Source organism: Mixophyes fleayi, chromosome 4, assembly GCF_038048845.1.
Source record: "Mixophyes fleayi isolate aMixFle1 chromosome 4, aMixFle1.hap1, whole genome shotgun sequence".
Classification (NCBI taxonomy): Eukaryota; Metazoa; Chordata; class Amphibia; order Anura; family Limnodynastidae; genus Mixophyes; species Mixophyes fleayi.
The window spans coordinates 200977306-201121484 of NC_134405.1; the positions used below are offsets into that span (position 1 = coordinate 200977306).

The window sequence follows — 144179 nt, forward strand, 5'->3', positions numbered from 1 at the left end:
ATTACCAGGTAGCGTAGAGTGGTCTGTGACTAGCAAGTTGTACCACTGATATGGAGAGAAGACTTGTCCGGGTGCAGGTATGTTACAAGGTAGCGTGAAGGGGTCTGCGGCTAGCAAGTTGTACCACTGATATGGAGAGAAGACTTGTCCAGGTGCAGGTATATTACCAGGTAGCGTGGAGTGGTCTGCGACTAGCAAGTTGTACCACTGATATGGAGAGATGACTTGTCCAGGTGCAGGTATGTTACCAGGTAGCGTAGAGTGGTCTGCGGCTGGCAAGTTGTACCACTGATATGGAGAGAAGACTTGTCCGGGTGCAGGTATGTTACAAGGTAGCGTGAAGGGGTCTGCGGCTAGCAAGTTGTACCACTGATATGGAGAGAAGACTTGTCCAGGTGCAGGTATATTACCAGGTAGCGTGGAGTGGTCTGCGACTAGCAAGTTGTACCACTGATATGGAGAGATGACTTGTCCAGGTGCAGGTATGTTACCAGGTAGCGTAGAGTGGTCTGCGACTAGCAAGTTGTACCACGATATGGAGAGAAGACTTGTCCAGGTGCAGGTATGTTACAAGGTAGCGTGAAGGGGTCTGCGGCTAGCAAGTTGTACCACTGATATGGAAAGAAGACTTGTCCAGGTGCAGGTATGTTACCAGGTAGCGTAGAGTGGTCTGTGACTAGCAAGTTGTACCACTGATATGGAGAGACGACTTGTCCAGGTGCAGGTATGTTACCAGGTAGCGTAGAGTGGTCTGCGGCTGGCAAGTTGTACCACTGATATGGAGAGAAGACTTGTCCAGATGCAGGTATATTACAAGGTAGCGTGGAGTGGTCTGCGGCTGGCAAGTTGTACCACAATATGGAGAGAAGGCTTGTCCAGGCGCAGGTATGTTCCACAGCAAACAGAGAGCACGAGTAGAAATCGGAAACACCTCGGAGTCACAAGGGAATGAGAACCAAGAACAGGCAACGGTAAAAGAGTAACAGGTGCCTTAAGTAGTGAGAGGTGATTGATTGACCAATGAGACTATGAGCAAGGTTATAACAGTCCGTGGTTTCTGCACATGCGCAATCCTTGGTCAAGATGGCGTACAGCTGCGGCGCAGAACAGGCGCTGGCAAGAGAGAGTGGGACCCATGTCCCAAACCAGAGGCACTAACCATCCGGTGAGTGACAGTACCCCACCCTTTTAAAGGTGGGCACAGAACACTTGGAACCGGGTTTGCCCGGATATTTGGTATAAAACCTTTTTAGAAGTGCTGGAGCATTAAGGTTATCCGCACGGATCCAAGAGCGCTCTTCCGTACCAAAGCCTTTCCAATGCACCAAAAAATGAAGAACTCCTCTAGAAATCAAGTATATGAGTAATCTCAAACTCCTCTTGTTGAACTTGAACTGGGCGAGGTGCTGAAGAAGGAACAGAAAATCGGTTGATGATAAGAGGCTTGAGTAATGAAACGTGGAAAGAGTTGGAGATACGAAGGTTCTTAGGCAATAACAGCTTAAAACAAACAGGATTTTTCACCTGAATGATTTTATATGGACCAATAAAACGTGGAGCAAACTTCATAGAAGGAAGCTTCAGGCGAATATTCTTGGTAGAGAGCCATACACGATCTCCAATTTTGAGTGCTGGAATAGCTCGCCTGTTTTTATCAGCAAAGAATTTATTTCTCGAAGATGCCTTCTTCAGAGAGGATTTAACCTGAGCCCAAATGGATTTAAACTTTTGACATAATAAGTTAACAGCAGGAACTTGGGTGGGAGGGAGGGAAGGAAATTGTGGGAGAGACGGATGGTGACCGTATACCACAAAGAATGGTGTTTTAGAAGATGATTCATGATACATGTTATTATGGTCAAATTCAGCCCATGGAAGCAAGTCTACCCAATTGTCCTGATTGGCTGAAGAAAAAATTCTAATGAAAGACTCTAGGTCTTGGTTGACTCTCTCGGTCTGTCCATTCGATTGAGGATGGTATGACGATGATAATGACAATCGAATACCCAAGGTCTTGCAAAGGGCTCGCCAAAATCTGGAGACAAACTGTACTCCTCTATCCGAAACAATTTCAGACAGACATCCATGAATTCGAAATATTTCTTTGATAAAATGATCAGCCAATGTAGAGGAAGAAGGTAACCCTATCAAAGGGACGAAATGAGCCATCTTAGAGAATCTATCAACTACCACCCAAATGGTATTACATTTTTTGCTGAGAGGAAGATCAGTAACAAAATCCATACTTATATGGGTCCATGGTTTGGAAGGAATAGGTAGTGGTTGAAGTAATCCCGCCGGTGTTCTACGGGAAGACTTAAATTGGGAACAAACATCACAAGGGGCCACAAACTCCTTGACATCTTTCCTAATAGATGGCCACCAGTAACTCCGAGAGAGAATCTCTAATGTTTTTCGTACTCCAGAATGCCCAGCAAAACAAGAGGAATGATACCAGGACAGAATCTTCTTTCGAAGAAGTGGTGGCACAAAGGTTTTTCCAAACGGTAGAACATTGGTGGAAGAAGCAGCTAAACTCACACATTTAGGATCAAGTATAGGACGATCAAAACAATCTTAAATATCGGAGGAAGGAGCAACCGCCCGAGACAAAGCATCCACTTTTTTATTCTTGGAAGCAGGTTTGAAGGTTATAATTAAATCAAAGCGAGAGAAAAAAAGTGACCATCTTTCTTGTCAGGGGTTCATACATTGAGCTGACTGCAGATAGAGAAGATTTTTGTGGTCAGTAAATATAGTCAAGGGGTGACGACCACCCTCCAGCAGGTATCTCCATTCCTCCAAAGCCACTTTATTGGCCAATAGCTCCTTATCCCCGATAGTATAATTCTTCTCAGCAGGTAGTAGACTTCGAGAATAAAAAGCACAAGGATGGAATTTCTTTTGTACCGATCTCTGAGATAGAATGGCCCCTAGTCCAACATTAGAGGCATCCACCTCCAGGAAGAATGGAAGAGTCACATCAGGTAAGAGCCACTATAGAAGAGACAATGGAAGAAAATCCTTGAATGAAACGTCGATAATAGTTAGCAAATCCTAAATCCTAAAAAGCATTGAATAGCTCTGAGTGTAGTTGGCTGGGGCCAATGTAAAACTGCATTCACTTTCTCCGAATCCATTTCTAGGCCTACTCCAGACACAATATATCCACAATATATCCTAAGAAAGGAATCTGGGATAATTCAAAAGAACATTTCTCCAACTTACAAAATAGTAAATTTCTCCGGAGTCTAGAAAGAACCTCTGCCACGTGCTGTCGATGAGATGAAATATCTTGAGAAAATATCAATATGTCGTCTAGGTAGACAACGACACAAACATGTAACAAGTCCCGGAAAATCTAATTCACAAATCCTTGGAAGACAGCTGGGGCATTACACAACCCAAATGGCATGACAAGATATTCATAATTCCTTGTTTCTTCCGTGGCGCGACCTGTGAGGAGATAAGATGGGGAGAGGGGGGGGAGAGAGAGAACAGGCGAGACAGTATACACGATAGCGGCCGGTCCGGTGGCTCTTCTGGAGTGGGAAATGTTTATAGCTCCTTTTGCAGTATTGGTCTATAGCTCCTTTGCCTTGTTTATAGCTCTAGTGCCGTGTATACTGTGGTGATTCTAGGGGTTCTCAGAGTAGAAACTCTTGGGGATAAGGCGGGCAGGGGGATTAAATTGCCCTGTTCGAAGCTTTTGGTTTTAAGCTTTGCAGGAAATCTGCTAATTGGTATATATGCTTGCTTGTTCTGTATAAATAATAATAATAATAATAATAATATGTATGGCTATAGGGTGACGGTGCAAGCTTTAAAACACTTTAAAGTATAAATTTGGTTAGGTTCCCTTTAAGGGATACGGTGTAGGGATGTGATGAATGATTGTGTGAGTATTGTGGGTTAAATGGACTGACTCTTAAGGAGAGTTATTATTGTAAACCTATGGGGAGTACAGGGATGGATTTGTGGAGTAAAGTGTGGTGTATGGGCTTAATAAGTGTAGGTGGGTGGATCTTATCAAGATGTTACAGCGTTTTTGCTTTTTGCTCTAAAAAGGGCAGTTAGTGTGTTTATCTTGGTACTTTACCGTGGGTGGGCAGGTTGGCTGCTGATATAGGTGTTACACCGTAGCGCTGGACGAGCGGTCGGGGTGGCTGCGGCCCAGCGGCTTCCTTCCTGTGTCCTTGGAACGCAAGAAGCGTTCCAAAAGCCTCACTTCCGGTTTTTAGGTTTGGAACGCACGGGCGCCTGTGCGTTCTACTGCAGAGCTAGGTTCTCCGCTCGTGCTGTTCTTGACTTTGGTGTGATTAGCCTTTCGTCGGGGAGCTTGATGCTTTGTGGAGCTTTTCCGAGTACAGGATCTTCTGGTCTTTTGTGTAGACAGGTCTGGTGAAGTGTTTAAACCCAACGCGTTTCGTCCGGGCGGACTTCGTCAGGGATGTGGCTTGTCTATGTAAGTGGGTCTTCTTATACTTCTGTTTCAATGTTTCATCCAATTGGGATGTGTGAGGGGAGGGGGGAAGGGGAGGCGGGGGGTGGGACTATGGGGTTAAAGGGTGGAATATTTGTGTAAGCTTTCAATCTGTAAATATTTTTATTTGGTTATGTGGTATAATATATGTGTGTGCAGTAGGTGGGACGTTTGCTGCCACGATCAAGACCCTTCAGGCTTAAAGTTCATGGGCATCAAACAAATCCCCAAACCGTGGAGAGGAGGAGACTACATTAAACTCATCTCACAGGAAGAAGCAAAATGGATTCACAAACTAGGAACCATAACGCCGAGAGGACTTATCATTGACTTCGACCTGGGAAGCTTCCTGTAAGTATACACCTATCCCCCCCCCCTCCCACCCCATAACAGATAATAACTAATTAACTTATCATTTTAAATCTCTAACCTATACCCACGGCTTATATTTAGTATAATATACACACCTACACCCCATAACCTAAAATACCCAAACTATAAACTCCATACTATTAGACCTAAATACAGTGCACTCCAAATAATTCATCAGACTTCCATTCCCCCTACCCCATTCTCTCCTCCCCAAATAGTTTTTAGGATTCCCACCTCATAGATGATTAAGTAGTCGACCAATATCATAAATTTCTAATAAATTTCTTAAAAACATAAAAACATAGCCACATATCTGGTTATTTTCAACCTGGTTATTTGGCAATTTATTAGCACATTTATAACGCATCCACCTATTCTCCCCTATCCTTCATCACCGCTCTAAATTGCCCTACAACCTTTCTAAATCCCCCAGCCACACCCACACAAGTTACTCCAATATAACCTCATTTAGCACATTCAACCCCTACCCTAAATCTCTTATTTTTTAAATCTCACCCAATATCCCTCCACCCCCCCAATAATGTTGCCCAAAATAAATAAATAAAATAAATTCATCCCCAGACAAACCGCCACCCCCCTTCACCATTAAATCGCCGTTCCATTACCCAGGTTCTAATCCATACTCGCACAATTCATAAAGTAGATAATCCTCATCCCGATAAAGTATCCTCAATTCACGTAAGCCCCCCCCACCATGTTTCCAATAAAGAGCCCCGTTCTTTATGCCCCATCCGCCCAAACTTAAAATTCCACAGCAAACGTCCCACCTACTGCACATGCATATATTATACCACATAACCAAATAAAAATATTCACAGATTGAAAGCTTACACAAATATTCCACCCTTTAACCCCATAGTCCCACCCCCCGCCTCCCCTTCCCCACTCCCCTCACGCATACCAATTGGATGAAACATTGAAACAGAAGTATAAGAAGACCCACTTTCATAGACAAGCCACATCCCTGACGAAGTCTGCCCGGACGAAACGCGTTGGCTTTAAACACTTCACCAGACCTGTCTACACAAAAGACCAGAAGATCCTGTACTCGGAAAAGCTCCACAAAGCATCAAGCTCCCCGACGAAAGGCTAATCACACCAAAGTCAAGAACAGCACGAGCGGAGAACCTAGCTCTGCAGTGGAACGCACAGGCGCCTGTGCGTTCTAAACCTAAAAACCGGAAGTGAGGCTTTTGGAACGCTTCTTGCATTCCAAGGACACAGGAAGGAAGCCGCTGGGCCGCAGCCACCCCGACCGCTCGTCCAGCGCTACGTTTAACACCTATATCAGCAGCCAACCCGCCCACCCACGGTAAAGTACCAAGATAAACACACTAACTGCCCTTTTTAGAGCAAAAAGCAAAAACGCTGTAACATCTTGATAAGATCCACCCACCTACACTTATTAAGCCCATACACCCCACTTTACTCCACAAATCCATCCCTGTACTCCCCACAGGTTTACAATAATAACTCTCCTTAAGAGTCAGCCCATTTAACCCACAATACTCACACAATCATTCATCACATCCCTACACCGTATCCCTTAAAGGGAACCTAACCAAATTTATACTTTAAAGTGTTTTAAAGCTTGCACCGTCACCCTATAGCCATACATATTATTATTATTATTTATACAGAACAAGCAAGCATATATACCAATTAGCAGATTTACTGCAAAGCTTAAAACCAAAAGCTTCGAACAGGGCAATTTAATCCCCCTGCCCGCCTCATCCCCAAGAGTTTCTACTCTGAGAACCCCTAGAATCACCACAGTATACACGGCACTAGAGCTATAAACAAGGCAAAGGAGCTATAGACCAATACTGCAAAAGGAGCTATAAACATTTCCCACTCCAGAAGAGCCACCGGACCGGCCGCTATCGTGTATACTGTCTCGCCTGTTCTCTCTCTCTCCCCCCCCCCCCTCCCCATCTTATCTCCTCACAGGTCGCGCCACGGAAGAAACAAGGAAACAACCAACAAAAACCGGAACTGGAACATCCGGAACATCCGTCAAGGCAGCACCTACCTTCATAACAACAAAACAAAGCGCAGACGTCCCAGGTAAGCCCTCCCAAAGGGGTCTCTACCACCCACTTCACAAGATATTCATAAAGTCCATCCCTGGTGTTAAAAGCTGTCTTCCATTCATCTCCGGCCTTAATCCGAATTAAGTTGAAAGCACCACAAAGATCCAGCTTGGTGAATATCCGAGCTCCCTTGATGCGGTCAAAAAGTTCAGTAATTAACAGAATAGGGTAACGATTTTTGATGGTTATGGCATTGAGACCTCGATAATCTATACAAGGCCTTAATGAACTGTCCTTCTTCTTAACGAAAAAAGAAACCCGCTCCAGCGGGAGAAATGGACGGCCGAATAAACCCACGATGGAGATTTTCCTTGACATAGTCTGACATCGCTTGAGTCTCTGGTAACGAGAGAGGGTAAACACGACCCCTTGGAGGATTCTTACCAGGTTTTAAGTCTATTGGACAATCCCAAGCCCGATGAGGCGGAAGACGTTCTGACTGGGCTTTATCAAATACATCAGCAAATGAAACATACTGTGGAGGTAGACCAGGCAAACAAGGTGCTATAGAGGATTTATTTATTTCCACGGGAACAACTTGAGTCAGACATCTATGATGACAAGCTGGACCCCAGGAAATAACTTGCGAAATGTTCCAATCAATTTGTGGAGAATGGAGTTGAAGCCACGGAAGGCCAAGTACAATAGGACTAGTGGTAACAGGGAGGATCAAAAAAGAAATTTGCTCTTGGTGTAAGACCCCAATTTGAAGGGTTAAAGGAATAGTAAGTTGAGTAATAATTCCATTGATAATTCTTGAACCATCTATGGCCGTGACGGCAATAGCTGTTTTTAAAGGAATCACTGGTAAGGACCACTGACACACTAGGGAACTTGAAATAAAACTTCCAGTGGCTCCAGAGTCCAGAAGTGCTTGAGATGTAAAAGACCTAGTAGAAGTAGAAACAGTGACAGCAAACGAACAAATTTTAGAATCCATATGACAAGGAGAGGATTCCACGGACCCCAACCATACCTCTCCAGAACAGTTTAGGGCCTCGCGTCTCCCGACCTTTTTAGGACAAGAGTTCAGCATATGATTAGGATCAGCACAATAGATACAGAGTTTATTCTTTAACCGTCGTTCCCTCTCCTCTGGAGTCAATCTAGAACGTCCCACCTCCATGGGTTCTATTGGTGGTGAGGAATGATGAAATCGGGATGCCAAGCGGACAGGTATTTTAGATGAAGACTCCCTTTCAGAATTTCTTTCTCGGAATCTTATGTCCACTCGGTTACACACAGATATCAAAGCATCCAAAGGAGAAGGTAACTCTTGTGAGGCCAATACGTCTTTAATTTTGTCAGCAAGACCCTGCCAGAAGGCAGCTATCAACGCCTCATTGTTCCATTGGAGTTCAGAGGCAAGTGTGCGGAATTGGATTACATACTGTGCTACTGAACGAGATCCTTGGCGTAATCGAAGAAGGCTAGAGACAGCAGAAATAACACGACCAGGTTCATCAAAAATTCTTCGGAAAGTAGAAATAAACATGGCATTATCCTCCAATAGAGGGTCATCTCTTTCCCACAGAGGGGAGGCCCATGCCAGAGCCTGTCCAGAAAACAAAGAAATTATATAGGCCACTTTAGAGCGATGAGTAGGGAAATTTTGAGGTTGGAGCTCGAAATGAATGGAGCACTGATTGAGAAAGCCCCTACAAGCTTTCGGGTCTCCATCAAATTTTGAAGGAGTAGGAAGGTGTAGAGCAGAAGCAGTAGATGCCTGGGATGGCACTGGGAGCGAAGAAGACACTGGAGGATTAACAGTAGAGGATACATTTTGCACAGGGTCTCCCCGAGAGACTAGAGACTGGAAACATTGAAGTAATTGTTGCTGACAAACATCTTGTTGTTCAATCCGAGTAACCAGGTGCTGCAACATATCCTTAGCTGTTGGTACCGATCCTGGGTCTGTCATGGCCTGTTCTTACTGTCACAGGCACTAGGAGTTTTACCCAGAATTCACCAGGTGTAGCTTTACTCACCAGAGGCGCAGAGTCTAACACAGTGGCTGGTCTTCTCCAGGAACTACCGCAAGGAAGTATGGATTTAGCGGCTGCCACTGTGCAGGTCGCGGCCCTCTGGGGAGTGTGGTGAATATACGGAACTATACAAACTAAATGGAAGAAGGAATGTCAATGATATATATGCATAGTTTCCGAGCAGTGGTGGAAACAATGGTAGCACAGCAGAATGATGAGTAGTGATAAAAGGAGAAGAGAGTTCCAAAGTGCTTAGCACGCAGGTAGCATACAGCAGGCAAATACTTAGCTTGAAAAAGTCTGCTTGACAGATGAAACGCGTCGCTGATCCTCATCTGTTTATCCTATGGAGTATCTACTATTGGTTATTGGCTCCATTAAGCCTCATTGATCGTGAAGACTGTGTTACATTGTCTCCAGAGGCATTATACTTACCGTGTCCTCAAGAGGACTCTTCTCTGCACTATTTGTGTTTTAGTCCGGATGAAATTTGGTGGTGCGCACCACACGAGACCTACTCTGGAAACTTCAAGCCGCCTGAGCCGCTTGTGCGACGGCACGGTGATTCAGATACACATTTCCCGTTACGGGTAAGCTTTGCTGGTTTATCTACCTACCAGCTAGACTAATTATATCGGCTGAATTGATATTTTATACAGCAGACCAATTCTTTTGTATTTATGCTCCATCATTAATGTATCATCATACAGTTGATTTTACGGAGTTATACATTTGATATCATTCACACCGCTCTGATTGCGGGAATTTGCCAATCAATCAAGACACCGGAATCAGGTGGAATAGAGCTTGTTTTGCCAACATTTTAATACAGAGTTACCACTCTTCTGGTTATAGAGACAATCGTTGAAAGCCAATTTTTATGCTACTCTATAGAGATATTTGTCTCACTGTGTATATATATATATATATATATATATATATATATATATATATATATAGGTCCCTATGAGCCTGTGGATAATTTTATGTGATTATTGATTTTACTTATGCATTGTATTCAGTAAACAGAGGTATTACTATATTATGAGCTGTTTGTACATTTATTTTCATATATTTTTATATTTTTTATGTGTATTCATTTGATTTGAACATCTCATGCGCAATCTGCTTTTTGGTTTGTTTAGCAGGCAAATACTTGACAACTGGAGAAAGTCTATGCAAACAGTCAATCAACAATGTAATAGGAGAGTCAGCGACTCGCAGCTATACTCCCGAGAAACTATAGACTTTAGTCCCAAAAATAGGTAACATGCAAAGTAGTAGAGTAAGCTGCTCCTGACAGGTGTTACCACTGGCATGAAGTAAAGACTTGTCCAGGGATAGATAGAGTACAAGGTAGCCTGAAGCGGTCTGCGGCTGGCAGGTATTACCACTGATGTGAAGAGAAGACTTGTCCAGGTGCAGGTAAGATACAATGTAGCATGGAGCGGTCTGCAGCTGGCAGGTATTACCACTGGTGTGGAGAAAAGACTTGTCCAGGTGCAGGTAAGATACAATGTAGTATGGAGCGATCCGCGGCTGGCAGGCACCACCACCAACGTGGAGAGAAGACTTGTCCAGGCGCAGGTAGGATACAATGTAGTATGGAGCGGTCTGCGGCTGACAGGTATTACCACCGATGTGGAGAGAAGACTTGTCCATTTGCAGATACAATACAAGGTAGCATGGAGCGGTCTGCGGCTGGCAGGTATTACCACTGATGTGGAGAGAAGACTTGACCAGGCGCAGGTAGCGTCCACAGCAAACAGATAGCACAAGCAAGAACAGGAAACCCCTCGGTGTCTCAATGGAATGAGGACCAAGAACAGGCAAAGGTAATAGGGCAACAGGTGCCTTAAATAGTGAGAGGTGAATAATTATCCAATGAGACTAGGAACAAGGTTTTAACAGTCCGTGGGTCTTGCACATGCGCAATCCTTTGGTCAAGATGGCAGACGGCCGCGGCGCGAGACAGGCGCCGGCAAGAGAGAGAGAGACCCATGTCCAAAACTAGAGGCACTAATAGTCCGGTGAGTGGCAAAGGAATTACTTTGATATTTGCAACTTCGACCACTAGAGGTTGTTGAATTTGTTAACTTGCCCTCAGATTTGCCCTTATCCAAGACGGCCAGAATGGCATTAAGGAGAAACCATCTTGGATCCTGTTTCCTGTTTGGGCCTATAATAGGCACTTCCTGGATCAGGCATGTGCTTGAGTATTCTGACTGCTCAGCTCCTGCAACTTGCTGCACTTCCTTGCAATCGTGACTACCTGCTTGAGTACTGACCTGGCAAATGTCTTACCAATGCCGTAACTAGACATTTTAGTGCCCTGGGCGAGACAGGGCACCGGCGCCCCCCATCTAAGTGGGAGTGACATTTGCCAAGTGGGTGTGGCTAACCTAATATGGGGGTGTGGCTAGCAATTTACTGAAAGAATTCTGTTACACATATTTGCAAGTGCCTGATATATATTATATATATATATATATATATATATATATATATATAGTGGTGGGATTCAAGTAAATTAACAACCGGTTCTCTGCCCTAATGACCATTTAGCAAGTGTGTAAAAATATATACTGGAAGGTATTTGTCAGGGATAAGCCCCTCTAGCTATTCCCTGATTAGATATCTTATCATATATTCCAACTGTCATACAATATATCACCTCTATTCTGTCAGGAAACCGCTCCTGAACCCCTTTATCGGTCACAAACCGCACTTTGCGCACTTGTGGCTTGGAAGCTTACTGTAAGGTAACACAGGATTCCAGCCACAAATCTCACACTCACCTCCTTCTCTAAGGCTACAGATTTCGCTGGTCCCATCCCAACACAAATGCAGGCTTCACACCTCTCAGCAACTGCCACCAGCTACGAATAAGGCCCGTAGCAAACCTATAACTTAATCACCCAATTGCGCACACTCTGTGCTCTGGTAGCTAAATAGTTAACTCTTCTCACTCTGGTATCAAAGCGTTAATCCAGCCAAAAAATCTGTCTCTTCTAAACAGGCAATGGATTTGTTTAGAGAAATAAGGACAGAACTATTAAATTTTAGTTTTAATATACAAAAAGTACAATGCTTACAGATAATAAAAACAATTAGATAAAGATTTGACATACAAATAAAAAATGGCAAACATAAAAAAAAAAGCGATAACAGTGCAGAGCATAACTCACCTATAATCTGGATGCCTGGGGCAGGCAGAGAAGATGGACAGTCATTCAATTAGATTGATCCCCAAGAAGCTGACAGTTTGTTCCTTCAGAACACAGGTTTTTAAGCAGCATGAAATGGGATGGTCTTCACAGGGGCAGTGTTCAATGCTAATAGGGGGCAGGGATGTCCCCTGGGTGTCACTATACTTTGCTCACAAATATTCCCAAAGTCTTGACCTGGTAATTCTTCACAGATATTTCCCAGAGAAATAACTCCCCCGTCAATAAACCGGTCATAATCTCCCGCACATTTAAATACCAAACATGATGGAATTATGACAATGTGACATACGTTTTCCAACGATATGTGATTTTAGCCTTTCACGGATACCACCCGTTCCTGTCATTCACAACCCTGGTGTGATTTCTGCTCCTCAGTATGGAATGACACCCAGATTTCCCAAAATATGAACTATGACAACATTTTCCTTTGAAGGTCATATTTCTATATACCTGTATAGGCTTTCACATGCTGCCTGCAAGGATCTCCAGCTGGGATCGGCCCCACACAGTCTATTTAAGTGTCCAAAACTCCCTCCCAAGCCAGGCTGTCTCACAGTAGGAGCCATTTGAAGATGTCACAGGTGACCCACTTACAGGGCCTGATTAAGGGTTCTGGCCGCCCTAGGCTAATACGGCCGCAGTGCCCCCCCCCCCCCTCCTCGAATATATAGGTGTATAGGAACACTCCTGAATATGAATGTTCAGGTGTATTCTCCAGCATTCAAATTTAGACAGATTGTGCCATTGTCTCTTACCTGTTCTTGCTCTTCTCTCTTGCAACTTTGTTATCCTCTCGCTGGCTTCTGGAAAGTTGGCGTCCTGTTTTGAAAATGCAAAAATGTATTATAATGCAATCCCTGAATGATTAGGCCCTTTAGTTAAAACAAAACACTTCATTATGGCCAGCTAAAAGTACCCCATTGGACAGGCATATATAAGCAATATCTGAATATTTGTTGTCAATCAAATACAAACCTCTACCAGCCCCATCTCACTAATATTTAGTATTCTAGTGATTGCTGAGACCACCCATGTGACCACCACACAATCATGAGATTCTGCCCCCCAAAGCTGCTGTATTTTTTAAATACCCCCTGCAGCCATTTTCCTTAACCACAACCCCCCCCCCCCCCCCCCCCGCACAGCCATTTTCCTTAACCCCTGCTGCAGCCATTTTCTTTACCTCCCACCCTGCATCCATCCCCCTTGCAGCTATTTTCCTTACCTCCACTCTGCTAGCTAGCTATCCCCCCCGTCACATCAAAACTCCCCCAGTCACATATATCAGCCCCCCTCCTCTGCCCTCCTTCATACATATCAACCTATCTCCCTCCCTATAGATTTTCATGGCAGCCCCCCCCTCCCACCCTATAGATTTGTATGACAGTCCCCCTCTCCCTCCCTATACATATGCATGACAGTCCCCCCTCTCCCTCCCTATAGATATGCAGGGTAGTCCCCCCCTCCCTATAGATATGCAGGGTAGTTCCCCCCCCCTCTCTATAGATATGCAGTGTAGTTCCCCCCCCCTCCCTATAGATATGCAGGGTAGTTCCCCCCCTCCCTATAGATATGCAGGGCAGTTCTCCCCCTCCCTATAGATATGCAGGGCAGTTCCCCCCCCCTCCTTATAAATATGCAGGGCAGTTCCCCCCCTCCCTATAGATATGCAGGGCAGTTCCCCCCCTCCCTATAGATATGCAGGGCAGTTCCACCCCCCTCCCTATAGATATGCAGGGCAGTTCCACCCCTCTCCCTATAGATATGCAGGGCAGTCCCCCCCCTCCCTATAGATATGCAGGGCAGTTCCCCCCCTCCCTATAGATATGCAGGGCAGTTCCCCCCCCCTCCCTATAGATATGCAGGGCAGTTCCCCCCCTCCCTATAGATATGCAGGGCAGTTCCCCCCCCCTATAGATATGCAGGGCAGTTCCCCCCCCTCCCTATAGATATGCAGGGCAGTTCCCCCCCTCCCTATAGATATGCAGGGCAGTTCCCCCCCCTCCCTATAGATATGCAGGGCAGTTCCCCCCCCCCCTCCCTATAGATATGCAGGGCAGTTCCCCCCCTTCTCCCTATAGATATGCAGGGCAGTTCCCCCCCTCCCTATAGATATGCAGGGCAGTTCCCCCCCCTATAGATATGCAGGGCAGTTCCCCCCCCCTCCCTATAGATATGTAGGGTAGTTCCCCCCCTCTCTATAGATATGCAGGGCAGTTCCACCCCCCTCCCTATAGATATGCAGGGCAGTTCCAGCCCCCTCCCTATAGATATGCAGGGCAGTTCCCCCCCCCTCCCTATAGATATGCAGGGCAGTTCCCCCCCCTCCCTATAGATATGCAGGGCAGTTCCCCCCCTCCCTATAGATATGCAGGGCAGTTCCCCCTCCCTATAGAAATGCAGGGCAGTTCCCCCCCCCCTCCCTATAGATATGCAGGGTAGTTCCCCCCCCTCTCTATAGATATGCAGTGTAGTTCCCCCCCTCCCTATAGATATGCAGGGTAGTTCCCCCCCTCCCTATAGATATGCAGGGTAGTTCCCCCCCCCCCCTTCCTATAGATATGCAGGGCAGTTACCCCTCCCTATAGATATGCAGGGCGGTTCCCCCCCCCCCCTCCCTATAGATATGCAGGGCAGTTCCCCCCCCCTCCCTATAGATATGCAGGGCAGTTCCCCCCCCCTCCCTATAGATATGCAGGGCAGTTCCCCCCCCTCCCTATAGATATGCAGGGCAGTTCCCCCCCCTCCCTATAGATATGCAGGGCAGTTCCCCCCTTCAATTACCTGTAGTTGTGCCAGCGTCGCTCCTCTCCTCAGATCAGCAGATAGGAAGTGAAGACGTCCTGCTTCCTGTCTGCTGCACAGCAACAGGCAGCCTGGCGATTGGCTGTGTGTTGCTAACCACTGACCACCATTGCTTTTGATTGTCGAGCCCTCCACCCCCCTGCGGTGACCCCCCCTCCCCCATCCTGAAAAAAAAAATAAATGAAGAAAAAAAAAAAATTAAAAAATTGTTGTTTTTTTTTAAAAAAAAAAAAAATACCCACAGGGCAGCGCCCCCCGGGACCCAGCGCCCCAGGCTGCAGCCTGGTCAGCCTAGTGGTTGATCAGGCCCTGCCCACTTATCTTCTCACACTGGAATGTGCAAAGCCATCAAACACACTTACATCAGACTCTCTGTCTTTAAATTTTACACTTTAACTGAACTTATCAATGGATCCTTTGATATCACCTATTTACACTGCAGTTATGAACTATACCTTATAAATAACTGCTAGCTCTCTATGTTCATGACAGTATTCTATATCAATATTTAATGCACTTAATACTCAAATAAGAACAGTAAAAGAGATACACAAGACTAGATTGTTATAAGAAAGTTTTGAAATGGTAAAGTTTTTTTTTAACATTTTAAGGTTTTATTATTTTAACTTTTTTAATTATATAATATTTTTGCATCTTTCAGGTTCAATCAGAGGCAAAATACTGCTACAAAAATAGGAGTGAAGTGCATGCTCTGAACAGGGGCATAAAGCATGAGGCAACAGGGGCACAAGGCAATATAAGTAGAAAAACAGGCGATAGATTAAAGCAAGAATTCAGGCAATATGGCAGAAGGTGGACAAGTCAGTAAGGGGTAAGGGACATGATAAAATGGGAACGCACTGGATAAGGATCTAATAAAAGGGATGCAGGAAAGGGGAGCGCATATACGTGGAGGCTTGGTTTTGAGGCTGTAGTAGGAATGAGTCTTAGGAAGAAAATTCTCTTGCAATGGAAAATTAAACTTGCAAATATACTGAACAGGATTATCACATTCCTTAAAAGCATACTCAATAGGGAGAGAGAAGAGAAGGAAAGAGTAAATGTGTGAAACAGTGGGGCATTGTACCATAAAGGAAAGAAGGATAGAAATAAACAATTGGTAAAGTGTTTTCAACAGTCATAGTCCATTGTGTTAATTTACTGGGGAGGGGGAGAGAGAGAGAGAGGGGGAGAGAGTGAGAGGGGGAGAGATTCTGCAGCCTTTTACTTTCGTAGTGAAACGCATGTGCGTTCCACTAACAGGAAGTTCGGCTGTAGATACAGAGCCAGATAGCGCGCGGCTTCTGCGCCCCCTTGGGCTTGCGCTCTGGGCGACAGCACCGCCCGCACCTGCCTAGTTACGGCTCTGCGTCTGACTACCCCGCTTATGTATTGACCCGGCAAACGTCTGACTACTCTGCTTGTGTACCGACTTGGCAAACATCTGACTGCTCGCTGGATATATCTACTCCGCTACCGTGCTTCAGATAATACCACCAGTATCATTACAAATATGCATGTTAGTTGTAAAACTGATATATGTATATCCTTAGAGATTAGGAACATATTGAACTTTGACTCATTGTGTGGGGGCGAAAGTGACATAACAAGCCATTTATGAGCTATACATATACATATCATATTTTTCAATGAATACGTTTCTTACCTGACTGCTTTTGAAATTCAAGAGTGACTATTTAAACTGCCATCTTTGCATTATGCATTATACCCCCTGAGGAAGTCGAAGAAGATGAAAAGCATCGTTTGTACCTGGGATTTACATTCTTCTTTGTGGACACTGCACTTTTTTCTTGGTAGTGTATTTGGAAGATCTTTTCCTGGCCAGGAATCTCCTTGTAGATCTAGCTTAAGGATATTGCAGATAAGCCCAGTTGTTTTTTTTAATTGATGTACGAATAATGTACTAATTTTATTTTTTGTAGAGTTAAATATTTTTCTAAATTTTATATCTGCCTGTTTGGTCACGGAGCCTTCATCAATAATTTATATATGCTATATCTAATATGGTTTTTCTGGTATTTTTTCCTTTTTTCCTATTATTATCTTCTGGGAACATACTACACTATATTATACATTTTGTTTTCTTGGAGTTGGATAGCATTGTGGTGTTATGAAGACTTGAGCTTCCCATATGACCATACCAAATATTGAAGAGAAAGTCTCCATACTGATTCCTTTTATCCTATCCAGATAAGCCATATCTTGATTTATTTTTGGTACGTGGCTTGAGATGAATCCCTATTTGAGCACATTCTGAATTGTACATATTACACTATGTTTGTCAATTTTATTTTTGGTGTTTGTTTCCTCTCTATACTTATCTGGTTGTTAATCTCTGAGCTTGAGTAGTCAAATAATTCTTCTTAGTACAGCTGCTCCTTATCTACGCATCAAATAAATTCCTGGTTGTATGTCATATGGTCATATTTGTTTTCAAAGATTCACTAAATATAGTGTAAGTTTAGCTGACCACTGCAAAATTGTGTTTCTTTGAAAACTGCGGAGGTGTTAACTTAAGCTGACCATTTTTAACCCTGATCCATGTATAAAATACTGCCTCCCATGGGCCTCCCCTTTTATGTTCATCACCATATAGCATACAGGGCGTTGTGTGTTTCTGGCTCAACCTGTTAAACTGAAGGCAGGAGCTGAACTGCGCCATGTATGTCACAGCAGTTGCTACAGATGGGTTGGGTACATTTTTCCGACTCTATTAACAACGACAGTAGATATGCCTACAAAAAAATCAACATTACCAGAAATCTGATATGTATAGAAAACAGACTTACCATAACAAACCCACACGCTGTATCCGTGTCACACGCCGGTCCCATAGTTAGGTGCCGGTGCTGTGACTTTCCCTTTAAGAACCATGATTCTGCTTGCTTCTGCCTCAGAGACATTACTTTCACAGGTGTTCCTGGCTACTGTGATCTGGACCTCCTCCCGAACCACATTGGTCCTGGAGCACTATATTAACCTCCCATGGTTATGGGCTCATTGCCTGTTCTTCGTGATACTCTGGTTGCATTTGGATCTGGCTGTATACCTCTCCTTCCGTGTGTCCGTTTCCTGCTCGCTGGACTGAACTCCTTACTGCTGTTCACCTGCAAGCTGCAATCTCCTCACTGCTGTTCACCTGCAAGCTGCAATCTCCTCACTGCTGTTCACCTGCAAGCTGCAATCTCCTCACTGCTGTTCACCTGCAAGCTGCAATCTCCTCACTGCTGTTCACCTGCAAGCTGCAATCTCCTCACTGCTGTTCACCTGCAAGCTGCAATCTCCTCACTGCTGTTCACCTGCAAGCTGCAAACGCCTCACTGCTGTTCACCTGCAAGCTGCAAACGCCTCACTGCTGTTCACCTGCAAGCTGCAAACGCCTCACTGCTGTTCACCTGCAAGCTGCAATCTCCTCACTGCTGTTCACCTGCAAGCTGCAATCTCCTCACTGCTGTTCACCTGCAAGCTGGAACTCCTCTCCGCTATTCATCTACACGCTGAACGAGTATCGTGAGTTGTTGCTAAACTTGTGCCTTATCTATTGGTTCACCTTTATGTCTGGCTGGCTAAGATCGCTGAAACTCGCTGTAAGAGCTACTATCAAGTTACTTGTCACCTGTAGTTCCACATCTGACACGGGTTATCCTTACTCTGCTATCACCTGGTTACTGGACTGTTATTGTGAACTACTTGTTGTGCGGGTGGCTAGTACTTGGGCTCAAGTTACGTGTCTCTGTTCAGTTGCTTCATACTACAGTGAACTTACCATTGCAGTTACAACGAATCCTGCTACTTGTAGTTCCACGCATGGTTCAGATACTACTCCCGTCTCTGCTACTTCTAGGCAACATTCTACTGCATCTGTCAGTGTTCATCCAAGTCCTTGGGTGATGTTTAACGCTTACTGCTTTACTTAATAAGAATCAGTGATACCAGTACCACCTGCTATGTTGAGTCATCTCTACTCTCGGATCAGCTAAGTTCTATATACTACTCTGTTTGGACTGTAAGCTGTACCAGTGATTCACATTCATCTTCTGTGTGGTTCTCTATTGGATCCTAGTGTTCTTGTTTATCATCACTGCGTTGAACTGTATAACATCTCATCTCATGCTGTTGCCAAGGGTTACCGACTATGAAGTAGCATATGTGATTAATGTCTGCATTACAACGAATTGCCGTGTATTCATCTTTGCTAATATATATCTGATTCCTTCCATTCCTGTTGTACCAACATTTAATATAATACGTTGCAGCACTACTACTTTCTCCTGTGTTATTGATGCTTGTAAGCCGTGAACTTATCCTAAGAATATATTTGTGTTCTGCCTCCACCATCCTCTATAGTAGAGGCAAGGGATCTGCAAAACACCCTCAGAGCCGTGACAATCCTGCAATGTTCATATTAATTAGGAGGAAAATGCCGCCTGTCATTAAGAGCCTGACACTGAAATTTCTGGCTTTAAAGCAGCAACGTGTGGACCTGCTGCCTGTAGTATCTAGAACCCCTAACCCTAACCCCTAACGTTCACGTTTGGACCACACATTGCCGCTTTAAAGACAGAAATGTCAGTGGTGGGCTCTTAAGTGAATATCACAGACGTCATCACTTTCTAGTGAAGTGGGCAGGATGTGAGCCGCAATGACGTGATTTGCGGTGAATAGTGTCATTTTGGCCCTGCAACAAAATATTAATTTCGAAGCATGTGGTGGGGCCAAATTTACATGATTGTCCTGTTCCCCCCCCCCCCCCCCCCCCCCCCCCCCGCCCCCCACCACCACCACCACCATGCTCCCTATCTGGAATCTCCTGGAGGACAAGAAATGAAAGTTTGCAAGCATGCCTTGTCTTAAATCTTGCCAATAGACTCTGCATAGTTCGGAGGGTCAATAGTTCATCTGGTGCTCTTAGTGGTGCCTTAGGGTTTGAGTCAGGGGTAAAAGTGTGATTTGGCAAGTGTGTTCCCCATTTATAGCTTGCCATTCAACATCATCTTGTAGCTTCTGGGAACACTTTAGTTTTGCTTTTTTTTTTCTCTTAGTAATTAAAAGGATAGCACCAATTGATGACAACAACCCTTGAACAAAATTGACTCCTCTCCTCCTTCAAGCATTTTGGGCCTGATTCATTAAGGCACTCAAAACAAATGTATTGTGAATTTCTTGCATGTAGTTCATGCATAAACACGTCTGTATTCAACAAGGAAAGGATCTCTTGTTGAATACGAGTCTAAAGCTGGGTATACACTGAAGAATTGTTCAGACCGACGTGCTATGTCAAACGATTATACCTATAACTAAATATTCTGTCTCAGAACGAACAAATGAAAATTATTCCTTCTACAGCACTCTCTACATTTATTCACTCTGATATTCAGTGGTAACATTGGCTGAAAAGAGCCCGACTATGTAAACTCTATGGAGATCGTCAGCATGAGTGCATACACACTGTATGATCGTTAGGTGATTGATCGGAAAAAATTGAACGGTACGACCAACCAAATGAGGCGATAATCGTCTATTTGGGCAGACTTTTCGACCAATGTGTCACTATACACACTGACCCAACTTTCGAACGAGCAGTTGTATGTCGGCTGGTTGAGCCGATTATTGGACAAAAACCCTGTAGTGTGTACCCAGCTTTAGTCCGCTCTGCTCTGACAAACTCAATGCACTGCAGTATATGTCCAATACAAATATGGAACATGACGTCCCTGTAGAACATGTAGAAAGAAAAACAAGGGTTGGATTAATGTCACCTGTTAATAATATAGCCATTAATGTCAAAACATTAAAAAATAGCTTCTTTATTTTTTTTTTTTCATTTTACCCACCCCCCATAAAATACATGTCTTAGGATGTTATTAATGTCTACTGTACATAAAATGCATTTCTATAGTTGCTGATTGCAAACATATTGTTCACATAAGAATGCCCACTGTCTCCTTCCTCTGCATGGAGGCACTGGCAAGAGCGATGCATCTCAACTTTGATATTAGAGGCCTGAAGCTTGTCAAGTAAGAATACAAGTTGGCGTTATTCACTGATGACGTATTAACGATAATAACATACCCTGTTACAATGATACTGACTTTGATGGAATTTAAGAAGTATGGGCAATTTTCCAATTTTAAGATTAATTATTCAAAATTGGTGGCTTTGAACAAACATATTCCTTACAGCATTGTCAGTGGGCTCCAAAATGCCTTTCCTTACATATAGCATCCTGTACAGATTCGATCAGATTTATATAGATCACATTGGCTAGGGATATCTATTCTATCTATATATCTAAATCTAATATCTATTCCTCTTAAAATTTTCACCTCTTCTCTTTAAGTTACGCAGGGACCTGAAAGGCTGAGTTTGGCTTTGGATATTTAATATAATGAAAATGAATATACTGCCACAGATTTCATACATTCCCCAGGCAATCCTGATAAAGGTGCTACTGAGTTTCTTCTCAGAGCTCCAAAGAAAGCTCCTGGACTTTTGGTGGGCAAGAGACCATGGTGTAAACTTCTGTTTCTGTACAGATGCAAATCCAAATGGGGGTTAAAGTTACCACTGTTGTTAGGATATTATCTCACAGTAATACTTAGCAGAATAATGAAGTGGATGTAATCAGATGTTTCAAAGTAATGGACAGAAGTGAAAAATCACTCTACTCATATGCTAAAAATATTTTACCATGGCTTCTGAACAACCCTAGAATTAGTTGAAAATGTTGGAGATTGCTTAGATCCAGCAGGGACACTCCTCCTCAGGTGTCTTCGCTTAGCACTATTGTTCATAATCCAGACTTTCCCCTTGCTCTACAGCCAAAATCTATGGGGGCATGGACTCAGGTATGAGTGTGGATAGTGGGCCAGCTGGTGGGTAAGGAGAACATGTGTTCTTCCTGGAGAAACAAGAGAAATCTAACCTTCAAGTCATGTGCCAATGAATATTTACATCTCAAACACATTTTGTCAGGTTTGGACCATATAAAATAAATTTGAAGAGTTCTCACCATTTCAGGTACTGTGCACCTCCATTTCAGCTCCAAAACATGCTACAAACTACTCTTAGGCAACATATTTCACTCCACCCCTTGATTTGTGAAGGTTTAAAATAAGGACTAGCCATGGGGCACTGATAATTATAATTGGGTAAAAAGTTTCCAGATGTCACACGCTTGCTCGCTACGTGTCTCTGTGGTTGAGAATTCATTTAATATTTTGACCAGGTTGTAGGACTCCAAGGGGTATATTTACTAAACTGCGGGTTTAAAAAAGTAGAGATGTTGCCTATAGCAACCAATCAGATTCTAGCTGTCATTTTGTAGAATACACTAAATAAATGAAAGCTAGAATCTGATTGGTTGCCATAGGCAACATCTCCACTTTTTCAAACCCGCAGTTTAGTAAATCTACCCCCAAGTGTGATACATAAATTCTCCACTAATGTCCTGGCAATATACTGGATGGGCATAAAGTTATCAAACCATTTAGAGAAATAACTTGTGACACTGATCCCTGTGCACTAGAAGTTCTCCTCGCTCCCTTCTACTTGGGGACGTTTATATGATAACAGACGAAATAACGGAGCCGACCAATAGACAGTCCAAGATCTCCTGCAAGACAAAATTCAACTGCTGATATTTAAATAATATGCTATTGTTTATTCATTGTAATTCTCCAATAAGAATATATAAAAATGTATTCAAAATCTTTGTTATTTCTGGGGTTATAAAGGCTTTTTCCATTGGCTTTTGTTTTGTCTTTCTCTTGATCAATACATGTAGAAGGATATTCTCCAATGAAATATTATGGTAATATAAAGATAAAAAAAAAGAAGTATATTGTTTTATTGTTTAAATGGTAGAAAACCCCAGCTACAATGTCTAAAATGTTGGAATGAGGTTGAGAGAGATGGCAGCAGTGTATATTCCTTTTTATTTTACAGTAAGTGGGAACATTATAACTTGTAATTTCAATAGTAGTTGCTTGTATAATATCAATACTCGATTTTGGCCCCGCTCCTGTGATGAAAGAATGAAAGCAGGGGACGGGGCAAAATGACGCGATTTACTGAGCCCTGTTCTGCTCCACATTTTCAATTCACCTCCCTTCCTGGAAAAGTATAAAGTAGGCAAAATTGATGATATCCTCATACAGGTGTGTTTTACCTTCACTGACAATTATACATTGCATTTCGGATGACTTTCAAAATTAGTTGTGGGACACAATTCTCATCACTAAAAGTGAACAATTTGTATATTAGATAGATCATGGTACATTATGTGTTAAAGATTCCAATTAGTAAAGCTGTTAATTCAGGCCTCGGTATGGGGAGAAGACATTTCCGGGAGGAAGTAACAACCAAGCCTCACTTTGGGGCATATTTAACAAATCAGGGTAGTGCACTATTGTGCACTTACCATGGAATTAAAGTCCCGATGTGACCTCCGCAAATTTATTAAAGGTGCATCGCAGCAGATATCATGGATATCTGCTGCTTTGCACTCCTGATCGTTTTTGCGAGCAGTCACCATTCAACAGAATGGTGACTGCTCCTGGCCGCAATCTAACAAGTCCCGAAAAATGTTTTTTTTTGGGAACTTGTCTTGATAATGTACGCCAACTGAAGCTGGCGTACATCATCCGAATTGAAGAAATCCACTGCTGTCAGATCTGCTCCGACGAGCAGAGCTGGACAGCGCATGTGTGGAGGGATCGCATGATCCCTCCCTGTCACTCAGCGCGCTCTCTCTGCAACGATAGTTGCAGAGACAGAGTGGGGACTTTGTGCACATGTGCACTGCACATGCGCAATTGAAGGAAGAAGAGGAGATCCCGAGACAGCGCGTCCGAAGAGGGAGGTAAGTGTGATTTTTTTCTATCACAGAAACAGCAGTTTTTTGGAACTGCTGTTTCTGTGTTCCCTTTTTAATAAATGTGAGAAATAGTTCAATCCTTATCCTTGCGATAAGGATTGATAACTATTTCTCACTTTTGCCGAATAATGATAAATGTGCCCCTTTGAGACTGAGAGTGAGGTATCCCACTGGGAGACATGGCTATAAAGAGCGATCTGGAAGCAACATGTTAACATCTTGATAAAGACTCTGATGAGTTGAAATGCGTTGATCTTAACCTGTTTTACTTCTGAGGAACGGACCGAGGAGAGAGCCTGACAGAACAGCGAGGGGAGAGTCTGACGGACCAGCGGTGAGCGATCTGTGACTACATTACCCTTTGAGTCAGAAGGCTTTTAATATCTTACTCCCGGTACGGGTCCTATGTTTTTAATCTGTTTTATGTGTTATTAAATGATAATGCACCAGAATCCTCTCTTCTTCTATTTTTTTGATTTTGGAGAAAACACACATGGATGTGTGTATATAAAGCCATTTCTGATGCCATCTTATCATTTGGGGCATGCATTATTTGATCGATTGTGAGAAACAACATAAGGAGTGATTAAGTACAAGTGGAAGCATTCCTGATGCCATCCTAATGTTTGGGGCTTGTTGAAAACCAGTGATCTTGTAAGCACATATCCTGAGGGGTGTGGAATGGGAATGGAAACATGCGTGTTTTGGTGTATAATATCTCTGAAACCACACAGGAATATATAGGACTTGATTTCAACTCACTCATATCCGTACAGTATTATGCTATGTTAGGTCTGTTTTTGTATATTTGAAGGTATACATATAATAACAAGAATTAAGCCACAAACCATTGAGGCGGAATTCAAGTGAATTTGTGATAAGGCAGAGCCTCATGTATGTACTTTATTTTGTTTTGTATTTTGCATTTTAGAAGGTATTTGTGGAACCTGTGGTACATAGTGGGCAGAATACCTAGTGTAGCGTTAAAGACACACAGCTCTATTTTTAACAATTCTCATCACTGCTCTCCAAATATAATTAATATTGTCACGTGAGGTGCAATCGCAACAGGCATTGGTACTACAATCCCCACTGTGACATGCTTACTGAACTTGGTTAGAATTATTTTTTGTAATATTAAACAATCCTTTTAAATAAAATATTCATTTATAAAGCACAGAGAATAAGAATAGCTAGTAAAAAGGGAAATTGTACTATGCACATGATCAATATTGAAAAAGTGACATTTCCAGGAAAAATCTCCACTGACCAATCTCTAAGATGTAGAGACACAAAATAATAATTATAGGGACTGATGAGAACTATACAACAATGCAGTTGCATACCTCCGAAAAAAATTATTTTTTTCAGAATTGTCACGGGAGCATGACCACTTCACAATGGCATTCTCCCTCTTCGTGCATATCAAGCACCTCTGAAGCCCCCTGTCCCTCACCCAAGTGCTGAGCAGAGTAGAGGTGAGCGGGACGTACCAGCAGTTGGGACAAATGTACTACTTGTCAGGATCAGGGCTATCCCACCTAAATCAACTCAATTATGGAATATGTATTTGATGTGCAACCTCATGTTATATTTTACAGACATGACATCAGTTCTTTCTAAATATTAAATACGTGATGACGTCAATAGTGAACATAAGGATATGTTTTAATCAGGACAGTTGGGAGATATGCACTCTGGCCAGTGTGCCCATATATGCTCTAATTAGATCACACATCACCAGCTCAGCACAAGCTGATATCAAATCTTCCGCTGCTTGCCTGTGTTGAGCTGCTGATGTGTGGATTAGAATATATGGACAGCGCTGAACAAATAACGTATTAAAAAAAACTACATACAAAGGGTCAGTTCCTGTAGTGTTCATATATTTAATAACAATGAGAAGTTCTTATTCAAGCCTGTACCGTTTTAAACGGCCTGTCCAACCTGCGGCCCTCCAGATGTTGTGAAACTACAAGTCCCAGCATGCCCTTCCAGCTATCAACTGGTTGTCTACTGGCAAAGCATGCTGGGGCTTGTAGTTTCACAACATCTGGAGAGCCGCAGGTTGTACAGTTTGGACTGCAGTTGCTGTGTAATATCACACTCTGCCGCTGGGTGGCAGGATATGTTTTCATGATAGACGTTACGTGACTTCCCAGCATGACGTTAATCGAATCACTTCGTCTCTCTGCAGACACGTGACGACAAGAACTCACATGACCAGAAATATCAGCCTATGGGCGCTGTGGATTTGGCTGGATAGGATTCATGTTGGTGGGTGCGCAAGCGCGCGGGGGAGAGTGCCCTTGACAGTGTAAGTGGGAGGGCGGAGAAGCAGCAACATGGCGCACCCCGAGCCCCCGGTGATTGATGGCTTTTCTCCAACACCCCGCTTGGAGACGGAGCAACTGAAGAGCAAGTTCAGGAGAAAACTTCAGGAGAACCCATTTGTACCTATCGGTGAGTGGAGGGAAGCCTAGCAGAGACATGACAGGCTGGTGGGGTAACCTCATCCTGCTTAGTCTTCACCTGTAGAACAGAATATATATATAGTATATGTATTCTTTAGTTGTTTTGATTGTGTATCTTGCTTGTGCAACATAATTGTTTACAGTGCAATGATTTTAAAGTTCCCTTGTGTGTTTTGTTTCTGCTACAAACAAGGCTGGGTATGATGGAGTTTATGTGCCAAGATCTGACAGCTTACCAATAGGGTCTTCTATACGAGGCTGAAGTTAGCTCTTTATTCAAGATCCAGCTTTTTATTCTAAAATCTTTTTTTTTTAAAGGATTAGATCAAGTTGGGTCACTGATTTAACATTTGCCTAACACTAAAGACTGTCCCTTGCAGAAATTGCTATTGTATTTAGCCTGGCCCAAAAAGGTTTTGGACATGAAGTCAGGTGGCAAAGTGGGCATGGATACCATTTTGATTATTTTGAATAATCTGCTGTAGATATGCAAGAGTTAAATCCTGTTGGGCCACAAATTTGATAATGGGAATCATTGGCAAAGGCTTACAACCCACTTGTCTTTTGCCTGGCCCAACAAGCTTTTGGGCATGAAATCAGGTGGTAAAGTAGACTCGGGCACCATATTTTATCATTTTGAATAAGTATCTTGGGCCAGGCAAAATACAAGTAGTTTGTATATAACTGACCATCCTCTGTTGATTCCCACTATCAAATTTGTGGCCGATCAGGTTTTAACTCTTGCAAAACTACAGCTACTTATTCAAAGTGTTAAAATATGGTGCCTGTGCCCACTTTGCCACCTGCTTTCATGCCCTAACCCATGTTGGGCCTGGCTAAATACAACTCCATTTTTTTTTAGAAGGGACACTCTTTAGTGTTAATCTAATGTTAAATAATTAATCCAACTTGATTTAATCCTTCAAAAATAAAGTTTTCCGAATAAGAAGCTAGCTTCAGTCTCGTGTTTCCAGTGCTGTACTTAAAGAAGGATTATACAGTCTGTGTGGGCATATTTGTTTTAAAGGATTTATCGAGTCTTTCTATTGGAATGAAGTCCTTTTAAATCTGTATTAATTTGAGTTAATCCAATCACAAATCTTGCAAGTTGCTTAAATATTTTACTTGTCTACAGGTTTATAATTTGTTTCCAGGCAGGGTTCCACAAGTTAGTTTGTTGTAAATTGCTGATGTTTATAGAAACAAATGTATATAAGCACAAAAGTGTTGTGGGGTTTTTGCTGCCACTTGCAGGGATATTAATCACTATAATTTTATTTAATTTGAATGTCTGCAGCTGAAGGTTGTATCCCTCTATAATCCCTACAGGATGCCTTGCCACTGCTGGTGTTTTAACGTATGGGCTTATTGCCTTCAAGCAGGGAAAAACCCGGCAGTCCCAGCTGTTGATGCGTGCACGTATACTTTCCCAAGGTTTCACAGTCGCCGCCCTCATGGTTGGTGTCGTTATGGCTACTGTGAAGACTCGTGCTGGGCCACATTAAAGCAGAGTTGTCGACTGATTAATCAAACACACTTGCTCGGCCAAAGGACTGTATTCAACAGCCATGTCTGTTTCCAGGAGTATTTGATGAGACATATGTTAACAGAAATAAATGTCCTTGCTGTGTATAGCTGAATCTTTATTGTAGTGCCTCCACCTACAGACAGCTGTAACGTTGAGTATCGGTCTATTCTTGGTGACTCTGCATATATTGCCTGTATATTCTCTTTTGTAACTTACTGCATCTCTAGTAATACAATTATCACTGGGGTATAAACATTTACAAAAAAAACCAAAACAGGCACAAAGTATAAGTGTCTGAGTTGAAGTCAGATTAGTTTATTAACCAAATCGAGAGTGAATTTTAATCATATGTCATGACATTTCATGCACTGTTTTCCCTGAATACAGTTTCCCCATTGGGAAAAATGAACTTTAATGTGTATATAAAACATTTTTCTCATGTTCTGTTTAATATTGGTTTGTTTCTTCACTGTTAGGGGCAGATTCAGTTGACCATGTTACTGTCAAAAGTAGCGTGACCTGCGCGCTATTACCGATTGTAGGGTAATTGTGTGCATGGTTACCATTAGTACGGTAATTTCAACGCTGATTTTTGCTCGCAGCTCTGGGTTCAAATTACTGTATGAGCGGTAATAGTGCGCAGGCCACGTTACTTTCCAGAGTAATGCCGCCAATTGAATTCCCCTCTTACTTTTAACACAGGCACTTCTGTTTCCTTGGCACCTTGCCCTTTAGGTAATTCCAGTAAGAACAAACTGAAAGCATCTCGGAAAAGGAGACATTGACCCCTGTAGAGAACACACCTACTGTACAGGAATGGCTGCACATTGTTCATAGGGTAAAGTCATACCTAATTTGGAGGTTGAGTTATTCTACCTTCCCAAAGTGGTGACTGTAGCTGAAGAAGAAAGTACCACTGGTACATGAAAGTACCCCTATCTACAAGTTCTTACAGCTACTGTTTTAAAATCCAGCTTGGAATTGCACCTTGCTATATAACCGACAGAGAACTTCTGCATTATTGTGCATAGCTATAATACAGAAGGTTAGCTTATTTAATCAGAAAAGGCTTAGGACATTGACATGCAACACACACCCCAAGAGAAAAGAAACAAGTCCAGCTAGCTATATGAGATGTGCTCTCCTCTTGGGAAGCCCTGGATGTGACTGACAAGTGCTCCAACAATTGAGGCATGTACACAGTTACGGGGAAATTATTCAACAAATGTGAAGATAAACGGGGCATTTTATGGCAACACCAATTGGTGTATAACTAAAATAAACAACTTTTATTACAGAATATTATGGTAAAATTGACATAACCACCACTCCATTGCACTTGTAGGGGCATAGTCATATTTTCCATAGAGTCCCTTAAGCCTTTGAGGCGGAAGGGTCACCTAGTAACCATTCTATACTTGCTAATCTGCAGCTCATCATTTGTAGAAGTTTCCTGTTATCGATCCCATGGCTGTGGCGATTAAGGACTCTATGGAACTACAGATAAGCTCATTATTATTGTAAGCATACACCTTATATTCGTTTGTGAATATATACAACCTACTCTTAATATACTACACTATGTGGAATATATTTTGTTCCCTATATATCGGCTGACGGAACGATCTGGGTGTGAACATCTTAACCAGAAGATTTTACAGATAAGCAATCTCTTTAGTGTGCTCTAAATAGGTGATGGGTTTTCACTAACCCACACTGATCCTCTGGTATTCTGTCTCCCTCTTATATACATATAAGACTGGAGTAGAAGTATATGCTGTTGAAAACTACCCAGGAAACTTGTAACATTTTACTTACTGTCTATATCGGAACACCCACTTAGTATTGACTATTACATCGTCGAGCGTCTGCTTCTCTTGCTGTATCTATCATATAAATATATATAATTTAGTTTTTTAATTAGTTTAAGGCCCAAGACTTGATTGACTAGAACTTAAATTAAGCCTGGTGAGGAGTGTTCCAAAGTTCAATAAATACTCTTACTTACATTTTCCAAATTAAATTTATTATTTAAAACGGTTTGAGTGTTGCTCATCTTTTGTTGTAAAAGCCTTATTAGCGTATTGTTACAGCTGTACTTTCTTCTGTATGCCAGCATAAAATTAGCCATAAATATTCACAAAGGAGTGTGAACGTTCCATGTACGAGTAGAAGCATGCTTGCCATACGCCTTAAAAATGTTGCGACATCAGATTTTCAGCTTTTGGTACATCGGTTGGAAGTGATCACATGAGATTAATGTCACAGGAAATTTTGTCTACGACAGCAAGTAATTTAATTAATACCTAAGATATCTATCCCACTATGGACAACATGGCGTAGCTACATTTTCTCAACAATGGTTTGTGTGTGTTCTTAACTACATTGTAAATAGAATTTTACTTCAGGCTTCTATATTTTTAGTTTTCAAACCTGCATCCTAGGTACACTTTAAAAGGCATACAGTACATTAAAATAGATAAAAGAGTTTGTCATTTACTTGTACTACTATTGATTATAGACTTGTCCACTTGATTTAAAGAGAAAACCATATAATTACCTTTTCTATACTTCTTATTCTTTACTTATGGATGCCATAGTTTTTAGCCATATCTTAACATTAGGGGGGATTCAATTGATGCACACTATTACCATTACTACGGTAAGTGGGTCCCCAAATTGTACAGACTTCACTGTTCAGCATTTTCAGATAGCAATTATTGTAGAAGAGACACTTGGTGATCATATCTGTGTATATGATACAATAACTTTTTCCCATTTTCAGAACATTCTGGATAAGACCTGTACAATATAAAAGATTACAGCACTCCATCTACCAAAGTATATAGCTTAAGATAATACTTTGAATGTATCTTTAGAATTGACAAATGGGGGGCAATTGGTATTCATCAAACCTAAAATCATTGTCTTACTTTTGGTCCCTTAAAAAGTGTGAGGCACATATAGAAACTGTAGTAATTCCTACACCGTTCACCTGATTTGGATGTAAATACCCTCAAATTAAAGCTGAAAGTCTGCAGTTAAAGCACATCTTGTTAGTTCCATTTCAAATCCATTGTGGTGGTGTATAGAGCCCAAAATATGAGAATTGTATCGATGTCCCAATATTTATGGACTTGACTGTACGAGGCAACATTCATGAAGGTGACCAGTAACCATGCTCCTAATGATCACATGTCCAGGTCAAGTGAATCTTCAGGTAGGAGCTATAAAGAATGGTACAGACTATTTTTCATCACGTAATAACTTATTCTCCAAGACCATCTCAGATCTTCCTCCTTCCTTTCCTCTCTGGGAATAGGACCTTTGAAATCTGTGAACCATGGCAACATATTTTCCTGTTTAGGTCGTTGGTCGAAGGGCGGTATGAAAAATGTTATGGGAATCTAAGTAAAGCGCTACGGAATATGTTGGTGCTCTATAAATAAATGATGATGAAATGTAATTTGATAATTTTACAATAAAGGCAGTAGGAGAAGTGGCGGTATACACCCCCACTTTGACCACTGGTTCATGTATAAATGTACAGTAGTATTAACAGTAGTTCAGGTATCTACAAATATTTAATATGCTGTATGTGTTTCTAGAACAAAAAAACGCAAACATTATGCATCATGTATGTATTGAAGCAGAAAATGCCAATTCATGGTGATAAGTATATTTTAAGCAATAGTCTGTTGCAGACTAGACAGTGGCAAAAACAAACTTGTCAAACTGGATTGTAATCTTCTGCTCTAGGTAATATGAGTAATGCAGGAATGGTTTGACTTTACACATCAGTTTATCATCCTTCTTCATCCTATATGTTGCTGATCACAGCAAGATGTAACTTTCATACCTGCCTTTTTGGTAGTGAGGTGTTGTAGGCGTTGCTGCCAGTAGGTGTATTTTGGCCTGCCACAGGAGTATGGGATACACAATGTCTCTGGAAAGGTCTTCATCTAAATCTTTAAGTTTTCAATCCTTTCATTATCACATCAGAGTGTCTAAAGACTTTGGACGAAGCGGGTAACCAATCAGAAGCTACCAATACTGAACCATTATCCAACCACCACAAACACTGGGTCGATGGTGCTCACCTTTTCTTCCCATTATATTATATTTCCCTATGCAAATCCCCTCCACCCTCTATATATACACTTACAATGCTACACCAATCTTCTGTGTGTATAATTTATATATGTCACATCAGTGCTGTGAGTATGGGTGTTCACTCTGAGACACATCCTTGAGGTCTGAGTGTAATTGAGGATATGAGGAGGGGATGATCACAACCATGCAAAGGAGTGTGAAACGGAGTGACCATCCCACTATGTAAGACTGTTGGCTGTGCCAAGAAGTGTACCATGTAACATAACTAAGTGAATTATGCTGTTTTGTGAATGGGTAAGCATTTATTTCAACACTGGTCACTACACTCACGGAATCTGCAGTCTGTACTTTGTTGTTATTAAAGCTTCATGAAGCTCTTTGCTGAGTTGCCCACAAGTGCCTGAGGCACGAGACCTAGAATCTGGTTGGCAGACAAGTTTAAAGGTAGGTGTTAAGAGAAAGACACCATCCACCAGCCAAGCAGGGTTGATACATCTGCATGGGCTTCTTAATGTGCTATTACAGTCCAACCTCTATTTTCCACTTTGCAAGGGACTAGGAGAAATGGTGTGAAATCTGGAAACATAGAAAATGACCATATTATATTATTTTGTTCCAGCATGTAAACTGTTTATGCATTGTGGGTGTTTCAGAGGGAATAAACTTATCTGAGCATCTGTCATATACACTGTATGGATGGTATTTTGTAGCTTTTCCATTAATAAGTCTATTGTATACTTGCATTAATCAACAACACATAATCATACAGCAATAACGGCAGTACAAAATACTGGAGGTGGAACGATTCTATTATGTGAAATACAGGCAAGAGTAGTTTAAAGTTAGGGAAATGGATCAAGTGAAATGTATTCGGGAATGATGGGGCTGTGAAAAGGAGTGTCAATTCTGGGAGACTAAAGGCCCAGAGTGTGAAGTGAGTGTTCCTATACTGAGCAATTGTATCGTGGATAATATGGCCAAAGTCTTGTATGCGGTGAAGGTGTTTCCAGTCTCATTTAATCAAACAACTATCCAAAATAGTAGACTAATTCATTTCCTTTTCAGTATACAGTTAATCTTACTAGCATCTGTATGCATGGGTAGTATAACTAGTCTAACTTAACCTAGTTGCGGAATAATGCATGTTCCTGGTGTGTCATGATATTGATGAGTGTCATTAATATATAATCCAAGCATGAATCTTCATTATATGATGGATATATTGTGCACATAAGTCTTAATAACGAGAGATCAATTCGCAAATCAGGCCTGTTGAGTACAGAATATGGTGACATACAAGCCCCCTGTAAGAATAGTGATATCAAAGTTATGTTTAGTGAAAGGAATGAGTAGCAACACAACAATGACTACATCCTGATAAAAATACAATACAGTCAGCTCCCCACTCATTATTCCTGTTGCTTTGACAGAGGAATCATCTGCCTGTGCCTGTATAGTGGATCTTGACTGTACAGTTACATTTGTGAGGGTCTGCAGTGCTGTAGGGTAGGGAAAACAGGGCATACATACAGTCAGGTCCGTAAATATTGGGACATCGACACAATTCTCATATTTTGGGCTCTATACACCAGCACAATGGATTTGAATTAAATCTTAAAAAGTGGGAGGCACATATAGAAACCGTTGTAATTCCTACACCGTTCACCTGATTTGGATGTAAATTCCCTCAAATTAAAGCTGAAAGTTTGCAGTTAAAGCACATCTTGTTAGTTTCATTTCAAATCCATTGTGGTGGTGTATATAGCCCAAAATATGAGAATTGTGTCGATGTCCCAATATTTATGGACCTGACTGTATGAGGGACATACAAAGGTAGATAACATAAATACAGACGTAGAGAGGGCCCTGCTCATTAGAGAGCTTACATTCTAAGTGGAAGAGGGCACAGCTGAAACAAGAAGCAAGTGAGATTGGGACAGATGTGAAGGTGCATTCGCGTGAGTAATATCGGCAGGAGTGGGATAAGCTCTAATAAACAAAGGGGTTTTTAGAGAGCCTCTAAAAATGTGAAGGTTTTGGGAAAGCGGGTAGAAGCACGGAAGAAGTCTTGTAGGCAGGAGTGAGAAGTGGTTTACAGAGATGAGGCGCTGGTCAGAGGTAGATCTAACAGGGCAGCAAGAAGAGTATTTTAATATGAGATGTATGGAGGGGTAGTGTTGAGGGCTTTGTAGGTAATGGTGAGTAATTAGAATTGAGCTAAGGTGAGGCTTCATAAAAGGAGGTTGTGGTCTGATAGTGGGAAAGCTAAATTGAAGAAACTAGAGATGGAGCAGTAGTGGAAAATGACAAGGTCAAGTTAGTGTCCATCACAGTTGTTGGCAAATAAGATTCACTAGGAGAGACCAAAGGAGGAAGAAAAGTAAGTGAGAAAAGTTTGACAGAGTCAATATTCGCATGTAAATTTCACTTATAATTCTAAAAAACTAACCAATCGTAGAATAGCCCAAGTTTTACTAAATGGTCATAATAACTATTCAGTGTTTATAATGTGTAAATTAAGTCAAAACAAATTATGAGTGTTCATATATTACTCTTCACCAGACACCTGCACAATACATGTAAAGTTGGTAATTTTTGGAGACAAAATATAAGCAGTATATTTGGAAAATTAAACCTGTTTATCCATGTACTTCTCTTGTTAGGCCATCACAGGCACAATACATTTTGAGTATGTATCGTTTGTTAATAATTACAGTTTACCAAGATTATGAAACTGTTTACCACTCAAATATGGCAGAAGCCATGGTTCAGTTTATTTTCATATACTTTATTGGGGTTAAATAACTGCTGCCTTTTTTTCATTAAAATAAATACTGAAGTAGCTGTGGTTCACAGATTTTTAAAATATGTCATCTTAATTGCAACACTAAATTGTCTGTGGTTCATATACATTTTTTCACCCTGAAACCACAGTGGTGGTGTTCAAATTAAAATTATTTTAATATATATCTAATTCTGGCAGAAAATGTTTTATATTACAACAGCCTCATTTATTTTTCAATAAAGCAATAGGTGGTGTTAAAATAAATGTATTATATTTTATGTCAACTGTGTACGAAATTGGCTTATAAATGTCTATTTTCACTCATATCACAGTAGGTATGTTACAAATTATTTTAAAAACATTATACTTAACCTTGGTATCTAACGAATAAGATTACAGCATCAAATGACTATGCACAAGATAAAAGTTGGTGCTTTAATAAAATTAAATCAGGGTGGGTGCGTGGAGAAGATTGTTTGGTCATATAATATCCCTGTGATGTAAAGCATATTGTTGAATATTTATGGTGATTTTGTTAATGAATAAACCCGCCTCAAATTCTTTGCTACAAACTTTATCTATAAGCTCTGCTACTGATCGTAACGATACCAGGTAACTAAAAAATAAAAATACAAAAAGCTCTGCAAAAGACAAATGCAGCCCACTACAATTCCAGGTTCCACCCAAAAAAACTCCAATACAACAATAATAAAGTGAGGGACTGCTTTGATGTTCTAAAAAATTAACTAAAGTCCAAATACAAAGAAATCTCCAAAAAAGTAAAAAATATCAATTAATAATTTATCCATAAATGTACATAAAGCAAATGCTGATAAAAATCATGGGAGTAGTGAAAATTCTGTAATCCACCGCAGTGTTTGAAAACGCATTCAGTGAAAAGCTGATTAGCATTGAAAGTACTGCTTCTACTAAGGTAAGGGTATCTGCATGAAACTTTAAATACAGACTCATACAAATTAAAAATATGCAATAGTATAATACTGTTTGTTTTTAAAATCATGAAATGACTGCCATTTATTTACTCGCATGGACATTGAAGAAAATCAGCATATTGATAATCAAGTTGTTCGGATATACTTTTGTTCCCAGAAACGTGTATCTACCTCCAGCGGTGTACCGCAAAAAGAATAAATAGGGACAATCTCTGGTGTAATATATTCAAAACATTCCCATTCTGATAACATATACAAAGGTTAAAATAACACAAAAACGCCAGACTTCATCTCTCCAGTGTGTTAGGCCTTCTACCAGATAGATGCTAGGAATTGGCATATAGACCTTATCCTAAATATATTTTTTACCAATAATAATGTGTAGCACACGAGCAGCCAGTTTAGGAACAGTTCCAAAAGAGTCCCTGCATAGAATACAACCAAAGGCCAAAACAAAAGTATGGTGCTTAGACTGTATTCAAACTGTATAGAGATTATTATATATTAGGCTTAATAAAGCCAATAAACATATAGAATATATTTAGTGATTTAAAGCAAAATTGAAAAAAAAAAAAGGAAATTAGTGTGGTAAATTTATAAATGTAGATAGTTGTCCCACTCAACACCCCTGTACTAGAAGATATTAGGAATATAAAAGAGGAGACATTACATGCAATTATGCTTACTTTGGACTGAGAGGTCTATTTATTAAAGAGAGATAAGCCCTAAATCCTGCAAAAAGGTGTATTGCGACGCATCCTCATGCAAACATGTCTGCACTATCCAAGTGCCGTTCTTTTCTGGCACTTTAGCATGCAAAAAAAGCATGTAATAATACTCTTCTATAATAACATTTAAAGAATAAATTGTAAGAATTGCATTCAACATTATACAGTTGTTCAATGTTGACTAAAAATAACATTTCCATGGGCATATCATTAAAACCTGGGACTATCCCTGAAATATATGATCTGCTTCCACAGGTGTTCTTTCACATTAGTAATAAGTCGGGGCATGCTGGCACCTACTGTATAACTAATGATTCTATTAATGTGGACAGAGATGTAATATAAACAGCGAAGTCCACGCTATCAGGAATCTGGATGTCATCCATTCCCTGTATAAGTGCAGTTATGTATTGGCATTGACTGACATTACCAGAAACATTTATGGTATGTTTGTACAGTTATGGATCTGCCATACAATAGCTACCTCTAGTGGCCTTGTTTGGTAATACAGCCCTATTTTCTGATAGTATCTCTTGGATTTTTACAGATTTTATGTCCCCAAACTTGTTGGTGAATTTACCCACAGCTTAGTTTGTTTTTTGATACAATATTTTATTAACTTTTCAACAGAGGATTGAAGGGTACAGGGGGCTACATCATTGGCGACAACTTATTACTTCAAAAAACAGTGTACCATTTTGATAGTTCATTTATATAAAGTATTATGTAACAGGGAGGTGCCAGGGGCTAGACTGGGATTCTAATCGGTTGGATTTCATATCTGTAAATTGCACAAGGACTGGAGGCACAAAGTAGAGAGGTGAGATGGGTTCCCAGGGGCAAACGCAGGATTTGTAGAGAGGGGTTTCCACGTCACGTCGCCAGTTGGCGTGACCAGTGTGGCAATAACTTTAGACAGTTCTTGGCTGCTCTCCAACTCTTCCTATCCCCATCATATACACAGACAATGCTGCGTGCACTACTGTTAGATGCACGCAGCTCTCCCTTTTCGACCAGACCCGTGTGAAGCAGGACATGCCTCTCAACTGTCCCTACAGTCAGGACAAAGTCCTGACTGAGTGTGTCAGAACAGTTGGCAGAATGTCCTGCTCTCTCCTACCTGTTCTTGCTGCTTTCACTACTTGTTGCTGCTGCTCGTGTCATAAGCTCAGTTGCTGCTTGTCTGGATCCTGGAAGGTTGGGTCTCTGTTTGGAAAAAGGACAGGTACATGATATGGAAATCCCAGCAATGAGTGAACACCGTATGCCTCCCTCCCAATAAAGCAGCCGATACTAAATCAAAATCACCCACATTTAATAATTAGGCTCCCCAAGAACCAGCCCAGACAGTAAATTAATGTTATTTACCTTTTAATAAAAATATCTATTTCTACCCAAATCAACTCCAACATTATATTAATAGTATTTACATTTAATAAATAAACCTATTTCCTCCCAAACATTAAATAATTATCATTTACTTTTAAGAAATAGCTCTCGTCCCCAAACTCAGCCACACATTCAGTTAATAGCACCCAAACCAACCCAGCATTAAATGAATAGTCCCGTCATCACACCTTTAATAGGTCTGCCATGCGGAACAGGTGACTTTTAAGTGCCCATTTGAAGGAGCACAGATTAGGAGAGAGATGGTTGGAGCGAGGGAGGTCATTCCAGGGAAATGGGGCCGTACGGGAGAAGTCTTGGATTCTGGAGTGGGAAGAGGTGATCAGGGTAAAGGAGAGGCGACGGTCATTGGCCAAGCGCAGGGAGTGGGCAGGAGTGAATGGAGAGGAGGTTAGAGATATAAGGGGCAGTAGACTGGGAGAGAGCCTTGTAGGTGGTGGTAAGGAATTTGAAAAGGATTCTGTAGGGTAAGGGGAGCCAGTGTAAAGCGAGGCAGAGGAGGAGTGGTGTGAAAGGAAGATAAGTATTGCAGCCACATTTAGTATAGAGCGGAGGGGGGCGAGATGTGAGTGGGGGAAGCCAGTAAGGAGGAGGTTGCAATAATCGAGGCGGGAGATGATGAGTGCGTGGATGATGGTTTTGATGGCAAAAGAGAGAGAGGAGTCGAGGGCGACACCCAGGCAGCGGAACTGTGTGACAGGAGATGGTGGTGTTGTTAACAGCGATACAGAGGTCATGGTGGGAGGGGAGTCTGGGCGGAGGAAAGACAATGAGTTCAGATTTAGAGATGTTAATCTTGAGAAAGCGTGAGGGCATCCAGGAGGAAATGGCAGAGAGGCAGTCATACACGAGAGAGGAGGGTGGAGGAAAGGTCAAGAGAAGAGATGTAGAGTTGAATGTCGTCAGCATAAAGGTGATACTGAAGACCGATGGAGGAGATGAGAGCACCAAGGGAGAAAGTATAGAGCCCTGAGGGACTCCTACAGGGAGAAGAGGGGGTGGAGGAAGAATCGGACGTGGCTACAGAGGAGCGGGTAGCGAGGTATGAGGTGAACCAGGTGTGGACAGATCCAGAGAGGCCGAGAGAGAGAAGAGTTTGCAGCAGGAGGGGGTGGTCCATGGTGTCTAAGGCTGTGGAGAGGTAGAGAAGAATGAGCAGGGAGAAGTGACCCCTGGATTTGGCTGATAGGAGATCATTAGTAACTTTGGCCAGGGCAGTTTCAGTGGAGTGGAGGGGGCGGTAACCGGATTGAAGAGGGTTGAGGAGGGAATTGACCGAGAGGTGTCTGGTTAGGTGGCTGCAGACAATCCGCTCAACTAATTTGCAGGCATAGGGGAGAAATGAGAGGGGGCTATAATTAGCAAGAGAGGTGGTGTCGAGATTGTGTTTTTTGAAGATAGGAGAGATAAGAGCCTGTTTAAATGAGGAGGGGACTACACCAAAGGAGAGTGATAGGTTGAAAAGGTGTGCAAGGTAAGAGCAGGCAGTGGCAGAGAGAGAGCGAAAGAGGTGAGAGGGGATGGGATCAAGAGGACAGGTAGAGGGTGGAGAGAAAAAGAATAAGGGAGCAAACTTCTTCACCTGATGTAGGGCAGAAGGAGCACCAGAGTTGGTTGTTGGAGGGGGATGAAGCGATGAGGGTTGCAGAAGAAGGATGGGAGGATGAGATGTTCAGTCTGATGGACTCAATTTTGGAAGAGATAATGGTGGTGAAGTCAGAAGCGGAGAGGGAAAGCGGGACAGAAGGGGGGGGGGAAGAGAGGAGGGAGTTGAAGCAAAGAGGTGGCGGGGATTGGAGGACTGAGAAGAAATGAGGCACTTAAAGAAGGATTGCTTAGCGAGGGAGAGGGCAGAGCAGAATGAGGAGAGGATAAATTTAAAGTGAAGGAAGTCAGCCAGGGAACGAGATTTCCTCCAGAGGCATTCAGCAGTGCGAGCGCACCTTTGGAGGAAGCGGGTAAGTTTGGAGTGTTAGGGTTGGGGAATAAGGTGGTGGCGGCATCCAGGGCAGTAGTGAGGGAGTGGTTGTAGAGAGAGGACGCCTGGTCAGGGCAGGCCAGGGAGGGAAGAGGTGATAGGAGAGTAGGGTCAATAGCATCAGGGTTGCGCCTAGTGAGGGTGGCTTTAGGCGAGGTTGGAGCAGGGGGAAGGAGAGGAGATGGTGGTCAGAGAGTGGTAGGGGAGAGTTGGAGAATTCAGAGAGATCGCAGAGATAAGAGAAGACAAGGTTGAGGGAGTGATAAAGACAGTGGGTGGGGGAAGAGGTCCACTGAAGCCTAGGGAGGTGGAAAGGGCGAGAAGTTTGATGGTGGTAGGGTCAGAGCAGTTGTCAATAGGGATGTTAAAGTTGCCAAGTATGATGGAGGGAAGGTCAGAGGAAAGGTAGTGGAGGAGCCAGGCAGCGAAGTTGTCAAGGAAAAGGGAGGTGGGGCCAGGGGGACGGTAGATGACGGAGACACGGAGGTGGATGGGGGAGAAGAGACGGTTGGAGTGACAGATAGCTACCTACTTATAGCAGCTCCAGGAGTTGACTCCATCCCTTATTACCCCCCTCACCCTCCCCACTTTTTCCCTTGAGCTTGTACTATACCCCTGTCTCTGTTCTTTTAGTATGAAATGTTTTTGTATGTGTTAAAATACCTGATGCTTTTAAATGCCACTTGACCTTTGTTTGTTCATACATAGTTGTATTTACTCTGTCATTCCACACTTGTTATTTTTTGTGATTTTTCTTTGGAAAATCTAATAAAGACCTTTTTTAAATTAAAAAAATAAATAAATACAAAAAATTATAATATATATACATATATATAATTTTTTTTTTAGGGGTTCCAGGTGTATGGTAACAACAAGTAAGAGAAGTGCAGGCGAGGAATTGAATACCTTTGATTGACTTGATGAGTCGGCAAATTTTATTCTAGAGTTGAGTTTTGTTAGGACATCCCCATTACATGTAGGACTAAGTGACAAAAATTGAACAGCAAACTGAATGAAGAAAAACAATCACATGATAGTAGAAGCATCCTTCATCTGGCACTCTTTACTGTTTTACTTCAGACTAATGACCATGAAGCATTCTGCTATGTAACTAGGTTGAGATAGTGAAAGTACGTTGAGAAGTTGAGCATAACTACATTAAATAAGTTATAATGGAGTGAAGAACTGTAAAAGCAAAAGTGAGTAGTGTGAAAGAAGATGAAAGAGACAGCTACAAGAAAAGAAGTCAAAGAAATAGGAAAATATTCAAACAAAAGGTGGATTAAATAATGGAATTTTTTTTCAACTCCAACAATATTCATGACAATAAAGCTTTAGTTCTTAGTGAAGTGATACGCTGCTTTATCAGAAATAGTGGCTCAGTTATGGGAGGGGCAGACTAATGTCTGTTCCAGAGCATACACTTCATCTCATTTTTATATCTTCTTGTCTTTTTTTATTACGAAAACCTGGACACAGCAGTCTCCTGTAAGCATAAAAAAAATCAAGGAGCCATGCGCTCACAGCATTTCCAAGAAGGAGGCTCTCACCTCTGATATTCACCTCCTGAGTGAGTGCCCTGGATTCAACTAAACTTCCAGACACTCCTCTCACCCTGCAAGCCATACAAGCCCTCCTTACCTCCATTTGTGAGTATATAAGAGCCATCAACTGGATCTCAATGAAAGGAGTTACGCTGACTTAGCAGACCTGGGAGGACGAACAGGACACTTAGGGTCTGAGTCATTAAGGCAAAAAAGGAGTAAATGTTCTCTGGGACAAACCATGTTAAAATGCAAGGTTTGCAAATTAGTTTATTATTTTGCACATAAGTTAAATACTGGCTGTTTTTTCATGTAGCACACAAATACTTGCTAGCTTTATTATTACACTGAAATTTAAGGTTGATCTAGGACATGTCCTACCCCAACTATAAATCTGTCCCCACATTTTAAATTTACCTCCCCCCTTCAATGCACAATGGTTTTGCCCAGGTGCAAATGTTACTCCTTTTTTTTATGCTTTGCTCTCCTTAATGACTCGGGCCCTTAGAGGCTTAACTTTGTCTCATCCATATGGAGATTCTTCAAGCCAAGCAAGACAAACTTGTAGACCTGAAATACCCCAACAGACAAAACACCATCAGAGAACAGGTTCAAGCTCAATGCTAAAGTTGTGAGATTTCTGGATGTTTAATCCTTCTTATTTCTATGTTCATGAGTCCGTTCACACAGAGTGACCTTGCTGTTGGTGGAGCATAGGATGGGAGTGAGTGTTCCACGGTGAGCCTATCCTCTTGCCCTCATTCCTCACTCAGACACTTATTTTTGTACAGCTCTTTCTAGTTTCTTGTGCATGACCTATCGATATTTTATTTAAAGGTTTTATAAATTATGTAGATCTACAGGATTCCTTACCCCATGACAAGCACTCTTGTATATGTAAACCATACAGGTTAGGCCACACATCATGCTCTATTTAGTCTATTATGATTAGGTGTAAGCTCTCCCAGCAATGTAACAACATGCTCTCATTACATTGCTGGGTTTGGTGCAGTGCTGCACCTGAGCCACCATGTTTAATCTCTTTAGTACAATTCCAAACCTCTTCTTTATTTAAACACACTAGAGACCAATACATATCAGAAGGCCACATAGGGGCTTCGCTGTCTACCAGGGCCCTTGTTTCCATTGGCAAGGATAAGATACACCCAAACCGCTTTCTATTACACCTTTTAAGTCTTTAATGTGAAGGGCTACCAATAAATGAAGATTAGCATTAAACTCACTATAATAGCGGGTAGCTATTCTATTTCATAATGAGTGTCTGCTTAGTGAGCAAATAAAAACATTAAAGACCCTGAGATACCATCCAATAGGAAAGTTAGAAGGTAAACCCTTTACTTTGGTATCCTTACATGCCTATAACACCGGTCAAATCAAGCTCACTGGTAATCTTTGTTGAATTTAACCTCTTGCTCACTCCGCTCATGGGCAAATTTACTGATTCCAAAACTGGTGCCCAGTCTAAGCTATTGTTTAAACTGAGTTGTGACTAGTGTGTTTTCCAGGAAAAAAAAACAGGTAAAGACCAGGAAATCTGGCATCTGAAAGTGAAAATACTGGTTGTGCTTTTCAGGACCGTACACCTCATTTAGGCCTGTATGATAGAGCCTGGAGAGATGGGCTATACTTATTTGACCATGACCATGGTATCTATGCTTAAATTAATCATCCTGTTAGACAAATAGTTTTTTCACATTTCTAAAGCAGTAATACACAAATACATAAGCTAGACCATGCTCCATTGAGCCTGTCTTGTGGGGATCCTAAAATTAAAAACCTCTCCAGACAACGAATATTACGTAATTACCTTCTGGCCAACCCACATGCCCTTGAAGCAATGGATAGAATGACGGCTTCTAAACTCCGTAAGCTTGCTCCTGCATTCATGGTTTGTAGAAGTCCGAAGGTGTCAAGGAGACAAATAATATTGCAAATATCAGAATACTATGCAAAATGATAGAACTTATATGGGTAACCCATCAACCAACCTTACAAAGTATTAAGGCCTTCTGCAACACTCAAACTACCACAGGCAACCTCAGAGCTACTAGATTTGTATTCAGTGACACTAGACAAAGACTGTGACTTGCAATCATGAGGCTGTGAATTATATAGCAGTCAGTCTATCCTCTACTCACTAGAGAGATGACGAGGCACAAATAAGGAGCTAGATTGCGCTAGTCCAAATAACTCAGTAAAATGACTGGACCATACCGAATTGGCAACTTGGTAACACTTTATACTTGAAAGCAGGACACAAAGTTTAATGGGAAAACAAAATGATAAAGTATCTTTTGTGTTGTACCATCTCCTTAATTCAATAATAATTACAGCTCACTTCAAATTAAGTGATGATATATCTATAATAACATGACTATATTATTAGCGGTTAATCTTTGATTACAACAATCATGTAGGTTCTGGCACCCAGTGGCATAAATATACTGGCAGCTAAATACTGTGTTAGATACCAAGTGGGTAAACCTTTTCATGATAGTCTAATGCTGTGACAAGAAGTATTCAGAGGACTACTGCTAAAAGTAGCCTGTAGGTTCATTTATGAAAAATGCCACAAAAAAATAGAACAGATAAGATTAAAGCAAATGTATGAATGCTAAAAGTCATAGCACCAGTTTTCATAAAGGTCATCTGCACACCAGCCCACTTCGACCCATTATATATAATTTGTCTAAGGTGTCCTACAAGTAGCCAAGATATTTTTAATAGAACTTAATGAAGGCTGTAGTTAAAGCCCGACGGCATAATACTAAGGACACTTTGTGTAGTTAAATTAATCTTGCTAATCACAGTAACTAATGACAGCAGGAAACACATTGGTTGTTTGTAGCAATGTAATGATTTGAAGCGGTGTTATCACGCTAACTTGTTAGAACATTAGAGAGTGAATTGGGAAAGAATAGCTCTGTCTCGGATAGATCAACACTTCAAAAAAAAAAAAAAAGACTTAAATGACAATTTATTTATGATTAACAGATTAAACACACAAGCTAAAGGAGAAAATTAATTGTTTGCAGTTCCATTTCAAATGAGTCACAATGAATAAGCATTAATGAAAGTTACAACACTGGTGATGAGGTGGAATTATATGGCAAAAACAGGTGTCAATGCAGAAAATGTCACATATGATGACATAAACACAAGCGGAGGGGGCTGCAACAGCAGGTGCATACCTGTGGCACTCACAGAGCGATTGTACAGTCAGTCGCTGCCTGTGTTGAACCTCTAAAAGGGTGTAACTACATTAGGTGAGGTGAACCTTCGATCATGTCATATTCCGTTACATCTATTTCACATTTTATGCCATATTAAACTTGCTGCAAACCCATATTGTATCATGAGGTCCCAAACCAATATAATCTGTTGACAAGGATAACTGTTATTTGTAGCAACAGAAAGCTCCTGGCGAGCAACCAACTACACATTAGGGCTAAATACTTTGATTGCAATGAACAGCCTATCTTATTGGTTGCATGATTGGATGGAACCCATTTAAGAGGTGAGAAAATGGTTCTTCTTACCACTCCTGCAGGCTCCTTCAGTTTGCTGCTGCATTCCTTTCAAAGTAATACCAGTGTTGTTGCTGCTTCTCCCTGATGATCTTCCCATTTGCAGTGATATGGCCTCCTGCTTGCCTGATACAGATATGCATAGTAGGAGAGAGGAGTGCAGTGCTGCACCATTGAAACCTCCAGGACTCGAAAACGCCCCACCAAAGCCAAAGTGTAATGTACGTTTTTGCCTGGAATTGTTCTTGAAGTGTACTACATTTTGTAAATGTGCTTCACAGTTTGAATCACCAAATGCAAATTATGCATAAAAGCAAAAGAAAAATGAAATCAACCATTTTACAAGTTTGTTTTATTGTAATGTATGTGAGTTGTGGCATACTGCACAGTTCCATTCACATGTAACATTAGCAATTCTAGTTTTAGGACTTGCCTGTCAAGTACATGACCCAAGAATTGTACATGGATGTGAAAAATACTGGTGTACAGACAGTGCTAGGGCAATATCTCCAGGCTGTCACCACAAGTGAAGCTTTATATGGCTGGCCAATTAAAACGGAATTCTTTATTCATTTAACATTTTGTGAGAGCAAGCTTCATCAACCATTGTAATCACTCACTTAATATAGCAGAATTCGAACTTTAGACTCTACTATCGTCCCTTTTGAATGCATGGAGCCTGACAAACCATTATAATTTGTAAATATAAATACTGTAATAATGTTACAACTTCACACTCCTATATTCCAAGTCCGACAACAGCCCATATGCTCAAAAGTGGAGCAAAGACAATAAAAGGTGTAAAAATCAGGTCAAATAAGTTATTTTATCAGAACATTCCTGAAGACATGATTTCGCAGTTTGAGAATAGACCTTGAATTGCTTTATTCCTCAGATAAATGATCGCTAAATGTCACTTAGGCTACACCTACAGAGATGTGCTAGGCAGTTTAGGGCCATGCAGGTGTGTGAGACATTGCTTGAATGTTTCACACTCCAGTGTGGTCAACATGCCAGAGAAAACAAATCTGTATGTTAAAATAGTACTAGCATTGCTTGTTTGCAGTAATAAGTTGGGAAAACTTTGCTAAGATAAAGTTTTTTAAAAAAAAATATATCTCTAAAGAGACGCTTTTTGTTCAGTACATCTATATAAAGTATACTGTAACCTTGTCAATAAAATGACAAGTTAATGTTTGTTCTCTTAATTTGAAATTGCAACGTAGCTCTCCTTAAAGATATATTTAAACATCATGTCCTTTAATGCTAAAAGAGCAATGCTATAACTTTTATGTCTTTTTGCGTGTTAAAAAGTGGAGAAAATATGAAGGACGTTTTATGACTAACTTGGGCAGGTTCAACCCTTCTGACCTATCAAACACAATTTATTATGAAACCATTTAAAAATGTGTTTTGTTGCTTTAGAGTAAATCAAACGGTAGCTCCCAACTACTACTACTACATCTGTGTCTGAGGCCCGCTCTGGTTGACATTCATGACACATTTGCTGATCGTTGCAACAGTATATATCTGTGAGCTTCAGAAGACTCAAATGAAATGACAGTATGTATATTATTAGTGATAGGCTGCATCTTGTTTGAGATTTGTTGATACATTTGTTTGTTTTCTTTAAATGTGCATAACCTGTGCATAGATTTTGTATTTACCCCATAACATGAGCATTTGCAGTACACTGTAACCTCATCTGTTAAGAGTGTAAATGTGTAATCTCCTTTGTACACAAGTTTTTCTTTTTCAGAACAACTTACAAGAAATATACAAACAAGCAGTTAAAAGCCAGGCGCACACACAGGAAAATAAAACACATCATTAAATCCTCCCCCCATCAAAAGCCCACAGCCACCACATGCTCCGTTAAGACAGTCTTGAGTTAACAGCTGGTAAATTTAAAAGGATAATTCAATTCAATTAGAAGCGTTGTTACTTTAGATTGTATTTTCAGTTCATTAAAAGGGGGTATTTTACTGGGAAAAATGGGTTGGAGCTCTGTTCTTATTGACGGCATCAACGAATGGGCCCTCAGACCTGCGACAATGGATTCTTTGGTGTGAAGCAGGGAGGTGAAGTGGGGTTGGACAGGGGAATTAGCGAGATAGAGGTGTCTGTTTCAAGGAGATAAGCACAGATCTGAGACGAGACACATCTTTTGACTGCTTGCTGCTCTTGGGGTTGAAGTCACAAAGACGGGCAACACGCTCCCATTCTGTCCCGTTATCCTCATCCTTAGTCTCTGGGACTAATGCTTCATCAGATGCCCTATATCAAAAAAATAACAAATATTAGCTGCGTAGTCTGGGTAAGAGGTGAGGGTCAAACTATATATATATTTTTTTTTTTTAACCGTGATTGCTGCACACAAAAATACAAATTAGAGGTGTACGAACATAAGTAAATCTGTTAAAAAGTGCAAACCTGTACAAAATAATACATGTGCTGTAATCCAGGAATACCAGTTACATTGTCTTATTTGATCAGCCTGGTGCAAAACAAACTAATTAACTGAAACACAGAACTGATTGTGATTGGTTACAAAAATGTTGCTATAGCCTCAAATATTCCTTGATATCTGAGCAACGGAAACACTTTTGTTCATTATTTGAATACTACGGCCGTTACCTTTTATTGCCCTGAATCACTGAGATTAATAGTGTATTATTTAGTGAACACATCACCTGTTTGTGGTAGCAGGGCTTTGTTTAATACAAAATATTAGTTAGTATACTTCTATTTTGTTAATTATTTTTTCATAGTTGAATGATATACAATGATCAGATTTAAATTATCAAATGACTTTCACTTCTAACTTTACAGATTAAGTTCCAGTCTCAAATTCTGATTAACACTTGGGGGGGTATTCAATTGTTAGCGAGATCCCCGGAAAAACGAGCGCTCAAAATATATTAGCGTTAATACGGTAATATGCGCGTAAATACCGTTAATACGGTAGTTTACTCGCTGAATTTCGAGATGAAATTCAGCGAGTAATTACCGTATTAACGCTAATATTTTTAGAGCGCTCGTTTTCCGGGGATCTCGCTAACAATTGAATACCCCCCTTGGAACTGTTTGTTATATTTTTAAACCTGTAAGGAGTAGTGGTTTTGTTTTGCCAGGAAAATCAATAATATATTTAATATATAAAATGCATTGTTATATTCTGGATATAATGAAAAATCAAGCTATAGTTAAAAAAGATATACCTATTTATACATAAAGATAGTAAACATATGTATAGTGTCTATTTTTGGACATCATTTGTCACGAGTTGTGTGTAAGGCGTGATGACAGGCAAGTCATGAATCACTAGTGATGGAGGACTGGCAAAAAGTAATATGAATAGGATATGATGGTATGTATTATACCTCTGCTCACGTCAGTTTCATTTTAAACTAATAAAATACTAAGCGACATGAATAAATGCTAATTCTATAAGTGAATGGGATATGGAATTATGCTTATTAAGCACTTCCCATAACACCTTCTATCACACACAACTTCCAAAAATCATGTATGTATTTCTACTTTGTTGTAAGTATTGGAAAGTGCATATATTATGGTTGCAATATTAGCAGTGACTATTGAAACTCTTGTTTGATATGACCGTACATTTTCCCACATCATACATTACTAACTTTTTAGGAGTGCATCGCTCAACCGTTAGCACCGATTCCTCAGCCTTCATCACGTCTCCCTCCTCACACAATCATTCCAATTGTACAATACAGCCGTGTATTACAGCATATAGTACTATTTTATATGAAGCCATTAGTAATGGTTATTACACAGTATGACTATTATATTGCAGTCCTCTCTGGACCAAGAGATTTACATTCAAAATAAAATGTAAGAAGGAAGCAAAAGAGAGTAGGAGAAGTCAACATACACGTAACCAATGACCTCAGCATTAGGCTGCTGGTAAAATGCTTTGTCCGCAATCCTGGGTTAGCAGCATGCAAAAGACAAAGAGAGAGAGAGAGAGAAAGAGAGGAAAAAGATATGAAAAATAAAAATAAAGTTAAAGTTAATAAAACAGTTGTGACAATTGGTAAGTAGTTTTTTTTTTGTTAAAGGTAGTATGCTGAGCTCTTGATAACGCCAGGTACAGAACCCATTTAATGTTACCATGTGTGAACACCAAATTTAGTGAAGACTACAACATAAACAAAAACCTTAATTCATACCGGAGATGTAAATTTGGAACCATGCATGTGTGTGTATATACATATATATATTATATCTTCCGTATCTGCAGGTGGTGCTCAGGACTAATAGCCGGATCCTATAGGGAAGCGTTTCTCAAAACCATTCTCAATGTGCATGTTTTCCAGGTCTCCTCAGAGAGTAATAATACACCTGTTTTGCAGCTATGACACATGGCAAATATGTACTGTGATCATATTTGAGAAACACTGATATAGGGCACAATTACCGCAGCTTGATGATAACATTACACACGGATAGTGGTTAGTACTTGACTACAGTTCAGCCAGTCCCCCTCAATGTGATAGATCACAATCAGGTTTTGAACAGGTTTGACTGTCCTTTTGAGCCCCTACAGGTAGCTAAAAGGGGCCACAAGTCTGAACAGGCCAACTTGGCACTTCTGTGTATGGGCGCCTTAACTATAGTCTGCTATAAGGAGATATACATATGCCCTGCTAACAGTCCCACAAAGTTACAAGATAGCAAGGGGCATATAACATTAGGAAAGCAAACACTGTTTTCTTTGTTTGTTTTTAAAGTGTCTCTAAAAAATATTTACTCCTTTGCCATTTTTTTTACAATAATAATAATAATAATTCTGACCACTGAGCAACACAAAATACTCTTTAATTCAAAGTTGAAAAAGAAAAAACCTTTTCTTAAATCACAAATAAAAATAATTACCTAAGTATTCATCCAATTGCTTTAATACCTGGTGTAAGCACATTTAGTTGCAGTTTTAGCTGGCAGCCCATTTGGGTAAGTTTCTACCAACTTTACAAATCTGTACTTTGTCATTTCTAATCACTCTTCTTTGGAATATTGCTTAAGTCCCAGCAGGTTGGAATGGGACCATTATTAAACAAGTTTTCAAATTCCACAAATCCTTGATGAGAATGAATGTACATTGGTATTTATATTTACTTTTATCTTTTTTATTTATGCCAATCCATTGTGGCCTTTGCTTTGGGTCATTGTTCTATAGGAATATAAATGTTCTCCAACGTCCTAGGTATCCTGCAGATTGCAGCAGGTTTTCCTCCCAAATTTATCTTCATTTTGCCAATTTACCAGTCCTAATGGACTGCTCCTGCCCTGTCTATTCTCTGCTGGTATGTAGCAGGTGCCAGTGCACACAGAGTACGGGCTGGTGGCTACACAGGGTAAGAGCGCACATACACCACCGACATTGGTGTGTGTGCCCGTATGTGCTGTTCGGTCCATGGGTGTGATTATATTAACACACACAAATGGATGCAGAAGTGACGGGAGCGCAGGTACATGCTTTATACAGCTCGTACCCCGCGCTACACGGTCTCTTCCCACTTCCACATGGACAACGTAGACACAAGAAACGCCAAGTATCGCTCCCCTCTCCACCAGTGATTTAATGGGACAATGAGTATATGGGGACTTGTTATAAGGGAGTGTGATGTGGATATATGGGATCATCATGTGGGACTTGGATAATATGGAAAGTTTAATATTGTTACACTGATACTATTGGGACACACAAATACTATGAGACCAGGATTGTAATAGGAGAAAGGAAAACGATGGGAACGATCTATTGGAAGATTTGTAGCGATAAAAGCGATATAGGATAGCAGCCCTTGACAAAGGGGCCACAAGAGCAGGGATTCGGCCGTTGGCTACTTTACGATATACACTATTATGAGCTTTGTTCCATCCATGGATAGTATCATAGAATAGCGTCACTTTGGACTTTAAATATATATATTTTCAAGTGCATTTGTTTCTATGAGCTGACTACCTATATTTTTGTCACCAACCCTTAATTTGCCTCTAATTTCACCGTCAACATGACAAAATGTTTGCATATTGACTTTTTTTTTTCTCTTTCTAAATAAATAAAATAAAAATAAAAAATAAATGCAGACGCAACTTGTACACATGTATAAATGTCTGGGCATGCACAGTACACTCACAATTAGCTTAAAAGCCACAAGTCTGCACATAATGCACATCGGTGGTGGAAGGGAAAACATTCATAGCACACACTGCTTTTACCTGATAAGTTTGTTAAAATTTTGTAGAAAAGCTATGTTTACATAATCAGTTTGAAAACCAATGCCTGAAATATGTGATGGAAAAAAACAAAACAGCATAAAATCTGCCCAAGAGGTAACAGATTTCTGTAAATCATTGGCCAAGTGAACATATTTAATTACTTTGTTACAATGCTGCCATGCTTGGATTTGGTTTAGTTGTTGCTTCAGTTGCATAAAAAACTAAGAAATTCTCTATGGCTGTGAAACATACATGTACACCTTTAGTAAACATGCAAAATTCTCTGCATCTCAGGAACTACACCCGACAACATGGAAGGAGCCTAGGCCTGAATCTTCACTGATTCATGTCTTTATAACATGTCTTTTTTTTTTTTCAAACCAATACTGTGACTATATGAAATTTATCAATCTAGAGAAAACAAACAATTTAATTGGAAAGAATGTAATCCAATGATAATATGTCAGTAAACCACTTACTACAGGTAAACATGCTAAAATTCCATGCTACTGACCTGTTTGTGACCTTATTCTTCTCTATCTGTTCACTCTGCCGCAGGTACCATTCCTCTAGGTCTTTCTTGGCCTTCTCTCTCCATTCTTGCTCTGTCACCTTGGAAGCTGCATCTGTGAAGCACAGGAGACACATATAAAGGGATTAGTGAGTGATGGGAGAAGAATCGATCGTTTGTGTATAAACTTACACAATGAATGTCAGTCATTCCAAACTGCCGATTGTCGTTTCATTTGGTTGTTCGGCATGTTTGATAATCTTGTTCCAATCACCTTCCGATCCTGCTGTGTGTATGCACTCATGCTCACGATCTCCATAGAGTTTAGAGTCATGGTTTCAGCCGATGCCGGCAATAAATGTGTCCTGGTAACTAAATGTAAAGTGCTGTAGATCGAATAATTTGTTAGTTCTGAGACTGAATGTTTTGTTTCAGAGTCACAGAAGCTAACCAAATTCGTTATGACATGTGGATAGCTATAACAAGGTGGTTAATCAGTAAGACAGGAATAGATGAATGCACATTCTGCTGTCTTTCTCTAATAGACTATAGGACAAGATGAAGAGCACAGGTTTAAAAGGTAAATCAGGTGTCCGTGTGTATGGTCGGATCTTCAGTCGTAAGTACAATAATTGAAGAATTTTCCGACCAGTCTGTTATCTACAGTGTGTACCTAGCCTTAGGGATAACAACACGTTTTTCTGTCTTTTTATATTTTTAAACTCTGCTCATCCTGTGGTGGATGAAGCCCTAACTTGAGTTAAAACACAGTCACGGATCCCAATCCTAAACAGACATGTGGATGAAGCAACATGCACCTCTTCTCATGATCCATCATCTATTTCCTTACAATTTCCCAGTACAGTAAATGACAGATTATGGGGCGCCACTTCACACCATACCCAATTCCTCCAAGCGAGTCTTTTGTTCCTCTCTCCACTTGCGAAGACTTTCTGGCTCCTGGGTGAGGCGGTCAGCATGTGCTATAGCTGCATATCCATCATTCATTCCAGAAGACTCCTAGAAGAGATGACGCCCACAACATTAATTCCTTCACCTACATGTTCTGGGTGAAACAAGTTATATGTAGGGATCTATGTATCTCTACAAAACTAAAGCAATTACATACAACAAAATATATGTTCCACAAGAACTAAAACATTCTAATGACAGGAAGCAAATGTCTTTAATTTAGGATTTAGAATGTAAGCTAGAAACGGGTAGGGACCGATGTCAATGATTACATATTTTCTATACAGTGCTGCGTAATGATTGGCACTATATAAAATAAACAATCGTTCTTTCCGGTAAAATTAACCTTTAGGTAGTAGAGGCAGAATTTGTTTAATGTAGTGCACCAACAGTTTCATAATAGTATCCTTTTAACCGATGATTATTAACCCCATTTTATTTACTTAAACAATAAACTTTATTATTAAAATGAATTAAAATTAAAGATCAGCAAAACAACAACAAAATGAACTAATGACTCAATGTGATGTTTAAAACCTCTTTAGATCCCTTTGTTATCTATTGTATAACTTCTCCTATCTATATAATTGGTCAGATATAGAGGGGGAATTCAATTTCCCCCAATTAGCGCGGCTGTGCTGAAAACTCTTTCCGAGTACACACGGGAGGGTGGGCAGCTTAGGTATTGCAAAGAGTTTGTACATGGGTCTCCAAATTTACTTTTTTTCCTCCCAGTATGTAAAGGAACAGTCGGACGTGTCAATTTCTATGCTGTTAAAATAATCCTCCACAAAACGCGTGTTGCATGTGTCAGCCTGTAACTGGGCGTCAGAGCATTCATCGTGTTCAGGTAATCACTAAACCATGTCTGCTCGTGCTGCATCTTTAATCTCCTTCTCCTCTGTGTTAAGTTTGGTAGTTCTTCAGGGATGAGAGGGAGGTATCCACAGGAATGGATATTACAACCGAAGTGGCATTAGATCTTCTGCAGACAGACTGACACGGAACATGTGGGCAGCATGGAATCAGTCATTTTGGAATAATCTGCATTGAACAGATATTTAAACCAACATATAGATGCAATTAAGGAGACCATACTTAAATTAAAACGTGACCCACCAGCTGAGATCCCAGATTTAAGAAAGCTTGTACACAAGAAATACACTGTGCTTCAGAAGAATAATACAGAGGAGGCCCTGAGGCAGGATGATAAATATGTCCAGTTTAAACAACAGCTAAGAGACCTGAGAAAACAAACGAATGCGTCATCGGCCCCTACAGACGAAGCTTTGGAAGATGAAGACGAGGAGATCGCCAACACCCAGAGCACTGGGAATTTCACTTGTCCTAGAACACAGTTGGAGATGGTGAACCCAGTGTGGTCACACGTACAAGAGAGAAATTGAATTGAAAGGATGACTGAAAAACTCCAGAAGGGTAAATCTACCAGGTGTCCAAAAATTGGCAGTGATCACTCCGATATGAGTATATTGGATCTTGTTTCAGACAGTTCACTAAAAAGAGCCACTGACTTTCACAGCAAAAAGCACGGTCATCACTGAGCTTCAAATCGGCCCCAATCTCAAAAAAATTAAAATATAGCTAGGTATCTTTGATGTAAAGTGCAAATTACAAACACTTTTTGTAGCAAAGTGAAAGGTTTGAGTAATACATATACACGTCTATTTACACATCCATGATTACATTACTTCTGCAAGCAACGTTGTTCTTGGTTAATAAAACGGTTGTCTTTATACAGTTAAAAAAAAATAAAAAATAATCCTCCACTATTCTCTGGATGTTGATAGTAGGATCAGGAGGAATTATAGTAGAGGTGCCACAATTTTGGGCAATTCTTTTAGACCAGACCAGATGTCAAAATGCTCTGCTGAATCATTCCTGGGTCTCTTGGAAAAGCTTAGTTTTTTTGTGGCAGCAGTAGCCTGAGAAATTGAAGGAGGGGACTCCATTGTGTCAACTTGCTCACCAGGAGCTTAATGCATCTCTTGTGATCAGGGACAGTTGGAAAGAAAGAGAAGACATAGCTCTTAAACTTACGATCAAGCATTGTTGCCAAAATGTAGTGATCTGATTTCAAGATGTTGATAACTCTTCGATCCTGGCGAAGCGAATAAAGTACTTCATCTACAAGTCTGACATACTTGGCGTAATTGCTTTGTTTCATATCCTTAAATTTCTCAAACTACTTTTCCAAAAGACTAATTAAGGGAATCACTTGACTCAAGCTAGCAGTGTCTGAACTCACTTCACAGGTGACTACTTCAAATGGTTTCAGCACCTTGCACAACACGTAAAGTATTCGCCACTGCATTGGACTAAAATACATTCCCCCCTCCTTTCCCAATGTCGTGGCTTGGGGAGTAAGCATGGAAGGCTTTTCGCTGTTCCTCCATCCTCAAAGGCATATAGGAGGTGGAATTCCACCTTGTTAGCACCTCTTGCTTCAGTTGGTGGCAGGGCAAAAACAATTGTTCTTGCAGCAGCTGCAATTTCCTACATGCTGTTGCCGCGAATTGTCCCGAAATTTGTCGGGCCACAGACAGCATCTCCTGCACGTCCCTGTCATTTTTTAAAAAGCTCTGCACCACCAAGAAGATTGTGTGAACAAAACAGGGAATGTGATGATTTCACCCAGCTGTACTGCTCTCACAATATTGGTGGCGTTATCAGAAATGACATATACTCAGGAGAGTCCAAATGGGATAAGCCATGCTGCAATGACATACTTTAGTTTTTGTAGCAGATTGTCAGCTGTATGCCTCTTAGTGAAGCCGGTGATACACAGTGTAGCCTACCTCTGACAATTTCTGGCGTTGTCGGGTACATGCTGCTGCTGTTACTGCTGCTGAAGGCGATTCACCAACCCAGTGGGCTGTACAGTCCTATAATCTTTAGTTTGCCCAGTTCCGCTTGTCCATATATCTTGGTTAAGTGTACAGTGGGTAGAATGGCATTTTGTAGCCCAATAATTACATTTTATCAAGCCATGTGGTAGAGGTGAGGAAATTCTTTTCTAGTAAAATGGTGTTGTGATGGAATTTGGTAACAGGGACACAGGATTTTAATTAACTGTCTAAAACCAGCTGCATTTATTGTGGATATTGGACCGAGATCTAATACTATCATAGTCGTCATGGAGTCTGTGATCTGCTTTACAAATGGGCGACAGCTTTCATATTTACTTCCTCCTGCAAAATATTATAGTCAATTGTAGTAAACTACTAGTAGTCTTCTATTTGGTCAACTTCTGGGTTGAAGATCAAGAATTCTTCAGAGGAATCCTGGATAGGGGAGAAGTCATCTAGCCTTAGCAACTTGGATACAGGACTAACGCCGATCACTAGTTAGGATATCGATGAGGAAGGTGTTGTCGGTGTGGCTTTACAAATGCTACAAATGGCTAGACAACTGCTGTCAGGATTGGGAAAAAATAATTCCACATGTAAGAGGTGGATTTTTTTTGTCTTATGCCCAGACATGACAATGGCCTTCTTCTCATCACTGGCAAGAACTGCTTCCACTGGTGCAGGACTTACGCAAACATCATCATCCTCATTTTCATTAGCGCCGTTGTCAGCTACACAAATATCCCCCTCATCCTGTTGCAAATACAAAGTGGTATCCTATATTTGTGTATCACCGACTACACTAAGAGGCCTACCGTTGACAACCTCTTTGAAAAACGAAGGGATATCATTGCAACATGGCTTATCCCGTTTGGACTCTCTTGAGGCTATGTCATTTCTGATAACGCCACCAATATTGTGAGAGAATTGCAGCATGGAAAATTCCATCACATTCCCTGTTTTGCTCACACAAATCAACTTGGTGGTACAGAGCTTTTTAAAAAAATGACAGCGACATGCAGGAGATGCTGTCTGTGTCCCAAAATAATTTGGGTCATTTTTGGCATTGTGCAACAGCATGTAGGAGATTGCAGTAGTTGCAAAAAGAATAGAATTTGAGGGGAATGTACTTTAGTCCAGTACAGTGGAGAATACTTTCAGTGTTGTGCAAGGTGCTGAACAAGGTGATTACTCTAAGTAGTCACGATGTGAAGTGAGGTGACACTGTTAGCTTGAGTCAAGTGATTCCCCTAATTAGACTTTTGGAAAAGCAACTAAAGAAATTGAAGTAGGAGATGAAACAAAGTAATTCCGCTAACTATGTAGGACTTGTAGATCAAGTACTTTATTTGCTTTCCCAGAATCTGAGTGTTCTCAACATCTTGAAATTGGATCACTACATTTTGACAACTGTACAAGATTCTAGGTTTAAGAGCTATGTCTTCTTCTTTCTAACTGACCCAGATCTCAAGAGATACAATGAGCTCCTGGTCAGCAAGCCGACAGCTCAAGTGGTACATGACACGACAATGTCTCCTCCCTCAGTTTATTTGGCAACTGCTGGTAGGTTAAAAAAAACAAAAAAAACTTAGCTTTCCCAAGACACCCAGTGGTGATGCAGATGAGTCAGCAGAACATTTTGACATTTGGTCTAGTCTAAAAACATTGCCCAAAATCATTGACAGCTCTGTTGTAAAATGAACTACAAATTCCACGAGGAATTACATCAAAGTACAGAGACTTCTATAATGGTGGATTCCAGCGGGGATGAATTAGTATTGTATGAGGATGATGTACATGATAAGGGTGAGGATGATGACAGTGTAGATTACAGGTGCTGGGATTTAGCTGAGAGAAGGGAGCTAGCTGATGCTGGTATGCTTGGTAATATTTTGGGTAGAATGGCATGTTTGCAATTTTATGTTTTTCTACAGTAAACTTTGACCTTTATTAGAGAGGTGTTTTTTTCTTTAAAAAGCTTTTTACATTTTTGTTTCCCTGACTTAAAATCATTATACACTTGAACATAGGCTTTAGTAGATGACGTAGAGGGATTAGTATCATCATGATGACTGGTGCCAGCAGCTGCTTCATGCTCATGGTCTTCTGTGGACCGATATGAATCCATATTGATGGCACAGAGCAATGTGACTGGAGACTTTTAAGAACACTGCCAGCCCTCCTCATTCTCTTTTATTAATCACGCTGCCCAACTGCACTGGAGACTGCCAAGTACCCTGCTACCCCTTTTGTGTCTCTGTGAAATGGCGCCGGATCTTCATGGAGGGCGGCGCTTAAGGAATCCAAAACTCTTGCGATCTGATAACGTCTTGCCTCGTTTTCAGTTCAGAGGGTGCACTTAAGTACCGAGCCGGGCAGGCCCTGTACTTGGATCTGCGATGTTCGGATGGGCTCAGTTTTCGGAAAACCGAGCCCGAACATCTCTAATTATAGTCGAATAAACCATTGTTTCTCCTATTTGAACAGGCACTATGTGAGGAGTACAGCCAGCAGTGTGTGTTAGACCACTGACTACCAGTCTGATCAGTCCTGGCAGCTGTGGGCAATAACCTCCGACATTTTTCAACATTATTGCTACTAGTACTACTACTGCCAACACCCGGCTCCTTCGCAATGTCATCCAGATAGAAAAATTGTGAGGAGAACACTGAATTGACTTGTAAATATTTGATATAGCTTGATTCCTCAAATAGCAATGTCAAATGTTTCTTTTACAAAGTAATGTCAATCGCCCTCACTTTCACATAGCCATTTTATGTTTCAACATGAACTAGGGCTGGTTCAAATAGTTTAGAGCAGTAATGGGCAACCTGAAACACTTTAGGGTCTTCGTGGTGCTGCCCTCAATCTTCCAAAGGGTTACACACATAACAATTTTAGTAATAAATTAAAACATTACATTCAATTTAATAAAGACCTATCTGTAATAACATATCAGCAGGCATTTTTAACAAGGGTTACAGCTAGAACTAACAAATTGACACTAAACCAAGAAGAAGCTGGGGGGGGGGGGGCTGGTGAAGGCTCAGAAAGCCGAGTACCACCTCTTGCCCATTACTGATTTAGAGCCTAATAAGAGACTCCTATTGTACCCAGCATAGGCTAAGCCTTTATATTAAGCAGTAATCAACACTCTACCCAGCTGTGGCCAGCATATTACATTGAGCAGTGACCAAAACACTTTATAACCAGCACTAATTAGTGCATTAAACCACACAACACTCTGCAATGTCTAGAAGGTCACACACTAATTGTCAGGTAGTGCGAGCAATACACAACCAAAATAAAACCATTGCCAGCAACTAGCCAATACCTTACCTTTTTTTTAGGAAACTACTAAACTTAATTGATTGCTTTAACAATGTCTATCCCTAATCTTCTAAGGATTACCCTTAGGTCTCCACCAATATTTCTGGATTATTTGCCCCTTAACAAACAGCAGACTTCACTTTGAATTTACCTTCTGCTATCTGTAAAATGTCAGCAGTCTCCTCCTATTGGGCCTCTACACATCATTCAGAGTAGGTGAAGTGTAGAGTAACAGGCCACAGAATCTGCGTAAATCATTATCAGGATGTACTGGTAACTCTACTGAGGGGGCATGGCTGGCTCAAAATAGATCTTAAATGAGAGGATAACCCTAAATGGCTTAGAGACCAATGTTTTGCATCCTGACCTACAAGTTAAGAATCACTGCTCTACAGTAATGAGGACTTGTTACACTCACCTGATATAGGTCTCCATTCACTGGAGTGGTCACCAAATCATCAAAACCCCCTACAAAACGAAACAAAGAAATCCATGGTCAGCACAACATAAACAATACATGAAAAGAGGTATAGGTCTTTACTTCTCAACTCTCCCGATGTTTGTGGGACACTTCAATTTCCTGTTGCAAAGAAGTGCGCGGTCTATCAGGAAAGAGAAGTTTTCAGTGAACAGGAATTAACTCGCATTTTACACAGAGAGACTTGGGCTGAGAGATTAGACAAGCTATCGCCTAAATGGTGAAATACTATGATATTGTAACATTTTGTTCTGGAAGCCAACCTGATTGACACAATATTGACTGTTTATGGTTAATATTACATCAGTTAAGCAAAACAATAATTATATTTTGTGTGGCCAATTCTGTTCTCTTCAAAATTCAGCTGGAAGGAGTCAAAGATTGCCATGGTCTGAACAGATGGGTACACACTACAGAAAATTTATCCTGATGCGATATCATTAACGATTTTACCAATGATTGAAAGTCCCGATCAGCAAGCCTATTCATGTGTACACACAATGGGGTATATTTACTAAACTGCGGAGTTTGAAAAAGTGGACATGTTTCCTATAGCAACCAATCAGATTCTAGTTATTTATTTAGCGCATTCTACAAAATGACAGCTAGAATCTAACTGGTTGCTATAGGCAACATCTCCACTTTTTCAAATCCAGTTTAGTAAATATACCCCTATATATATTTTACAAGATTTACCTACAGATCTGTGCTTCATCTTCATCTATCATAACCATCAGCTGAAAAGATTGTGACTCTGTATATAGAGGTCTGGTTGTGAGTGCATACACACTGCAGAATTGGAATGACAATGTTCCATCGTTGAACAAGAATTTTAGTCTGTTTATAAAATCAAACCAAATGATACAATGTGTTTTGGAACAATGTGCCTTAGGCTGGGTACACACTACAGTGTTTTCAGTCAACCATCAGGCCAATCATCCAATAAACGACTGACTGTTCAGCACAATATTGCATTAGTGCAGTGGTTCCCAAACTTTTGCAGTTCACAGCACCCTTAGAGCCTCCAAATTTTTTCAAGGCACCCCTCCAAAATAATTACTGAGCAGTCCTGTTTTAGAAGTAGTTGGGTCAAAAAATTGTAATAAGTATTTAGGTCACGACAGATATACTTATTTAGTTGTATGCAAAAATGCCCTTCTGCATCCAGGCACACTGCCCCCTCTGCATCCAGGCACACTGCCCCCTCTGCCCTCTGTCCCCTCCTCTGCCCTCTCTCACGCTGTCACCCTCCTCTACCCTCCGTCCCCCTCCCCTGCCCTCCATCCCCCTCTTCTGCCATCTGCCCTCCCCCTTTTGCTCTCTGTCCCCCTCCTCTGCCATCTGTCCCCCTCCTCTGCCATCTGTCCCCCTCCTCTGCCATCTGCCCTCCTCCTCCTCTGCCATCTTCCCTCCTCCTCCTCCTCTGCCATCTTCCCTCCTTCTCCTCTGCTCTCTGTCCCCCTCCTCTGCTCTCTGTCCCCCTCCTCTGCCATCTTCCCTCCTCCTCCTCTGCCATCTTCCCTCCTCCTCTGCTCTCTGTCCCCCTCCTCTGCTCTCTGTCCCCCTCCTCTGCTCTCTGTCCCCCTCCTCTGCTCTCTGTCCCCCTCCTCTGCCATCTGCCCTCCTCCTCTGCCGTCGATATTCAGTGACAGCTGCGGGAGAGAGGAGGCTGCAGGGTCCTAGCGCCGCGCGGATTGGTAAGTTTCTGTTTGCTTTCTTTTTTCTAGGGCTGGCCGGCGGCACCCCAGTGACAGCGCCGCGGCACCCCTGTGAGCCGCGGCGCACACTTTGGGAACCGCCGCATTAGTGTAAACACTAAGTCGATGAATGATATTCGTTCCAAAGCACCGACCATCGCCTGCTTTGATTGTTCAACAGAACTAGAAATCTCGTTCAGCTATGGAACAACGTCCTTCCAATTCTGCAGTGTGTATGCTCTCACAATAAGGATCACCATAGAGTTTAGAGTCATGATCTTTTCAGCTGATGTTTATGACAATTGAAGAGCACAGATCTGACGGTAAATCTTTGAAAACATGTATAGTGTGCATGTATAAGTCAGCATGCTGACCAAGCCTTTTTTTTTCTCCCCCTAGTCGTTAGTAAAATCGTTATAGATAATACACTGGTCATAAAATTCTGTAGTGTGTACACAGCCTTAAGCTAGGTACACACTACAGAAATTTCCACCAACTTTTTATGCCGAGTGATTTTACATGCGATCAATGGTCCGATCGCTCGGTCCATGGACTGCATACACACTAGCCTTGTTTAGGACGATAAAGGGAAGAGCAGACGTCCCTTTAGCGACTTTTTACAGCCATCTTGTCGTGAGCAATGATTTTAATTTCGTACACACTGAAGCATCATTTACGGGGGATGTAACGATATACCAAAGACAGCCTAAAGGGGCAGAGCTTTCACTATAGTTAACACCCAAAGCTGCATAAAAAGAGAAGGCAACACTGTCCTTTCATTCATTCATATAAAATAGAAGTTTAGTAACATACATAAAATTTAGAAAAATATTTAACTGCTAAAGTGCAATGCAATGAGTATTCCCTAATAATAAAATCCCTTCGTATGTAATGGAATGCTCCATTCTCGGCGTGCATTATCACTGATTGGTCCACAGCAGAAACGAACGCCCATGTCTGAGTGTATAAAATGACAGAGGAACCTGTTTGGCACCGAGGAGCGTGAGAAGATGGCGAGTAAGGAGAAAGTGTCAGTGGGTGTTAAGGTTGAGGAGAAGGTGTCAGTGGGGGTTGCGGGTGAGGAGAAGGTGTCAGTGGGGGTTGCGGGTGAGGTGAAGGTGTCAGTGGGGGTTGCGGGTGAGGAGAAGGTGTCAGTGGGGGGTTGCAGCTATGGAGTCAGAGATGGTGCTGGAAGGGCCAAAAAATGTTGAAAAAGTTAAGGTGGGGGGTGGAGATGCTCAAGAAGAGCAAATAGCAAATCCGAAGAGCCCAAGAGAGGTGGAGATGATGGTCAAAGTACTGGACCAGGACGACAACGACATTAAAAAAGGTCAGTAACACATGTAGTGTACCTGCTTGAAGGACTTTATTTCATTCTAGTGTCACATAAAGCAATGTAAACGCCTAATGTGTAAACTAATTTTTTTTTAGGTCAGAACGAAGAATTAACGGTGAGAAAGCCTGTTTACATACCACTGATACCACTAATGTTACACCTGTTATCAAATAAGAAAAAAATTGAAAAAGAAAAATATATAAAAGAAGTTCGACATTTCAGTGAACATGTGTAGACAGCTAAATGCTTAGGGCACATACCTGTACCGTTATAATAACCAAAATGGCGCCTGTTTTCCAGAATATATGGAGGTTAAGCCCGCTATTATTGCGATTGCGCCACAGGGACCAAAACAAACTGATCTCGAGCAGTGTGCAAGGTGAGAAAATGAGAGTATTTATGTCGTTGAATATAAATTACAGATATAGAAGTTAAATGGTAAACATTTTTTATTTATTTCGTAGATAAAGAAATCAAAGGGAATAGAAACCCAAGCGACATCAAGACCTGTTCTGCCACAAACCAGTAGCACCTTTAAAAATACTAAATACTAAAAATAATACTCTGCAGTGCTCTGCGCTCTGATTGGTATGGGCGCGCTCACGTCTCATGCGGATCTTTCAGACACCTGTGTGTGTAAACATTGTTGTACTTTTTTTTTCCTGCAATAAAAATGTTGCATGAACACTGTGTGGTTTATTCTGGGTATTTCACAAATATAAGTTAATAAAGGTTAATATAACTTTAATAGTTTATAAAGGGTAAATATGAATACATTGCCAACATAGATGCAAAGGGTAATAACACACGTGCTTTATACAAGTGCAATGGTCTGCAGCCAGACAGGTGCAATATACATCCATACAAAACATGTACTGGGACAGACATAAAATTTTTTACATACACACGCCCCCCAGGTCGAGGAAGTATCGGAGGATTGTCGTGGATCGGACGGAAGTTTATACACACTACATGGAACGAAAATATTAAACAGTACGACCAACCAAATGAGGCGACAATCGTCCATTTGGGCAGACTTTCTACCATTGTGTCACTACAGACACTGACCCGACTTTTGAACGAGCGGTCGTATGTCGGCTGATTGAGCCGATTATTGGACAAAAACCGTGTAGTGTGCACCTAGCATTAGTGGCAGAAGGACAAACTTATTTACCTTTAGGTTTAAAGGACAATTTGAAAGTTCAAGCTAAATAATATGAAGTGAGATTTACGATCCACCACTTATAACAATGTTGGTATATGTTGTTTCTATATCTCATGGTAACCAATGTTTAATAGAAACTTATTTACGATTTCTTAATATGGTAAAGATCATTACACTGAATAACAGAGGTTGCTAAAATGTATCAAAGCTTGTACTTGTATGCACAAGGGGACACGTCTCTCTGCTTGGGAAATCTCTATATCATCATCATTACCAGTTATTTATATAGCGCCACTAATTTCGCAGCGCTGTACAGAGAACTCACTCACATCAGTCCCTGCCCCATTGGAGCTTACAGTCTAAATTGCCGAACACACACGAGACACACAGACATAGACTAGGGTCAATTTTTTAGCAGCCAATTAACCTACCAGTATGTTTTTGGAGTGTGGAAGGAAACCGGAGCACCCGGAGGAAACCCACACAAACACAGGGAGAACATACAAACTCCTCACAGATAAGGCCTGGTGCGAAAGTAACAAGGATTTCTTATTAACTTCAGAAGACTTTGTAAGTGTTCATGCCTTAACAATTCCATAAACATGGATATATAATCTGAAAATAATCAATTGGTTTCACTGTACAAAGATAGAGATATATATCTATATTTATATATACACACATACAGAGAGAGGGAGATATATATATGTAAATAAAAGTCTATCAAAATGTCTGTTGTGAAAGCAATGCTCGTCTATGAATAGTGTTTGATCTTTTTAACCTGTGCCCTACATTGCAAGCATTTACAGCACTAAGGAAACAATAGTCAAAGCAATTGTTAACTACTTCCTGAAATTGATACAGCCTTAGTTTCTATCTAAACACAGAGTGAACCCATGTGACATCATGCTTACTGTGTAAAGAGCCACGTCCAATTGCTCCAAATTAAAGTCATTCATTTCTAGGCGTAAAACGTAGAGGATGTCACATGAGTGCTTTAATCCCTCAAGCAGTTTTTAAAACACTAAAAGCAACATTTTGGACAAAATGTCTAAAGTGCTCAATAAAAACACTCTCCATTGAAAATATATTCAATTTGCACAGACTGTCACAGAGCATATTAGGCCCTCATTATACGCGGTGATATTTAAAAGTGCTGCAGTTTTCCAGCTGCAATAAAACAAAAATTTAGAAAAAAAAAAAGGAATGGGCACTGCTGACACTGGAATAGTGCTGTGTAACAGCACCCAAACACCCTGTATTAGAATGCTACACATTCTATATAATGTGCAATTTTAGAGATACCCTTGGGTATATAAATGAACTTGACTTACTCTCACATATACCAATAGGCTAGGGTAGACAAGCCATATCTACCAACATTTCAAAAAAAACTAGGTCACTTTAGGTAGAACTCCTGATCCACATAGCCATGCCCTCTGACTTACCCAAGTCTCACCACATCTACTAAAACCCAACCACAATTGGTAGATCCACATACAAACTATTGGGCTCTTGCCTTCTCCACCACGAGAAACAGGACAGTTAAAGTGTAGGCCCGTTAACCTTTTTCTTTTTTTAAATTATCGACAATCTTTAGCGAATGATATGTAAACTGAGTCTATCGTTTCTACAAAGGTGCCCCATACAGACTGCAATTCTGATGATCGGGCTGCTTTACATATAACAGGTTGCAAGTCGCAGCAAGTGTGATCCCACAACGTCTGATCTGATTGCTATTAAGACTGGCAGAAGAGGTGATCAGATGATGATCTAATCATGCATATAGGCATTATCCAGTTATATGAATTGTTCCCCACAAGATCTGGGAGCTGAACAAAGTGTCTGGCCAAATAACAGGTGGCTAAATTAGACAAATAGCACATTGAACCTCCTTCCTAACAAGACATCTTGCTGAAGAGAGAGAGCATTGTGGATTTTTTAGTTAAGTACAAAGACAAAAAATAATTTACATTATTTATTTCAGTAACACACACAGCCTTTGATAGTGCATATATTTGCTCTTTACGCTAGTGACGTTAACAACTTACATAATCAAAAAAAAAAATTTAACAGGGTATCCACTTTAGGACAGCATCTTCTTAAATAACATCCCATGAACCTACAACATCATTACCTATAGCCAATTACAGTTGCAATCCAACACTGCTTCTCTGAGCTAGCAGACTGCAGATTCACAGTTGAAACTAGAGCTCTATGGAAGTTATTATAGAACTATGTATAGCCTACAATGTAACATTTACAGATTTCATGCATAGCAAGTTTTATACTTCAGAGGTTCATACTTTGAAGTGAAAAACTATGTGACTAGCCATGGATAAGGCAAGAGGGTCGTGTTCATTTACTGCATACTATCATCAGTTTTCTCCAGTAAATGAACAAATTGTTAACTTATTGGCTCTTAACATATTATTGCGGTTTATTCTTAAGAATCACAGTAAATTTAGGTTAATTTAAGCCAAATTAAAAAAACATCACCAACATAATATTTAATGTAGCCAGTAACTGGTTAGTATCTGTTCATTTACTAGATTGTGTTTTCCCAGGGTTTTCCCAATTCTAATAGGCCTATTTCTTCTTCACAACAGATGGATGTTGATGGCCAAGATTTGCCCAAACCTACAAGCGATTTTGGTACAGCAAAAAAGCACTTCCGCTGCTTTGACAGCTATTAGGACTGGCACTCCAAGTCTTAGCAAGGCAGGTCAAAAATTCAACATTCCAAAAGGCAATCTACACAACAAACTTTCAGGGAAGGTGCCCGATGTTAGAAAAATGAGACCACGACCAGTAATTCTTCTTGAAGACGAAGCCACACTACAAACCTAGATTTTAAATAAAGGCAAACTTGGATTTCCAATGTACCCAGATGAAGTAAAAGATGCAGTACAAGGAATTTTAAAAAAAGGGGTGACTAGAGAAAATCCATTTAAGGATGGTTGTTTAGGTGATAAATGGTAGTCACTATTTTTAAAAAGAAGACCTGCTGTTGCAAAAAGAAATATGTAATTAATCTCTAAAGCTAGGGAAGGTCTTACAAAAGAAGCCATTCAAAATTGGTTTCAAACATTTGAGGATAAGATATGATGCATCAGAGCCGTCCAGGCCCATAGATGCATCAGAGCCGTCCAGGCCCATAGATGCATCAGAGCCGTCCAGGCCCATAGATGCATCAGAGCCGTCCAGGCCCATAGATGCATCAGAGCCGTCCAGGCCCATAGATGCATCAGAGCCGTCCAGGCCCATAGATGCATCAGAGCCGTCCAGGCCCATAGATGCATCAGAGCCGTCCAGCCCATTCTGTGTTTAGATTATGGGGCAGCACTGAATTTTTTTTATAAGCAACAGTGATGCATCAGTTTCTGCTGAGATGCCAGGCTAACGTGCAGGCAGCAATAACAAGCTGAGAAGGTCGGATATCAGCCAGAAAAAACACAGGAACCTCAAGCAAGTACCTCAAATGGCAATAGTGCTGTCAGCCTCAATGTTGTGGAGAGTGCCCCAGTCAAGTCACCACAGCAGGGATACATATGGAAAGCAATTTTACAGAAGTAATCCTCCAAACACCAAAAAGAAAGGATGCGCCCACAGCAAATAAAACACCAAAGGGGGTTTGGAATGACCACCTGCATTGGCCTAAATGAGATGAATTAAACAAATCTGCAAGGCAAAAAAAAAAAAAAGGCATTAACCATTTGCCATTACATCTACAAAATGGAAATCTTACCACCATCTGCAAGCACAGGAAAAACAAGAAAAAAAGACAAAAAAACGAGTGCAAGAGCAAACAAAGAAGCATATTGAGGAAGCTAAAAAGAAGGACTAGGAAAAAAAATAGATGCAAAAACAAAAATCCAAGATCTAAGAAATGGTTTGGCACCCGATACATCAACTGAATAATCAGTAACTAATTCAAGTGGTGACAGTGAGAATTCAAGCGAGAACTCTAGTGAAGAGAATATAGATGGAGCCCTAGACATGGTCAACTCTGTGTGTTAACGACTGTTATTGTAGAATATGAGGGAAAGTTTTATCCAGGAGTAGTGAAAGATAAACTTTGTGATCAAGTGAGCACCACGAGCATGTCGGGTCCGACTTCTTGTAAATGACCTATGAAAGAAAACCCGGATATGGTACCACAAGAACATGATGAAGGAAAAAGTATATTTACTCACAGGACAACTTGTTCAAGAGGATTTGGAGTGTACAGTGTCCCAGAAATATTTAAATATAGGCAAAAAGATGCTTAATAGCATCCTCCTGTTTTAGATTTGAACAATTCTAACTATCACTTTGATTTTTAAACCACAAAATGTATTTTAAAAGTAAACATAGTAATGATGATACAAGTCTACGTCCAGTTTTCTGCACCACAAAACATGTTATGAATGATGTCAGGCCGGCATCAATATTCACCTTCTTTACAATGCTAGAAATAAGCAGTTTGGCAGCCTGAGTAAATATTCAAGTCATCTTGTCTTGCTTCAAGGTCACAATTATTTAATGTGCAAGTAGCATTGTTCTTCACACAAAGTTAACAGAATTTCAAAATATACTGTTGTACGCAAAAATGTGAGCACACCTGATCAAATTGCTTATATCACAGAGTCTGTAGGTTAATACAACCTCTTCCTAGTACCTTACATGACATTTTTCTGCATATTTCAATGCACATTTACTATTTATTTACTAATAAAATGATGAGGTATAAGGAGTCCGGCCACTAGACAGAGCCCTGGGGTGCTATGCAGACACTTTTCACCAGGCTCCTCCACTCTTCTTATAGTTGTAGGGGAAACATTAACTTTGTTCCCTAAAGAGGTTGTGTCAATTGCTTTTCACTTAGAGATTTAGTGTCACATACAATTTTACCAGGGGTACCCAAACTCTTGCAAACAACTGATTTTTAAATGTACACCTCAGTGTCTAAGCACTTTATACACTATGGTATATATTTATATAGTAGAAGTTATCATTATTATAGTATAGAAATGATATTATGCACGGTATTGTTCATATCATGAAAAATTATTTTAACTACGAGTTTTATATTAACATTAATCAGTAATACTTAGTATTAAAAAACTTATCAAGCTTATAATACAAAGTATATAAATATACTACATTGAATGTAGGACCTGACACTAGAGAGTGCAAATAGAACTCTCTTGGGTGGTATCCCAAGGTTTATTTAGCCTTACCATTGTTAGGAATCCTTAAAATGACATTACCAGGAGGCTGGAGCCAACAAGCATAATGCTCACTAATATCATTTAAAGATGTCTGAGTGAATATGTATTCTATTATTCCCGGCATGCCTCCTGCTGTTTCCCCCGATATTGATGAAAATCAGACCCTTGTTATAGAATAGCTCACATCAGCATGAGAGTTCACTCAGGCAGAGTAGGCTGCACGGTTTGTATACGAATATGAGTATATTACCTTTAACATTGCAGTTAGCTTCAGTTTCCTCCGTGCACATAAGTAGCACACCTATAAATCAACCTATAAATTAAAACATATCAAACTATGGAAATGAATGTATACTTATATAAATCTGTAATGTGTTGATCATGGTTAGTAAATATAGAGTGGTTATAAATATATGAGGGCTATTTTGGAGCAAGTGACAGGTCTAAGTGTACGTATTAGTTTACAGTATAAATGTGTGTTTAACAAGGGTTCCATAACACTTGCATGAAACCATAAAATTTATGTAAAACAATGTGTAACTAGGTCAAATAGGTAAAGGAAATACAAGTCTACTCTCTCCCTATTGACAACTAAGCCAAGCCTTAATGCTGCAAACCCTGGCCATTCAATGTACAGCAGTGGGCAGTGGTGGGCAACTGCCCAGCAAGCCTTCACCTACCAACCTCGGTTCTGGGACCCCTGTTCTTACTTATGCTCTGCTTTATTATAAAGCATAGTATAAGACTGAACGGGAGCAGACAGATTCCGTATCATGTGACCTCCTCTGCACACTGCAGGAAGGTCATGCTGCACATCCAATCAGAGGAGAGAGCGCAGTGAATTCTGCACCCCGTGCTCTCACTCCTTCCTCTGCCTACTCCGGCTGTGCAAATAAGAGTTTATAGACATATGGGGTATTGTGAGGTACATGTGGGAGATCTGAGGGGCATGTGAGAGTGTTTCAGAATATATGTGGCATCTGAGAGCATGTGGGGACGTTTTGTGGCAAGTGGGGGGGGGGTCTGAGAGCATGTGGGGCTATTTTGGAGAAAGTAACAGGTCTGCATATGTGGAGGTACTCTGAAGCAAGTGATGGGCATGTTGGATGTATTTTGGGAGTAGCCATGTGGGGGTGCCAAGGTTATTTTGGGGCTGTTTTTTTATTATTGAAATTAAGGGTAATGCAAGGCCCTTTTGGGGGAAGGTCTTTTACACTACACGCCACATTTACTTATTTCAGGAGAATTTACAAGACTACCTGATTAGCAGTCATTTACCTGGTAAGCATGCCCAATTATAAAATAATGTGTTAACATTTTTGGAGTCTTTGAAAGAAGGAAGTACTAAATCTAGGAGGTTTAAACAGCAATATAAAGTCAATTAATAGTGTAATGAGCCACCACGTGCACCATGGCCTTGAGTCAAACTAAGCCTGGAATTGGGTAGGAGGGATGCAATACTACTCTTCCACACTGACACCTGGTCGATTAGTGGTGGAAAACGTGGTCTCATGCATCCTTCCAGAATGTACCATAAATTATTGGGTTCTCACCTGATGACAGAGAGGGAATGACATATGGAAAACATTATCAGGGTCATTAAGCCATTGGGTGGCCACAAAAAAAAAGCTGCAATATTGGGAGAAGGCGATCACTCGATGCCACCGATTGGCACTGACCTTGTCTACTAAGAGAATGAAATCTCCAAACACTACAGAATGATCAGAACCCTCCCTCATTGGACATCATCATGTTTGTTGAGACTACAACCTTCCTCCACTGCATATGCCCTTTGTATAAATGAAGAACAGTGGCAGCACAGTGGCCTAGTGGTTAGCATTTCTGCCTCACAGCACTGGGGTCATGAGTTTGATTCCAGACCATGCAAAAGAGAAAAAGGAGAGTTGCGCAGAAGTACCTAATAGGTTTTTAATAAAAAATGTCAATCAGCTGTGTAAAATACATGTATCGCATGCTGACAACCACAAAGTTAAGGTGGAACGTATACTATGTATACACTGGCTTTTCTAAGAAATAAATAAAATCAAAATAAAAATGTAAAGATATAAATAGATCTCAATAAAAAACAGATCACATGACCTCATAATCATGTATATACATGCATATATTGCGATGCAACCCAATACACCTATTTATCACCAGCTGGTAAATATAATTGGGATATCCAGATTTAATTGGATCCTGCAGGATATAAGGAAGGCAGAGAAATTGTTTTTCCCTTTTTGCTCTTCAAATCTATAAATACAGTTGAAATTGAACTATTACATGTACATGCAAATGATGTTTCTTATTGGAGTTTAGATCTTCAAAAAAACTGTCCTTATAAGGATCAAATATAGATGTTATCCAGTCATCAAACAGTGCAAGGGAATAATGAAAATGCTGTTAATTATCCAGAAAGTGGAATCTCTTGTCACAGTCACCGTTAGAAAACAAATATGATCCTATATATAGAGAGAACCACACTGTGTGTGTGAAACATCAAATAGAGGCACCGCTTATTAGTGCTTCAGCGACTATTGGCAGTCAAATACCACATGTCTCCGAGAATAAAAACAGTTCCGTTATTGTGGATCTAATATGAATAATATCCGGTAAATAGACAGATGAAGAGAATTTGAATATTATAAATCATCAGTAAAATAAGATCTCCTGTCGCAGCCGCGACTGAAATTCAATAACAATTCCGTATATCGAACCATACTATGTATGTTAAGCGTCCAACAGAGGTGCAGCTTCTTTCCGCTTCAGTGGCTCTATATAATCAAAAGACCACATACCTCTGGGGATCCAAATCGGCTGATGATGAGTGTCTGTCAGCAATGGGAAAGATTAACCACCTTACCAGAAAGCGGGTCTGGATAAAAAACATACAGCAGTTCCTTCGGTGCGCACCAAATCCGGATCCAGACACACAAATGACGTGTGGATGATAGGTCCCAATAATAATAGCGTTTCAAGCTTGGTAATAGCAATCAAATTACTCAGGCACTCAGATAGTGGTAGGCAACATAAAACGAGGCGACGCGTTTCGTCTGATGAACAGACTTTTTCAAGCAGTATTATTCCATCTGGATGGTTGCCCTTTTTAAAGGGAGTATTCCTTCATTTAATTACATTCATCTGTTCAGATCTTTGAGGTCTTAAAGGTACAAACGTCCATTAATGCACTTAGAAAGTGCATAACACTATCTGATCTTTAGTACATATATATGAATCCGTACATAAGGAAAATCAAAAACTAACAAAATATAAATCATAACAACAACACCAAAAATGAATATAATAGGTAAACTAAATTAAATTAAAAAATAAATACATAAATTAAAATCTAGATATCCCAATCGTTAAATTCCAAGGTTTCATTCAAACCTTCTGGGTGTAGTGTTTGTAATTTAAAAATCCATGATACCTCGCTTTTACACAATTTCTTATAACGATCCCCCCCCCCTATCTGTAGGACAAAATCTTTCTATTCCAGTTATCTTCAAACCCTTCGGATTATTACCATGAGCTTCCGAGAAATGTCTAGAAACACTGTGTTTCATGTAGCCCTTCATAACATTTTGCCTATGCTCCCTGAAACGACTTTTCAGAGAGCGAGTGGTGCGACCCACGTACTGGAGTCCACAAGGGCACTCCAGCACGTAGATGATAAAAGTTGTCTCACAGTTAATGTATTGTGAGATAGGAAAAACCAATTTATTCACTGTAGACCTAATATTAGTGACTGCTTTCTGAATAAAGTCACATGTTAAACAAACATTCTTATTACAACCATAACATCCTGGTTTTTTAGATGGTAACCAGGATTGGGCGTTCTTCTTTCCATTTTCTATTTGATCATTTTTATTATTTCTATTAGATCTCAAAACACTTGGTGCTAGTAAGTTTTTTAGGTTATTATTTTTCTTGTACACTACTATTGGAGTTTCATCCAGAACATTGCTCAAAATATTATCCTGATGCAGGATTTTATAGTTGTTAGTTATAATCCGTTTGATCAGATGAGATTTATTGTTATATTTTGAAATGTAAATGAGAGAATTATCAAAACCTTTTGATTTAGTAGAGTTATCAGATTGAGTTTTATTCTTTGAAACTAATAAATCACTTTGTTTTAATTTAGAAGCATGCTCTTTGGCTTCTTCTAACAAATCTGACGGATATCCTCTTTCAGAAAATTCCAATTGCATTTTATTGGCCTGTGTTTCATAGTCATTCTCAAGAGTACAATTCCTTTTAATCCTACATAATTGTCCCTTGGGGATATTTCTGATCCACGGTTTATAATGGCCGCTTTTGAAATGTAGATACGTATTAGAATCCACTGGCTTATTATAATTATTGGAAATAATTCTATTACTAGTTTTCTCTATCGTAAGGGTAATATCTAGGAAGTTTGCAGTGGAACAACTGAACTGATGAGTGAAAAATAAATTATAAGTGTTAGTGTTAAGAAAAGAAACAAATTCTGAGGCCAATTGAGCACCTCCATCCCAAATAATAAATAAATCGTCTATGTAACGGCCATAGAGCACCAGGTTTGCCCCATATGGGCCACCCCAAATGAGGTCGTCCTCCAACGCCCCCATATAAATGTTGGCAAAGCTAGGGGCAAACCTGGTGCCCATGGCCGTCCCAAGTATTTGTAAGTAATACACCGATTCAAACAAAAAATAATTGTGCGTAAGAATGAATAAAATCGCATCAATAATGAAATCAAGATGTCTCCCAGAGATCTCACCTTTCTTAGTCAAAGCTTCCTTAACTGCCTGTGCCCCACTCTGATGGGGAATATGTGTATACAATGATTGAACGTCCAGTGTCAGGAACCCCCAACCTGGACGCCAGATTATATTCTGAATCAAATTCAAAAAGTGCATGGTATCTCGTAGGTAAGATCTCTGAGAGACAACGCAATCCTGAAGATAGTGATCCACATAATAAGACAAATTAGATGTGAGGGAACCAATACCAGAGATAATGGGACGCCCGGGGGGTGTAGTGAGGGATTTGTGAATCTTGGGTAAATAATAAAACACTGGTGTAATGGGGTGATGCATAAAAAGGAAGTTATGAACATCCTTAGTAATAACACCTTCCGATAATCCTTGACTCAACAGAATCTCAAATTCTTTTATATAAGAAATAGTGGGGTCTTTATCTAAGGTTCTATAGAACTTGGCATCTTGAAGTTGCCTAAGAGCTTCTGTATAGTAGTCCTCTCTATCCAGAATCACGACTCCCTTGTCCGCCGGTTTAATAACCACTGAGACATCATTTTGTATGGAGAATAGAGCCTTTCTTTCTTGTAAAGATAAATTATTTCTCCCTAAATCTCTCCCAAGGGACTTGCTACACAATGTCTTAAACTCATCCAATGTTTTTTTATAAAATAATTGTATAGATGGACTCCTATGATGAACAGGATAGAATTCAGACTTATTCTTAAATTTGCTAGTACTTAACTTATTGTTAACATCATAAAGGGCTACAAGATCACAGTTTGTTGTATCCAAAACATTGTTATCTCTCCACAGATCCTCTAGGATTTCTAACCCCCTATCATCATGTCTATCTAGAGTCCACAAGGGCACTCCAGCACGTAGATGACAAAAGTTGTCTTACACTATTATATTCATTTTTGGTGTTGTTGTTATGATTTATATTTTGTTAGTTTTTGATTATCCTTATGTACGGATTCATATATATGTACTAAAGATCAGATAGTGTTATGCACTTTCTAAGTGCATTAATGGACGTTTGTACCTTTAAGACCTCAAAGATCTGAACAGATGAATGTAATTAAATGAAGGAATACTCCCTTTAAAAAGGGCAACCATCCAGATGGAATAATACTGCTTGAAAAAGTCTGTTCATCAGACGAAACGCGTCGCCTCGTTTTATGTTGCCTACCACTATCTGAGTGCCTGAGTAATTTGATTGCTATTACCAAGCTTGAAACGCTATTATTATTGGGACCTATCATCCACACGTCATTTGTGTGTCTGGATCCGGATTTGGTGCGCACCGAAGGAACTGCTGTATGTTTTTTATCCTGACCCGCTTTCCGGTAAGGTGGTTAATCTTTCCCATTGCTGACAGACACTCATCATCAGCCGATTTGGATCCCCAGAGGTATGTGGTCTTTTGATTATATAGAGCCACTGAAGCGGAAAGAAGCTGCACCTCTGTTGGACGCTTAACATACATAGTATGGTTCGATATACGGAATTGTTATTGAATTTCAGTCGCGGCTGCGACAGGAGATCTTATTTTACTGATGATTTATAATATTCAAATTCTCTTCATCTGTCTATTTACCGGATATTATTCATATTAGATCCACAATAACGGAACTGTTTTTATTCTCGGAGACATGTGGTATTTGACTGCCAATAGCCGCTGAAGCACTAATAAGCGGTGCCTCTATTTGATGTTTCACACACACAGTGTGGTTCTCTCTATATATAGGATCATATTTGTTTTCTAACAGTGACTGTGACAAGAGATTCCACTTTCTGGATAATTAACAGCATTTTCATTATTCCCTTGCACTGTTTGATGACTGGATAACATCTATATTTGATCCTTATAAGGACAGTTTTTTTGAAGATCTAAACTCCAATAAGAAACATCATTTGCATGTACATGTAATAGTTCAATTTCAACTGTATTTATAGATTTGAAGAGCAAAAAGGGAAAAACAATTTCTCTGCCTTCCTTATATCCTGCAGGATCCAATTAAATCTGGATATCCCAATTATATTTACCAGCTGGTGATAAATAGGTGTATTGGGTTGCATCGCAATATATGCATGTATATACATGATTATGAGGTCATGTGATCTGTTTTTTATTGAGATCTATTTATATCTTTACATTTTTATTTTGATTTTATTTGTTTCTTAGAAAAGCTAGTGTATACATAGTATACGTTCCACCTTAACTTTGTGGTTGTCAGCATGCGATACATGTATTTTACACAGCTGATTGACATTTTTTATTAAAAACCTATTAGGTACTTCTGCGCAACTCTCCTTTTTCTCTTTTGCATGCTTTGTTGGGAGGGTTAACACTACCTCCTTTTGAGAGCTGCTGCATTTGTTACCTGGTCAGAAATTGTGTTCTTTTACCTATAACTGTGATATTCATATTAGCGCCAGAGATTTCTTTCGTTCTGTTGTCGATTCCCGACCATGGCCTTATCTGTGTGGAGTTTGTATGTTCTCCCTGTGTTTGCATGGGTTTCCTCCGGGTGCTCCGGTTTCCTCCCACACTCCAAAAACATACTGGTAGGTTAATTGGCTGCTATCAAAAAATTGACCCTAGTCTGTCTGTCTCCCTCTCTGTCTGTCTGTCTGTGTGTATATATTAGGGAATTTAGACTGTAAGCTCCAATGGGGCAGGGACAGATGTGAATGAGTTCTCTGTACAGCGCTGCGGAATTAGTGGCGCTATATAAATAAATGGTACCTTGTTGTACCTTTGTGTATTCTGTGGAAATATACTTCTCACTGTGGGCTTCATCATTCCCCTAATGTCACAGAATACAAGACCCATAGCTTGTCTCACTGGGATTTTATGGGAGAATAACACAATGGGGATGGACAAACAACCCAAAGCCTGCAATGAATGCTGTCTGTTTCCTAAATAAACAGTCTCTCTAAGCAGCCAGGCAGCACTTGCCATTGCTAGGATTTTCTACAGCAGCCACATAAGTCAACACAGTACCGGATAATATGCTTTTGCAGAGCGAACACTTTGAACAGCAATACTTTATTTGACATTGGAAGTGAAGATCATCTCACGCTCACCTAAATTAGGAAACTTGTAAATAGCTTTGCGTTTCACCGTTGTAGATTTGTATAACTGCTGCTGTGATGTGGAATAGTTACATTATCACTTATGAACATATACTAGGAACAATTTGCTATTGGGCATGTGAATCTAAGCAGATTTAGTAGTAATATTCAGAATAAAGGGCCTCTATGTGGTGTTCCAAATTTAAGATTTAGAATGAAAAGAATAACTTTGGTTAGCAGCTAAAACACTACAGCATTCACAACAGAAATGTGAAAGGAAGGTGCTATATCTTGGGGGTTGGCAGCAAGTGATTCATTAACTAGGAGTCTAGGACATGTCCACTCACCTGCCGCCAACAACTAAACATCAAGCCTACTCCCTCCCAAACTTTTTACAAGTGTTGTGGGCATTACCCCCGCTAAATGGTGTTTTCCTTTAACAGTAAAATAGTCAAACTGTGAATGAAGAGGATAGGAAAGTGCAAGATTGGCACAGCAACACATATATTGTATTGCCAGGAAAACATTTCGCTGCAGGCTGGTAAAACGTTATCAGAAAACTAAATAAAGCTGTCGTTGTTCCAAACATTATGATATTTGAATAACTTTCCTTTAAGCAGTTATAACAGCAATGTTAATACAGAATGAAAGGGGGGGAGATAATGAATGAATACCTGGTGCACTAGCCAGTAACAGGTTAAGGTGTGTACATCATCCCACACATGACCTCCTCCCTTCATTACCATAATAAACATGTTTCATAGCATTCCTGCCCCTCCCTGCTCAGGTCTGTCACAATCAACATTTACCAGTGTATTTAATGGGAACAGCAAGCGATGAACAAAACTGCATCTACTGCACATTGATGGGATTCACTACTATGAGATTATAGGGACATATTGTAGCCTTTTAGATGTCATTTAAAGAAAACTGCTAACACATGGGAGTAACGTGTCCCCCCCCCCCCACAGTCAGCATACAAAACCGTATTTATTTTGCAATGTTTATAAATATCCATGTAATAGTTTCCAAATGATGACAGAAGATATGTGAAATAATATGCATGTGTTATCTAGTTAATTGCAGATCTCCTGAACTCATCCATAAGTAGCTAGGAAGCAGGGGCAGGCTGGGCTGGGTGTCAGGGGGGCAACTGCCCCCCAGGCCGGTCCAATAGTATGCTACCTTGGGCTGGGTCACCTGCAATTTATTTCCATTAAAATAGGCTGCTGAGTCGAGTCTTGCCCCTCGGGCTAAAATTTACCAGCCCTCCCCTGCTAGGAAGTGCCTAGCAGGGGACAGTAAGCGACTTTCCAGCATCAGGATCAGAACGGACAGATGAAAGAAGACTCCACCAGACCGAGGAGTCATCTGACAGGGTAAGCGCTACTACCACTGTATAAGACGCCCCCAGTTTTTAGACCCAAAATTTTGGGGAAAAAGGTGCGTTTTATACATGGGGAAATAAGGTACTTCTTTGTAAGCCTACTCCAACCAAACAACATTTTTAATTTTGGGTGGAGATATTATTTAAGACTAAAGGTCCGTCTGTACTGGACAGGAGCAGGAATTAAAATGATGCAGACAGATTCCCATGCTCAAACTTGTATGGAAAGAAAACAAACATGTGCATTTAGTCACTTTTTCTCAGATGTGTTGCGCTTTGGTCAGTGCACCAGATTATTACAAAAATGAACAGAGTGGCTTTCCCACCTTCATCGACAGTGTATGGTTTGTGGATTTCTTCCTAGGAGCACAGGGAAATTTATCAAATTAGGTTAGGTGGGTGGTAGAAACTGTAAAATCCCATATCAGAATGTCATACTGTGTATTGAAGTTACATGGTTTTAAAACGCATGCACCTCTCTGCAATTTTGTGCAATGTATCAATTGCCATGTCCCGACAATAAGATACTATGGTATGTGTAAAGCATTGTAAAATTTGTTGTGAAAGGCTACTTTCAACAGAAAATGAATAAAATATAAGTTGTTGGTAGTGCTAAGCAGCTAACCTTCTTCAGTTAAAATGACAAAACCTGTAATGGATATACTTTTTGTCCAATACATTACAGCATCTAAAATGTGCAATTTCTACAAAAAGTGTTGCACTTGCTTTTTGCATTTTTATTTTTTGTAAATTAATGTGCCTGGCAGGGAGGCTCCAATAGTGGTAGTCTTGGAGGCCGAAATCAACAAAGTGACACATGGGAGGGGTGTATAATTCCTTTAATTAAATCATACTTGCCTACTTTCGGCAAGTTCTGTCTGGGAGAGGGGCGGGACTGGAGGACAGGACCAAATGTGTCATTTTGGCCCCGCAACAGAAATGCCGTTTTGTCGCGGGGCCAAAATGACGAGATTCACCGCGAATCGCGTCATTTTGGGAAGGCAGTCGCGGGAGACTTGCCTGCTCTCCCGGGAGTCCGTGAGACCAACCCGAATTTGGGAGTCTCCCAGACATTCCGGGAGAGTTGGCAAGTATGAATTAAATGTGGGTCATTCCAGATCAAATCAATACAGGGTTTCAAACTGAATGTTTCAGAATGTAATAACTTGGTATAATAAATGCTGCCATGGGTGTAAAGAAAACCCCCAAATCTTAGATTGATATGTACACTGGTTTTGAAGTTATACGCCTTTAAAGTTTCACTTTATAGGCGTATTATACCACTTTCATTATACCAAATTTAATTGAAATTAGAGACTGTAAGTGTCACACTTGGAGGGTCTCAGAAATGCCTGAACGGTTTGTTTGAATTGGTGCTACGCTCCTAGAGGTGCGGAATCTAAAGAAGTGGTTTTCACCAGGCACTCCCGCGAGGGAGTGCCTAACCGCAGATCACAGTGCTCTCAGAGGTTGAGGAGCGAAATTGGGAAGAGAATCTGGTACACTAAGAAAGGAGAATTGCAGGAGGTTTTGGGAAGCCTCTAGAGCCCAGGCTACAGTGTAGTGCGATGATCTGCTACAGAGGGTGGCGTAGAGATTCTGTGGAGCTGGGAAGCCCCTAGCATCCGGATGACAGAGGGGTGCGATGTTCTGCAACAGTGACACGAGAATCACAATAAGCAACAGACTGTTAGCGGAGTGCAGCACCGGAGAGTCAGGCGCAGTCTGCATGCAAAGTCCTTCGGGCTGTATACCAGACAATGTCAGCAGAGATCTGGAGGCACAGACAAGTACACCGCAGGCTGCAAGGAGACACAGGAGCTAAACCTTGAGTACGTCTGATGAGGAGAAGAGACTTGAAGATCTGGCACCATACAATTGCAGGAGGTGCCTTATATAGCAGAACTGGGCAGCTGATTGGCCAGATAGAATGAATGGGCAAAAATACCGCAGAACCCGGCAAAATGGCGCCGCACGGGAAAGCTGCGGCGTTCATCCAGACAGATGTGGCCAAACAAATTAAGTGTAAGGTACATATTTTTTCTAAAATTGTGTTGATTTGATGTGGAATGACCCATATATCTAACTTATTTTCTACCACAATATTTATTTAAGTGGTGAAGAGCCAAAGAGCCGATGCAAGTGCCAGCAAAAGGATCTTTTACTGTTATTTTGCGATTTAAGAAAGGGTAATAATCGGAGATTTCTCCTTTAACAGAGCTTACTGCTGTTCCCAAAGATGTCTATAGGGACAGAAACACTATTCAGTTCATTAATCCTGAGATGGCGTTATTTGTCCTTTATAATGGGATCTAGATGAAGCCTCCCTGGATTTGCTGGATCCCTCACCCATGGCACTGCTATGTGCATAGTGTTTCCTCCACTCACCTGCAGCATTAGGTAAAATCTTTCTGGAGGAGGGGTGCCTTCATTGGGGCTCTTAGAGGAGGCCTCAGCATGATAAATTACAATGGTGTTTTACTATGCATGGCTGTGATTTCCAGCAATACGTAAAGATGGCTATCTTGCTGGGGTCATAAACAGACCCCTATAACTTAACCATTGCTGATTTCCAGGGACAGTACTACGTCTCTGGGCAATGGGTTTCAATCCAAATTAATTCCTGTCTCTCCTCTGTATACTAGGTGTAATGATCAGGGTCTGGTCTTAGTTTGCATAATTTTATTTCATATAACGTACCGTATAATTAATTTATACATTACAGGTAATGACTCAAATGTATATTTTAGGACAATTTTACACATGAACACAAACACTTTGGATTTGAAGGAATCCCTAGTATTTAAATTATTATTACCATGCCCAAAGGACATATAATATTTTGGAGGTTAGTTTTACAATCCTCTGTCATAAAACCAGTCGACCACAAGTGGGCTGATACAGGGCACAGGGGTGCAAAGCATTTTGTGGGCTGAGCCAATAAACATGAGAACAAAGCATATGCATTCACTGGGACCAAATGAAATTACTGAGGCATGAAGCAACTCTAAGTAATCTATTTCTGAGAAAGACAGTCCTCCATATACAGTTATTGATTAGCCAGCTATACAAGGATCCTCAAACAAGGCTATTATAAAAGTGTGAATGGCCAACCGGCTGAGGTTTGGAGTTCTGAGGCTGCAAAAACATCAATATATAAAACATGATACTAACATTAAATAACTTATACTGTATTTGACACTTCACATCTCAACACATGAAAATATTGAATTATATGAATCAGGAATGAAAAACTTGTTCAGTGCCAATTGAATACAGGCTCAGTATGTCATGTAATCAGCAACTGCTGGCTTCACGACGGAGTACCATAGTTTCTATGAGCTGAGTGATGGTGTAGACAAACGTTTTGAGCTGTCGCCAGTCATTCGATCAGGGCTCGGTAAACTAGAGCCATCTTGTGCTATACAATGCAGAGAGATAATGGCCAAGGAAGAATATAGCAGCAATACAACTAAGGTTATTTAAACAATTCTTTGATATTTTTGAATGTTTCCAAAGTGATGTAAGTGATCATCATCATCATTTTAATTTATTTATATAGCACCAACATATTCCGTAGCGCTTTACAGTTGGGATGTATTTTGCCTTTATATATGTGTGCTACGGTCTCATCCTCAATTTTTGCTGAATGCAGTAAGCTTGGAATACAGTTTGGCAATGTATAGATTGGAGCAGCTTTTCATTAGGATTAAAGCCACTCAAGCAAATGAGGTGATAACTGCTGGAATCACTCTGGGTAATATAGCTTTATTGCATTGGTAATGCAACCTTATGTTCTTCTCTGTTCTTTCATTGCATAAACGAGATATCTATGCATTATATTAATCTTTCTAAAGGACCATACACACTGTAGTTTAAAATGCATTTACATGCGCTTTTTAACGCATGATAATTGCATCTGACACTAGATACCATTTTTTCAAATGTAAATATACCCACTGGCATTTTTTACTTAGCATGATGTCGGGATGCTGCTTATTCCATTTGCCACCTATTGAGAATGTACTGAGAAGCCTAGGGAGCTCTAAAAACGCAAGCCAAAATGCCAGTGGGTATGAGGCCTAAGACCAGTCATATCACACCAATTGTTTGCCATCACACTAAAACCGCTGACATCTGTGGAGAATTGCTTTAGGTAAACACATATACTGCATGAAATGAAAAAATAATTTTAGCAGTACGTTTTTAATGGGTTGCAATTCACTCAAAAATAACTCAATTATTTCACCTTTGCACATTTCACACAATGCCCTGCGTTTTACATCAATATTGCCAGTTAATGAACAGGAGATGCCCAGGTATATAGACAAACCGATCTAACTAAAAATCGAGAAGGAAATCTCACTTCTTAAATCAGATTGTCGTTCCTCGATATACTGTAATCGGAATGCACCATCCTTATGGAGCCTGCACCTGCTTCCTCATCTATTGTGTGACCTTGAGAAAGGGTATATTCCCTTACCCATTCGTACCGCTCAAAGTGCAAGCTTTGCGGCCAAGGATGTGGATGTGCTCTCAGAATATTTACCGTGCAACTTACCGATATCTGACTGCTCAATCGAGGAGGCTTGACTGCCTACCAGAACTGCCCCGAATCCTTCGTCATTCTCTATCCCAGCAATTTCGCTCTCCTGCTGGGCCAGGAAAGCGGCAGCTGGGTCTTCTTCATTCTCCACTGCGGCTCCGCTCTCCGAAGAGGAAAAGAAACCAAAATCATCAGACATCTTTCCTTCCTGGAAGCTGATCCTCCGCAGCGATGTGTGACCTATTGACCAGTGAATGCAGAGATCAGGGCAGATCCTAGCAGGAGGTACAAGCCATTCCTAGTGCACAAATAGCAAAACCCAGCCCTACAACACAGGAGGCAGGACCACGGCAATGACATCACATGAGCTCGACTGCCATGCACACAGAGAGCCAGAAGGTGGCGCTGTTCTCTCTGTCTGATCCGAAACCACGGACCTGTGCTGCCTGCTGTGTAATGTCTTTGTCTACATAACAAACAAGTGGATTGAGAGATTATCAGTGCATGGAATCCCCAAACTAGACAAGACATATACTGTATAAAATATGGCAAATTATAATTTATACCTTCCCTCCCTCCTCCCCATATTCCCCCTATTTGGTTTGTTTTATTTAATGTATGTTATGTAAATTGCAAAATTTCAATAAAAACTTATTGGAAAAAAAAATATGGCAAATTATGTTCCATGTCTAGCACTGCTCATGAACTGGACTCTCTCTTTCATGACAGTGTAATTTGCAGACATAGGTAACCGGATTGAAATGATGATTGCTCTTTGTGAATTGAACTATAAGTCACATAAACAAGTGATTGTGTGAAAGTGTCTTAGCTATTGTCTGTGTATGCCCATTTGTTCAATTTTGTGTTTAGAATAGTCTCCATCAGTAATTTATTGCCAAGTAGAGATGAGTAAAACTTTCAGAATTGTTCCACTGAATATATTGGCCTCATTCTGCATTTGTTTACAGAATTTTTCACTGTTATTCGGCCTTAACTATTGCGTGCAGTATTCTCCCAATCATTTTTGTTCTGATCTAATACCTTATCTTAAGCTGGGTACACACCTATGCAATTATCATGCATCTCACACGATTCACAATCCTTTGGTCAGATATTGTAAAACTGTGTATGGTCCCACGATCATGTGTTCCAAAACACATAGCATCTGATGATTTGGTTTTGTAAACTTCCTGAATATCATGATCAACGATGGAATAATTAATGTCTTTTCAGCCGATGGTTATGAGAGATGAAGATCACAATTCTGAAGGTAAATTGTGTAAGTGTGTATGCATGAATTGGCATGTTTATCAGGACTTTCAGTTGTTGGTGAAATCGTTAGTCATTAAGGCTAAAAAAAAGGGGTAAATTTGATCCTGGACAAACCATGTTACAATGCAAGGGGTGCAAATTATTTTAAATTAAATTTATTATTTCTTAGTGTAAGAAAACACTGGCTACTTTTTCAGGTAGCGCGCAAATACTTGATGACTTTATTTTTACATTGAAACTTAAAGTTGATCTAGGACATGTCGTACCCCAACTATAACTCTGTCCCCACATTTTAAATTTACCTCCCCTCCAATGCAACATGGTTTTGCCAAGGTGCAAAATTAATCCTTTTTTTTTGCTTTGCTCTCCTTAATGACTCAGGCCCATTGCATCTGAAGTATGATTACATATGTGTATACCCAGCTTTAGAGCAGAATGAATTGACTGTTGTTTTCCCAGCTCTACATATAGGGGCATATTCAATTAGGTTTCTGGTCCGCGGGAACGCGCCGCAAAGTCAATCCACGGTACCGCAATAGCGTGGATTTTTGGGCGCACCCCATAGGGTTGCGTAGGAAAATCTGCGTTATTGCGGTACCGTATTATCGGCAACACTGCGCTGGTTCCGCGGTAATGCGTGTTACCGCGGACCAGAAACCTAATTGAATATCCCCCATAGACTATGAATTCTGCTAAATGTGAATTTACATTTACAGTGCAGAATGATCATTCAGCGGAATTCAAAGATTGTATCACCAGAGATTGTCACCTCTGTGAAACGGCATGTCTCCCTGCGGGATTCAACTAGTGCAAAATTTTGCTGCAGCTGCGCTCATCACTACTACAGCGGAACAGAAGTTTACATCGGCCGATAGGAGAAGCAGGGTAGAGTGTGAGTGTTTTACCTAAGTTCAAAGCAGGCACAAAAGTGCATCTAGTTTTGAGGAGCAGGGTAAAAATAAGATTTCACTTTGCAGAATGAGTTTATTGAAATGTGGTAAAGGGAAAGGATAGAGTGCACTTTTAGTGAATTTCTTTGAGGTGCAAAAAGACACCAGTCATTTCCACTATGCAAATGTATTTTATTTTTGTACCAACTCCAAGGTGGTGAAGAATGGGTACTGCTCTACTACTTTTACTGGGACACATGTTGGACCTTCCTGTTGCAAATCAGAGGAGAAGCACTTTCCTAGGTGCCAACAGTAAAAAGCTTTTGAAGCCTTATAATGTCTAACATATTATTTTCCCTAAACGTTATTACAATGCACTTTTTTTCCAATGTAAATATTATACATCAAGAAATATTAACTTATAAAACAGATAAGTGTCAATTATATTTACCATTAATTCTTATTCTCAAAATACTTTACGGCAGCCATTACAATGGCAAGTTTCCCTTTCCCATTTAGGTAGAAACAGGTGAAAAAAATACACCCTGGATGGTATATGTATTTGATTGACTTCCCAAGTTGTCTTCTGAAAACCTAAAAACATTACAAACATGGTTGGGACACAAGGCCACCATGGAGTGTATTGAGGAAAAGTAAATAACAGCAAACATAATCCATATTTTTCCTCTCCAATCCACCATGCAGCCATTACAAATGGGCGTACCAAAATAACACAGTAGGGAGGACCGCACTCTGCTCTGCAAAGCTCTACTACAGAAGCCTGAGCCTTGCTTGGCCAAGATATCGCCACTGTTTATATTGAGTGGGCCCTCAGGGTTTCTGGCACCATATGCCCATTATTCTTGTATGCCTGTATAATATCTTCTCTGATCTATCTGGAAATGCCCTGTTTAGAAGGGGCGTACCCTTTCTGAGGCTCATCCGAAATTACAAAAAGTTATTGGTTTCTGAACCCATCTACCCTGGACAGATATATGGAATTTGCTCTTCCCATGTCCGGGGAATGTTCGTTTTTGTTGCTTTCTTTTCTTTTTTTAAGAAATTTATAATTTCAAAAATAATGTACAGTACAGTTACCAGTGACCATACTAAGCGTGTTTCTTTTTCACCTTTTACCTGTGGACAGAAAGAAGGCAGTACAACCTTCAGATTAATGTGGAACATAGACACTACCTTGGGCAGAAATTCTGGATTGATAAGTTTCTTGCAAATCCTGCAATGGATCTCTGAAGAAGTCTTTCTTGCCTGTAACAGTGTGTTGAGTACTTCTTTTGAGACTCTCTTTTTCCTGAGCAGTTTTTGCTCAATTGCTATGCCATTAAAGCTAAACTCTCTGGATTTGGATGAAGAACTGGGCCTTTTTGCAGTACATCTGACTGAAGAGTGTTAAGACTCTGATCCTAATTTTTAACTGGGCTGCAGTACCTCTAAGCTTCAAGAGGCGCTGTTGTTTTGTCATTGGACACTTCCACCTTGCCTGCAGGAGTTAACCTCCTTCCCTGATCATCGCCTGCACCTGTTCCACTGCCTTATATACTTGCCCTAAACATTGTTCCTTGCAGTTCATCAATTGTTTGCTGCTTCTGGTCCCTGTCAGTACCCCTGTGAATTGTGCCTATTGTTCTCCTGATTATCTGACTTTTGCTTGTTCTATGTTTTGTACCTTTTTATATTATTATTATTATTATTATTATTATTATTATTGTAGATTTGTAATGCGCAACAGTGCTCCACAGCGCCGTACAGTAGGCAAGACAAGGACATACATAAAACAGTACATACATAAAACAAAAACAGACAAGGCAGACAAAATGAAAGGAGACATGAAAACAAAGGCTATGAAGGACCCTGCTCATTAGAGAGCTTACATTCTAAAAGGAAGAGGGCACAGCTGAAACAAGAGGAGCGAGTGTGGCTCAGAGTGGAGATTGGGATAGCTGTGAGGGTGAATTAGTGTGAATAGTGTTATCGAGGATAAGGTCATCTCTAAAAAAGAGATGTGTTTTCAAATAGCATCTAAAGATTTGAAGGCTGTGGGAAAGTCTGATTGGGCATGGTAGGAAATTCCATAAGTGAGGAGCAGCACGGGAGAAGTCTTGTAGGCGGGAGTGAGAAACGGTTATCAGAGACGAGACAAGGCCCAGGTCAGAGGTAGATCTATGACCCAGACCCTGGCATACTTTGCAGCTGTCTACTCCCTGGTATTGTTTGTGGATATTCTGGCTTCTGACTGTGGCTTGCCTAACTCTCCATTTGTCTGATTCTCCCATGGATCATCTGTGCCTCCAGACATCCAATATTTTCCAGTCCACTGTCCAACTTGGAAAACCAGATTCTCCAGCTTCTCAGCTTTATCTGGCAATTCAGACATTCAATATCAGCAGTCCACTGTCTAACTTGGAAAACCAGATTCTTTAGCTTCTCAGCTTAACCTGGCAATCACTCCATCTACTATACCTGGACACCAGTATCTCCTGCTCCAGTGGCTAAACCAGGTAATTCAGTCTCCTTGTACTTGCACTCCCTCTGCTATACCCGAATACCAGCATTACTAAGTCTTTAGTTCCTGTTTTATCCATTGTGCCTTTGTATTGTGACCTGATTCTGCCAAATTCATTCTGGTTGCTCACTACCTGCTTTTGTGAGCAGTTCACTTAATTCAAGTGTCAGACTGTTCTGTATTAACCCCTGCCTGTCTGACTCTGAGTTCTGCAATACATCTTACCAGCATTACCTATTGTGCCTATGGACTTGTGATACCTGTATTAACATTGGCTGAATTTTGCTATTATCTGTGTGACCTGTGTTCAGAATAAAGACACTCAGTTTGTAGTAACTACCAACACTTTTTGTTGTATTCATACTGGGAGTTTTAACAAAGAGAGAGAGGCCAAGACTGTTCCTTGAGCATCCAAGAAGGCCCTATCTTGATTCCTTGTTTCCTGAACTCGGCTATAAGAGCGAGTAACACCTTGGTAAAAGTTCTTGGAGATGTCGCCTTTCTTTGAGGCTAAAAGCTCAAAAGGACTGTTTGGATGTAGTAGGCATATCTATATTGTCTCCCTGGCTTATGACCATTCACCTCCCTGAAGAGCTGATGAAGTCGAGGAAGAAAACTTAGGCCTCCTATCTTGTGGCTGTCATGAGCCACCACTGCAGCGATCCAGCTGGAGATCTTTTTGGCTATTGCCAGAGTGACCGAGACGCTTCTCCCTCACTGTTGCCGCAACGTCACAGCCATTAGCTACATCTGGGACGCACAGCGATGCTATTTAAGTAATTATCGCCTCCTGAGCACCTAAGGAGGTGTGTATCCTCTGTTCCCTATGATTGGTCATGTCTGTATTTAAGGCACAGAGGGCTTAGTCTCTCTGCTGATTATAGCGTTTGTGCCACACATTTGCTGACCTGCTCCTGTTTCCTGCGGATACCCTGCCCAAATTCTAATTGACTCCTGTTGTGACCCCTGGCTTGTTTCTGGACCTCGCTTGAATTCTGATTGCCCCTGACATTTGGCTTTGTCTCTTAGATTCTCCCAGATTGCAACCAGCCCTGATCATTTGGCCTGTCCCTGACTATCCTGCATGCTTCTGACCCATGACTCTTGGCCTGCTCCTGATATCTGTCTATTGTGTTCCGGTTATCTGCCTCCTACCTCTGTGATATTGTGACTACACATAAACTTTTATTACGCTAGAGTTAATTCCTGGGGGCATTCCAGTCCTTTCAAGTGTGACTAACTATGGGTAAGATGGCTGCTATAGGTGAAGACCTCTTACCATCTGTTCTAAAAGTTTATGTCAGTAGCCGTTAGCCGTAAAAGTGGCAAGCGGTTAGATTTACCCCCAGAGGAATATTGTATATCAAAGTCCAATTTGTCTCCCAAAAATCCAAAAAGGAGGGATCCTTCAAATGGGAGACCAGCTAAACTAGTTTCTTACTGAGCCTTTGCCACCCAATGGCGCAAGCAGAGGGCTCTGCGTAGCCACTGCTGCTGAGGCCATTGTCCTTGCTGAAAAAGCTATGGTATCTAAAGATGCTTTACACCAGACTATATGCCTCTCTGCATAACTTCAATGCTTTTCAATATGTATTATTTGCTAGCTTTCTCTATGACATCTGTGTAATGTGTCTCCTTGCTAACTTTAGAGACTTAACTAGCGCAGGAGCACTTTGGCTGCTTGGGGACTGACTCAGGCTCCATTCTGTTTCTGGGTCCAGATGACTTGTAGAGGATCAAGGTAAAATGTCTCTCAAAGGCTGGGAATGCTAAGAGCAGTTCAGAGCCTCTTACTAGTCCATGCTTGCTGGAGGGGAGGTCATGTGACAAGTGCAGGAGGGGGCATGGTGACGCCATAACGTCACCGTGGCCCCGCCCCCTGCTATGAAATGCCAAAATTCATGGTATTGCATAGTGAGGAGCGGGGCTTAATGGTGCTACCGGGGCTTAATGGTATCCACCAAGAACACGGAGGATGCCTACTCCTCTGGAAGTCTGGGGGGACTCCCAAAATTTCATGAGCCGCCCAGAAATTCTGGGAGAGTAGACAAGTATGCTAGTCTGGTCTCCATCTTGGCACCCTGTGACCTATGACCTAGTGCGCGCTCATGCACAGACAGCCGAGTGTCCAAAAATAGAGCCAAATTCAAAACTGGTACACCAGATCTGCTCTAGGAGGTAGCAGACTAGTATCACCCAGGTAGACAGCCCAGTCCTTGGCTTGCAGCATAGAATGGTGCGTTGCTGGGACCCAAGGGAAGGTAAGTGTCTGCACTACAGAAAATAACAAAAGACTACCTGCCCTAACTATTCTAGAGACAGGAAAAGACATAGGTGAGGAGGAGCTACTTTATATACCATGTGGGGTATGGTTTTTAATCTGTCTCTACGTAAACTGAAAAGGGAAACTACCCATTGTAATGGCTGCCATAGAGGATTGAAGAGGAAAGTAAGAATAGATGATATGAATTGCTGCAAAATTCATAAAAAGATGTTATTGTGCAGTTGGTCAATGCTAAATTTCAGGGAAAGAGTGTTTGAGAGTGTGTTTGTGTCACTATCTATGTGCACAGCCCATCATTCTGATCCTGTTGCCAGCGGTATTGCAAAAGACACCCTCCACTGACCCTAATGACTCTACACAAACTCCATTGCAGTCATATTGTAGACCCTATTGCTGTACATATTGCACAGGGCCTATTACCTTCGCACTGAATCCTTTGCAAAATCTAACAACACAGACCACATTGCACACAAGACATTGCATTAACCTGATTGGCATCCTCATAGTATACACTCAATTGCTAGGTATATTTCAAGGGTGTGATACATATGTATGACAGTTACATGATCAACATTTATATAGTCAACGCTATAATATAGACAGGGTTGGAAAGTCGACAATAATGACATTGACCATATCATTAGGTTGACAATTCAAAGGTTGACAGTATTATTAGGTTGACAATAATATCCCTAACCCTATTCCTAACACTAAACATATAATACAACACAAAGGGCTAGATTTACTAAGCTGCGGGTTTGAAAAAGTGGGGATGTTGCCTATAGCAACCAATCAGATTCTAGCTTTTATTTAGTACTTTCTACAAAATGACAGCTAGAATGTGATTGGTTGCTATAGGCAACATCCCCACTTTTTCAAACCCGCAGCTTAGTAAATATAGCCCAAAGTCTTACAGTTAAGAAGACATTTATCACATCTTAATAAGGAACCATGTAAAACCCAGGGTACTGGATTAGATTTATTAGGAAGAGGTAACAGGCTAAATATAGGCTGTGGAGTGTCTTGGATGTAGGGATACGGCTTAAGCTCCTTTTGTAAATTCTGGTACATCATTATTCAAAATGCATTTTAAGCAGGTCCACACTGTGCACAAGTCTTACGCTTTTTCCTGACCCCTGCATGGTGGACTTTCTCCAATCAGTTAGTTACAACAAGAGAAGGGCCAAGATCCAACATCTTCCTAGGGCCACACATCATTGGTCATTAGGATGTGTTCTAGAACATGCCCTATACCTGACAAACAGGTGGCAGTAAACAAAATGTGGTGAATTTGTGCCTTGGGGATATTTGCAAAGATTTACATCTCTCTCTCTCCCTCTCCCTAGGGCGCTGGAACCTGGGGGATTTAAGTTTTTTTTTACCTTTTTTTTTATTATTATTGTTTATGCTCCCCCAAGCTGCCTCTTGTGCTGACTCTACCGTTGTTGCTCGCTCCCCCTCTTCCTCCCCGCTCCTTCCCATTCCTCCCCTCTTCTCCCCCCTCCTTCCTCCTAACTGGCTGTCAGGTTTTTTGGCATAATCATGTTGAAGCGGTATCAGTGAGGAGCTGCAGTGAGAGGAACTGACTGCCGATGGAAGCCAGTGGCGTAGTGTAATAAAGGGGATTGTGTGTGTGCTGCAAGGGGGACAGTGTGTGTGCTTCAAGGGGAGCAGTGTGTGTGCTGCAAGGAGGCAGAGTGTGCTGCAAGGGGGGCAGAGTGCTGAGTGGCAGTGTGTGCTGCAAGGGGTAAGTGTACTAAGGCACAGAGTTGTGATGGAGGGGGACACTGTGATAAATGGCACAGTGTATTGAGGGAGCAGTGTGATAATGGCGCACAGTGATCAAATGGCTAGGGGAAGAGGGTCATGAATTGGCCACTGTTAAGAGACATTTATGGATACATCCTTTGCAATAATGTTATAAATTTGTGTAGGGTATGTGGGGATGGGGGGGGGGCTAAGGTGGATGATGAATTAGCTGGGTGGGTAGGTGAAATAACTTGGGAAGTGGGTGATGAAATTGCCAGGGGAATCATGAATTGGCCATTGGGGTTTGATGAAATGGCTGGGGGGGGTCATGAATTGGCCATTGATGGGTGAGAAAATGGCTGGTGGGGGTATGATCTCTGTATTGTGTTGTATTCATAAGGATGCTCTCCAGAGATCCTTATCATTGAGGGTTTGTAATGTTTGCAGATTTTCAAAGCAGAACCCCAACTTTCGAGAACACAGCTAAACGACAACTAAGCTGCAAAAACAAGCAAGAAAGAACTGCAAGAACAGGTAAGAGAATCTGTCTACGTTTTTTTGCTGTATAATACTCCTGAATTTTCCTTTAATGATTTTAGGGGGTGGGGGAGGGCGCTACGGCTGTATTAGCCTTTTCCATTATGTAATTTTATTCTATAATACAAGTAAGTCTCAACAGCATGTGCTATCGCCCACAACTCTTTGTAAACTGTCTTGAGACTGGCTAAAATAACTGTACAGAGTGAAAATATACCTTTTTTGCCCACCATTGTGACTCCTGAGATGGCTTTTAAAATCTGGAAGTAAAAAGGGAATATTTTGTTAGGATGAAAAATCCAATTGCAACATTTTTAAGGCACATGTGGCCTGATTCATCAAAGCACACATACTGAGCGCAATGTACATTTGTTTCAGAACGGCCAAAATTAGGGTCTTTTGCACGCCCAAATTCAACAAGGAACGAATCTGACAATATGTGCGCTGATGAATTTGGGTGTAGATCAGTGGCGGATCCAGATCGGGGCGATCGGGGCGATCGCCCCCCCCTAGCAGACACTTGCTGCCGACGGCTGCACAGTATGTGCAGGTCCGTCCACCCATGACAGGCAGGGACAGTGTGCTGCCCGGCTGCTCTGACTGTGTTTAAAACACAATCAGAGCAGCCGGGCAGCACACTGTCCCTGCCTGTCACGGCTGGACGGACCTGCACATAGTGTGCAGCCGTCGGCAGCCTAAGATGTTAGAAAGGGGCGGGGCCTAAATCACCCCCCCCCTACCCCTAAATCGCCCCGGGTACAGTAGTTTTCTAGATCCGCCCCTGGTGTAGATCTTCTCTATTCTACTACACAAGACACTGCAGAATACATCAAATACCAATGTGGAATATAAATTCGCAAAAGAAAATACAGAAAAAAAAAATCAATGAAATTAAATACATTTATTAGGATGTTCTTAATGTCTACTGAACATAAAACACATTTATACAGTTGCTTCTGTTTGCAAACACATGTTATACCATGTATACACGACTGTCATCACTAGTACTCAGGATTTAGAGCAGCCCTGTAGCAGAAGTAAGAGATAAGACTAATAAAATATCTGAGAGATGCCCAGAGCTTGAATAGGATGCAGGGCCGTCTCTTCCATTGGGCACAATGGGCAGGTGCCCGGGGGCCCGTCCGAGGCAGCACTGAAAAATAAAAATCCTTAAAAAAAAATAATTAAAATACTTACCTTGCGGTCACGTCAGCTGCGAAGGGGCTCCCTCCCTGGTCCCCTCCTCCGTGCTGTGCTCGCAGTGAATGTTGGGCGTGATGTCACATTCACTGCGAGCACAGCACGGAGGAGCGGAGGAGTGCAGAAGAGACTCAGCGGCGTGGAAAAAAAAAGAGAAGGGGATCGGACTTAAGGACCCCTATATATATATATATATATATATATATATATATGTGTGTAAAAAAAAAGTGAATATATATATATATATATATATATATATATATATATATATATATATAATCACTTTTTTTTACATACATATATATTTTTTTTACACACACACACACACACACTATATATATATATATATATTTAGGGGCCCCGGTGCACTGCATTGCCCGGGGGCCCATAATGTATTTAAGGTGGCCCTGATAGGATGCTACTGAGTATGCTCACGATTGGCACACAGTTACTGTACATTGACTATGGCCAAACGCTCCTTCCCCGCCTGATTTTTAACCAATATTTAACAATGCCTTTGGCAGCTCTTCGCTTTCAGTTTTTGGAGCTATTTAACATTATTTGGTTGTTGGGACAGCTCTTCAGAAAACAAGCTGTACATGTGAAGTACTGTCCCACCAGTGATGTCTTTCGCCCCTAGCTCAATGCAGAGGCAAAAGACTTCACTTTCTGATTTGCCCTGCAAGTATCTACTGTAGTCTGTGCATGAGCAGATTGAAAAGCTATAGGTAATAGCTGATAAGAGCGGGATGCAACGTATAATGTAGATGCACAAGAGGGTGCTAATGTCTATACGTTGCATCCCGCTGTTATACCAAGTGAACTCCACAGCCCTGCAGTGGGTTACAGTACACGCTTGTGTGCACTTTGCTCGGTGTATCCAGCGTCGGACTGGCCTGCCGGGAAACCGGGTGATCCTCCGGTAGGCCCCGACGCTGGTTAGCCACGCCCCCGCCTGGGTCCGTTCTTCGGTTGACAGGCAGGTCAGGTGACACTGACAGCACTGCACTGTCTTTTAAGTGCAGAGAGCACAGACGCGATTGTGGCTCTCTGCACATGCGCCATGCAGACAGTCATTGGTAGATAAGTCACATGACTCATCTTGGAAGAAGACCCGCCCACGTTGGAGACGTCCTGCCGCCCAGAGGAACTACACGAAGAATGCAGGAGCCATTGATGATAAGGTTAGTAAAGCGCGCAGCGTTGCAGCAGCGAGCAGCCTGTCATTTTGGGGGAGAGGGACATGAGAGATGAGGGGCTGTAAGGGCATCAGAGAGGGGCAATAAGGGCATGTAAGATGAGGGTCAATAAGTGCATGTAAGATGAGGGGCAATAAGGGCATGAGAGAGGTGCAATAAGGGCATGTAAGATGAGGGGCAATAAGGGCATGAGAGAGGTGCAATAAGGGCATGTAAGATGAGGGGCAATAAGGGCATGAGAGAGAGGTGCAATAAGGGCATGTAAGATAAGGGTAATAAGGGCATGAGAGAGAGGTGCAATAAGGGCATGTAAGATGAGGGGCAGTAAGGGCATGTAAGATGAGGGCCAATAAGTGCATGTAAGATGAGGGCCAATAAGGGCATGTAAGATGAGTGCCAATAAGGGCATGTAAGATGAGTGCCAATAAGGGCATGTAAGATGAGTGCCAATAAGGGCATGTAAGATGAGGGCCAATAAGGGCATGTAAGATGAGGGGCAATAAGGGCATGTAAGATGAGGGGCAGTAAGGGCATGTAAGATGAGGGCCAATAAGTGCATGTAAGATGAGTGCCAATAAGGGAATGTAAGATGAGTGCCAATAAGGGCATGTAAGATGAGTGCCAATAAGGGCATGTAAGATGAGGGCCAATAAGGGCATGTAAGATGAGGGCCAATAAGGGCATGTAAGATGAGGGCCAATAAGGGCATGTAAGATGAGGGCCAATAAGGGCATGTAAGATGAGGGCCAATAAGGGCATGAGAGAGAGATGCAATAAGGCCATGAGAGATGAGGCATAAGGGCATGTGAACTACCATGGCAGAGTGTGAAGAGGGGCAAAAGCAGCATGGCAGTGTGTGAAGGGAGGGCCAAAGCAGCATGCACAGGGTGAAGAGGGGCAAAAGCAACATGGCAGAGTGTGAAGGGGGGCCAGGTCAGCATGGCACAGGGTGATGAAAGGGGACCAGGAGATGGGGGGGAGCAAAAGCAGCATGGTGGGCGCAAGGGCCGCCTTCAGAAAAAATCGGGCCCAGTATGGGCCCCCCGGGCCCCCCCCCCTCATGAGCGCCCCCCCCCCCCCATGAGCAACACATACTTTCATACTTACCTGGGGCCCGCCGCTGGTCTCCGCTATTCTGTCTTCAGCCTGGTTGTCACAGGCACCACGATCCGATCGCAGGGGTGGAGGAATCATTCCCCCTGCGATCATGTGATCTGTCACAGGCAGAGCACATGATCGCAGGGGGAATGAATCCTCCACCCCTGCGATCGGATCCTGGTGCCTGGTTGTCACGGTGACAGCCAGGTTGAAGACAGAATAGCGGAGACCAGCGGCGGGCCCCAGGTAAGTCTGTGCTGAGCTGTTGTACCGGGCCCCCTGGTGAGCCCGGGCCCGGTACAACAGTACCCCCCGTACCCCCTGATGGCGGCCCTGGTGGGCGCAGTGTGATCATAAGGGGGCACTGCATGGTGATTAAGGGGAACTAGTGTGTGTCTGATGGCACAGTGGGCTTGTGGCAATGTAATGTTTGTGTGGTAGGTGGTGGCTAAGTATTAATTGTGGGTCCTATTGATTTAACGCCGGGGCTGGTTGAAATTTTCTAAATGTACCTGTCACGGGCACTAGGAGTCTTTACCCAGGGATCACCAGGTGATAGGCTTACCAGAGCAGTATAGATGGTAATATGGTACTCTGGTAGCAGGGTGATCACGGAACAGGAAATAGCAAATGATGGAGATGCTCAGGAAAGTCTATGACTAGCAGCACTGGTAATATGGATGTAGAAATACACGAGGAACTGTATGGACAAAGGACACGTGAAGGTAGTCAGTGGTCTGCGATAGCAAGTTGTACCACTGCTATAGTGAGGAGGAATGTCCAACAGAAACGAGGAGGTGATGAGAGTCAGCGGTCTGCGATTAGCAAGTTGTACCGCTGTCTGAGTGAAGGAATGGAATCCACGTGGAGGTATCCGAGGAGTCAGTGGTCTGCGTTAGCAAGTTGTACCACTGCTATGTGAGAGGATACTGGAACAGGTGACACAGGAAACAGGAATCAGTGGTCTGCCTCTAGCAAGTTGTACCACTGAATATATATGTGAGGAGGAGCACGGGGAGAGACTGCAATACAGGAGATACACGGGCACCTTAAACTTGATCCACAATAACATGCACAATATATTAATGACTGAACAGCACTGCAATAATAGAAAGTCACTTGAGGTAATCCGGCACAAGATAACACAGTCAATGATGGCAATAGTCTCAGCGGATAGTAAACTCCAGAGGAGAACAAACTCAGTCCAGCAAGATATGCAATACACCAGCACAGTCAATGAGAAGTATGCATACCGTGGTTCAGAAGCAGGCTGTCAGACAGGAGTGCAGAGATACCTGAACGGCTGGAGGCCGGCAGGATGCGAAGTCCCTGGAGGGGTGAAGCGGTAATCAAGTAGGTGCAGCGCACAGGTAGGTAGACCAGCAGGGGAACAAATACTCAGGAAGCAGTAGTATGTAGGACTGGACTCCTGGAGGACCCTGAAGAGTAGCGATGATCTAGATGAGATGAAAACAGTGAGGCGCAGATCCGATGCAGGCTGGCGAGTAGAGACCAGCGGGAACACGGAGAAGCACGGAGAGCGGGTCAGCTGTTGTAGGACGAGTAGAACTGAGAAGCAGCAGCAGCAGGACTCTGCAGATACACGGAGGTAGCGGATGGCAACCAGCAGGTGCAGCAACGATGAAACACGGGAGAGCAGAGCTGAGCTGGAACTGTTGAGCACGGAGCGTAGCGGATAGGAATCAGTTGTAGCAGTCTCGAGGAAACACGGGAGAGATGAGATGAGCTGAAGACTGAAGCGCACGGAGGCAGCGGATAGGAATCAGCCAACCAGTCACGATGAAACACAGGCGAGTTGAAGTAGATTGAAGACTGTAGTGCACGGAGGCAGCGGATAGGAATCAGCTAACAGTCATGATGGCACACAGGTGAGTTGAAGTAGATTGAAGACTGTAGTGCACGGAGGCAGCGGATAGGAATCAGCTAACAGTCATGATGATACATAGCAGAGTTGAAGTGGCTTGAAGACTGTAGTGCACGGAGGCAGCGGATAGGAATCAGCTAACAGTCACGATGATACACAGGAGGGTTGAAGTGGCTTGAAGACTGTAGTGCACGGAGGCAGCGGATAGGAATCAGCTAACAGTCACGATGATACACAGGAGGGTTGAAGTGGCTTGGAAACCACAGGAGTAGAAGTGGTCTGGAAACCACAGGGGTAGAAGTGGTTTGGAAACCACAGGAATCAGCAGCGCTGAATACACGAGGAAACACCTTCAGAGGCTCATGGGAATGAGACTCCAAGATCAGGCAACGTGGCATTGACCACAGGTGCTTAATATAGGGAGTGTTGCCTGATCTGCCAATTAAGTTAAAGGAACAGGTACTGAAGGGTTTGAAAGGGCTGCGCATGCGCAGACCCTCAGGATGGAGGACGGCCACGGTTCCTAAATATACGGGAAGAAGCACTCACAGTCCGGTGAGTGACAGTACCCATTATTTTTTCCAAATAGGGCCGCCAACATTCCTGGATCCAGACAAGCCGCAAATAAAGAAACCAGCAGCCACAGGTGGCAGAAGTGACAAGAACAGGTAGGACAGTCTGTCTAGTGCAGGCTTGGCTAACCTGTGGCACTCCAGGTGTTGTGAAACTACAAGTCCCAGCATACCCTTCCAGCAATAGGCTGCTATATATTGGCATAGCATGCTGGGGCTTGTAGTTTCACAACACCTGGAGTGCCACAGGTTAGCCAAGCCTGGTCTAGTGGGACAATCCCGATTTTTGGTGACTGTTCTGCCCAATCTAAGGGGCAGGTCAAGACTGTGTACTCTTTATATACACACTACATTCTTTATATACAACACTATGGTGCTAGCTGTCCTTTGTGGGCTGACCACTCCCCCTCTAGTGTCTGGTCTCGCTTCTATGATGGCTGGCCACACCCCCTCTGGTGGGCCCCTAGCGTTGCAGTCCCCCGGTGGGCCCTTCATGCCCCAGTCCGACACTGGGTGTATCCCACACTTTGTTCCATTGTTGCAATTTTATGTTTATTCACTTGTACCTTGTGTATTTTGTCCATTTACATTATCAGTGCATGATGTTTTGTTCTGGCCGGAACGCATTGTATATCAAGGTCTAATCTTTATTAAAATTTCTTTATACACAATCACAAGCACCCAGAACCTGTGTATATATATATATATATATATATATATATATATATATATACACATATATATACATATATCTAGTCTTTGGTTGGGAGTTTAGGGATCTCCCCACACTCATTTTCAGGTTCTCATCCGGCTGCTATATACATTTGGAAGAAGCGCAACCCATCCCGTTTTTCTAATCAATAGCTGATAACGCCACTTGAATATGGCGTTGGCAACCAGGGGGAAAGCCCAAAAAAACGAAGCATTTCAGATTTTGATAATTGGAGTCATTTTGCCATCCCCATCGAGATCTATGGGGGCAGTGGTATTTAGCATTAACTATGTTAACATAGGAGAAATCAGTGATTTCTCTGGCGTTCAGGCTTTAATAAATAGCCCCAATACTAAAATGACCCTTTCTCCAGCAAAAACTGCCCAGGAAATTGCATGTTTACATATAGGTATGTGCAGTTTACCTCACCCATGGAAAATGTTAGAAGTTACAATTTGTAAAACATGCATGAAATCAGGTCACACTCACCAGTCCTTTCAATGCCATACTCATAAGTCGCATCCATATCAAAATAAGCAACTAATCCTATGCCATCTCCACATAGAAACCATCACAAAAGGCTGACATCAGACAGGAGCATTTGTGATGCAGGGACTGTGTAAATGGAGGTGATGACCTCATTAAACTGGATTGTTAGCAACTGTACCTAAGTAAAGGAGGTGGTCACCACATAAATGTTACTGAAAAAGAAGTAACTATAATAATTACTGATTATATACCTTTAGCTATACCAATCTTTTTGTAGCAGCAGACACACAATTGGTTTCAGCTGCTTTGCTGTCCATATCACACATGTGAAATGTATTATTACTGCTGTTGCCATTGACTTCTTAGGCTGGGTACACACTACAGTGGTTTCAGTTGATTATCGGGCCAATCAAACGATAAACGACTGTTAGGCCTTATATCACATTAGTGTGTACGCTTCAATGATGAACGATTATCGTTCCAAAGCACATCGCACTCATGACCATCTGTCTGACAATCTGCTGATAGTTCCTCCAACAGCGACACCTTTCTGGGCCTGTATATTTAAATTTACGATGTTGTCTTTATGTCTCCCACGTGGTGCGCTGTCAAAACGTGAAGCTAAATGAAATAGTGATCTTTTAATGGCGTGTCAATAATAAACCTTTTTTACATGCTCTATATGGCATCTATAGTACGTGTTCCTGTATGCAAGTGTATAGAACATAAATTGTTAACACATGTGAAAATGCATATTCTCAATAAAGTCTCATTTATTTACTGATGTGACGTGTCGTGTCCATTTCTTAAAATCTGTATTATCTACCTGCTATCATACTGATATATATACATTCATACAGTACATATATATTTATTTTTCATGACATGATGTGTTCAGTGCACACTTATTCATCATCATTATCATCATCAACATTTATTTATATAGCTCAGCAAATTTCGTAGTGCTGTACAGTTGGAGACAAACACACTAATAAACTGGGTAAAACAGACAAAAAGATGAGGGCCTTGCTCGCAAGCTTACAATCTATGGGACAATGAGAGTTGGATACATCAGGTTAAATCTACATATTGCATTTCGATCAAGCCAGATTGCAAAGGTAAGAAATAAAAACAAAAAAGAGATTAGTATGCTATATGATCCAGTCACACAACAATGTTTGTCAAAGGGTTATTGTCTTGTGGGAATTATGTAACGGGTGGTAATCTAGTGAGGTTAAGAAGGTGGTTCAGGAATATTATAAGCTTGCCTGAAGATGGTGGTTTTCAGACGACGCTCGAAGGTTAGCAAACCAGAAGACAGCCTTATTGTGCGAGGGAGGTAATTTCATGGAGTGGATGCAGTTCGAAAGAAGTCCTGTAAAGACGAATGGGAGAATGTAATGAGAGTGGACAAGAGACGCAGATTTTGTGCAGAACGGAGTTGTCGAGTTGGGAGATATTTTGAGACAAGAGAGGAGATGTATGTAGGTGCAGCTTTGTTGATGGTCTTGTAGGTTAGTAAAAGTATTTTATATTGTATTCAGTAAAAAACAGGCAACCGCTGTAGAGACTGACAGAGTGGCTCAGCAGAGCGATTTGCAAGGAACATCATTCTAGCCACTGCATGCAAAATAGATCATAGGGGCTCAAGTCTGTTTAGGGGAATACCAGTAAGGAGGGAAATGCAATAGACAGTGCAAGAGATGATGAGTGAATGAATTAAGATTTTTGCAGTGTCTTGTGTAAGATATGTGCGTATTATGTTGTTTTTTCTTATACCTCTATTTGTATTTGCTTTTCTTAAGATAATGGCAGACTAGAAATGTATTCAGTACACCTGTGTCCACCCTGTGTCTCTATCAATGCCTTTATTTCAGGCCTACCTATCTAGTAGCAAGTGCACCAAATGAACCAAAATGTTGTTTACAAAATTTCTTATTTGTAAACATAATACATTTATTTACACAATGTAAAAAAAGCATTCCTCATTTTTATAGAACTGGTTAATCTACTAATTACTAGAGTTTGAATTTATTTATCAATTACTATTATTTTAACATTTCATCTGCCTAGAGGCTTCAGACATAACTTTTTCATACATGTGAAACAAATCCAGATAATTTTACTCCAGTTTGTGGAACTTTTTCTTCACATCATTTATGTTTGCCCCAGGGCCAGATTAAGGGCCACATGGGCCTGGGGCTAAAAATTATAAAGGGCATGTTGTGAGACGTGCCGTCCCACCAGAAGTATGGCGAGTGAAGTGTGGGTGTGGTTAGATGTGTGTGGGCGTGTCCAACAACATGAAGGGCATAGCTTGCACTTCCCTCCAGCCACCTACATCTCCCTCCCATCCTCCCTTATATAAAGAGTGCACCACTAACTGGTTCACACAGGAAAAAAAAAGAGGAATCAACAAGGGTGGAACAAATATAAATCCACACATACTGAAAATAGAAAATACACAACAAAACAAAAAAACATTGCAATGCACATCATAGAAACATAGAACGTCCAAAAGATGCCATCATCATCAACATTTATTTATATAGCGCCAGCAAATTCTGTAGCGCTTTACAATTGGGAACAAACATTGATAAAACAATACTGGGTAATACATACAGATAGAGAGGTAAGAGAACCTTGCTCGCGAGCTTACAATCTATAGGACAATGGGAGTTAGAAACACAAGGGCATGTGCTACATCATATTGCACAATAGAACGCAAAGGTAAAAGTATTGAGTGGGGGTGTGTGCTGCAGTGCTGGTCAGAGGGTTGTTGTCTTGCGTTAGCTGTGTAGAGGATGGTAATAGGGTAATCTAGGGAAATTAAGATGGTGGCTGAGGAATATCATAACCTTGTCTGAAGAGGGAGCCTGATCGCCAGCTGACCGCAAGGTAAGTATTTTTTTTGCAGAATTTTTTTTTTTTGCGCTGCCTGTGACGGGCCCCCATGCACCTGCCCATTGTGCCCAATGAAAGAGACAGCCCTGAGTTGAGGAATTTTATTAAGCTTGACTGAAGAGGTGGGTTTTCAATGAACGCTTGAAGGTTTGAAGTCTAGAGGAAAGTCTTAATGTGTGAGGGAGGAAATTCCACAAACTGGGCACAGCACAAAAAAAGTCCTGTAACCGAGAATGGGAGGATGTGATGAGAGTGGAAGAGAGACGTAGATCTTGTGCAGAATGGAGGTGTCGAGTTGGGAGATATTTTGAGACAAGTGAAGAGATGTATGTTGGTGCAATTTAGTTGATGGCCTTGTATGTTAGTAGAAGAATTTTAAATTGGATTCGTTGAAATACAGGCAACCAATGTAGAGACTGACAGAGTGGCTCAGCAGAGGAAAAACGGTTAGTAAGGAAAATCAATCTAGCCGCTGCATGCAAAATAGATTGTAGGGGTTCAAGTCTGACTTTGGGAAGACCAGTAAGGAGGGAATTGCAATAGTCGATGTGGGAGATGATGAGTGCATGAATTAATGTTTTAGCGGTGTCTTGTGTCAGATATGTGCGTATTCTGGAAATGTTCTTTAGGTGTATGTAACATGATTTAGATATAGAGCTGATGCGGGGAATAAATGACAGTTGTGAATCAAGGATTACACCTAGGCAACGAGCTTGCGGGGTGGGATTTATGGTCATGTTATCAACAGAAATTGAAATGTCAGGCAGGAAGCTTCTGTTTTTGGGTGGGAATATCATTAATTCAGTTTTGTAAAGATTGAGTTTGAGTTGGCGAGAAGACATCCAAGATGAAATGGCAGAAAGACAGTCAGTAACGCGAGACAACACAGATGGTGAAAGATCAGGAGAGGATAGATAAATTTGTGTATCATCCGCATAGAGATGATACTGAAATCCAAAGGAGCTTATTAGTTTTCCAAGAAAAGTGGTGTAGATAGAGAATAGCAGAGGATCTAGGACTGAGCCTTGTGGTATTCCAACTGATAAAGGAAGCGGAGCAGAGGTGGATCCAGAGAAATTAACACTGAAAGAGCGATTAGATAGGTAGGATGAGAACCAGGATAGGACAGTGCCTTCAAGACCTAGGGATTGTAGCTTTTGTATGAGCTGTCACGACTGATAGTGGGTGTATGACTGGTAATGGGTACCTGCTGTTGTTGGCGCAACTCAGAGGAAGGCGCGGAGTCTAACATGCCCCTGGTATTCACCAGGAACCCCCGCAAGGAAGTATGGACTCCGCTGCAGGGACACGCAGGTCGCAGTCCTTCCTAGAGTCCACAGCGAGATACAAGGGGGTGTCAGACAGGCCGGTTCGGCAACGTTCAGGTAGAGGAGGTACAAAGGGAAATCCAGAAGAATGGTGAGGCAAGCCGAGTCGGTAACTTTCAGGGAGCGCAGTACAAAGGCAGAATCCAAATAGGGGTGGTCAAACGGTCCGGGTCAAAAGGGTCACAAGCAGCACGAGGAATGTCAGGAACAAATACAGCAACTGGTACACACAAACGCTGGAGACAGGAAGACCTGATACTCTGGCACTGATTAGAGGGCAGGAAGAGGTTTAAATAATGTGGTGACCCAATCAGCATCAGCGCTGCAGCGCTGTCATACCTGCCGCCGGGAGTCCTACATAGCGTCCCGTTGCCTAGCAACGGGGCGCGTCATACAGCGAGGGGTAGCTGGCAGGGGAGATCCGGAAGTGATGCGTCTGGTTGCCTAGCAACCAGACGCGCGGTCAGGCAGTCAGGCGGCCGTGCGGACGGCGCCTGACAGTATACCCTCCTCTTCTTCCTCCTGTTTGAAGGAACTTTTTGAGAATTCTAGGAGCGTGAAGGTCCTGTTCGTCCACCCATGATCTCTCCTCTGGGCCAAAACCTTTCCAATGGACAAGAAATTGCTGTTTGCCACGAAGAATGCGAGAGGCCAAGATCCGATTGACTTCGAATTCAGTTCCAGAAGAGGTTTGTATTGGTGGAGGACGACAGGGAGGTCGATAGAATTTATTGAGTACCACTGGTCGTAATAATGAGACATGAAAAGTATTATGACATCTCAGAGGAGGAGGAAGTTTCAATTTAAAGCATACAGGATTAATGACTTGCATGATGGTGTACGGGCCAATAAATCGAGGAGCCATCTTCATAGAAGGAACCTTTAGTTTTAGGTCCCGGGTGGATAGCCATACTTGGTCTCCCACCTTTAAGAGAGGAGTGGCCCTCCGATGACGATCTGCAAAGATTTTGTGATGCTGAGTAGCCTTGAGTAAAGCCATCTTAGTCTTAGCCCAAATGAGAGAAAACTCCCGATAAAGAGTATCTACGGCTGGAACCGGTGAAGAGGACACTGGAAAAGGATCCGGAAACACAGGATGACTTCCGTATACAATAAAAAAAGGGGAGAATCCGGTAGACTCATGAATGTGTTGATTATGAGAGAACTCCGCCCAAGGAAGGAATTGAGACCATTTATTCTGGTTGTCGGGGGTAAAACAGCGGAGGAATGTCTCGAGATCCTGATTGATTCGCTCCGTCTGTCCGTTGGTTTGCGGATGGTATCCCGAAGAGAATTTCAATTCTATGTTCAATCTCTTACAAAAGGCTCTCCAGAAATGGGATGTGAATTGGACTCCACGGTCCGAAATGATCTCCTTCGGGCAACCATGTAGTCTGAATATCTCCTTGATAAAGATATCTGCCAGACGACTGGCCGTGGGCAGTCCAGTTAGAGGAATAAAATGTGCCATCTTCGAAAATCGATCAACAACCACCCAGATAGTGGTAAACCCTGCGCTGAGGGGTAGGTCTGTGATAAAATCCATGGCCACACTTTCCCAAGGAGCATCGGGGATAGGGAGTGGACGAAGAAGGCCTGCCGGAACTCTTCTACAAGTCTTGTGTTGAGCACAAGTAGTACAGGAAGCAATAAATTTACCAACATCGGCACGTACATTAGGCCACCAGAAGCGTCGGCAAAGCAGCGATGTTGTCTTCTTTATTCCAGCATGGCCGGCAATGCGGGATGAATGAGCCCACTGCAGGGTCTTGAGCCGGAGATGGGGTTCCACGAATGACCGGCCTGGAGGAGGAGAGGACGTTTTGGTCCTAGTGAGGGCTACGATATTGGAAGGGTCAATAATATGCTGAGGAACCAACGGTCTTAAACGATCGGAATCGTCAAATGAGCGAGATAATGCATCGGCACGTCCGTTCTTGGCTCCCGGGCAGAATGTGAGCTTCATGTTAAATCGAGCGAAGAAGGATGCCCAGCGGGCTTGCCGAGGATTAAGGCAACGAGCCTCTTGAATGAACACTAGGTTCCGATGGTCGGTAAACACAGTGACAGGAAATATAGCCCCCTCCAACAGGTGCCGCCATTCCTCCAGAGCCGCCTTGATGGCCAGTAACTCCTTGTCCCCTATTCCATAATTACATTCACTTGGAAGAAATCGTCTGGAGAAAAACCCACACGGGTTGTGTGAGCCAGCCGGAGACTCTTGAAAAAGCACCGCCCCAATGCCTACAGAGGATGCATCTACCTCTAAGAAGAAGGGTCGTTCTTGATCTGGCTGGGACAGAACTGGGGCTGAAGAAAATGCTTTTTTTAACGTTATGAAGGCAGACATGGCTTCCGAGGACCAAACCCTGGGGTTGGCAGTCTTCCTGGTTAAAGCTGTAATGGGGGCTATAATGGTGGAGAATCCCTGAATAAATTGGCGATAATAGTTAGCAAAGCCGATGAACCTTTGAATAGCTTTAAGGCCTTGTGGCTGAGGCCAGTCCAGAATAGCTGACACCTTGGTGGGATCCATACAAAGACCTTGACCCGACACAATGAAACCAAGAAAAGGTACCTGGCTAATCTCAAACACACATTTCTCCAGCTTGCAGTAGAGGTGGTGTTTCCGGAGTCTACGTAAGACCTCCTTTACTTGTTCCCGATGAGTCTTCAGATCTTTAGAAAATATTAATATATCGTCTAAATACACTACCACAGAAGTGTATAACAGGTCATGAAAGATATCGTTAACAAAGGTTTTGAAGATGGCTGGGGCGTTGCAGAGGCCGAAGGGCATCACCAGGTACTCGAAATGTCCATCTCTGGTGTTAAAGGCCGTTTTCCATTCGTCTCCTTCCTTGATGCGAATCAAATTATAGGCCCCACGGAGATCTAGTTTGGAAAAGATCTGAGATCCACTGAGTTTGTCAAAGAGGTCGGAGATGAGAGGTAGTGGATATCGATTCTTGACAGTGATGCGGTTGAGAGGACGATAATCAATACAAGGCCAAAGAGACCCATCCTTCTTCTTAACAAAAAAAAACCCTGCACCCGCTGGGGAAGTGGATTTGCGGATAAATCCCCGTTTCAGGTTTTCTGAAATATATTGAGACATGGCTGACGTCTCTGGACGAGATAAAGGGTAGGTCCTCCCTTTGGGGATGGGTTGGTCAGGGGATAAAACAATAGCGCAAGCCCAGGGACGATGAGGAGGCAAGATCTCCGCTTCCACTTTACTGAATACATCTTGGAATTCTATATAGGCCTCAGGAAGGTGGGTTAGCTCGGAATGAGCCATTACTTGACATTTTGGAGGCAAGACTCTAGACAGACATTCAAAGCGACATCCTGAACCCCACGACATAACTTGAGCATGGTCCCAATCCATCTGAGGAGAATGTTTTCTCAACCACGGTAGCCCCAAGATGAGGGGATTAATTGACCTCGGCAACACCAAAAGTTGGATCATTTCGCTATGAAGTACTCCTACCATCAACCGAACAGGAGAAGTCACGGAGGAGATGGAGCCGTGAGTGACACGACTTCCGTCGACTGCCGTCAGAGATAACGGTTGGGGCAATGGGTTTAGAGGTATTTGGAGCTGCGAAGCTAAATCTGCCGAAATGCAGTTCCCGGAGGAGCCGGAGTCCACAAAGGCCGTGGTGGAAAAGGTACCCTTGGGGGTGCTCAGGATGACAGCCATCTGAAATTCTGGGGAATTTTCTTTAGAATAGGGAGCAACTGTGGATTCTCCTAAAACGGCCTCCCCGCCACCGTTTAGGAGGAAGAGTTTCCCGGTTTCTTGGGACAGACTCTTAGCAGGTGTCCCGGATCTCCACAATACAGACACAGGCGTTGTTTGAAGCGTCTCTCCCTCTCCTCAAGGGATAATTTAGAGCGTCCTACTTGCATTGGTTCGTCCACTGGCAGGATGGGATTTTGGAACTGGGGTGCTAGCCGTGGTATGAACCGTTTGCCAGGAGAGCGTTCCTGCGTGCGCTCTTGGTAGCGCAAATCCACCTTGATGCACATGGAGATGAGAGAATCTAACTCCGCCGGGAGTTCTCTGGAAATTAGCTCATCCTTAATCCGGTCCACCAGACCTTGCCAAAAGGTTGCCACCAGTGCCTCGTTATTCCATTTTAACTCGGAAGCCAGGGTTCGAAATTGAACTGCGTATTGCCCCACGGACAGGTCACCTTGGCGGAGGTTTAACAAGCTGGTAGCTGCAGAAGCAACTCTTCCGGGATCATCGAAGACTTTCCTGAAAGCTTCAATGAAAGAGTTGGAGTTATTAAGAAGTGGACATCCTTGTTCCCATAAAGGTGAGGCCCAGGCAAGGGCTTGACCACTGAGGAGGGAGATGAGAAAGGCTACTTTGGTGCGTTCTGAAGAAAAGGCCCCTGGGTTGCACTCAAATTGAATGGCACATTGGTTCAGAAAGCCCCTGCACTTCTTGGGATCACCGTCAAACTTTTCGGGTGTCGGGATGCGTACACCGGAGGCCGCTGTAGAGACCGTGACCACACTGGATGCTGTGGATGCCGCAGAGGTTATGGCTGGTGTAGCGGGTACAGCATTCTGAAATGTATCGAAGCGGGTAGCAATCCCTTGGACACATTGTAGAAGATGCGCTTGGGCTGCTTCTTGTTGCTCCACTCGTTGAGCCAAATGCAGGAGTAGGTCACGAGCAGACGGTTCACCAGACCCTTCCGTTGTCATGGCCAGAGTATACTGTCACGACTGATAGTGGGTGTATGACTGGTAATGGGTACCTGCTGTTGTTGGCGCAACTCAGAGGAAGGCGCGGAGTCTAACGTGCCCCTGGTATTCACCAGGAACCCCCGCAAGGAAGTATGGACTCCGCTGCAGGGACACGCAGGTCGCGGTCCTTCCTAGAGTCCACAGCGAGATACAAGGGGGTGTCAGACAGGCCGGTTCGGCAACGTTCAGGTAGAGGAGGTACAAAGGGAAATCCAGAAGAATGGTGAGGCAAGCCGAGTCGGTAACTTTCAGGGAGCGCAGTACAAAGGCAGAATCCAAATAGGGGTGGTCAAACGGTCCGGGTCAAAAGGGTCACAAGCAGCACGAGGAATGTCAGGAACAAATACAGCAACTGGTACACACAAACGCTGGAGACAGGAAGACCTGATACTCTGGCACTGATTAGAGGGCAGGAAGAGGTTTAAATAATGTGGTGACCCAATCAGCATCAGCGCTGCAGCGCTGTCATACCTGCCGCCGGGAGTCCTACATAGCGTCCCGTTGCCTAGCAACGGGGCGCGTCATACAGCGAGGGGTAGCTGGCAGGGGAGATCCGGAAGTGATGCGTCTGGTTGCCTAGCAACCAGACGCGCGGTCAGGCAGTCAGGCGGCCGTGCGGACGGCGCCTGACATGAGGAGAGAGTGGTCAACAGTGTCAAATGCAGCAGAGAGATCCAGGAGAATTAGAAGAGAGTAATGGTTATTATTTTTTGCTGTGATCAAGTCATTGACAACCTTGGTCAGCGCAGTCTCTGTGGAGTGTTGAGAGCGAAAACCTGACTGAAGAGGATCCAACAGGTTGTTTGCTGTAAGAAAGTGTGTGAGGCGAGTGTAGGCAATTCTCTCGAGAAGCTTGGAGGGGCATGGGAGCTGGGAGATGGGGTGGTAATTTACAAGAGAGTTAGGGTCAGAATTTTGTTTCTTTAAAATGGGAGTAATCACTGCATGCTTGAATAGTGATTGAAAAATACCAGTAGAAAGAGAGAGAGATTACAGATTTTAGTTATAGGGGGAATGAGAACAGGAGACAGGGACATACCAATTTGTGAGGGAATGGGATCAAGAGGACAGGAGGTAGAGTAGCAATATGAGAAGAGAGTAGAAACTTCCTCTTCATTTGTGGGATCAAATGAAGAGAGAGTGTCAGAGGGTGCTACAAAAGAATTGAGCCTGAATTGATTGCCTGTCAAGGGAGATGATACCATTTCAAGCCTGATCTTATCAATTTTGTCCTTGAAATAGGAAGCAAGAGCCTGTGCAGTGATGTTAGTTGGAGGATTTGGGGCAGGAGGATTCAGAAGAGAGTTAAATGTGTTAAAGAGGCATTTGGGGTTAGAAGCCTGAGCATAGATGAGAGATCGGAAGTATGCTTGTTTAGCAGTGTCCAGAGCATTTCTATAGGAGTGGTAGATATCAGTATATGTGATGAAATCATTAAAGGCACAAGATTTACGCCAGTGACGTTCTGCTTTACGAGAAAGTTTTTGTAGCGTTCGTGTTACTGTAGTGTGCCACGGTTGGCAACGAATTCTACGCAAAGTATGTAGTGTCGCTGGTGCCACTTGGTCCAGGGCAGTTGCTAGGGTTTGATGAAAATGGGGTACTGCCCATGCCATGGGAGGAACCACTAAAGCCAGGAGTAAGTGGGTGGGAGAGGAGGAAGATGACCCTCTATTTGCACCGCTCCCTCTGTAACGTATACATGCTACTTGAACCACTTCATGATTGGCGTTGAAGCAGAAGTGGAGTATGGCATGTCTATCGTCTCCATTTCAAAGCTGTACTGTATTTTAGAAATAATTCAAGCCAGTGTAGGGGATTTATAAAGTGCTTTAACAGAAACATACATGAAAAAATGTTCATTTTCTGGTTTTTAACATTAAACAAAGTACAGGGTGCTGGAAATTAATAAAAAAAAGTTAAACTTGAATCTAAGTATAAATATATAAAACACTGTCTATTGTATGTTTCTATATTGATCACACACTTTCTTTCTGCAAACAACCTATTGGATCCTCTTCAGTCAGGCTTTCGCTCTCAACACTTCACAGAGACTGCGCTGACCAAGGTTGTCAATGATTTGATCGCAGCTAAAACTAAAGGTCATTACTTTGTTCTAATTCTCCTGGATCTCTCTGCTGCATTTGACACTGTTGACCACTCTCTCCTCATACAAACGCTACAATCCCTAGGTCTTGAAGGCACTGTCCTATACCTGGTTCTCATCCTACCTAGCTAATTGCTCTTTCAGTGTTAATTTCTCTGGATCCACCACCGTTCCGCTTCCTTTATCACTTGGAGTACCACAAGGCTCAGTCCTAGGTCCTCTGCTATTCTCTATCTACACCACTTCTCTTAGAAAACTAATAAGCTCCTTTGGATTTCAGTATCATCTTTATGCAAATTATACACAAATTTATTTATCCTCTCCTGATCTCTCACCATCTGTGTCTCGCGTTACTGACTGTCTTTCTGCCATTTCATCTTGGATGACCTCTCGCTAACTCAAACTCAATCTTTTACAAACAAAATTAAGAATATTCCCACCCACCAACAAAAGTGTAGTGCCTGACATTTCTATTTCTGTTTCTGATAACACAAACATAAATCCCACCCCGCAAGCTCACTGCCTAGGTGTGATCCTTGACTCGCAACTCTCCTTTGTTCCCCACTTAAACATTATATTTGCATCATACTGCATACATCTAAAAGTCATTTCCAGAATACGTATATATCTCACACAAGACACTGCAAAAACTTTAATTCATGCACTCATCATCTCATTGACTATTGTAATTCCCTCCTTACTGGTCTTCCCAAAATCAGACTCAAACCCCTACAATCTATTTTGGACACAGCGGCTAGATTGATTTTCCTTGGAAAGCGTCCTTCCTCTGCTGAACCACTCCGTCAGTCTCTACATTGGTTGCCTGTATTTCAACGAATCCAATATAAAATTCTTCTACTAACATACAAGGACATCAACAAAATTGCACCAACATACATCTCTTCACTTGTCTCAAAATATCTCCCAACTCGACACCTCCATTCTGAACAAGATCTGAGTCTCTCTTCCACTCTCATCACATCCTCCCATTCTCGGTTACAGGACTTTTTTTGTGCTGTGCCCAGTTTGTGGAATTTCCTCCCTCACACATTAAGACTTTCCTCTAGACTTCAAACCTTCAAGCGTTTTCTGAAAACCCACCTCTTCAGCCAAGCTTATAATATTCCTCAACTACTTAATCTCCCTAATGTAAAACAACTTGGCTCTTATGTGCTTAAATGAGATAAATAAATAATCAAAATAGAATGTGTTGCAATCACTCATAGGGGTGCCTATCCCTAAAACACTATAGTAGTAAATAAAGAATGTAGAAAGGTGCGCCACATAATATATAATACAGCAGTAATGGCAGGATACTTGTATAAATTCTGAAATAATTTATTATCACATAAAAATATACAAATGAAATGGCAAAATGAATAAAATAGAAGTAATAGAATGAATGTCAAAAAGAAATGTATAAATATACACTATATGTCACAATGGACTGCTAAGGAATAATGTAGTCAAAGACCAATATATAACATATATAACACAGCTATTTTCACAACACAAATTTTGGTAATAAATGAAACTCAAAGTGGGTGATACAAATAAAGTATGCAATTAATGTGTGAGAATGTGATTATCAGTTGTTTGTCATCTTTATACCTCCTAACGCCTCAAATGGCCAAAGGGGAATGTATAAGACTTGTTATATATAACAATTCTTTCTTCAAGTGTTCATACATCAGAGCAGACTTCAAAATACAAATAGTCAAACACAGTTAACTGTCAGTGGAACCAGGGCATAATCTCCATTGAAGAAGTTGGTAATTTTGTTGTAAGTAAAGGAACTGATCCCTATGTTAATTCATACGGGCCATTGAACCATGCATATTATATTTTCATATATCCCCTGTTGTCACATATTCCCTGTTGGGCCTGTTGTCAAATATCCCCTGTTGGCCCTGTTGTCACATATCCCCTGTTAAAAATAAATTGTTCCTACCTGTTGTGTTGAATGTCGCTGACCTCGGTCTCGGACTGGGTGGAAGTTGGTACAGCATGAGTCACACAGCACTAGTCCCACATAGCCTCTCTAGATGCAGCCCCCACCCCACTCAGCAACAGGCAGCCTCACAATTGGCTGCCTGTTGCTTTTCCATGACAGGACTGCCCCCTGGCTGGCCTGGGCCTATTTCTGTGGGGAGGCCTGGGGCTGCAGCCCCATCAGGTCCATTGTTAATCTGGCCCTGTGCACAGCAGGGGGAAGGGCCACGGTGACACGATTGAATCACCACCACGTTCTGCACTTGCCACATGACCTCCCTTCCTGGATTTCCCAGTTGATGCAGGTCAGTACATTAGGTCATGTTAGTACTGAATCAAATGCGCTCATGGCAGAACGGGAGTCGTAATTATAAGTCTCAATGCAGATAGAAGTTGAAATGCTGTCAGAAAGTTACTTGAATACACCAATCACCCAAAAAAGAAATCAGTAATTACCAGCAATGAATAGAACAGGCTTCAAAACGTTTAGTGTTGACACTCATAGTAAGCTGGACTCCAGGAACTTAAATAGCAAACACAAAGGATGAAGCTTATGAACTGAAATGCAGTACAGACACTGTAGTAGGATGCACAGAAACAACCATGGAGTGAAGTCAGGTTAGGCACTCATGACTCCTTAATACCATAGCTTCCCAAAGTTCAGCAGGTGTAGATAAACCAGACAAAACAGATACAGGAACAGAGTACATCCAGCAACACAGCACTAGATAGCAGCCAATGCAGGAACGCAGCACAGTAATAGTCAAGTGCTTGATATCAGCAGTTAATACTGAACACAGTTAATGCAGTAACAAAGCACCGCAATAGTTCAGTGTTTGATAGCAACAGGTAATACTGAGCACAGCCAATGAAGGACCATTAGGAAATTAAGAGATCACAACATTGAATTCATAGGTTAAAATGTAATTATAATGACAATTACAGATAACTGACATTGGCAGCATGATGGCTTATGGCCAGCACTTCTGCCTCTCAATGCTGGGGTCATGAGGTTGATTCCCAAATAGGCCCTTATCTCTGTGTAGTTTGTATGTTCTCCCCATGTTTGCATGGGGTTCTTACATGTGCTATGATTTCCTCCAACACGCCAAAAACATATTAATAGGTTGACTGTTGACAAAATTAATGTGTGTGTGTGTGTGTAACTTTAGTTTAGACTGTAAGCTCCAACTTATGGGCAGGGACTGATGTGAATGACAAATATTCTTTGTACAGTGTTGCAGAATTGATGGTGCTATATAAATAAATGATGATGATGACTTAACCAGATTAGTCAACTCCATGCATTTTTAGAATCTTGTTCCTCTGCCATCTTGTCTATGTCCCAAATTTATAGTGAATTAACATGTTTCTTTTGTCCACACTTGTTCTGTAGATGAAACATCTAATAGTGCTAGCTCTAGCGAGCACCAGACTTTACTTGTGATTCAGATCACTAAAGACATAATAAAGCATCAGATATGAAAGCCGTGTAAAATTGCCCCTAGTTTCAGAGAAGAAAAGGCACAATCTCCCCTCTGAAGCTATAAAATATTCTGCAGATTTTGAAAATGGAGCACAAAATTGACGGTGTTTCGATCACTACAGCACAGGGAAGTTAGAGCTTCTAAGGGTCATCTTTTATTTTCTTCCTTTATGTGATGTAGAGCAGGCATATCTGTAATATGGAAGTTGGTGCATGCATTCATGGACAGGTAAGTAATTGAATGAATTAAATCTACAAATTGTTGACCAAAATTATTTTGCAGGGGGACTATGATAAAGATTATAACCACTCTATTGTTATTTAAAGTCCATTCAATGAACATCCAAGTTGGCTGTGTCTTTGGAGTGTGGGAGAAAACTGCAGCACCCAGAGGAATACCATGCAAACACAGGGATAACATACAAATTCCACAGATAGGGCCCTACTCGGTAATACAATTCATAAGCTCAAAGATATGAGGCAGCAATGTTAACAACCACTGTGCTACCATATTGTATGGAAGGAATGTCTGATGTAGCCTGAATGAAAAGAAAAATCGAAATGCCAGGTGGAGATTTCATTTTGCAGATTTAATGACCGTTAAAATATATGCAATGTACACCCAAGGTGGTGAATGTATTCATTGTCTCTATATTTGGAATTTTGCCAAACATAATAATATTAAAAGAAATTCCTTCATAATGTATACAAAAGCACAATTGAGAGCTGCTAAAGAACACAAAAGCTGCAAATTAAACACAGAGACACAAATTTGGGAGCAGGATCTTATTTTTATATGATGGTCACAATGTTTTGTACACCTGGGGGTAAATGTATCAATATGCGGGTTCTTCAACACCCGCGTGTTCAGCCTCTTCCGCGATTAAATTTCAAGCGGCGCTGCATTGTAAAGGGTTAACTTCCCTTGAAGAATATGTTGAAGAACCCGCATATTGATACATTTACCCCCTGATGTCTTCGTATATGCACCAAGCCTATACTAATACCTACTCACCTGTACTCTGCTATATTGTAATATGATGTTCATCTTTACTAAATAGAGAAATATTAATAAAAAAACCAAAAAGAAACGGTCACAGTGGAACTTCCTGCAGGAAACATTGCTAACAAAGCAAAATGGGGATAAGTCCGGAGCTACTCAGGCTGGCCTCTCAGTAATCTAATGGCAGGCATCAAATCAGACTGCTGCTAGGCTGCCTGTCCTTGCAGAGCATGGCCGTAGAACTATTAGCTTCTACAGAGAACCGGTGTCAGTAGTTAAATACAAGGGGCCGTGGGTGTTGGGGGGTGTTATATGCCTGGTATTATGTATGTATATGCAAGTGTGTATGTATGGCACTGTGTATGGCTTTGTGTGTGTATGAGTGTATATGGCATTATGTATATGTGTATGTATACAGCATTATATATACACGTGTGTGTGTGTGTGTGTGTGTGTATATATATATATATATATATATATATATATATAAAAAGAGAAAGGGGCGCCAACATAGTGCATTAAATATGTAACATCTTTGAGATAATCCACAAGTGCAATTCCCGTACCAGAAGTTCAAATTCAAATAGCCTTGAATAAGTGCTCATAGACCTTCACATGGATATGGTCTGCAACGGACCGCTGAAATACAACGTCCTGACTCCAACAAGATCTTCTCCCAAAATACTAGCACCACTTCAAATTGGCTAGAACTCAAAAAAAGCCAATATAGTGTAATACCATCACAACAAGTGAAAATAGTAAGAATTTTAATACAAAAGAGGCAACATAGCCTCAACTGCGGCTTAAGTATAATATGCTCGTACATAAAACACAATGTTAAACAGCTTATCTGTCCAGTTTCTCGAGCAGAGATGAAACAGCATGCAGGGCAAGTCTAGCCAGTATAGCCACACTGATGCACCAGTCCAGGACAGCGTGCAAAACGATCCCTTGAGAAAGTCTTTATTGAAAGGACGAAACGCATTGGGATTTCGTTTGGCACGCTGTCCTGGACTGGTGCATCAGTGTGGCTATACTGGCTAGACTTGCCCTGCATGCTGTTTCATCTCTGCACGCTCAACTAATATTGAGCGTGGTTAGCTCATTTAATTGCTCTTGCCCCATAGAGTTTGACGATGATAGTTTTTACATTCTTCAGCACACTGAATGTTCGTTCACTGGAAGCAATAGATGATGCTCAGCCCATGTAGCCACGCCCCCCGCCCCCATGCTCACATGTCACTCTCCCTCCCTCTCATCTATTTCTGACAGCCCTGCAGAAGCCGAAAGAAGACTCCACAGAATGAGCCAAATGCATCGCTTCTAAAAACATTACAGCAAGTGCCCGGCAAATGGACATTGCGGCAGCGGCCGGTTCCACTCTGCACTAGAGCACTGGCCGCACCACTCTAGTTACAGCCCTGTTACCTAATTTATGCTATTTACCTTTAAAAGCGTTCATTTGTTCACCTAAAATAAAATGATATTTTAAAATAAATTAGTAAAAACAAACTTGTTGAATCTATAGAAGCATGGACATTGTAATAATAAGAAATTGATGAAATGAGATTACCTAACACGCAAATTCTGCAATTCCTCGAGTAAACGCTGAACATCAAACAGTCCAGGCCAGTTTCCTAATTATAAACAAGCTATTCCCTTGCTAAGTTGCGAGTCACTCATCCCGGCAAATCTCAAAGACAAGTGACGTTCTCATGTGTCTATGTAGATAGCTGCATCATGCACAGTGCAATAATCACAAGCGCCTAAACCAATTAACATGTTTAGGTACCAGGTTTGAACTTTTATTACTTGGAAATTGCTAAATGGATAAATATAAAACAAAACAAAAAAGTTGGAACTCAAAAACACTAAGTCGGAAAATTTTGAGGCCCCCTGCCAGTAGAGGACCAGGGAAATTTCTCCCCTAGCCCCCCACTCTGGTGGGGCCTGCATATAAATTCTATGTATGTTATGGTATTAATTTTATTTCCCTTGTTGTACACATTATAAAGGATTTCAGAGGAGAGTGAGGGGTGTAGGCATTTCTTCCCATGCAAGGTGGTTTATATTTGACCCTGTGCAGGAGTAATCCAACAGTCAGAAACCACTCATTATGGTTCTCAGACGAAATCCCGGGTCCATGTATATAGCACTGTAACCATATTTTGTCATCAGGAACCAGCACTTTTTTGAGCCACATACTGAATGTATGAAGGATTAGTCACACAGAAGAAAAGTGTACGCCTCACCCAATAAAAAGCTTACGCATCTCTCCCATAGATACATCATCTCAAAATAGTAGTATTTGCACCATGGACCTGATTCATTAAGAAAAGTAAGGCATTTTTTTTCTCGTGGACAAACCATGTTACAATGCAAGGGTGCAAATTAGAATATTATTGTGCATATGAGTTAAATACTGTTTTTTTTCAAGTATCACACAAATACTTGATCGCTTTATTTTTACACTGAAATAGAAAGTTGATCTAGGACATGTCCTACACCACCTATAAATCCATAGGCAAACTGAGGGGGGGTCCTAGTGCCTGGAAACCCCCCTCCAAGCCTGGGGCACTGTATAATTGAGGTGGCTGGACCCTGCTCCCGCTTCACACAGCTCTGCTGAAAAAGGGATAGTTGCGTGCACCTAACAGTAGTGCACACAGTATTGCCCATGTATATTATAGGAATAGGAAGAGTTGGAGAGCAGCCAAGTACTGTCTAATATTATAGCCACACCTCCATGCATGCTGGTCATGCCCACTGGCGACATGGTGTAGAAACCCCTCTCTACAAATCCTGCATTAGCCCCTGAAATCTATCCCCATATTTTAAATGTACCTCCCCCTCCAGTACAACATGGTTTTGCCAAGTTACTTCTTTTTTTTTTGCTTTACTCTCCATAGTGAATCAGGCCCCATTTGTATGTTATGTGTACACACTCATGTGCGCAGTACGGGAATATATACCTTATACAAGAGAAGTAAATGAGTCCTAGAGCACTACTATAGTGCCTGTAGCACTGTCCCCTAGCAACCACATATACGCTGCTTGCTATGGGTTATAACGCATTGGCCCAGGTGCTTTTTCTCTACGTGTCTCTCAGCTACATGCCCGTGCAGTACACACTACACTACAATATAATATAATATAATATAATGAACACTAGCATCAGATTTATCCCAGCACTGGGTGCTGGTTGCTAGGTATCGAATTCACATAGTCATCACATGGCGGAAGTCCAGCCCCACCGAGTCCACGAATCCCGCTCGTCATTTCCGGTTAATGGGAGTGACGGGTCAGAAGGCGGAGAGGGAAGATGGCGGCGCCGGAGCCGGAGGAGCGGGGGCTGACCCAGGAGCAGACCGAGAAATTGCTGCAGTTTCAGGTAGAGGGCTGGAGGAGCGGACGGAGGGCGATGGGTGAGGAGACGCTGTGTGGTGTCATGGACAGATGGTGTGTCCGCGGGCAGGGCAGGAGCCCGGCCTAGTTTGTATGAAGTCCTGGGAGCTGGAGAGGGGGATGAGTTGGAGGATGAGAACAGGGTGTCTGCAGAGTAGGTCCAGGCTTGTCCTCTGCATGTAAATGGCTGGGGCTGTGCTGCGGCCTTGTAGGTGGCAGTGGGACAAAAGCCCGCCACACAGAGGGCAGGGGAGATAAGATCTGGAGGGTGATGCCGGGGTCAGGAGCACTTGGGGATGATCACACCACCACATACATGCCAGTTCCTGCGTACATGGAGCCTGTGTGACCGCCGTAAACAAAGCCATGTGCTGCATCTGTAATTACAATGTATACTACATGCCTTGGAAGTGTGTTCTGGATCGGCCGATAACTTTTAGGTGTCTGCCAAAGTATCACTTTCTTTCCAAATACACCCACAGTTCAACATATGTTTCATTGGCGTTTGTGGCTTTTTCAACTTTACTAAAATATAAAGACAATTGTGTAAGCAGCAAGTTGTACCATAAACGAATGTCACACATATTTGACATTACTCTGTAGGTTGTTGAAATTGTTAATCATAATTATAGACTGTGTAACTTAATAAAAAAATGTCTTAATTGCCTAAATTGTATAAAGGATATTTGTGCCAAAATAAATGAGTCAAATGCACCAAATTATCCCTGGATGCTTGACTGATATTCTCATCAAAATATTTGACAGAAGAGATCAACAGGTTGATATTAAAACACTGGGGAATAAACCTTGGCGCAATGTGTCAATGGAACAGTACAGGCAGAGACAGAGCACTGATGTTGAGGATGGAATCTCTACTCATTTTTTCGTTCACCCATAGAGGTGCTAGGAAAAATGATCAGAGATTCCTTAACGTAATAGTTGGCAGTGTGCGCAGCCAGACATTTACACTGAACCACAGCTAGCAATTGGCATTATCTGGGCAGCATAGTGGTTAGCATTGCTGGCGCACAGTGCTGTATGTTTGATTGTAACCAGCGTATCTGTGGAGTTTGTAAGTTGTCCCTGTATTTGCTTCCTTTCTCAGAACTAAAACATGTATCATTATCATCACCATTTATATAGCGCCACTGATTCCGCAGCGCTGTACAGAGAACTCATTCACATCAGTCCCTGCCCCATTGGAGCTTAGTCTAAATTCCCTAATATATATATATAAACACACACACACGGAGACAGAGACAGACAGACTAGGGTCAGTTTTGATAGCAGCCAATTAACCTACTAGTATGTTTTTGGAGTGTGGGAGGAAACCGGAGCACTCGGAGGAAACCCACGCAAACATGGTGAGAACATACAAACTCCACACAGATAAGGCCATGCAGCATGATTGACTTCTAATAGAAATGAACCCTGGTATTGTGTTTGTATGGTATGGTATTGCGACTGTAAACTTAAATGGGGCAGGGACTCATGTGAATGATTTAATCATTTGTAGAAAGCACTGTGACGCTATATAAACAAAAAATAATCTGTCTACTGCAAGTTACTCAATTAAAACAAGTGTCTGATTGCTATGGTTTAGTGGGAATATTGCACTTAAATGTGATGTCCATCAAAGATATATGTCAGCCATATCATCTATAAATTAAGCAGGTAAGTCTGCACACCTCATAAGATGTGTGTGTAGGCTGGTGCTGCCATCAAGATTGGTTCACTACATTATTAAACCTACATAAACATCAGGGTGACACAGCTTCCATGAAGATTGAAAATCTTATATCTAGCAGACATCAAATTGGCACCATGGCATTTTGAGGTGGGCATGTAGGTTCTTCCTTTGTCACATATGTAATTTTGAATGTCAGGCATTTGAACATGCAGCACATATGGAAGCAATTAATACAGAATGGATAGGTTAACACTTAAAGATGTGTTGTATTGAAACAAAACATAACATTAAAGACTAATTCCGCCCAAACTGAAATTTGTTCTTTAGACATTTCAATAACTCCTCTTTCATTCCGTTGTAGCCTATAATCTTCAAAATAGTGGGGCGTCCAGACTACAGAGTATGGTCTAAGAATATCTGCAAATTACAGAATGTACTGTAGGGCTACCGAACAAGTAATCATCACAACAAATTGTCAAACTCTAATTTCAATTCATCCAATAAATAATAGGAGATTCTGCGCAACTCTTGTTGTTTCTATTTGCTATATTCTTTTAGAGGTTTAACACTGCCTCTTTTTTGAGTTGCTGCATTTGATACCTATATATATATATTTTTTACAATTTGCTGTTTATTAGCGCCAGAGAAATAGGTTTTTCTAATTTCAATAATGTCAACAAATGCTTCTGTTCTCATAGATGAAAACAGCAGTGTTTATGTAGGACAATAATGGACAACAGGTGGCCCTCCAAGCCTTCACCTGTGGCCCCTAGCTCCTTCCTGTTCTCTTGTAAGAATTGTTATAGCTTGTAACATTTGTTTAAAATAACTGCTGTTATTATGGATATCATTATTATGGATAATGTCTGTCTTTGATTAAATGTATTATTTTACCTTATTACTCAGGCTAGAGGTAATGTGTGGCCCTTTTTAAAGTTAGGGGACTGCCCCATGTGGCTCCTGTAGTGTATCATATTGCCCAACACCGATGTAGAGAATCCCACACTCCAAAAACATACTGGTAGGTTAATTGGCAGCTATCAAATTGACCCTAATCTCTCTCTCTGTCTGTCTGTGTGTGTTAGGGAATTTAGACTGTAAGCTCCAATGGGGCAGGGACTGATGTGAGTTCTCTGTACAGCGCTGCGGAATTAGTGGCGCTATATAAATAAATGGTGATGATGATGGTAAATATGAATCCTATTTAGGCTGGTTACTTACACTCTATAGAAAATTTATTTTGATGCAACATCTTTAACTATTTTACCAACGACAGTTGGGGGAAAAAATCCTGGATCAGCATGCCGAATTATGGGTATACACATTTTGCACGATTTACCCTCAGATCTGTGCTCTTCATCTGTAATAACCATCAGCTGAAAGGATCCTGACTCTGTAAACTCTATGGAGATCTATGGGGTCTTTCCATTTCAAATCAACACAATTTAAAAAAAAAAATCTACCTTACATTCTCTAATTTCAATTAAATTTGGTATAATTCAGCCATGGGTGTAAAGAACCCCCCAAATCTTATGCAGATATGTACACTGGTTTTGAAGTTATATGCCTTTAAAGCTGCAATTTTTTTTTACGAAAAATGCTTTCAACATTTTTTTAAAATTAAGAAATGTTTAAGTTCTTTTAGATTTACTAAACCTAATACTTGAATAATGAAGATAAAATACATTACTGTTTAGCAGACCTGCAGGGGAATTTCAAATTAACACCAAAGTATTGCCTCCTCACTCCATTACAGACAGATCCAACTCTTAACTTTAGGATGGTGTTGTGATGGCAACTGATACAGGCCAAAATGCTGAAACTGAATTTGTGACATCACTGCTCCTGTGTATGAATCAACCACCACACTGTACATTTATGCAAAACAAATCTGTCTAGTGGTCAGCAGCTATATACTTCATTAGTTTAAATAAAGCATATAGGTGAAATAAAGCATGAAGACAGTTAAGTATAAACACAAGTTATTATATAATGTCATCAAGCTGAATAATCTACATGAAATAATACAAATTGTGGCTTCACTTGCTCATTATATTTTTATAGTATTGATTTTTATAAATTCTGAATCTTAGCCTGGAAATAAAAAAGAATTCAGTTGTGTCTCTCTTCTGTCTGTATTGACCATCCATCAAATAATAATCAGTCTAAAGCATGGTGATATAAAATTTCCTCCAATGTCTGGTTGTATTTTGGTTAGTCTCCACTCACGATGTAAGGCAGATGTTCTCCTGTGTATTAAATTTATGTTTTTATACTGCAAACTGAATGTTTTGCTAGCCTTTTTTAGTTTAGATTGTATACCATGTATGGCATTTGATTCTTCAAACATCCATGTAGCTCTTATTGTCTTCACATAGCCTTCTCCCTCTAGACTGTAAGCTCTCATGGGCAGGAACCAACTACCCTCTGTTATACGTCTGCACCTTCAACTTTCTATGTACTTGCACTGTTGTTTTGTGTGATTTGATATACCTGGAGCAGCAGAGTGTTATGGTGGCTTACAAATAAATGCCGAATAACGTTTCTGCAAGATCATTGCCAACGTTTCTCATATCTCTCCTCTTGCAGGACTTGACAGGAATAGAGTCAATGGACCAATGTCGCCAAACTCTGCAGCAGCACAACTGGAATATAGAGGTATTTACCCATGTGGCTAAAACATTGATTTATATTAGCTAGTTTTCAATGGCACAAGCTCTTAGATTTATTCGATCTACAAGCTCGTCTCCCTATCTTACATTTAGGCTGCTGTCCAGGACAGATTGAATGAACAGGAGGGAGTTCCCAGTGTCTTTAACACTACACCTAACCGGCCACTGCAGGTGAATACTGCCGACCACAGAGTATACAGTTATGTGGTGGCTAGGCCACAACCAAGGGTGAGTATAGGAGCCTTTGTTTTGGTGAGTGAGTGACTGCTGTCCCCTTTTGTGCAGACATGAAATGTGCCTCTTTCTTGTTTTAGGGGCTTCTAGGATGGGGTTACTACCTAATAATGCTTCCATTCCGCATCACATACTACACACTGCTTGATATATTTAGGTAAGTCATCTGCCTTCATTTGTCTACAATTGATCTTAGGATTTGTGTGCAACCTCTCTCTTATCATTTTTAGGGTTGCTCTTCGCTTTATTCGACCAGACCCACGAAGCAGAGTCACGGACCCAGTGGGGGACATAGTCTCCTTTATACAGATGTTTGAAGAGAAGTATGGCAGAACACACCCTGTGTTTTACCAGGGGACCTATAGTCAGGTAACATAGATGTATGGATTTCTCTAAAGCTGTGCAACAAATGGAACAGAATACACCCAAATATTTACTTAAAAAATAGCACACGGTTTTATGCCTGCAATTTCACGATGACTCCTAAAACCATTTGACAGAACTGAAGACTGCATAATGTTATTGAAACAATCTTAACTATATAGATGACAACATGCTCCTAAATAGGTTTATAATAAGGGTAAAGTTCATATTTGTCAAGTCATTACCAAGAATCATGCAAAAATTATGTAATCCTGAATATAGTAGTAATACAGCCAACTGTACATAAAATAACGAGCAAGCTTTCTTGATGTGGCGTCAGCCTAGTTACCTACCAGACAACTGGAGTGTAGTGTGTTCAGAAAGGATGAAGTCGCAACCAGTCAAATGAGTTATCAAAACCACTGTATTGAGAGAGAATTTGACCATACAAGGATTAGGAATAGTGCTGAATAACTAATAATAAAAAAAAAAAAAGTGTTCTGCTGACTGAGCTTTGTTCAGCGATCCATTCCTGAGGTGGGGTTTGGTGCAGTGATACCTCCCAGTAATGGATTTCTCATTGGCTCTTTTAGGGTACAGCTGACTTGCGAGTGTTCTTTTTTTTTTTTTTCTCACATCCACAGCATCACCTTGCTTGCATGGGTCCAGCTAGTTTAAGGTCTGGGTGGGAGAGCAAAGGAAGAGTGGAGAGTAGACTAGGTTGGCCATCATGAGTGTGAGGTTGACTTGCAGCAGTGTGTGGCAGGTCAATGTGCTCTCTAGTGTGGCTTAATAGTGAGGACTTTTTTGTCCAAGGCACTTTCTCTTTCCAAAGTGGCTGTTGATCTTTGCTTTAACCCACTTCCCTATCTCTGGTGGGTATTAGGTAAATAATTGTTGTTTCAGCAGTATAGAGTCCACTGATGCTTAAACCCAGTAAATATCAGTGGCCTTCCGCATTATATGCTGCCTTTGTCTTAAGGCCAAATGTTTTGTCGGGAAAAGGGTCCCTGTTTTCACACATTGATTAAAGCCCAAGGCACTGTGAAACCAGCACCAATAATTAAAACTACTTTCCTTACAAGATTGGGTAATGCTAGGTCTCTGCATACCTCCTGGATCCTTTTTGAATCCAGCGCAGGTCAACACCATGATGCAAACGCAGGGTGCTTGAATATTCATTAAGCACATGTGGTCGCCTCATTTAACTGGCACATGCTTACTGATTCTGTGTAACAGTGAATAGTGGGAGTACCTGTTCTGGTCTGAGATCTCAGCTGAATAGGAGATGGAAAAATCTAGTGACCCCAGTATTGTCTGTTTTCTTGTCCCAGGCACCATAATATCTGGAGCAATGAGGGCTGAAATGAGAAATTCTCCCCAAAAGTTTGCAGAATTTTGAATCGTGATCCTGGCTGGTTACAGCATTTAAAGATGGTAGCTGTGAATTTCCAGGGAGCCCCAAAGAACGATAGAATTCTGCAAGCGTTACATAGACCAGCAAATAGCAGGAATGCTGGCAGAACAGTAGCTCTTGTGTGGCCACAGTGTCTCCAGTGTCCTGTGCCTGCTACATGAGGCATCCACAATTGTACCAGCCTCAAGCTGACCAGTTACTAATTCAGTCTGTTATTGACTTTTCAAGGAAATTTTAAGGCCTGCAGATGTCGTTCTCAACTGGTTGGGAAAATGTTTGATGAGACTTTGGACCCTTTCTTGAGTTAAAAGGAAGGAGAACCTAGTGAAAACGATGAGGGTAGAGCCCTTGATTTGGCAGCACCACTGGAATATGACTAGTTCTTCCCTATGACTATTCCTGTCCACTATCTTATCAGAGTGATAATTTCAGTCCTGCGCAATCTTTCATGCCCATACAAATTTTTACAAAGACGCCTGGAAAAGGGCCTCTTTTTAGAATTATGAAGTGCAGGTTTCTACTTTTTTAGTGTTTTTTTTTTTACATCCATTATTGCTGCATCCAGAGTTTAGTGTTAGTACAGGGCCCTGGTCATGTTTGTCTGCATTTCCATTCCTTTTTCTAAGTTGGACCTGAGCCTCGGTCTAAAGGTCCTGCAAGGTGCTCCTTTGTTCTTTGTCATCTCTATGGTCGTTATATTCCCCTAGGTATGGTTTTGGCTAAATGAGTCTGTGACCTGACAGCTCTTTCCACAACTCTCAATACTTGGTTTTCTACCAAAAACTAGGTGGTCCTTCATACAGTTCCCTTGTTCCAATCAAAAATGTCCTATGGTTTTCACATCAACTACAAGTTCTGTCGCTCAGGTGCGCCTTTTGCATGTATCAATAGTAATGGATTTGTTGCTTCCTCCAAATGGCACACCTGCTGGATCAGAATGGTAATTTAAAATAGGCCTTCTCTGTAACTTGGGTAACTATTCTTTCAGGGCTGTTGCGCACTCTGTTAGAGGACAGTTAATTTTTTTTGGGTAGTACATTATAAGGCATTAATAAGGTGGCTACTCTGCAAACGTGGTCTCTTGTCACTGCATGTCTTTTTCCAAATTTTAGAAAGAGGACACTGCTGCCTTGTGGAGGCCAACTTTGGTAGTATAGTCCTTCAGGTAACTCATTCCGGTTGAGGGTGGTTGTAGGAGATACCCTTCACCTGTTACCCACTTCTGCTTAGAGGGTAAAGGGAAAATGTTGTATTCATTGTAAAATCCCCTTTCCATGGCTATAGGAGACATACCAGCCCACCCCGGAATGTGGTCTCTTCTACTCTCCTCTTACAGATCGTCTGGTAAATTGAGGAGTAGTGGTCTTTTCTTCCTGGGACCTGTCTCTTAGGTGTGAAACATAACCCACCGTCTGTGGATAGTGATTTAACACTATATATACAAAAATACCCTTTATATTAAGTCAGTAGGTACATTTGTTTGTCAGAAAAGGTAGTTGTCTTTTTTATTATTGCCACTTTAATACATACTTTCTTATCTAGGCTCTTAATGATGCCAAACAGGAGCTGCGCTTCTTGTTAGTATATCTACATGGGGAAGATCATCAGGACTCAGATGAATTTTGCAGGTGGGTTGCATTATTTTTTTATTTAATTATTTTTTTTATTGTTATTATTTGCTTGGGTCCAAAATGGTCAACTACTCTGTATCTTCCATCAGGAACACCCTCTGCACTTCAGAGGTCACTCACTTTGTTAATAGCAGAATGCTATTTTGGGCATGTTCCACCAACAAGCCAGAGGGATTCAGAGGTGAGTTTAATGTTGTATCATTTGTTTTGCCTTATTTGAAATGTGTGTATGTTATGAAATTGTTTAATATAGGATTAACTAATGTTTTTCATTTCGTATTAAATCAGTTTCCCAGGCCCTCCGTGAAAACACTTACCCTTTCCTTGCCATGATAATGCTAAAGGACCGTAGGATGACTGTTGTTGGCAGGCTGGAAGGTTTAATTCAGCCGCAGGACTTAATTAACCAGCTGACATTTATTATGGAGGCCAACCAGACCTACTTAATGTCTGAGAGACTGGAACGGTAAGTCAGTAAAATAGACATTGTGTGTGTGTGTATATGTATAGAGCCATTAAATTGACATCTATCTGCCAGCAACTGCTCTTTTAACAGCTATTTTATGTGTGATTCATGTTTTTACTTTCACTGAGGATTGTATCGATGCGCTCTAGGGCAGTTTAAGCAAAATTCAGTAGATTGCAACATTACAGTTTAGAACTGTAATTGTCTAATTTTGTTAAGATTTTACATATAATCCCTGCTGTGTTTGTGGAAACTGTTTGTTCTGTAAAATATATATAAATGATGCAGTGCACTTGTTTTTGACTCTTCATTTTTGTATTTAGCGGTGCTAGCCCTACTTTAATAGGGGGACTCTATATTGAAGCATCACTGAGAATAGAGCAAATTCACCCACCTACAAATTCTATGACCAGTACTGGGGCTTTTTTAGCTTTCTTACCTCCATGTGCCGAAACATACCTAAAACATAAATAAATGTTCTGTTTCACTTTTGTAAACATTAAAGGTCTTACAATTCCTTTTTGTTAGCTGCCACTGAAAATTGGCACAGCTAAAAGCAGCACAGTGGCCTAGTGGTTAGCACTTCTGCCTCTCAGCACTGGGATCATGAGTTCAATTCCCGACCATGGCCTTATCTGTGTGGAGTTTGTATGTTCTCCCTGTGTTTGTGTGGGTTTCCTCCGGGTGCTCCATTTTCCTCCCACACTCCAAAAACATACTAGTAGGTTAATTGGCTGCTATCAAAAATTGACCCTAGTCTCTGTCTGTCTGTCTCCCTCCCTCCCTCTCTGTCTGTGTCTGAGTGTGTGTCTATATTAGGGAATTTAGACTGTAAGCTCCAATGGGGCAGGGACTGATGTGAGTGAGTTCTCTGTACAGCGCTGCGGAATTAGTGGCGCTATATAAATTGATGATGATGATAAAAGCTGAACCAGATATTCCTATTCTAATTGTTCTATAGCAGTTCTCCCGTGAATGCTTGCTTCTCTGCAGTATGGAGTAAATTTGGGTGGAAAGAAAAGCAGCTGTATTCAGCTATCACTTGTAAAGATCTGTACAATAATTATACCTGTAAACAGCCCTGCAGGAAATCAATAGTTAGTGGTGTTTTAAACCAAACAAAATAAACTTAGCTATTTCCTTCCTCTTCTGTCACAAGCAATTATAGACACACAACAACTTTTCAGCTCTTTAGATTTGGTTAATCAGTTTGGGAGTCTGAGTAAATTAGCCAAACACTTAAGTGGCACCAGCTTATATTAAAATCAGTTTGACTGAAATATAGTTCAACCCAATGAACTAACTGGCCTGCTGACCAGGAAGTGATATAGGAACAAAAGTCATCAATATTCGTTGAGATTTGATTGTTTAACCTGAACCTAAACAATTGTATACATGAAATTTGGCTCTCCATATGTGAATTGCACAGATCTGGTAATGTCAAACAAATTGCAGCATGTGTGACCAGCATTAGTCGGTGTACCAAGGACACCTTCTATAAGAAAAAACATAAAAACTTCAAATGTTGAAGCAGAGCATGCTTGTATTATTTGCAATGCCCCTGAGCATTAATTCACTAATGTGCAGTTTGTACAGAGCATTTCTGTTACCTAGGACACTATAAAGCAAATCTCTAGCTCTGGCTTTGGCTCTGTATTGTTCAAAAAAATTATACAATTTAGTAGCAACACCTCTTAAGCAATGTTTTTTGGAACAAGTTTGCTTAAAGAGGACTTGTCTGCTTTTCGTCATAGGCAGCTTTTTCCTACAGCAGGCCTTAGAATAGGAGAGCTATGAAGGAGGAAGCTTCCTGGGAACAAGCATAAGTTGGATTTAACACCATATATTTTGTGTTTGCATACAGTGCATAGAAATACCATGGTCTCCCAGGAGCATTGGTGGCCTCTGTTTGTTTTTAGTGCACAAGGCACTGTGTAAAACATGCTTTGACCAAAACATTTTAAATATGAATACAGTTTCAGAATCAGTTTTTCCCCATGTTTATCATTTAGCACTAATTAATTTTCCAGTATAAAGAAAAGTAAAAATGAATTTGCAATACTTGAGTCAAGAGATTACACATTTGAAATGTTATGCTAAAAGGTATAATTTACTATGCAAAAATGAACTCCCACCTGTGAGACCTTGTCTTCCCCGTGTAGCAGGAAAGGGACTATCATCTAATACTCCTCACCTGATTTTGCCATTTGTGAGCATAGTGAGTGGAACTGGAGGACTGGAAGTGCTTATGAGACAGGGTCAGACTGTTTTATTAATTATGTCTGTGGTGAAGTTTCAAAGGTGCCTTTTGAAAAACATAAGGTCCTCAGCTCAACACAGACTCGGGAACTGATGCAAAATGTGCCCAAGCTAAGGTTAACCATAATAAATACATGGTGTGTTAGCACAAGCTGGATTTTTAATTTACCAGACTAAGAATTGTGGCATTTTCAGGGAGGAACGGAACCAGACTCAAGTACTGAGACAACAGCAAGATGAGGCGTATCTGGCCTCTCTGAGGGCTGACCAGGAGAAGGAACGTAAGAAGAGAGAGAAGCAAGAGCAGAAGAGAAGAGAGGAGGAGGAGGCACAGCTGCGACAGCAGGCAGAGGAGAGGAAGAAGAGGGTAATGCTGTTGAATATTACTTTATATCTGTGACTGTTCTTCTGGAAAGAAGGTGTTGTGTATACTGAGAAACAAATACTAAACTCTACTTTAAGGTTTATTGAAGTTCACGGAAAAACAAACTCATTAACCGTAATATAAGTTCTGTATTCAATAAGGGAGGAGTGCTACGAAACACTTTCCTTTATTGTTTTGGAAAGGATATACATATCTATTGATATAGATATATATCTATCTAATCTAACTCTCTCCTATATAGATTATATAGATATATCTCTATAGATATAGTCCCAACACCAGCAATGTACAGTAATTATATGGACATCTGATCTCATTCAACATCCCACCCAGAAGAGCTTAGTCTACTTCTTTCACATATAAGCATTGTGAATATTGGCTGTAACTTTCGAGCTGTACAAGAGTGTCAATACACTTCACTCAGTACGATACATGATGCCTACCAACTTTTTTTGGGCATCTTTTTTTAAAGCTCTAATTTTCACTGTAGTGCGTTTTCATCCGTGTCATTTTAATGTGTGAGATATGCCAACTATGACAGTATTCGTCAATGTGCTTACGTGTGCACTTCAAGGTGGTGTCACATGGCGGTATGTAAAGTCCACTCTTGTTTTGCTTTGATAAAGTTGTATTGCTTCTGTGCTGACTGTCACACGAGTGATTTTGCTCTAAAGACAATGTATGCAGGATCTGCTGAGCGGAAGTGCTCTCTATTTGATAGGGGAGGAACATTTTCCTGTCATTCAACCTGTCACAATTGATTCAGCTTTTATAAACGCTGCAAGAAAAGTGTAGAGTTCAATCACTGTCATGTGACACGACTCTATTGTCTAGTTACACTTTAAACTTCTTCACAGAACCTGCAGGAAGAGAAGGAACGCAGGTCAGAGTGCCTCCCGGCAGAGCCACAGTTGGACCATCCCAATAGTTTAAAAATCATTTTCAAGATGCCAAATGATACCAGAGTGGAGCGGAGATTCCTCTTCACACAATCCCTGTCGGTAAGTTCCCCATTTACAGTGCCACATATCACATTTTGGTGAGCACAGTGAACCTTAGGTAGTACCAGGAACTTGTAACATCATTGAGGCACAGATCCTAGTTCTAGCCTATTGAGATCAATATCTGTTCTACATTGGTTTTTTTAAATGTAATTGCACTGCAACTTGTTTCTTCTTGAACTCAGAATTATCAAATGACCTCAAATTTCTTTCCTTTCAGGTGATTCACGATTTTCTGTTTTCACTGAAGGAAACACCTGAGCATTTCCAGATAGTGGCAAATTTCCCCAGGAGGGTGCTGCCATGTTTTCCCACTGACGAAGTTCCTGTGCCTCCCACCCTCCAGGAGGCTGGACTCAGCCGTTCACAGCTTCTCTTTGTACAGGACCTCACGGATGAATGACAGAAGAATATTTTTATTTCCCCAAGAAAATTTGGGAAAGAAGGAAACAAAAAGCCAGGTAGGGAGGAGGAATGAGATAACCAATTCTCACTAAAACATTATTTTTTTTATTTAATGACTGCTGCTACAGACTGTGTCCAGGCGTCTTCTCCCAGACAAGGGGGAGGGAGGTAGCATTTAGCAGTGATTGTCTTTCCCCATTGGAAGGGGATAAATGCCGGATGACTATGAACATAAGAATGCAGCGAGATGTTGCATGGTCCCATTTGGTATTTTTCAAGTGACAAATAATCTGTTCACTTGCAAGAGGGGCCTGCAGAGCATTGACTTGCATGCCTTTCCTTGGCAAAGGAGAACCATCTCTACGGAGTTTTCAACCACATCCATCCCTCTAACAGGTTTTGTGAGGAACATAACTGTTGTCATTTTTGTTTGAGGAACAAGAGGAAAATCTTTCCTCACTCTGTATAAAGCATTTTTTTTTTTTTTTAATTTACCTTTTTTTCCTAGTTGCTTTCTCAAAGACCAAAGGAGAGAGATCGTTGTCTCTAACGTGAATGGAAGTTAAGTGACCCAGTTTTGAAAAGTGTGTGTGTGTGTGATGGATCTCGCTTCGGGATTGAAGGGGTCATGTTAGTTGCTGACCCCCCCCCCCTCACCCTGTAGTGTAATAAAGGCAATATATAGTGACTGGTCTCCCTGCTTAGATGCCTTCTTGTCACTAGTATACTGTATGTCCCAACTGGACTGTATTCCAGGTTATAATTTATTCCAGATATTAAAAAAACATTTTAGAGTTTTTTGTTGTGTGTTAAATGTGTACATTGAATACCTCTGAGGACGACATCTGGTTCCTCAGATTACATGATTTCTAAGCATGTTCCAGTTCGTCAAAGGGAATTAAATGTCTATTTTTAGATTCTAATTTAAGTGTAAATATACACACACTCACACACACTGTCTATTGGGGACTAGTTCATGACAAAATACCATATAAGAAGAATAAAATCTTAAAATAGAAAAAAAAGGTATATATAAATAAAATATATGCATTAAAAAGGTTACACACTTAATAATTAATTGGAATTATACTCATTAGGTTCTAGTATTCACAATGGGTAGTGTTAATTGGTGCAAATGTGTTTCAGGAGATGGATGAGAGAAAGGAGGGATTGATGAGATTACACATATACACACACACACCGATCAGCCACACCATTAGAACCACCTGCCTAATAGTGTATACGCCCCCTCCTGCTGCCAAAATAGCCATGATCTGTCAAGGCATGGACTTTACAAGATATCTGAATGTGTCTTAAATGATCTGCTGTTATCATCTTTGTGTCAGATGCCATAAGTCCTGTAAGTTGTGAGGTGAGACCTCCATGACTCTGACTTGTTTTTTTCAACACATCCCACAGATGCTCGATCAGGTTGAGGTCTGGGGAATATGGAGGTCAAGTCAACACCTTGAACGCTGTCATGTTCCTCAAATCATTCCTGAACAGTTTTTGCAGTGTGGCAGGGTGCATTATGCTGAATGCGGGCACTGGAATACCGTTGCCATGAAGGGGTGTACTTGGTCTGCAACTCCTTTATTTTTTTTTATTTTTTTTACATTTATTTTTTTTTTTATTTCAGATCAAATTTTTTTATTTATATTTTAAAGACAATACAGAAAAAGAAACAAGACATAGTTCCAGTGCCTACAGCGTTCCAATAAATGACACATAGTACAATACAATAAAGCAATAAGGCATGATCACATACAAATCGTAAGATGCACCGATCTATTAGTAGGATTCCAACCTGTTTGCTCACAATGTTGCAGGGGGCAGTAAACCATAGGGAAAAAACAGGATGACTGCTGCCGACCAACCAAAGGTGGAAGAAGAGGAGGCGGGGGCAAGACAGTGCCCCAGTAGAAATGAAGAAACACTTTATCAGGGTCAAAGTTAGGTCCCAGTGACCATATTGCATTTCTTTGCCTAGACCATACTTTAAAGTATTTTAGGACTGGTAAGTAAATCGCTCATGCCCTACAGCGTCATTAACTAGGGCCATCCATCAAAGTCAGGTCAGACCCAGGCTATCCATGCTCTAGCAATAATAACCTTGGCCAAAGCGAGGAGATTAATAACGTATCTAGTTGCGCTCTTCCAACAGATCAACTCCCAATCCAAACATGCAGTTCCTGAGGAACATCGAGAATTCCAATATCCTTGTCTCCTATAGCTTCCACCACCCTCAACCAGATGTGTCTAACCACAGGACCACTTCAAAGCAGATGCCAAAAGGTGACAGAAGTGCCACCACATTTTGGACAATTAGGGTCTGAGCTAGGGTCTGCAACAATGTTTTACGTAGGTGGTACGTGTCAAAATAACAGCCTCATCAATGCCAGGTCCTCAAAGCTTTTCCTAGCAGAACATTGCCCAGAGCATCACAATGCCTTCGCCAACTTGCCTTCCTTCTATAGTGAATCCTGATGCCATCTCTTCCCCAGGTAAATGATGCACAAGCATCCGGCCAGCCCCATGATGTAAAATAAAATGTGATTTATCAGACCAGGCCACCTTCTTCTGGTCTAGTTCTGGTGCTCATGTGCTCATTGTAGGTACTTTTGGTAGTGTACAGGGGTCAGTGGCTACAAAGCCCCATACACAGCAAGCTGTAATGCACTATTGTGTGCACACCTTTTTTACAGTGTCGGACTGGGGCGTGAAGGGCCCACCGGGGTAATGCAATGATAAGGGCCCATGAGATAGTGTGTGCACCGACACAAAACCAGAAGGGGTGTGGTCAGCCACCAGAGGAGTGGAAGGAAAGTAAAATAACTGCCCCAGTCACCTTACCTAACTGTTTAATTTCTCCTTCTGGCACAGTGTCAGGAGGCAAGGATCATCACTCAGGTGACTGGGGCAGTGATTCTAATTTCCTTACAAAGAATGGGACACATGGCGAGTTGGAGGTAGGCGGTGGCAAACGCAAGATTTCTACAGAGGGTTTCCATTCCATGCTACCAGAGCTGACATGACCTACCATTATTGGCTATCATTTTAGCCAGTTCGAGGCTGCTTTCCAATTCCTTCCTATCCACTTCAAATACACCGGCAATGCTGCATGCACTACTGTCAGGTGTACGCAGCTCATCTTTCACAAGCAAAGTAGTGTGAAGCAGGACATACCTCCAAACTGTCCTTGAGGTGGGGACAAAGTCCTTACTGACCAGGACAATCGTCCAAAATCGGGACTGCCCCATCAGAATCAGGACATATGACAGACTGTCCTGCTCTCTCCTACCTGTTCTTGCAGTTTTCACTTCATGGTGCTGGTGTCTTAAGCTCAGTTGCTGCTTGTCTGGATCCTGGAATGTTGGGGCCTTGTTTGGAAAAAGGGATAAGTACATGAAATATGGAAAGCCGAGCAATGAGTGAACCCACTAGGCCTCCCTCCCCAACTAGCCCTACGTTAAATGAAAAGCAGCCAAGTTTAATATATAGGCCTCAGCCCCAACATTAAATAGCATTCACATTTAATAAATAGACCTATTTCTCCGCAACCTGCCTGACATTAAATAATAAGTATTCACATCTAATAAATAAAGCCACCCCCCAAGTAGCCTTGAATTTAAATAATTTAGTACACATTTAATAAATAGCTCCCTTTTTCCTTAAAATCAGGACAACATTCAATTATTAGCCCCCAAACTATTGCAGCATTAAATTAGTAGGTACTATCATTACCCCCATTTAAATTAAATAGCTCCCACCAATAAATGAATATCCCATACTGTCTAAGGACTGACCCTCACACTATATTAATAGGCAAAGCAGCCCCTGCCATAGCACATAAAGAGCCCTCCTTCCCACAACACTTACCTTCTTCACTACCCACCCCCACGTTGGTTCTCTCAACCTATACACAGTCTGGGCGTATAATACAGTTCATCTACTGAGAATTATAGCAAGGATTCAGAACAAGGCAAATGATACTTAGCACTCCATATATACATCACATACACACAGCAACTACATCTAACACACTGAAGAAGAAATATGGTACCGACCTCGGCTGATATTAAAAATAGGAATATCACCCAGCGTCACAATCTTTCAGGGAGATTTATTTTTCACAATAATAGTCTTTATTAAAGGTTTTTCAGAAAACAAAAGAAAGAGACGGGGACACGAATACCGAAAGGAGTGGGTGGGGTACAGAAAATGAGCCTGTTTCTTTAAGTTACTATGTTAGTGGCTCAAATACTACAGAGCGAATGACTAAAAGTCGAACCCTCAAATGTACTTTGATTTGCACTATTATAAGCACAAAATAAGCTATTTCACAATGTTATGAATTAAAAACAACACTATATTATATACAGTATATATAACACTTTTAGACATGCACTAATTCACATGTGTCTATCCTAATACAAACATTGTATAGAAGTAATGTCCTTGAAAATTGATAAATCACTCAAAAAATGGACACACATTTGACAGCACACTGCAGAATGTAGGCCCTGGCGATTGTCAATCCCAAAATATTTGCAATTACAGCCTTTTTGAGGGCAGCTAAAATATTATTTTTTCTGCTGTACTTCACAAAATGTAGCTTTATATAGGTAACATCATACTATATCCAAAGAGAGTTAATGCAGTTCAGTAAGTCAGCTGTAATCTCTAACCTGCTTCTATTGAACTATAACTTTGAACAGTACTATGCCTACAGAGCCCATCAGCACAGCCTCTGATTGCCTGTATACAGCATTTATCATTAATTTGTGTCAGCTTAATTCATCAGAATTAGTAGAACACAATAGGGTATGTTGCACTACAAAACAATCCTAGTTTTTTTTTCCATCTAGTAAAACACACATGTAATGGCACCCACCTGTCTCGCTGCCCCTATACTACCAACAGTGACTTACATTCCAAGTCCCTTCCCCCCAGGACTCTCTAACCTCTGAGCAAGTTTACTTACCTGTCGGCGTCTTCTCTCTCTCTTCCCCTGCTCCTGTCAGCTGACACACATGTGACCTACTGATTCATACTGCTGCGCCGTCGCGGTTATTATTCATTGTGCAGGAGCAGTACATAGTCTGCGTCCTGCCCTCCTAGGGTAGGTGAGGGACTCTAAGGCAGTGGGCCCACCGGTGATTTTACCGGTACCCCGGTGGGCCAGTCCGACGCTGCCTTTTTATCATAACCATTTTCTTTTTCAACAGTTTATTGTACAGTAGCTCCTCTGTGGGATTGGACCAAACAGCCTAGCCTTCGCTCCCCATGCGCATTACTGAGCCGTGGGTGCACATGACCCTGTTGCTAGTTCACCAGTTGTCCTTCCTTGGACCACTTTTGGTAGGTACTAACCACTGCATACTGCAAACACTCTGCAGGACCTGCTGTTATGGAGATGTTGTGACCCAGTCATCTAGCCATCACAATTTGGCCCTTGTCAAAGTCGCTCAGATCCTCACGCTTGCAGATTTTTCCTGCTTCCAACACATGATGTTTCAAGAACTGACTGTTCACTTGCTACTTAATATATATATATATATATATATATATCTCCTATTCCTTGATAGGTGCCATTGTAACTGGGTAATCAATGTTGTTCACTTGACTTGTCAGTGGCTTTAATGTGACTGATTGGTGGATATTAATAGCACTGAAATTACAATAGTTGTATAAATTATTTACTATAACACTTTTTCAATACAGCCTTTTTGACAAACTTTTCACTTAATTTTAGACCAGTAAGAAATGTGATTACTACTCCATAATTTTTTTTATTGTTCTACACATCCTACAATACCATCCAAAATCTGTGTATAACAAGTTCCTTTTTATATTTAGAAGTACTGTAATTTTTTGTGCCTCCCACAGGGGAATGTATACACTAGACACAGTTTTGTTATCCCTGTATAGTCTATGCACAAACTTGACGGCTACTACCTCTCTTGGCACTTTCGAGACCTAGTCACTCCCCCAGTGCTGTTGCACACATCCTTTGGCCAGAGACTACATCCCCAAATCACAGTCTTGTGAGAAGATTCAAACACATCAAAAAGAATAAATAAAGAGCTCTGGGATTAAATAAAATTCTACCCAATAGAGTTCGCTGCAGACAGGCTTGCTAGCAGAGCTGGATTAAGGCTTTGGGGGGCACCTAAGATCTAAAATTAAGGGCATAGTGACACATCATGCATTACATCTCCTACAGCCCACTGTATGACACTTACAGCTCTCCCAGAGGGCTCGCCTAGGTTGTCTGTACATTAAAACACCACATTAAATGGGTATTGACACCACACATTAAACTAGCAATGATATTGCACATTAAAAATACCATTTAATAAAGAGACCTCATTCTCCCCAAACTCACCCCCACATTCAGTAGCGCCCAAACCACCCCATATTAAATTAATAGTCCACATACTGTGCCTCCCCCCCCCCCTTTTTCCTTACTGTGCCTCTCTCTCCCCTCCTTTTTCCTCATAGTGTGCTTTTCTGCTTTATTCCCTTTTTTTACTTGCCTTTCTATTAGCTTCTTTCTTTTCTTCTCTATCTTCTTGCTTCTTTCTTGGTCCTCTCTGCGCTGCTCCTCAGTGAATGTCAGGCGTGACTTGATGACGTCACGCCAGACATTCAGTGTAAACAGAGCAGAGAGGAAGGAGGAGGAACGCCAGCGCAGCGATCAAGTGAGTATATCTATATATTTTTGTTATTTTTACTACCCTGCTTCCCCCCACCAACGAAGGGGCGGAGCCCCAAACCTATCCGCAAACCCCCCCGCTGATGCAAAAAAATAAAAAAAACGGCAAAAGAAAGAAAAGAGGATGTCGCGAAGAGAGGGGGGCCCGGAGCGGTTGCTGTCTGACAGCAACTGACAGCAGGTGAGACCATACGGTGGTGGGGGGCCCATGCCACGTGCCCCCCCCCCCCCCTTAATCCAGCTATGCTTGCTAGTACCATCCTAGACACTAAATAAAGTCATAGAGAAAGAATATCTTTACACACTAATCCCTTATTTTTTGATAGGAAAAATAGAGACTGTTAAAATCACTTTAACACACCCTAGGATGCTGTTTCTCCTGTGCAGGCACCTTCTATAGTATAGCAAGTCCAGAGATACACGACGGCCAGTGACTACTTTCATGAGGGCCCAAGTACCAGATTAGTGTAGTGGATCCAATTAGAGAAATATTGTTAACATTGTAGAACTGTCATTGCAATGAACATTCTGCAAAGTGCAGATTTAGAGCTCCAGTTTTAATGTGATAAAAGGTCATCGAACAGTGGAGGAGATAAGTGACATGGAACCTGTAAGGGAGAACGAGCTGCGGTGGGGAATCATGGAGAAAAACAAATGTTTGGCCAAAGTCACCTGTCATTGATACAGATGTGAATATGTACTTATAGTGACATTTTTATTCATGGTTATATTTTCGAGTAGAAAAGTTTTCTTTGGGTCCATTAGGAAGCAGGTCTTTATCGCTGTAGAGAAAACAGCATTAGAATATTATTGGCACATAGTATTTCAGTTTGCACATCTGAGGTACAGACACCTCAGATTCACAATCTCAAACCACAGTCTCCTTTGGTCAGTAGATTCCACAATGTACAGGTTACTGGGATGCTGTGCTGAAGGATTGGCATTGAGACTGAGTCTACCATCCACATAAGGCATGTCCAGGTTAGACATGCCTATTTGGTGATAGTACATACTTGCCTACTCTCCTGGAATTCCCGGGAGGCTCACGAATTTTGGGGAGCCCTCCTGGGAGAGTAGGCAAACTGCCCGGATTTGCCGCCATTCGCGTCATTAAGCCCAGACCTCCCCTATTCAATGCCTTCATTTACGGCATTTTATAGTTGGGGTGGGGCTATGGTGACGTGATGGCGTCACTATGCCCCCTCCTACCCTGTCACATGACTTCTTCCCCGGGATCTCCCAGATGAGAAGTTTTGAAAGTTGGCATGTATGTGATAATATTGGCACTGGAGATTACGTATAACTTCCAAATTATACAATGTTAATAGGAAATGCATGTTCACAATTGTATCCTGTACATCTAGAAATTTACAAATTCCTCTAAGCCTAAATACATGTCAATTGAATGTAAAATACAACAAATATAGGCAATATAAGATGTTGTAAAAAATAATGGTATCCCTGTGCTTTTTTCAAATAACTCCAGTTTCCTCTAAACAGAAGGAGATATTAACTACAATATGTGGTCTCCACATATCTTTCTCTTAATATACAGAACCTTTGTTTTTTACTTTCAGTTTAATACTGTATATACTTTTAAATCAGAAAATGAATAGAGATGGCATTGGCAAAATTATTGACACCCTAGTCTTATTAGGTAATACAGCCTTTGGTCAAAATTACTGCAATCACCTTCTTCCTATATCTATGGATGAGCTTCCTGCACCCCTCTAGTGGCAATGTGGTCCACTCTCCTTGTGCAAACTTCTCCAGTTCTCAGATGTGAAGGTACCTTCTCCCAACTCCAGTTATCAGATCTCTCCAGTTCTACGGGATTTATATCTGGACTCATTGCCGGCAACTTCAGAACAGTCCAACGTCTTGTCTTGAACCATTCCTGGGTGCATTTTTTTTTTTAGGGTAATTGTCCTGATAGAGGAATTATGTTATGAGGCTGTGTATCATAGTTTGGCCTGGATCCCTTTGTTCCAGTGAATCTTTATGAATCTTTATGCTACAACATACAATTACATGCTAGAGAGTTGTGTGCTTCCAACTTTGTGGCAGCAGTTTAGGGAAGCTCCTTTCCTGTTTTCAGCTTGATAATACCACCATGCACAAAGCGAGTTCCATCGAAACAAATGCTTTCCTGGTTTGACGGGCCTGCACAAAGCTCTGATCTCAACCCCATTGAACACCTTTGGGATGAATTTGAAAGCCAACTGCAAGCCAGGCGTAATAACATCAGTGTTTGATCTCCCTAATGCTCTTGTAGCTGGATGGATGTGAATTCACACAGCCATGTTCCAAAATGTAGTGGTGAATGTTATATCAGCAAAGGGGACCAACTCCATATTCATGCCCATGGGTTTTTGAAAGCGATATTTAACAAGCAAGTATGGATCTGATGTTTGGATGTCCATAGGTTTTTGGCAATGTGTATGTGGATACCAAAATATTTTTTTTTTATTTCAACAATTTTCTGGAAGAAATTGTGCATTATTAAAAAAAAATGGGACGGGTGCTAATATTTTGGCCACATCTGTATTATGTCACGACCTTTATGACAACCTCTTTAAATAATATTTAATTGACTTTTTTTTTAACTTTGTGGAATTTTTCACTCTCTATCAGCCCTGTTAGTTACTCTGCATCTCCCTACAGGTCCATCTAGTCTTCTCTTTTTTTCATGATTTTATTTTCTTAATATTTTTTTATCTAAGCCAAGATGTGTATCTGGAAATGTTGCCAGTTTTTAGGAGATATCTTGTAGGATTTTCATTCCGGTAAAGGAAATGTCCACTCTAAAAGGCAACTATCTTAAAATGCAATGTATTAGATGAGTTCTGTGTCATAATATGTTTGTTTAAGCAACCCAACACCATTTGTGTTACTGCTGTTGTCATATGCTGCTCCACTGCCTAATGCTTGAAGCTCCAACATCAGCATCATATGAAGTTGTCTGAAACTGCTCTTCTATTTGGACACCTCCGTTTTTTATTTAGTAGTACTGGAGTAGGAATGTTTGCAAATGCTCTTAGTCTTTATCTGATGGTGCTTACATCTGCAATCACCCCCCTCCCCGTCTCCCAAACAACACCGCCCTAAGGTGGAAAATTGGGTCTGCCAGCAGAAGGGTCACTCAAAAGTGACCCAGGACCAGACACAGTACCAGGACAGCAAGCAGGCTGCATTGTGAGCCGTGGCAGCAATTCCAGTGCATCTCACTGCAGGGCTAAGCAGGAGCTGCTGATAGTCCCTGCCCACACCTGTGCACTACAGAGTAGCGTTCACAGGACAGACAGCAGTGGATGCCAGATAGATAATCAGGCAGAGTATAACGGAGAGCGAGCTGTGTGGGGTGCAGTTCCCACCAGTTAGAGAAATGACAAGTGCCATTTTACATAACAGATAGGAGGAGGTGCTTCTTGTGGGAGGAGACACCCCTGCCCGGGCTTTTCTCATAAAGCAGCACTGCAGCATTTCCTCACTGCTCACCAGCCTCTGCAAACCCTGTCACAATTGTCCTGGGGGTGGGAAGACTTAATATGGAAACTGCTAGATCACTTTCTGTATAGACTGTTTTCTACAGTGTGTATCTTATGTTTCTCCTCGCATTCTGTACTTTCATCATGTCAGAAAGAGGGACAAGTTCCAAGTCCAAGGCTGTTGGAATTAGTTTAGCAATATACTTTGTGTCACATTCCTCAAAGCATGGACTCAACTGTACAGAACCACTAACTAGTATTAGCGCCACTGAACCAGGAGGTGCAGAGTCTAATATACCTCTGGTGTTCAGCAGGGACCCCCACATGGATGTTTGGGCTTTGCCGCACAGGATACGTAGGTTACGGTCCAGTTACCAGAGTAGTGATAGAGAATGGTCAGAACAGTCCGGGTCAGAAGCCAAATGGAGACAGGCGGTACCAAAGGGAGATCCACAGGGAAGTCAGTCAGGCCGAGGTCACACCGAAAGGATAAGTAACGGAATCCAGGAGAATAGTCGAACAAGCCGGGGTCACAACAGGAGCAGAGATTACAATCCAGAAGAGAAGTCAGGAAAGCCGGGTCAGAACCAAAACACAGGAACAGGAACCACAACAATGCTGGAGAACTGATACTCTGGCACCCTAATGGTGCCAGAGTCAGGTTTAAATAGAGGCTGCTAGGTTGGGATAGGAGGAGAGGGGCGGTCAGACACGCTGACCACCGAAACAAGGAAGCGTCCCATTGCTAGGCAACATGACGCGTCAATGTGCATGCGGCCTACGTTGCCTAGTAACAGGACGCCCCTGGCTGGAACTACCAGACGGCCATCACCGCTTGACAGGGGAACATTGGGGACGGCGCCTGACAGTACCCCCTTACCTCATCCAGAGAACAATTGGTCTTATCCAGAAATTCAGCAAGGAGACGAGGAGCATGGAGGTCAACTTCATCACCCCAAGATCTATCCTCTGGGCCGAAGCCTTTCCAATGTATGAGGAAGTGGGTCTTGCCATGAAAAGAGCGGACCTCTAGGATTTTCTCCACTTCATATTCTTCTCCAAGAGAAGTCTTGATGGGGGGGCTGGTTCTGACTGGTTCCTTGAAGAACTTGTTGAGGACTAGAGGTTTTAGTAAGGAGATGCGGAAGGAATTATGGATCTTAAGGGAAGGTGCTAAGGAAAGTTTGTAAGAGACAGGATTAATAACTTGAGAAATGGAAAAGAGACCAAGAAAGCATGGAGCCAATTTCATGGATGGTACAAAGTCTAAGGTTGTGAGTGGATAACCATACTCGTTTTCCAACCTCTAGAACAGGAAGGTTCTTGCGATGGCGATCGGCAGCGTTCTTGTAACTTGAGGAGGCCTCCGCAAGTCTTGCTCGAGTCTGGGACCAGATTTTCGCAAGATCATTTGTTAAAGAATCTGCGGCTGGAACAGATGAGACAGGAACCTCTTGCAAGGAGGGAGGTGTAGAATGCCTACCATAGACTCATAGACCGTAAAAAATGGGGGAAAACCACGTAGAAGAGTATAGTAGGTTATTATGTGCAAACTCCACCCAATAGAGAAGTTCACTCCAGGAAGATTGATACTCAGAAGAGAAACATTGCAGAAAACACTCCAAAAACACGTTCGGTCTGCCCATTCGTTTGGGGATGATACCCAGAGGAGAATTTGAGCTTGACTCGAAGGTTCCCACAGAAGGCTCTCCAAAATTTTGCCACAAATTGAACTCCACAATCAGAGATTATTTTGTGTGGACAGACGTGGAGACGAAAGATGTTCTTCAGAAATAATTTTGCAACTTCAGAGGCTGAAGGTAAACCTTTACAGTGAAATGAGCCATTTTGGAAAATCTATTTACAACAACCCAGATAGTGTTGTAGCCATGACTTTGAGGTAAATCTGTAATAAAGTCCATGGTGACACTGGTCCATGGGGAGTCTGGAATCGGAAGAAGGAGAAGACCAGAAGGGCATAGTCTGGGGACCTTGTGACATGCACAAGTGTGGCAGGCCTGTACATACTTGCAGACATCCGAACCCATAGAAGGCCACCAATAGTATCTGGAGAGTAAAGACACCGTCTTCTTGTAGCCTGAGTGACCCACGAATTTGGAATCGTGGGCCCAGCTTAACAATTTGGAGCGGAGATGAGGGCTCACAAAAGAACATCCAGGAGGAGGAGACTTCACAGAAGAGTTGGTTAGAGCCACTACTTGAACAGGACAGAGGATAGGCTTACAATCCAGCTGCACTAGGGAGTCGGAATTATCAAAGGATCTGGATAAGGCATCCGCTCCGAGATTTTTGGAACCAGGACGGTAAGTGAGAATAAATTTAAATTAAAGGGAAAAAAAAGTGATTGAGACATTGTGCTTCTTGTAGATAAATTCTTGTGATCAGTCATCACCGTCACAGGATGTTGAGCCCCTTCAAAAGGTAATACCACTCCTCCAGCACAATCTTAACGTCTAGGAGTTCTCTATCGTCTATACCATAATTCCTCTCACAGGCAGAGAATTTCTTAGAGAGGAACCACAAGGTCCAAAGGAGCCAGCAGAGGATTTTTGAGATAACACAGCCCCTAAACCGACAAGATGTCTACCTCCAGAAGAAAGGGTCTCCCTTGGTCAGGTTGCTTGAGTACCGGAGCAGAGATAAAGGCCTCCTTAAGGACTTGAAAGCAGAGACGGCATCCTGCGGCCAGGCTTTGCAACAGGCTCCTTTACATATCAAGGCTGTAATAGGAGCGATAAGGGACGAGAACCCTCTCATGAATTGGCAGTAGTAGTTTGCAAATCTGATAAACCGCTGGGTGGCTTTAAGACCACAGGGCTGTGGCCAATTGAGGATGGAATCTACCTTCTGAGGGTCCATTTGGAGACCAGTCCCTGAGACGAGGTAGCCAAGGAAGAGAACTTGACAAATGTCTTTTTTCAAAAGTTTGCAATTCAGAGAATGAGCCCGAAGACGGGAGGGAACCACTTTAACATGACTGCGATGAGAGAGCAAATGCGGAGAAAAAACAAGGATGTCATCGAGAACACAGCAGGAGCATTGCAAAGCCCAAAGGGCATTACCAAGTACCTCGTAGTGCCCATCACAAGTATTAAAAGTCGTCTTCCACTCGTCGCCCGTGCGAATGCGTAGCACATTGTAAGCTTCTCTAAGGTCTAGTTTGGTGAAGGCTTGAGCTCCATGAATGTGATGAAATAGCTCTGAATGAGAGGGAGCGGGTAGCAATTTTTGACAGTTATGGCGTTCAGGCAACAGTAGTCTATACAGAGTCTCAAGGAGCTGTCCTTTTTGACGAAGAAAAATACGACCCCTGCCGTGGAGGAAGACTTTCGAATGAAGGTTTTCGGAAATGGACATGGCTTCAGTCTCTGGTAAATATAAAGGGTACACCCTTCCTTTAGGAATAGTCTTACCAGGAACAAGCTCAATGGGACAGTCCCATGGCCCGTGTGGAGGCAGTTTCTTAGAGACCAACTTTCTAAACACATCAAGGAAAT

At 41.6% G+C, this 144179-nt stretch overlaps 3 protein-coding genes and 1 long non-coding RNA gene across 5 annotated transcripts; 3 read left to right on the plus strand and 1 right to left on the minus strand.

The window, feature by feature from the left end:
• The first annotated feature begins 26151 nt into the window (after positions 1–26151).
• On the plus strand, positions 26152–27994 carry HIGD2A (HIG1 hypoxia inducible domain family member 2A). The gene is made up of 2 exons (XM_075209129.1): positions 26152–26351; positions 27692–27994. The coding sequence occupies exons 1-2, from the start codon at positions 26234–26236 to the stop codon at positions 27865–27867; spliced, it is 294 nt and encodes a 97-aa protein (XP_075065230.1). The 5' UTR covers positions 26152–26233; the 3' UTR covers positions 27868–27994.
• Positions 27995–45281: 17287 nt separating this feature from the next.
• On the minus strand, positions 45282–82870 carry CLTB (clathrin light chain B). 2 transcript variants are annotated; one of them, XM_075209132.1, is made up of 6 exons: positions 82548–82870; positions 59300–59349; positions 52615–52732; positions 51716–51827; positions 48851–48904; positions 45282–47223 (listed from the first exon to the last, which is right to left on the minus strand). In XM_075209132.1, the coding sequence occupies exons 1-6, from the start codon at positions 82729–82731 to the stop codon at positions 47052–47054; spliced, it is 690 nt and encodes a 229-aa protein (XP_075065233.1). In that variant the 5' UTR covers positions 82732–82870; the 3' UTR covers positions 45282–47051. The 2 variants fall into 2 exon arrangements, with proteins under 2 accessions (XP_075065233.1, XP_075065234.1); XM_075209133.1 differs by lacking the exon at positions 48851–48904 and having other exon boundaries at positions 82548–82868.
• LOC142152462 (uncharacterized) lies at positions 62235–63048 on the plus strand. The gene is made up of 3 exons (XR_012691339.1): positions 62235–62613; positions 62693–62771; positions 62857–63048. It is a non-coding gene; the product is annotated as an uncharacterized LOC142152462 (long non-coding RNA).
• Positions 82871–117798: 34928 nt separating the features above from the next.
• Positions 117799–131252, plus strand: FAF2 (Fas associated factor family member 2). The gene is made up of 11 exons (XM_075209130.1): positions 117799–117918; positions 122212–122280; positions 122388–122522; positions 122609–122685; positions 122759–122897; positions 125851–125936; positions 126029–126120; positions 126228–126405; positions 128860–129031; positions 129907–130050; positions 130271–131252. Exons 1-11 carry the CDS (start codon positions 117850–117852, stop codon positions 130451–130453), a joined length of 1344 nt encoding a protein of 447 aa, XP_075065231.1. The 5' UTR covers positions 117799–117849; the 3' UTR covers positions 130454–131252.
• The last annotated feature ends 12927 nt before the right edge of the window (positions 131253–144179 follow it).

Bases quoted from the DNA above. Each gene is read 5' to 3' on its own strand.
- HIGD2A (XM_075209129.1), top strand. From the start codon at position 26,234: ATGGCGCACCCCGAGCCCCCGGTGATTGATGGCTTTTCTCCAACACCC. The intron at 26,352-27,691 runs GTGAGTGGAGGG...TAATCCCTACAG, and splicing joins GAACCCATTTGTACCTATCG to GATGCCTTGCCACTGCTGGT.
- CLTB (XM_075209132.1), bottom strand. From the start codon at position 82,731: ATGTCTGATGATTTTGGTTTCTTTTCCTCTTCGGAGAGCGGAGCCGCA. The intron at 59,350-82,547 runs GTAAGTTGCACG...TTCGTTTTGTAG, and splicing joins GATTGAGCAGTCAGATATCG to GGGGTTTTGATGATTTGGTG. The intron at 52,733-59,299 runs GTGAGTGTAACA...CATCTCTTCTAG, and splicing joins TGAATGGAGACCTATATCAG to GAGTCTTCTGGAATGAATGA.
- FAF2 (XM_075209130.1), top strand. From the start codon at position 117,850: ATGGCGGCGCCGGAGCCGGAGGAGCGGGGGCTGACCCAGGAGCAGACC. The intron at 122,686-122,758 runs GTAAGTCATCTG...TATCATTTTTAG, and splicing joins ACACTGCTTGATATATTTAG to GGTTGCTCTTCGCTTTATTC. The intron at 125,937-126,028 runs GTGGGTTGCATT...ATCTTCCATCAG, and splicing joins GACTCAGATGAATTTTGCAG to GAACACCCTCTGCACTTCAG.